The 144179-nt window shown below is 37.7% G+C and overlaps 1 protein-coding gene across 1 annotated transcript; it reads right to left on the bottom strand.

The window, feature by feature from the left end:
- Positions 1-26849: 26849 nt before the first annotated feature.
- TTLL7 (tubulin tyrosine ligase like 7) lies at positions 26850-141485 on the bottom strand. The gene is made up of 20 exons (XM_044674312.1): positions 141461-141485; positions 141170-141301; positions 136566-136687; positions 134558-134625; positions 126446-126604; positions 122578-122794; positions 118014-118178; positions 114307-114465; positions 100188-100282; positions 93984-94131; positions 93815-93888; positions 84306-84441; positions 80879-80965; positions 74076-74248; positions 71248-71482; positions 69893-70012; positions 63523-63603; positions 45959-46119; positions 33446-33619; positions 26850-26967 (listed from the first exon to the last, which is right to left on the bottom strand). The coding sequence occupies exons 1-20, from the start codon at positions 141483-141485 to the stop codon at positions 26850-26852; spliced, it is 2649 nt and encodes an 882-aa protein (XP_044530247.1).
- Between the last annotated feature and the right edge of the window lie 2694 nt (positions 141486-144179).

Here is a 144179-nt window from a genome sequence, read left to right as displayed (position 1 = left end):
TTCAAGGGAACATGCACATCCATTTGGTTCAGCATCATGACGTTCTATAATTTTTATAGGAGTCATTTTTGTAAAGAATGCATTACAAAGGCTATAGCAATAATGCATACAGATCCTGGTGAGGGGCATTCAAGCCAGAGCAAAAGAAGCCCATTTTATCAGAATGCTAAAAATGCCTCCTCCAGAAAACCAAAACCCTATCCAAGAAAACCAAGAAGAGGGATTCCACCAATCAGATGCTGATACATGAGTTTCATTTGTAATATGTTAAAAATCAACTATACTTATGTTTTGTAAGTTATGGATATTTATGATAATCTCACCTAATCAAATTATTACGTAGGAAGAACATAATTATTTAGACTGGTGGATAAAGCACTGGGCCCTCTTTGTGCAGCAGCGAAAAGATCTAGTACTAATCAATTTTGGAAAATCATTTCTGATAATGAGTTAATCTCTATTTGAAGGAAGAGGAATACACTGGATGTTATACCAATAGCTTTAGTTGGAGCAAAAACAAATAATTGGTCAAGTAGCTCAATTTATGTAGAAATGTTTCTAAGAGATTTTTTTATTTTAATGGATCATTTTTTCTAATTCAATTAATTAACTAGTTAATTAATTGAGGCTATTTTTTCATGGTTACATGATCCATGTTCTTTCCCTCCTCTCCTCCCTCCTATCTCCCAGAGCCAACAAGCAATTCCACTATATTTTGCATGTATCATTGTTCAAAACCTATTTCCATATTATTAATATCTGCAGTAGAGTGATCATTTAAAGTCAACATTGCCAATCATATCCCCATCAAACCCGATGATCAATCATATGTTTTTCTTCCATATTTCTGCTCCTACAGTTCTTTCTCTGGATGTGGATTGTGTTCTTTCTCATAAGTCCCTCAGAATTGTCCTGGATCATTGCATTGCTGCTAGCAGAGAAGTCCATTGCATTAGATTGTGCCATAATGTATAAGTCTCTATGTACAATGTTCTCCTGGTTCTGTTCCTTTCACTCTGCATCAATTCCTGGATGTTGCTCCAGTTCACATGGAATTCCTCCAGTTCATTATTCCTTTCAGCATAATAGTATTCCGTCACCATCATATACCACAATTCATTCAGCCATTCTCTAATGAATGGGCACTCCCTCATTTTCCAGGTTTTTGCCACTACAAAGAGTACAGCTATAAATATTTTTGTGCATGTTTTTCCTTATTATCTCTTTGGGGTACAAACTCAGCAGTGGTATGTCTGGATCAAAGGGCAGGCAGTCTTTTAGAGCCCTTTTAGCATATTTCCAAATTGCCTTCCAGAATGACTGGATCAATTCACAACTCCACAAGTGATGCATTAGTGTCCCCATTTTGCCACATCCCCTCCAACATTTATTACTTTCCTTTGTTGTCATTATTGGCCAATCTGCTAGGTGTAAGGTGGTACCTCAGAGTTGTTTTGATTTGCATTTCTCTAATTAGAAGAGATTCAGAACACTTTTTCATGTGCTTATTGATAGTTTTTATTTCTTTATCTGAAAACTGCCTATTCATGTCCCTTGCCCATTTATAAATTGAGGAATGGCTTGATTTTTTTGTACAATTAATTTAGCTCCTGATAAATTTGAGAAATTAGGCCTTTCTCAGAGGTTTTGTTATAAAGATTTTTTCCCAACATGTTGTTTCCCTTCTAATTTTTGTTGCATTGGTTTTGTTTCTAAGAGGTCCAATGACATACATCATCCTAATATTTAGGAACAGAACCCAGAGAACTCTTTATCCAAGAATAAATTCAGCTATACAGTTTATGATGATTGATCTTTTCAGATTCCTGTGCCACCAGGCTCCTAGATTTCTGGTATCATTCATTAGACCTATAGAATGGTTATAGATTGAAACTGGTTAAACTAGATAGGTTATTCTGCATGTTCCATACCACCCAAAGCAAGAGGGAGAAAAGCTAAACCAGCACAGGTAAAAAACTGAACTGAAGTCACTGATCCTCATGTTAATTCTGAAATTTCTATATTATTATTGCTAAAAGCAGTCCTATTATCATAAGTAAATATTATAAAAGAAAATGTTTCTAGGATGAGAATCATTCCTAGAAATAAAAAGACTGGCTTTAGAACAAATAAATTATTCTGCTTTGTTAGTCTCAGAAATAGGAAGAATAAGATTACAAATCATATCATTTCCAAAAATCTATCTATTTTCAATCTTACTTCCATTAAGAAAGAAAGAAAATTCTTGCCAAGGATTAGAAGAGTTGGTATTCAGTACCTATATGCTTCATGGCTTTGTGTGGACTGAGGACTTAAATCTAGAAGAAGCCAGACTGTAATTGATACTGGTACTGTTCAGTTAGTGGAACTCTAGTTAGCAGCATTAACCTTGTAGTTAGCAAAGACAAAGGGTGCAAAAATTCATGTAAGACTGGGTACATCAATACCATTTTCTCCTTTATGGTTTTCTACGTTTGAACAGGAATGACTTCCAATGGATCAAAGTAGAATTGGTGGAGCTGTTGACACACTTAACATCCATACGGCCCAATGATTTTCACATTATATATAAAGCTCATCCCACATAATCATGAGAATCAATGATAGAACTATAACTTTGGCACCTATCAAAAGAAGTCTGTACTGAAGAACACAGAGCTATGGGCAGCACTGCTAATGTTATTACACAACAATAGGGAGGTTTCCATGCCAATACAGCATAATATTATTAGTAACATAATGAGTAAAATTATTCAACTATCCAGCCTTTGAACAGGTTATCCACAAAGGATAGATGATCTCAGAAACATATGTATCAGGTAACATTAGTAATGACCTAGATGTCATTGTTTGAGGGAGGGTTAGCTTTGTTCTCCCAAATGCTGTTAAACCACCACTGGGTTGCATGGTTATTCTAATTAAATATCCCTGTCATATTAGTGGATTAGATACCAAACCATTCCTCCCCCACATTTGAGCTGCTTCTTATGTTATTATGCTTTATTTTTGGAGAACATCCAGCTATATAGATTAGCTCTAGATAGCCATCTTGTATTTTAAAGCTACCACTATATTTACATTGTACTTGAAGCTTGATTTCAATACTTGCTGGAACCATATAACTTCTGCTTTGGCCAACTTCTACATAAGCAACAATTTGTCTTATGCAAAAGTCTCTGCCTCCACCATAATAATACATATTGGTTGACAGTCTGAAGAAACAATAAGTAGTAAAAGCAAAACTAAAAGGAGAACAGAAGAGAGAGTTGTTTGGGGTCCTATCTCTGTTTTGCCTATCTTACACACTATAATGCCCAAAAGTACAAGTCCTAATGCAAATGGTGCATTATCTGTTTTCCTATGGTTGTTTGGTTACTAACTTCTTCATCAGAGCAATTAACCTAACTTCTCAATGAAGTAGAACAAGATAACTAACACTCTCAGAGAAATTAAAGCAAGCATTATGTATAACAGCATAAAACCTATTATTAAACAGCTTAAAATAAGCTTGAGTATTCTTATCCTGAATAGGAGCAGGTTTTATGTGTGAATGTTTCTAGGAGTCCTTTCCTCTTACTTTGATCCATGGCCAGGGTGGTTAACAGCACCAGGAATGGGCTTTCACAGACTGAATGAGTTCTACCTGTCTCTTGGAAGTCCTTGATGTAGACTTCATCACCATGACAAAAATGACACAGCAGAAACTTTAAAGGTCTGATCTGTACTGTTGGTTCTACTTCAGGAAGTTGTTCAGGTCTATTGCACAGTTTTCATATGGAGAAAGAAAGAGAGGTGTCTCCACTCAGGAATAATGTATATACTGGGGAGAAAGGTTTGCCTTTGCAAGAAGGAGAACAACAGGCCACTTAAGGTAGACTTCAGGACAGTTTGCTAATAATGGTGTTAGTTCCTTGTTCAAATGCTTGACCTGATCCAAGCTTTGAGAGTGATAGGGGATAGGAAATTTGGGGGACACTCCTGAATGGGAACAAACCTGAGACAAGGCCAAACTGGTGAAGTCCCCCTATCAGAGTCAATGCAAGCAGGTGGGCCAAATCAAGAAACAATTTCCTTCAGAGGGAGTTTTGTAACAAAAATTGCCAAGCCTTTTTCTAGAGTTAGATAAAGGCTCAACTGATCATGTAAAATGATCAACAATAAGAAGGTAAACTTCTTAATGACCAGATTTAGACATCAAATGATGTCAATTTACTGTTCAAATGGGGCATAAGCTATGGGGCAACCACCAAAAGCTATTCTCTTGTAGGTTTGTTGGTTAAATGATTGATAAGGAGGGCAAACAGAACAAACATGAGTTGAAACAAAAGTGATACTAGGAGTGACCCAAAACTCTTTTATTGTATCTATTATTCCCTGAGTGCCAAAGTGGCTCCCCTTATGACCAAAGAGATATATCTGGTGAAGGAAGCAGCTGGGGAGGAGGAGTTTATATTCTGCAATCCACCAAACTCCAGAGACCTGTTTTGCCTTATAGCACAATTTCCATTTCTCCACTTCCCCATCCTAGTTGACTGATGCCATCAAAGTGAAGAGAGGAAACCTTGGTACCAGGCATAGAGAGGTAAAAGTCATGGGCAGCATTTACTCAGTCATTCTCTTTTGAGACAAGATTGGTGCCATTCATTTGAGTAAAGCAATGGACAGTAGCTAAGGCCTTGTAAAGTCAGAGAATAGAAAGATCTTTGATGAAATCAGCATTAGCAATGACTTTACCAGAGGAAGTTAGAAATGCTTACTATAGCTACAGCTTTCTGGTGGCATGACAGACTCTAAAGGTGTATTAAGAGTCAGTGTAGCTACTAATGCTTATCCCTCAGAAAGACAGCAGTTTTGTGGGAATGGTTCGTTCAGTTGCTTGAGTGTTGACTTTAGATGGCAAAGAGGCTGACCACATCAGATGCCATCCCTCATGAAGAAGGAGCTACAGAATTGGTCCGGATCCTAAAAGGGGGTGTCAGAAAAGTCATTATGGGGTTCCTCAGAAACTATGTCCACAACAATGGCACAGTCATGGAGTGGCTCACCTGAAGTAGGTAGATCAGGGAGCAAAGTGACTCAATTTAAGATAGAACAAGGCTTTAAAGTCATATTTTCTTTATTCAACAAAATCACTTCATACTTTGCCATTCTCTCATCAGAAATAGTTTGTGTGAAGTGTCTCAACAAAACAGCCTCAGCTTCCTGAGGATGCTGTACTGTAAATGAGATGTCTAAAACTAAATCACATACCCTTTTTTATCCAAAGAATAGTTATCACTACAGATGTCAGGGTGGAGCACCTGCAGTTACTGAATAGAACAGATGAATATGTATCTGGGTGAAGAGAGGGTCTTAGGGTTGGGCAAAGACTCCAGATGCCATTTTTGCTCTTGCAAAAAAAGAGAAAAGGACTTACTATAATCTGGGAGTTCAAGTGCTGGAACTGAGAGCAACACCTTCTTGAGAGTGGTGAGAGCAGTTAGATGTTTGGGTTCAAGTTGTAAGGGTTCTTGAAGAAAGTCTGCGTAGAGCAGTTAAAGTTTTACTGATCTCATCAAAAGATGGAATCTACTGGCAATCTCCATCTATTTATAGGATGGCATGAAGCTGTTTCTTGGTCTTAGAAAGTGTTTGCTACTGAATGGCATGCATCATATTGGAGAAAAAGAATGAACACCAGCAGACAGAATAAATCCAAGATACTCAACCTGAGAAAGACATCATTGTATTTTTTACTTGGAGACTTTGAGGCCTCTCTCATGGAGCTGAAGAAGATGATGGCTGTTCTGACAAATCTCAACACTGGGTACAACCAGTAAGAGATCATCAACATACTGAACCAGGGAGGAACCTTCAGAAGTGAAGGAAGTTAAGTCCTGCTATGAATTTTTTTAGGTTGCATGTGTGTTATCATACAAAACATATTTCCACGTAAATCATATAGTAAAAGAAATCATATCACTTATACTAAAGAAAAATTCATGGAGGAAATAAAATGAAGAATGAAGAATGGTATACTTAAATGTGCATTCATACTCTTGTCTATTACTTCTATGGTGGTAGATAGGCTTTTTTAAAGTTGTGAGCTCCTTGAAATTGTCCTGGATCTTTCCATTGCTGATAATTAATTCATTCACAGTTGATCATCATACAGCATTGGTTTTATTGTATACAATATTCTTCTGGTTGTGCTCACTTCACTTTGCATAACTTCATAGAAGTCTTTCTAGGATATTTTTTGACATTTTTTTATTCCTCATTTCTTATGTTACAATAGTATTCCATTATAGTTACATATCATAACTTGTTCAATCATTCCCAAATTGGTGGAATCTCTCTGGCTTCCAGTTTTTTTTACCACCACAAAAAGAGATGGTATAAATATTTTTGTACAAGTAGTTCCTTTTCTCCTACTTTTAATCTCTTTGGAATATAGATCTAGTAGTGGTATTACTGGGTCCAAGGGTATGCACAATTTTATGGTCCTTTGGACATGGTTCCAGATTGCTCTTCAGAAAGCTTGCATCAGTTCACAGCTCCACCAACAGTGTTATTAGTGTCCCAATTTTAATACATCCCCTCCAACATTTATCATTTTCTTTTCTTGTCATATTAGCCAGTCTGATAGATATGAGGTACCTCAGTGTTGTCCCAATTTGCATTTAAATAATAGTGATTTGGAGTATTTTAATATGATTAAAGATAGTTTTAATTTCTTTGACTGAGAATTGCCTATTCATAAGCTGTGACCATGTGACAATTGAGAAATGCTTTGTATTCTTATAAATTTGAATATGTTCTCTCTATATTTAAAAAATGAAACTTTGTTTTTTTGTTTCATTTCTAATCTTGGTTACATTGATTTTGTTTGTACAAATCTTTTTTAATTTAATGTAAGCAAAGTTATATATTTTATATCTCAATGTTCTCTGGATCTTGTTTGGACATAAAGTCTTCCTTTGTCCATAGATCCGACAGGTAAATTATTCCATTCTACCCAAATTTGCTTATTGTATTACTCTTTTTTTCTAAATCCTGTATTCATTCTGACTTTACCTTGATAATGTAGCATAACATGGTAGTCTATGCCTAATTGCTGCTATAGTGTTTTCCAGTTTTCCCCTGCTGAAGAATTCAAGAGAACAAGGCACGACTCTCTACATGCCCTTCAGGCAGGCAAGTTCATATCCTGTGCATCTTTTTTCCGGGTAAAGACAAACAGGTAAAGAGAATCTGAATGAATGGCAAGGGAATACTGAAGATGGCTGAGCACAAAACTATCGCATTAAAGGAAGTAACCTCATTGGGATTAGAAGAGACAGTAGTGTCAGGATTTGGTAAAGTGGGCTATCTAAGAAAAACATAAGCATTTTGTGAGCAAATCCTGAACAAAGCGATATCTAGGTTTCCCACTGGGTCTTGGGTTTGGTTTCTTTAAAGGCAAAATGTGAATATTACAAGGATATTTATTAATGCCTTGGTTCCTGAGATAATAATAGGTATGATACCCTCTGTAGCTTCCCTGGACAGGGTATATTGGGGTTTAGATAGTGGCAGCTCTCCTTTAGCTTCAAAAGTAACAGAGACGGCAAATTTTAGCAATTGAAATTGGTATATGGTGCAGCCCATAGAGAGTCAGAGGTATTAGGTAGGATGTCTGGATTTTCTTGAGCATTCAAAACAGAAACAAGAAAGCAATTCTTTCACATGGGCCCTTGATGTTTTCTGATAAAAAAACCATATTAGTACAGGAAATTTAGACAGGGAGATGAAGGGACAGAGAACCATTAGGAGAGCATGAGGTTATAGCTCATAACTTGCTGTACCTCAAATATTAACTGTAGTTTGAGGCATAAAAAGGAAAGACTGTTTTTATAGAGTGGAGGCAGGATGACTTTTTAAGGAGATAAGATATGAAAAGGCTAGGGTTTTTCTATAACTCCCATAATAGTTTGAGATGCAACAGAGGACCAATAAAAGTGTGGTAGTTCATCTGGAACAAACCAAGTGACTCCAAAGTTTAATAAACAATCACAAAATATATCACCAATTTTAACAGTAACAGGGTTCATCTGAGTGGAGGAAGGCATAGATTGAACAAAAGGAGCTAGGATATCAGGATCAGGAAAAACAAAAGGATCCTTATTGGACTTTATTTTCCCCTGTCTCCCATACCTTCATGTCATAGGCTTCTCATTATCTGTTTTGGGTTACTCCTTCCTTTACTATGTAAGTCTCACTGTTTCTTTCTGCTCTGTCTAGCCAGGTGACCCCTGTGACAGTAAAGATATTCTAATGGCTCTCAATTCCTTTGGGCTTGGTTTGATAAAAAAAATGGTGCTCTCAGATTCACATCAAAAATAGTCTGGGCTTCTGTCTTTGGCTTAACCTCTTTTATTCCCAGCTCCCCTCCCCACCCCATCCCTTATAAATATATACAAGGCAATGATTTTAAGTTCACTGATGCTCTTTTCGTGCTAGCCAAGACAAACTGCTATGGAAGTAATGACAAAGTATGTGTTAAGAATTCTAGCATCTTTCATGTTAATTTGGTCACATTTAATATAGTACTTAACATTCTTGCATAACCTGTCATAAAAGTGTTTCATTCTGCATAGCCTCTTGGAATTTACATGGCACAGGCTTCGGGTCCTCTGTTAATGCATCTATAGACTATAACAATCTGATATAGTACACTGGAAAGTTGGGGTTCCATTAAGGATCTGTTAATGGCCAATTGGGTAGAACTCCTGGACTCACAGTTGCTGCTCCTCCAATGGGGTATTGTCTAGTGGCTGCTTCTATAATAGCATCTTTTCTCCAGTGGAGAGAATAGTTTCCATTAAATCAGTAACATCTTCTCCAATAGGAATATAATCTCTAAAAAGAGCTTGAAATTGAATGATAACATTTGCAGGATCCTTACCAAATTTGAGAGTGTCTCTCTTTCACCAGACTTCCTGTCACATCATTACACACCAGTTTTTCTCAGAGGGGAAAGACACCAGTAGTGAGTTCCTCCCTTTTGGAATTAGAATAGGTAGGAGGAGGTGGAAGAGAGGGTTCTTTATGAGGTGAGAGGCCTAGCACATGTGAAAAATAAGCCCAACAAAAGCAGTGGTCCATTTGACAAGGGAAAGGCCCTTCAATAGCAACTTTTAATTTTCTAAATGTACAGTAATCAAAAGAGCCATATTGAGGCCAAAATACTTTAGCAATTGAATCTCTTGAAGTTCTACAACCAAATTTCAGACAATTTGATGACACATTTCTTTGTTATTCCCAGTTGAACAGAGTTTCCTTTGGTCCTATGATCTTAAGTTTCCCAGAGGAGTTCTAATAGGGATACTAACAGTATTCCCATAATTGTACAATTTACCTAATAAGTTACAATGAGTCTTATTTCCCAATAGTTAGAGCTATCTTTGCACCAGAGACTTTGCTATTTGTTGCCATTTAACCTCAAAGGCAATGTTTACACCTTCTAAGAAGATAAAACTCAGAGACAAGGCTTTTTTAAATAAATTCTTCATCTAGGTGTTTCAGGGATTTTCCTAATTGTAAGAGAAATCATTCTGTCTTTTAAAAGGTCTCTTTTGTCCTTAAAATAACTTCATTCTTCTTCATCTGTGAAGTTGTTTGATATATAGCAAAGATTTCCCTAGTTAGAGGACTTGCTCTATTTGTGACAAAGAATCTATTGTTTGTGAATCAGATTCTGTCATCTAAGATAGTATCAAAGAAATGACCTGGACATATATGAGCAAAAACATTAAATATATAATCTAACATAAAAAACTATATATGTGTGTATAAATACATTAAATAAATCAAATTAGAAAATGAAACAGAATATTAGAATAAAGCAAAAAAGAAATAAAGGAAGGCTAAATATCACTAGTGTCTCTAAAGACTAGGATCTTGCCTACTTCCAAAAAAACAGTTTTCAACTTGTATCAAGGCTTCCCACAGCCATAGGAGAAATGTTTCTTCCTGTTTCTATAAGGAGTTCTGCTGTCTATAATAAGGAGTATCTTATATCCAAAAGAGATTCTCATTTGGTACAGGTAATCTTTATCTTGCCAATTATATTCCCCCCATTCAAAGTGTCATTCTAATTTTCTAAACATCTTATGGAAAGTCAGTTTACTATAACATACACACACACACATACACCACACACACACACACACACACATACACACACACACACACACACACACATCCCTACAAAGAAATGCTTGACAAAGTCTTACTCCCTATCTTCCACTAAAGAAGTAAAAGTTAAATCCTTGCTACATGACAGAGTTGATTAAGACTGTACAGACTTTTAGACTCTTTGCAGAAGTGTGTACATGGGAAAAATTAAACAAAAGGCACTTTTTACCAAAAAAAGATCTTTATCACTTAAAGAGGCCTTTTCCCTATAACAAATAGTAAAAGAGAATTGAATCTTCCATGCAAAAGATGGGGTTTACCTGGGCTTGGAATAATTTGGATTTGGGGTTGAAGAGAATCTGCCCATCCAAGGGAGTTGTCTTTGAAAAGAAGTCCCTTTTTGTAAAATCTTCATTAAAGCATTCAGGGAGATTACCTTGCAAAGAGTAATAGTGGAAGGCTAGAGTCTATCCTTCAGTCTCATCCAGGTCACCAGTTGTGACATTTGAAATTATAAGAACTGAGATTCCAAGCAAAATCGTATTTAGAAGTAATTCTAGCTATCACCAAGAAATGGGTCAACAGCCTCTCAAGAACCAAAGACAAACTAGGCATTTATACAGCTTGTTTTTATAGTTATAAAAAAAAAGAAACAGAAAAATTACAGAATCTTGAGAAATTTGTTTTGATCAATTTCTTATTGGCTGGAGATTGACCAAGAATAGAATAATTTATAGGAACAGAAAAATACAACAGGGAAATAAGTTGATTGTTGATGGTGTAATGGGACATCTGAGGAGCATAAATGGGGTATTTCAGGGGGCATAGTGATCATCAAGTTGTCTATATCTGATTGGTTATAACAATACATCAGTTACAACTGCTATCACGGAGTTATTGAGCTAGCTGAAAGGTGAGGCACTTGCAATAAGTGTGTTTGAGAGCGTTAATTTAGATTGATACAAAAGGAAAATTGGACTACCATAAAATAAGGAACTGGTCATGCCAATTCAGCTCTGCAGGAGCTCAGGTCCATTGTTTAGGAGTTCAGCTCTATGGAAATGAGGAATTCATCTGTTACTAGAGTGATTATAAATCTCTTAGTATAAAAGCTATCCTAATTAGACCTTCAAGGTAAAATAAATATTTGGATCAATATTAACTAAAGAATTGTATTTTTTTCCAATTTGATGAAAGGAAAGACTTGGGTAATTGTCACTAAATATGGCATGAGCTGCCTATGGAGGTAGCAAGTTGCCCCCTTTAGAGATCTTGAAGTGAAGCTCAATACTTTCTAGATATGTTACAGAAGGAATTGTTATCAGGCTACTGGTCTGACTGGGTAGCCTCTGGGCTCTTATGGGCTGTATAACAATTACTATTCCAAGGTGGGTCTGGTATGGTTGCTAGTATTTCATTATTTAGTATATTCACTAGTTACTCAAATTCTATGTCCCTCCCCACTGCCTAAAAACTTTGTTTATTCTGATTGTTTACTTTAATTAATACTTTTCATCAGTGTCAGCCAAATTCTCCTGAGCAAGGCTAAATCCTAAAGAGCTAAAACGACAATAGTCAATTAGCCATTCTACAAGCATTTATTGTTTGCTTTGTGCATGGTCAAACAGCTAGGTGGTATAGAGAATAGAGCACTGGGCTTGGAATCAGAAAGATACCTCTTTCCAAATTAAAATCTGGCCTCAGATCCTAGGTGTATGACCCTGGACAAGTCACTTTGCCCTGTTTCCCTCAGTTTCCTCATCTGACATAATTTGGAGAATGGAATGGCAAAGTACTCTCCAGTATCTTTGCCAAGAAAACCCCAAATGAAGTCACCAAGTCTTAAAAATGACTGAAAGGCAACATGTCTATGGCATTATACTAAGAACTGGAGATATAAAAACATATATCCCTCCCTGGAAATGATAATCATTTAGCTTTATGTTATTATAGAATTTTTTCTTCTTGTTGACTCTGGAGTTCCTTCCACCTTTGAAATTTTGTGATCTCTAAGTGTCCTTCCTTTGTATTTAATTTTTTAAACCCTAATATCTTTTACATATATCCTTCTATATTAATTTTTTTATTTGTTACAGGGCTAGGCAATGGGGGTTAAGTGACTTGCCCAGGGTCACACAGCTAGGAAGTGTCTGAGGCCAGAGTTGAACCCAGGACCTCCTGTCTCTAGGCCTGGCTCTCAATCCACTGAGCCATCCAGCTGCCCCCCTTCCTTTGTATTTAAAGAAAGAAAATGGAAAGCATGTCTTCTTGGGCACTTGACTCTGCTACATTTTTAAGCTATCTGTCCCTAAGAAAAGAAATACTTTAAATTAACCCTACCTAAAAAAAAACCATTTCTAAAACCTCTTAAAAGTAGTTTTCAAAAGTATCCTAAATGAGAGTAGAAAAAGGCCAGCATAGGTGTCTTTGTGTCCTGTGTCTTATTTGTCAATCCCTAAATATATCCATTTCATAAGTAATATGATAGAATATAATTTTCTAGAAGGCAAAAATGGTCTCATTTTTCTTCATGTCTCTTGTACCTGGCTGGAATGAGTTCTTCCATTAATGGCATATAACTCTAATGATAATCTAGTAGCTTCTTGTATTTTAAATAGCTAGAAACCAAAATAGTTTGTTATGAGGAAAGAGCAAATGACATCATAAATAAGAATTATTTCCACTGGTTGGGAAGAGAACCCTCTAAAATTCCTGGTCTAATTGTTCTGAAGAATAATATTATAAATAGCAATGCTACAAAAATATAATTCCTACTGAGACAGTATATTAAATTTCATCAAGGATCAGTGCCATGATCGTTTTCCATCCAAAACACTGACTTCATTTTAACCACAGTTAGTGGTACTGAGTGTAGTTATAAACCACAATACTATACAGATATAAAAGTGTCATTTTGGAAACGAGGCTATGCTGCCTCCCAACTAGCGAACAAGGGGATGGCCACTGATTTTATTTACTTGACTTGACATAGAAAGACAGGCAAAGTTATTTCTGTAGTGCTGTTGCCATCAATACAGCAGAAAAAAATTGCCATAGGACTTTCCCACACATTGCCCTGAAAACTTAATTGGGATTTTCCTTCTTCCTCTGCTAAAAACAGCACCACCATGAATTAAACCCAAAACAAACAAACAAAAATCAATACATAATGTTTGTACAACATAAATAAGAATCTGATCACATGCTTTAGCTTTCCTACATTCAACATTTTTTTTTATTATTGTAACATATTCAAGCGATTGAAATCATCCCACTCTACACAGATCCTATCCTAGAGCCATGTTAATCACATATTGTGTTGACATTTCCATCGCATTTTCTGTCACAATATTTGAATTTGTATACAGATAGACTATCCCCGTGTGTTTTTCCCAAGTCTGGAATCATGTTGGCAAATGCATCACTTCAAAGCTTATCTGCAGACCCAGAATATACAACTAACCCAATAATATAGAAAAGGTAGACCTGGCACAGGTTCCTACCATTTGTATCCTCTCTAAGCTTAGGATCAAGATCTGTCAGTGTTCACATTCCAAAGAGAACATCAATCTTATCTGATAACCTTTAAGGTAAGTCTATTCAGTGATTCCCAAAGTGGGCGCCACCGCCCCCTAGTGGGTGCTGCAGTGATCCAGGGAGCAATGATGGCCACAGGTACATTTGGGGACAGTGAATCACTGTAAGGAGGTGGTGATAGTATGTAACAGGGGTCACTAAGTAATATTTTTTCTGGAAAGGGGGTGGTAGGCCAAAAAAGTTTGGGAACCACTGGTCTATATAATTGAGGAAACTTGACTATTCTGAAATTCATTATTACCAGGGAAAATCCCATAAATGCAGTTGCTTTTAGGTAAGCTGGGGTGGAGATGGGGAAGAGAGGAGGAAGAAAGATTTACCTCACTTTCTTTAGACATACACACACTCTAGTTGATGCCAAGTGTGTCACTATCTGAATTTCCCTTTTATAGATTATAGAAATGAACAAGATGTAGTAGAATGCAAAAAAATAGGAGGTGGGGGAAACTTTTCCAAGGTGAGCAATCAGAAATTGATTTGTTTACCAAAATGGCAGCATCAGCACCCAAACAAATGCATTTCAAGAGAAAACTTTTTTATTGTTTTGGTCCAGTCTTATCTATGTAGAAAAATGGTGCAGAAACTCCCATTGCTAATGTTCTGCAACTTATAGTCTTCACTGTCTAAGGTGCTCAGAGGTTACATGATTTGGCTAGGTCACCCACCCAGAGGTGGCTTTAATTGAAGTCTTTCTGACTTGACCATTATGCTATCCCTGAAAGGTTAAAATGAAAGATAGCCTGGGTCTGTATCTCAGATTTTCTCTGCAGCAATGGAAGTAATTATTAGCTCAACTGAACTGAACTTGGAATTTTTCTTTCTAAATTCTAAATCTTTTGCAGAGAAGCAACAATATGAACTGGAAAAATGGGGAAACAAGAAAATAAATAAAAGTTTAGGGAGAGGGTTCTTTTTTTTTCAACTTAATGTGCTTTGGACTTCAAAGAAAACTTTATTTTAAAAAGTGAAAGCAAAACTGCCTTAAAACCATACAACTTTTAATATTTTCTTCCATTTTCATTTAATTAGAAATAAAAATTTAACTGAAATAATTTTAGATTTGTGTAAATTGTTATTCATTTTTAAAATATAAGTTTTCCAAATGGGATGAAAAACAAAACAGGCGGCTCCAGGAGCTGTGATTAATTTCAAGTTATACTTACCTCAAACTGTTTGTTTTCAACCATTAGATCAAAGTAGCACCCAAAATGTAACAAAACAATTCAATTTTAAAATAGAGTTGCAGGAGAGCATGATGTGTGAAGCATTTATCTTGTCTTCTTACTTCCTTTGCTATTATTTTCTAAAGAGTATAAATGCTTAGTCTATCTTTTTTTAGAAAACTAGAAATTGTAGTATTGATAAAACTTGGTTTTTGTTTCTAAAAAAAAAATTTCTGAAGACAGTGAGTAGTGTGCAAAACAAAGTGAAGAGGGCAGGAGCCTTGAACTCCAAGGTCCTGCCCTTGACCTATGACCTCCAATAAGGAAATCACTTGACTTTTCCTTATCTTACAGATTGGTGATTAAAAAACATATAGCTTCACTTTCTCTTTTAGGGTCTTTTTGATGAAAGTGTTTGGCAAACCCTGAAGTGATTTTAAAACATGTGCAGCTGTTGATTATTACTTGTATCATGATTGTAATCAAACAGAACTGGTTATTGGATATGAATGTGAAAAAAGAGAGAGGGAAAGGGAAGAGGAGGAAAGAAATATGGAGAGTTTTCTGAGGTTTTCCAAATGAAAACTTCTTTTCTCACCTCTCCCCAAGAGATGGATTTGCATTTGGTCCATCTTTTAGGGCTATTATACTTGACTATAAATAAGAAATGTATGCAAAAAAAAGAAGTATTTTTTGCTTTTAAAACATTCCCATAGCACCTGGAGACGTCTCCCTGATTGTTAATATGCTCTCCTCTTAGCTTCCCCTTGGGGAATAGAATGAAAAAAGATATATTCCATGGCTCACTAGGTAGTATATCTAAATAATAAAGACTTGGCTAACATACACAGCTTCGCCATTCCAAAATAGATCAGAATAGGCACATGTCAGCAATTAAATTTCAGAAACTCAAACCAAGGCCGGACAAAGAAACTGGGGACAGGAAATTTGTCTCTCAGGGACATGAAATTTGTCTATCAGTGCAGTTTTATTTCAATTGCACTGCTGATCTGTCAAGTTATATAGTCCCACTTCCCATTTTCAATAAAAATAAAATACAATCCTATTCTATCCTATCTCCAGCTGAATGCCTCCTCTGTCATTCCTAATCTTATTTATCTTAAATTGTTCCATCTACTAGGTGCTTTCTAATCTTCAAACTAATATCTTCCCTCCCTCAAAAAAAAAAAACATCCTCATTTGTTCAATCCATCTGTGCAACATATCTTCCCACATCTCTCTTCTCTTTTGTGGCTGAACTTGAGAACATTAGCTATATATATATATATATATATGCCTACAATTCTTTCCTCTCAAAATAATTTTACAATTTGACTTTTGACCTCATTCAACTGAATTTGCTCTCCCAAGTTATCAATGATTTCTTTTTATTTTCCCAATTACATGTAAAACAACTCTTAACATTCATTTTTCTCAAATTCTAAGTTGTGAATTTTCTCCCTCCATTCCTTCCTCATCCTCTCTCCCCACAACACTAAGCAATCTGATATAGATTTTACATGTATAAACATGTAAAAGATTTTTCCATATTAGAAATTTGTAAAAGAGATCTCAAACAAAAAAAGGAAGAAGAAAACACATGAAATATTTCATTTTACTCTGCATTCAGACTCTTATCTCTGTAAGTGGATGGCATTTTTTATCATGAGTCTCTTTGATTGTCTTAGATCACTTTGTTGCTGAGAACAACTAGCCCATTCACAGTTGTTCATCAAAAATATTGCTGTTACTGTGTACCATGTTCTGGTTCTGCTCATTTCATTTTGCATCAGTCCATGTAAGTCTTTCCAGATTTTTCCAAAATTATCCTGCTTGTTATTTTGTACAGCACAGTAGTATTCCATTACAATCATATACCACAACTTGTTCAGCCATGCTCCTGTCCCATTTAAAAGTATTTTACAAACTTCCTGTGGACATGTGGGGGACTTTGAGACTACATTTTCCGTGATCCAATGGGTTTCCGGTCTCTGATGTGATGACTTCAAACAACAGGAACCAACGTAGAGCGTGACTTAAAATTAGGGGTGGAGCTGGGTCTAGCTCTCTCTGGTATGAGGCAGACAAGATGGAAGGAGATATGGACTGGTGGCATTTTTGAAAGAGTCAGGCATGGTCTTATATACTTTTACCAACATGGCCATGGTAATTAAAATATTATTTTTCCTCATAATATCAGCCTTTATTATCATTTTTAATCTTTACATTTATGGCAACCAGAAGTTTGGAATTTGGACTCTCAATTTTTTAGATACCCTGAGAGTATTTAAAATCCTCTCCAGAAGTATGGACCTGCTCTTGCCGTTTTGGAATTTTTGGTTCCATTTTTTCTTTTCTCACTGTTCTCCCCAGCCACGGGGCTGCTTTTCAGGGAAAGGGGAGAGTGGCTTTGCTCGCCATGTTTTCGCTAAGAGCAACAGCTTGTTCCAGCCAGCTGAGCCTGATCCACCCTGGAGAGGGGCAAGGAAGCCACTTCTGGCTTCTGACCTTAACCCCAAATGCTGGTGCCCTGCCTGCTACCACCAGTGCAGACCCCCAGCTGCCGCTTCTCCTGATCTCCGACTGATACCTGGCCACTGCTTCTGCTGCTCCTGTCTGCTGCCCACTCCTGAGTCCCCAGCCGTTTTAAGTTCAATTTCAGAGAAGCCGATGCCTCTTAAGATTTGGGAAGTATTCCTCACCCTTAGCCCCCCCCCCACTCTCTTGTTACTGACTTTTAACCTGAAAGAAGCTTTTACTACATGTTTTCTCTAAAGCCTGACCTAGGCACCCCTGCCCACAATCCCTCCACGTGGATTTTCTAAAAATTGACCTAAACTTTTTTCCAGCCCCTACCCCATGCTTCCACATGGGTGCTAGTATTTACTCTTCAAACAGGAAGTAAAATGACAAACTTTCTTGTGATTATCTCAAACTTGAAACTCGGAAGAACTTTGAACTTTAAAACCCCTTAAGCTTCTGGCAGAGCTAAATTAGAAGAACCTTGAATTGAACCAGGGGTGGACTTTTAAAACCTCAGAACTGAATGGGTTTCATTTCTGTTTTAAAAAGACTCTATCTTACTGTATTTTGCTGATTGATTTGGGGAATTAATTTTGTCGTTTTTTTGTTGATTTTCCTGTTGCACTGACTCATTTTAAGCTAATGAAGTTCTTGGCTCTTAGATTAATTCTGTTTATGATTTTATTGTAATTCCCAAATAATGAACAATCTATTAGAACTGGTAAAAGAGGTTTTTGACTGTATAGCTTGTTATCTGGTACTCACGTTGTATTTCCTAATTTACTTAAGGTTTCATTTTTTATTGTATAAAAACAATGCTGTTCTCTGTACCATTTATGAACATCCTACACATTTTTAAGTTGTAAATTGCCTTATGTATACTGGATTTGCCATCTAACCTTTAGGAGCACATGGCTTAAGTTTTTATTCTATCTTGATAATTGTGTACAACCTTGGAGATTTTGATGCCTTGAGATTTAAATTGTAATTTATAAGAGGTTTTAAATTTTACTTTAGATCCTAGTCCCTTCTGTATAAATGATAAGGTTTTTTATTTATTTTTAAGGAATTGCTGTCTTAAAGGATAAGCTTTTATATATTTTATTATAAAGAATTGTTGTCTTAAATGGGTAGAAGAAACATGAAAATTTCCTAACTGGGATTTTTAAACAGGAAGCCAGGAGGCCTCCTATATGCTGATGTCTCTGTCTTTAGCTTGCTTTCTATCAGAATGACCTATACTCAGAAGGTTTTGTTTTTTTTAATCAGAATTTTTTTAGACTCTGCCCACAATTGCTATGGAGGCAGAAACAGAGTTTGTTGAGAAAATATCTTAGCCAAGGTTTGAATTTGTAACAAGTATATGATTTTTTTAAACATCATAGCAAGTGATTATAATGGATTGTTTTAAAATGTGTTATTAGAAATTATGGTACTCTATTTGAATGTGCATTGTGAATCTGCTATTTTGTAAAACCCGCTTACATTCACAGCTCATGCAAAGCCTTAACAGGAAGTGAATCTCATTTTTGGGTGAAAAACCCTTCATTAGTTCTAAGCTATTATTTTTTGACATTTTATTTTTCTTCCTTACATGTGCAATGCAATATTTGTTCTTTTCCCATTTTTTTTAAATCCTTGAAAGCACTGTTTCCTTATTGCTTTTCCTTTATTTTTTTTTAATTAGAGCAATTAATTTTTTCCTTCTTTTTCTCATCTTGTACTGCAAGTACATATATAATCATTATTTATCCCTTTTTTATTTTACAGTGATATAAGCTTAAAGCAAATATATATTTGCTATATTATTAATGCATACCGGAAAAGCCTGAGACTATGGTAACCTGCCAATTATTGGTAAATATTATGTGATTTAATGCCTCTCTGTCTGATTCCAGGAGAAGTGCTAAAAAGAGCCACGAGGTCATGGAGACTGACTGATAATCTGCAAAGTGCCAAGGAGCAAAAGGTCATGCAGATCATGGATTGCAGAAGTTCTATGCCAACACTGAAGGGCTTGAAACTGGGGTTTGAGTTTTTGGAGTCGCAGTCTTTTCTAACATTTTAAAGGACAAGAGTCCCCTTTAACTTAAATTCCTAGTGAAGCACCTGAGATTGGCTATCATTTATGGCTGATTCACTGAGAAGGTAAAGAAAAATCAGACCAGAGAGAGACATTCCCATTATTTCTCTTATATATAGAGATAATGGCAATTTTCTGTAGACCTGGCCCTGACGGGTATTTGCAAACTGCTTAAATCACTTTAATTGGGTCTTGATTCAAGGGTCTGTTATAAGTTTATTTTTCCTTTTATTTGAATTTGAATTTTTTTAAATTTCTTTTGCCAATTGATTCCATTCAACCCCGTGACTTAGCCATGCATCCTTAGCTATTTTCCTCAGGGGGATGTATGTTAAGTTTTTAAAAAAAATCAATAATGTAAAAAAAAATATATATATATATGTATATATATATATCTTTTAGGAGTAATTTCAGGAGGAAATGTATAATTCTTAGAAGGAAATGTATGTTTTATAATCTATAATGTAAAGTTTAAATTCTTTTGAGAGTAATTGCAGGATAAGGATTTTGCCATCTCCCCAGAATCCAGACAATGAACCTGTTTGGTAAAGGCACCATGAAGATGCCTAAAGAGCCTTCACTGGAACATGAAGATCAAGATTGAACTTTGGGGTGCAGTTGATTTGAACTATGGGGAATTGAATGAGTTGAATGCATTTGTTTTGAATGTACACTCTTGTGCCAATAGGGGACTGCCCCAAATTGGCTTTTTGTCAATGTGGCTAGTTATATCCTTCACTTTTATCCCCAAATTCCTGCCATTTAAAAGTTGACTATGTTTACATATCCACCAAAAAAAAGACCAATCTTTTTTTTTGCCGGATCTCAGGGGGAAATGTCCCACTTAAAAGTATTTTACAAACTTCCTGTGGACATGTGGGGAACTTTGAGACTACATTTTCCATGATGCAAAGGGTTTCTGGTTTCTGACGTGATGTCGTCAAACAACGGGAACCAACAAGAGTGTGAATTAAAATTAGGGGTGGAGCTGGGTCTAGCTCTCTCTGGTACGAGGCAGACAAGATGGAAGAAGAATATGGACTGGTGGTATTTTTGAAAGAGTCAGGTGTGGTCTTATATACTTTTACCAACATGGAGATGGTAATTAAAATATTATTTTTCATAATATCCACCTTTATCATTTTTAATCTTTATACTCCTATTGATAGACAACCCATCAATTTTCAATTCTTTGCTACCATAAAAAGAGCTGCAATAAATATTTTACTTAAAAGAGGTCCTTTTCTCTTTTTAAAAAAAGTCTTCTTAGAATACAGACCTAGTAATGGTATTGCTAAATTAAATCAAAGAGTATAAACAGTTTTTGGAATCCTTGGGACATAGTTACAGATTGCTCTCCAGAATGGTATGATCAGATTACAACTCCTCCAAATGTGTTTTAGTGTCCCAATTTTCCTATATTCCCTCAAATATTCATCATTTTCCTTTTCTTTCACCCAATGATCTCTTAATTGCCAACTCTAATTAATGGTCCTTCTCAGTCCTTAGCCTTTTTAACCTCTCTTCAGCCTTTGAAATGGTCAATCACCCCTTTCTCCTTAATACTCTCCACTCTCAAAGTTTTCAGGATATTTATCTCTTCCACCTGTTGAACTATCTTTGTTCCTTTGCTGGATCTTTATCCAGGCCACAGAGGCAATGTTAACCTTAAGTGCACCCTTGGCTCTACCCTGGATCTTTTCCTGTTCTCAGTCCATACTATTCTGCCTGGTAATCCCATCAATTCCCATGTATTCAATTATCTTTATGCAGATGATTTTCGATCTACTTACTCATCCTTAACCTCCTAACTTTCAGTCTCACATTTCCAACTGTCAATTAGACATTTTGAACTGAATGTCATATAAAAATCTTAAAATCAACATGTCCAAAACTGAGCTAATTATCTTTTCCCCAAAACCTTCTCCTCTTCTTATCTGCCCAATTACTGTCAAGTCTACAGTTTTCATTCAAGTCACTCACTTACAATTTAGGTGTCAGATAAGGGTGATACTTTACTATAGTCCATAATACTGCAGTAAGGACATTAAATAAAGTAGTTGACAAAGAAAATTCTGAGAGCATTAGCTCACATAATAAAGTGATATATCTGAATTTAAAACAACTGAGTTCCCAACTTTTCAATTAGGATGGAGGCTAATTTCCCAACTTATGAATTAGGCTCTCTGCTTCTCCTTTTCCCTCTAAATGCCTATCCACACAATAAAATTAACCCTATCTATTCTAAAAGTTTTATGTTACTTTTATAATTCATAAATTACCTGTGACAAGACTTAGAAAGAAAATTAAAGCTAGCTTAATTACTAATGTTGAGGCTGATGAATTTTCTGTGTATCCATCATGATCTCATGCTATCATGTAAAACCAAGGGCTGGTTATGTACATTTCTAAAACTGAAACAAGGAGACATCATAAAGGAAAAGGTCCCAAAAGAACCTAAGGCTCTTAGTTGGTTCATAACATGAAATTTCTCCATATAATAACTGAGGTGATCACTCAAATGAAGTCATAGGTGCTGTATTTGTATCTGATGTTTTGGTGATGTGAGGCAGGATCAATAAAGAAATTAGATCTTCATTCTTTAGAATTTCCTATAACATTCCACATAGTCATTCATCCAAGATTCATAATCCTTAGTACTCAGTTCTTAGAGTATCTAGGATTACCGATTTAGAGAGAAAAGGGACCCTACTCCACTTCCTTCCCTTCACAGATGAGGAAACAAGAGGCCAAGTCAGGGTAAGTGACTTGATTTTAGCAAGAACATGGCTGGGATTTGAACTTAGTTCCTTCATCTTCAGATCCAGGACTCTTTCCACTACATGTTTTCTTTTTTTAACCAATGGTGATTTTTTTTATAAAAATATTTTTCTCTCAATTACATGTAAAGAAAAAAATTGTAATACAAGTTTTTAAACTTTTTAGTTCCAAATTCTTCTTTCTTCCTCCTCTCCCTCTTTGAGAAGGCAGTTTGATATAAATTATACATGGTCATGCAAAATATTTTCACATTAGCTATTTTGAAAAAGAAAACACAAACCAAAAGAAAAAAGGAATAAAATAGTTTAAAAGTATGCTTCAATCTGCATTCAATAGTTTTTTTTCTCTAAAGTGGAAAGTTCATCATAAATCCTTCAGAATTGTCTTTATTATATTGCTGAGGATGTCATTCTCAATTGATCATTGTATATTTTTTACTGTGTATAATGTTCTCTTGGTTCTGTTCATTTCACTTGGCACCAGTTCATGTTAGTCTTCTCAAGTTTTCTGAAAGTATCCTTTTCAACATTTCTTATATTTCTTATATTATTATAATATTCCACTACAATCACATATCATAATTTGTTCAGCCATTCCCCAATTGATGGACATCACCCTATATGTCTAAATCACATACTCATTTTAGTCATATCTTGCTATACTGTGTGAGGTGTTGGTCTGTACCTAGTAGCCAAGCTATTTTCAGTTTTGCCAGCAATTTTTTTCAAATACTGATTTCTTGTCAAACACTAAATTACTATGGTCATTTACTATTGTGTACTGTGTATCTAATCTATTCACTGATCCACCCTTCTATTTTAGCCAGTATTGCATTGCTTTTGATTTCTGCTTTGTGCCTTCTGTCTCTCTTTTTACCCTTTCCCTCAACTAAAGTTTGTTTTGCTTCTTACCACTACCTCCCCCAATCCATCTCCCTTCTTCTATTATCCCTCTTCCCCTCTTACTTCCTTAGAAGGTAAAATAGATTTCTATACCCAGCTGAGTACATATGTTATTCCCTCTTGTATCTATTTCAAAGGAAAACAAGATTCAAGCATTGGCCACCACCCCCTCCTATCTTATCCTATATGGTAAAAGCTTTTATTTTTATGCCTCTTTGATGAAATAATTTCCCTTGTTACTCTTACTTTTCTTTTCTCCCAGTGCATCCTTCTTTCTGACCTCTTAGATTTTTTAAAAATAGTTATGTCATCCCCCTTGCCCTCTTTCTATGATTACTTATTCTATCCTAATAATGAAAAGTTCTTAAGAAATACAATGATCATCTCCCTATATAGGAATTACATTATTTTTAACTTGCTGATTCCTTATTTCTTTTTCACAATTGCCTTTTTATACTGCTCTTGAATCTTGTATTTGAAAGTCAAAATTTTTATACAGCTTTGGCCTTTTAATAAGAAATGCTTGGCTTGGAAAAGTCCTCTGTTTCATTATACATACATGCATACACATTTGTGTATAAATACATACACACACACACACATATATATATGTATGTATGTATACACACATATTTCTCCTGAAAGATTATATTCAGTTTTGCTAGAGAGATTATTCTTGGTTGCAATCCTAGCTCCTTTGCCTTTCAGAATATCATATTCCGATCCTTTAATGTGGAAGCTACTAAATCCTGTGTGGCTATATTTATGGCTCCACAATATTTGAATTATTTTTTTCATGGCTGCATGAAGTATTTTCTCTTTGACTTGAGAGCTCTAAGATTTTACTATAATATTCCTGGAAGTTTTCATTTGGGAATCTCTTTCAGGATGGAATTGGAGGATCCTTCCAACTTCTATTTTACCATCTGATTCTAGAATATCAGGGCAGTTTTCCTCAATAATTTCTTGGAATATGATGTGTTTATAGGCTCTTTTTTTGATGATGGCTTTCAAGTACAAAAATTCTTAAATTATCTTTTTTGATTTATTTTCTAGATCAGTTGTTTCTCCAATGAAATACCTCATATTTTCTTCTATTTTTGTTCATCCTTTTGATTGTATTTCTTGATGTCTCATGGATTCAGCTTCTACTTACCCAATTCTAATTTTTAAGAAATTATTTTCCTCAAAAAGCTTTTCTTCCTTTTTTCCATTTGGTCAATTCTGTTTTTATGCATTCTTCTCCTCAGTGTATTTTTTTTGGCTTTTACCATTTTGCCAATCCTATTTTTAAAGCATTATTTTCTTCAGTATTTTAAGTCTCTTTTAATGAGTTGTTGATTTCCACAATTTTCATGCATCACTCTTTTCCCAACCCACCACTCATTTTTAAAAATTCTTCTGCGGCTCTTACCAGAAATTCTTGTTTGGTTTCTATTAAATTAATATTTTTCTTTGAGGTTTTGCTTGTAGTTTTTTTGACATCATTGTCTTCTTTTAGGTTTGTGTCTTGATCTTCCCTATCACCATTGTAACTTATGGTCAGGTTCTTAGGAACTGTCCTAAGCTTCAGACCTTTCTTATTACTGTTTTTTTTTTACAGCTAGCTCTGGGGTTCTATAGGTTTTTGGTGCTTCTAAAGTGGTAGGATCTGGAGAGAAGTGTGGTCACTGCTCTCCTGGCCTGTGCTCCAGTCTTTACCCAGGGAGTACCCTTGTTTTCCTGTGGCCATTATTATTCCTCTTGGCCCTGGGAGACTGTGACCAAGTCCCCCACTCTCCTTTCACCACAGTTGCTCTGACTTGGAATTGAGATCAAAGTCTGTCCTCTCCCATAAGTAACCAAAAGCATTCCTTTTGACACCCTAGAACCACAACCAGGACTCCTGCTTCCCTTTTGCTATTGCTCCTTTAGGTGCTGGGGATCTGGAACTATGAATGAGCAATACAACAGAGTCCTGAACCCAGAACCAGCAAAGGGTCCCCTGTAATCTCCTTCCAACCTATTGTTTGGAAATCCTGTCTGTCATCATCTGTGTTGGCTGAGACCTCCTGAAGCTGCTGCTGCTGTCACCAAAGCAGATGCCTCCAAGACCAGCTGTAGGTACCTTCATTGCAGGATACATTATGCAATCTGCATTGTGCTCCAGGCTCAAGCACTACTCCAGTGAGACAGACCTTTCTTGCTGACCTCCTCACTTATCTTGAGCAGGAAAATGTTTCATCCAAATTTTTATTGGTACTGCCACTCCAGAATTTAATACGAGTCATTATTTTAGGGCTGTTTAGGGGGAGAGGATTTGGGAGAGTTTGGCTAACTTTTCCTCTACTCTGCCATCTTAGATCTGCTTCTCCCCGTGCTGTTTTTACATATAATTAATAATGAGAATTTTAGGAAATTAGCCCTTTGTCTATATTTGATATGCCGAGTTTTGCTAATGAAACCTTAATTCGGATACATTACTCTCCTTTACAAACACTTCAGGCTAACCTAAATGGCCGCCTTACTCTTTTCCACTTCTTGAGCCTCCATGCTTTCTTCTTGTCTGTGCGCCATTCCTAGAAGAGATGTCCTCATTTCTGTCTTAGAATCCCCAGCTCCCTTCAAGGCTCATCTGAAGACTGTTTTCATCCTCTGTTTCTAGTGGTTCTGCCTCCCTTCAATGATCTTACACATCTACTTTGCATGTATTGCCCATATGTCTACATTTTTGGCTCTGTATCTTCAGTGCCTACAGAAGGTGCTTAATGAATGCATGGCTGGTTGACTGCCACAAAATCCCCCAAAACACTGACAGACACATGTCACAAAAGACACATAGAAAGGTGTGATGGTCACCATTACCTTCTCTTTTATTTAAGTTGAATCCAGTTCAAAAGTACACATCAGAATGACTTTGTTTCACCATGCTTTGTTTTTGTATCCACTGGATTTGTCCTTATTTATTAGAACAAAATGTTACATCACTAGGCCCTTACTGGAAAATTACATTAGTACATAGAGCTCAGGTTTTCATAAAGAGGGAAAAAGGAAGCTGGAAAAATTAGGTCTGGCTTTTTACAGTCCTTTTCAATGTGCTATATAGGAATGATAAATCTATTTTATGTTGAATCATCACATTAAGCAATGTCAGGCTTATCATTTACCATTTTTCTAACAGTCAATGAATCTATGAGAATTAATAAGGTATTATACACTAATGTATTTCAAGTGAAAAGGTACTGTAGCTAGAAAATAATTTAACACTGTAATGGGATTTCCAAGATCAATTCTATTTTATAGATTCTGCAGCAAAAATAACATTTCTAGTAGGAAGGAATTAATTATCAAACTAGCAAGATCTAAACATTCACATAGTTGTGTAAACAGTTTTTAACATGGTTTATTACATTTCCAGAAGGGTTAGGCTTTTAGAGTAATTCTTTTTGGTTACTTTCTTTTATATATGGTAGTAAATATATATATATATATGTTTATGTGCATATATATATTGTTTGAGGGCATGTGTATATATATAATCTTCCTGTATGTGTTATATATACATAAAACAGCACTTATTGTTCACTTTCTTTTCATTTCTAATTTGAAGGGGGGGAAATAAGCTGCCATTATGTATAGCCCATGGCAAATTTTCCTTTGGTTTCACAAATGGGTATATCTGGATGTAAACAAAACATTGGGATGTTTCACTGCAGGAGGGTTGAAAAAGCTGTAGGACGGTGTTTTCAGGATGACCTGTGTAGTTCCTGGCAGTAAATACCTAAAAACGATGGTTAAAAGATCAGATTTTAACAAGCAAGGCAACATATTTCCACCAAATTGTCAGCAGATTATGGATCATACCATGTGAAATGACCCCACACTGGCCATGACATCCATACAACAAAAGCAATCTGCTCAGATGTTTTTCACATAACATAAGAAGAAATCAGAATACCACTTCCAAGGCCGGGCATCTGTTTCAGAGAGGATTAAGATATTTTTACATTCATTTATTATATTTCTGAAATTGCAAAAAAATAATTTAATGTGGTTACTCTCATATCGATGAAATTGCTAAATGAAGACCGATGAATTAAATCTTTGATTTATAAAATGTCTTTGGGTTGCTAATAGGTTATTCAGTTCATTAGGACCAGTCTCTGAGAAGGGGAGATTCTAGGTCAAAAGAAGTCTGGCAGGTCTATATGCTCTAAATTCTTCCCAATCTTGTCTGCCTTTTTTCCCCTCCTCTCTGATGGAACTTCATTCTCCACCCCACTTACCTACCCCAAAAGAGACAATCTATGTAAGGCTTATAGAAAGTAGATGCCATCTCAAAGCAAAAGCAAAAGCAAAACAAAACAAAACATCCTGCCCCAAAGGTACTACCCAAGGGAAAAATAAAGGAATACACTCTCCCAACCCAGAAATCCCATCATAAGAACCACCATGACTAAATGCTATCAGAGTACTAATAGTACCAGTCAATATGGCCCTGACTATAAATCCATATAAAAAGGAGATAATAAACATATGATATATTTACCTATTTCATTGTTTTATGAATATACCCTAAACACAAAGTATGAAGTACAGTAAAAGTTTTCTCTATGAGAGAAATTTAGACTATAGAAAAAAAACACAATTATTTCCTAGGACATCAAAACCCTTGGTTATGATTTAATAATGCTTTGTGTTTGTATTACATTATTGTACATGGGGAAATTGAGAAGTCATGATGGAATTGGCAAGTCATGCGAAGAATCAGAATTGGTCCAAGTTTCACACCTCATGAAATGCTCATGACTACCCATTAGTGTAAGCAATACTAATATACTTTGCCTTATTTTTGTTTATGGCCAAACATGATTTGTCTTGTAGGGAGCGTGTGTGTGTGTGTGTGTGTGTGTGTGTGTGTGTGTGTGTGTGTGTGTACAAATCACCTGTCTATTAGGATGATGGAAAAACCTGTTAGTCACAGAATTTTTATTCAACTCAATCATGAACTGTAGAAACACAGAAGTGGTCAGAACACTCCATTGGAAACCAGTGACGGGAGTAAAAACTATTGGCTATGATGCTAATTATGAGGATACTGGGAACACATGTGAAACAAATATCCACACAGAGGCAAAGGCAAGAGATTTCAAAAAGCAGGGGAAGTAGCAAGAAGAGGGAATCCCTACTTAAAAGCTGCCTTGGAACAGAATCTGGAGAGCCAAAGAATATGTTATTGGCCCAGGAACTCTTCAACTTCTACCACCATATTCCAAGTTTTCCAGGCATCCATGATCATGTCAGGATTACCAAAAATATTGGCAATGGCTGTTACCTACTTTATGGAATACATTGCTGGAAGTTATACCCTTGAATTAGAAGGGAAATATTCTATACAGTTATATGTATGTACAAACTCATTTACTATCAAGTACTTTACATAAAACAGGCAGACAGTAATTGTCTAATGATACCTTTAAGCATTATTTTATAATTTACTATTATCTATTATCATTTAAATTTATTTCTGAATAACAAATTGTAATAGCTAAAATCATTAAGTAAGAGAACACGTAACACTGAATTAAATCAACACTGCAGTAGCATTCCAAATTAAGTAACATTGCATGAATGACAAATCAAATGTAAATTCCAAGAGGGCTGAGACAAATTCATTTTTGCTGTTACCTCCAAATATCTAGCATAGTGTGTCACACATGTTCGGTTGTTTTCATTTGTACGCACAGCTCTGTGACCCCATTTGGGCTTTTCTTAGCAAAGATATGGGAGTAGTTTGCCATTTCCTTCTCCAGCTCCTTCTACTGATGAGGAAAATGAGGCAAATAGAATTAAAGTGATTTGTCTGGGGTCATGAAGCTAATAAGTATCTGAGGACAGATTTGAACTAAGTGAGACGAGTCTTCTTGATTCCACGCCTGACATTCTATCCACTATGACACCTAGCTGCCCATCTTCAACATAGGAATTTAATAAATGCTTGCTGACTGACTGAATAACAAAACTATTTATTCCTAACATCAAGATTATATTCATTTCCTTAATGGCATTCAAGTAGTTAATGTACATTACCATGTCAGAGAAAGCTAGTCTGATATCAGCTGGCTAAGGAAGCCTCCTATCACTTTGGTGTCTAGTATAAAGGTATTTACTTAAACAAACGTGTTGGAAAGGTTTTATACCTTCCAAAGAGATCTGCATTCTGATGATATGCAGGACTGCCCTAATAAATACTTTCTAAATTGCTTTCAAAGTGCAAGTCATTTTTGTATCCAGATCCCAGGGAAGAGGGTCAAGTTCACATATCCCTGCTGCCTGATAAGGAGTTCTCCATTAGCGTGGAAGAAACAGAAAAAAGAAAGAGATTCAATTTATGATGTGGGTATAACATGGGTAGAGAACTGGGCTAGGTCTGCTCTATCAGGGCCTCCATAGTTATCTCAACTTTAAAATCAATAAAAACCCAGCTGTTCCATTTCACTTTTAAAAGAAATTTAAAGAGTGGACTAGCTTTGGAAATGGGAAAATATCTCTTCCGCTAACCTAAACTTTTGATAAAAGCAGTAAAAGCCAAAAGGAAACTTTTTTCAATTTTTCAAGTCTTAAAATGACCAGCAGGTCTTGTGTGGGCTTTAAAAAGCATCTGAAATCACAGTAGAAGAAGCTTTTTTCTTTTTTTTAAGAGAGTGCTGTGGGGTGTTTTAAAATATGATGGGGTCATACAATGGATTATTTTCTTTAATATTCCTTAATGTCTCCTGGGAAGTTCCTTGCTGAACACCAAAAATTACTTTTAAAGTATGATCTCTGTAACAAAGTTAAAATAATGTGATTTGATTTTTTTAGCAGAAGCAGTATCTTTGAGAAGAGGGTTTATAGACTATCTGCAGAATGTGCATACAATACTAAAAATGGGAAAAGTCTGTGGCTTTGCTTTTATCTTACTTGACTCTTTATATACCAAAATGGCAAACTCAATGACATACTTGCAAGGCAGATTCAATTGATAGATGGATCCCCCAAAGAATTGATAGTTTCAGCTCAAAAAACAAAGGCTATTTAATCAGGAGATTCCTCATCTTACTTACAAAAGGAAAAACACATTCAAGTTGCAAATGAAAGATGCCCATATTTTCAGACTATTGATGTTAACAGTATGCCAAATGCCAATGGGGAAATTATTTCCATGAAAATTCTCATCCCCTAATTTGGCTTCTCTCAGGGTTTATTCAGTTTTCCCCTGACATGAACTTCAATGTGGTCTTCCATAAATAAAGTTATATTTCAGTTTGGGGGGGACCCAGGGGTCAATTTTGATGCTTTTGGTCTTGGTCAAATTTAGTCAAATCAAAACTTCTGGTCCTCACTGACAGTGAACTCAAACATCTTTCAAGCCAATTCAGCTCTGAGCACAGGGTTGACAGCTTGAAATTTATTAGAACACTGGCCAGTGGCTTTTCCCTAAGTTAACATTTAAATGCATACTTTACATTTACAGGACTTTATTCTCTCATTTTTAGTAACATTCTGGATGGAAATCACATTATTTAGGGTAGCTTGAAAACAAGGTTCATAATGTAAAGACATCTTGATTTCTCTTTTTTCTTTTTTTATGGCAAACAGCAGGCATTTGGATATATACAAAATGCATCCCCAAAACTGTTCTTTAACTATGAAGTTGGCATACTAAAAAAAAAGTTTCTAATCAAAAACCCAGCAGTCCCTTTAAGGGAGGCGAGAGCTTAGTAAGCCAGAGCTTTATTCAAATAGAAGAAATGAAGGTGGGGTAAAAGGAGCTAGAGTAAATTCATCTATGCTTTTGGCATTTAAAATAAGTCATTTTGGCAGATCTCTGTTTTAGTCAAATAGGGAGGAAAGAACAAGAGAAAAGAAACTCACAGAAATTAACAAGACAAAACATTCTAGTTAAAGGAGTATTTTCTACATAATAAAATACTGTGCTTTATATTTTATCATCAGTGTAAAAATTAGTTTTACCTAGTCTGCTATTAGGCTTTATCTCTCCCTACATTATTTAATAATAAGTATAGTATTGAGTGCCTAATGGGCAAGGCTCTAAGCTAGGCACTAACTAGAAAGGTAGTTTCACTCAACCTTCATAATAGATAATGTCAGATGGCTAACATTTCTTCTATTCCCTAATCTATGGTTAGGAAGATTAGTTTATCAGTAATCCTTAAACTATAGTTAATGTGTTAGTCAATTAGTTTCATTCCTAACTAACCTACACTATACAATGCTTGTCTAACATTCCTATTAACAGTTCTATTTGAGCATTTTATAACTATTTTATACTGACCCTATGCTAGCTAGAATTGAATTTCCCTGCAGCTACTCTTTCCCTATGGGTTAGTAGACTATGCATTATTTGTTAGTGACAATATGACAATAAAAAGGATTCAGTATTTTCTCAGACACCTTAACAGAGTTGAAGATAAGGCCACCAAAGCTGCTGCAGTTTCCATTTCCTCAAATTATTGTATCCCTTAATTAGAGCTTTTTATTTGGCTGGGGGTACGCTGGCATTTAATTTCAGGTGTCCCTGACTCGGGGTCACGGAATAGAGTCGCATGGGGGCATTTCTCCAACTTCAGAAGAATTTTCAGTGTTTCTACATCATTCAGCAATCTTAAGGTAACCACAGAGGTCTCCTCTTTCCAGGAATTTCCAAGAATCCAATCTTTTGGATTCCTGAATCCCAAAGCTCTGGTGTATTATTTGCAAATAGAGAGGTATGAACAAAGGTAGCATCATCTGACTTCTCACACCTTGAGAGGCTCAATGGCCCTTGAGCAGAAGTTGGTGCCTTTCGCATTAAAGATTTTCACAAAGTATGATTCCTCGATCAGAGTCCAAGGTCACCTCAGCTATGGCTTATAATCTCCAAAGGCATCAAGAGACCCAGTCATGCATGCAGTAACTTGAAAATCTTTTTTTGACTTCTCTTTATTAGTAGGAAAGTACTATAGCCTTTATTTTCCATCTTTTGTTTTGGTCAACTGAAAATATCCAGATTACTTTGTTAACAAAGACAGTATTTTTGTTGGCTAAATTTACCTCTACCATTGCTGAGATCAATCAACGTCTGTTTCCAGAAGGAGTTAAACTATGTTAGAGGCCCTGCAACAGTCACATGACAAGATCTGATAAGTTTAGTTCACCTACAAATTCATCGGAAATGAACAAAGCTTACAAATAAAGCTCACCATAGTTTTTTATACAAAGTTTTTTTTGAGATATTTTGCCGTTGCATTCTCTCACTATGACAGGCCTTTTTTTTCCCCCTGAGAGAATAAGTTTTAGAGTATATAACTGCAAGAGGGTTTTGAATAAAAAACTTCATTTCCGGAGGAGAGGATCCTTATTTCCTTTAGTATTAGTCGATTTGTTTCCTAGTACCTCATGTTAAAATTCTCAAGTACCTTCAAAGCTATGGCTAATTCCTGCCTCCTTCAATGATGGCTTGGCATTACAAAAATAAGCACACTTTTAAATATTAGTAGAATCTATAGCCAATTAAATATTAGTATTATCTATAGCCAATTCAGAGAAAAGTCAAGTAAGGGTTGCTTACTTACTGATTTTTGCAACTTAAAAGCAAAATTATTTTCCTATTTTCAGGGCTACCAACATCTTTTGTTAAAACAAATTGAGGGAGTTTGACAGATTCATTTGTTAATTTGGAAAAACCACATTCACTTTGGTTTATTGGACTTTCTTTTGTTTTTCTTTTTTTCCCCTTCTTTTTCCCCCCCACTATGCATAAACCCCAGTATTTCCCAGAGCACAGCCTGGCTTCTTGGAATTTTAAGCTTTGGCTATGACATCAACACCTAAGTGAGCACTGCTCCATAACTTGCAAAAGGAGTCAAAGACTATCTTTGAAGATTAGGGTAACCTTGGCTAAATTAACTCTCTCCTTACTGCCTGGCTAAGTTTCCTAGTGTCACTTTCACGAGCAAATAGTCTATCTGCTAACCATGATTTTCACCTCTGTGATGGGGACACCATTTTTGATGTTTGGGAGACAGTATCCCTTGAAGAGTTCATTAGCATTCAATTCTATGCTTTAAAAAGTCCTTTCGAGCTTATAATCTGCATAGACTCAGCCCGGAGACTTTTGCCCACCTCCTTTCCAGGAAGGAGAATCCCACCTTGACGGAATAGTTGGCCATTACTTAATTAAAAAAGCTCTGAGGGCCCCGGAGATGAAAACGTACCTGGTATTTTCCCAGTCTGGACACATAGAAGACACTGCCAATCTGGAATCACTTGCGTACTTGTAAACCACTAGGAGGCAGTGTTTACAAAGCTGAACCAGCTGCTGGCAGCACTGGAGCTGCTGAGGAGTGATCACTTCTGTACTTTTGCTGAATATTGTCTCCCAAGAGCTGCTGTTGGCATGGAAACAGACATGACCTCATGTAGCAAAAAAATTAAAATAAAAGTATGGCAGCCTGTGAAAGAACTAGCCACAGGGCTGGGGGGAAACGTGGCCTATAAGAGCCTGGATAGAAGAGGCTCTAAAAAATAAAATAAAGAAGAGGCTAGTCTATAGGGTTGACCCAATAACTGACAGAAGATATATTTTAAAACCATAAATACTCATACACTTGAAAATGAATCTTCATATATAAAAACAAACACAATTGTAGAGGTTTTGATTAAGAATTCCTGAAGGACCTGATGAGTTTCCTGGGTCAGGAGCCTTACCTGAGTATCTTCCTACAGAGGGTATGGAGAGTCCCCCTGGGATGTACTGACGGATGGGTTTTACTCAAGTGGGAAATGACTGCAAATGAATTAGTTGGGATATTCCGAGAGAGAATACAGGCCCCTTTTTGTTTTCCTATCTGCAGCTCATAGCACAGAGCCTGGGGCATGGTAGGTACTTGATGCTTATTGATTTATCAATTTGCTTCTAACCCTTTGCCCCAATCTTAAAGGACACTCACAGATCCTTTGAGCCTCTTTTATTGCCCCTTTGTTTTAATTCAGGAGTGACCTGGTGGGAAAGTATGTGTAGTGGGGAGCACCTCCTCCAAAAAAAAATTAACAGTTGCCTCTTGTATACTCTATGCTTTTGCCCATATAACCCAGCAGAGATTCTCAGATGAGAGGCAGCAATCTCATCTCAGAGTCAAATGGCACCATGGAGAGGGGAGCCAACAGGTCAAGTGGTACATGTTTCTGAAGGTTCTCTACCATCCCCCCAATGCAGACACCCTGAAATTCAGCAATCTAGAGGGAGAGGTGGGAATCTTCTGGGCAGTGCCAGCATTAGGGAAGAGAGGTGACCTTAAGCAAGCAGCTTCTACATGAACTGATGGTAACTGCTCCCCAAATTACCTAATGATGTCTGCATCTTATTTATATGTTTATAGTTACATGTTGCCTCCTCCTTCTAAAATGTAAGCTCCTTGAAGTCAGAGGCTATTTCATTTTTGTCTTTGTATCCTCAGTACTGAGCACATATCTAGCACACAGTATGTGCTTAATAAATTGTTGATTGATTTAAGTAAACTTGAGATCAACTGGTCAAGGATCCAGCCTTCTATTTCTTGAACATTCTCTTGTCAAGAGAATTGCACAGGATCATACCTGTGGTCCCTCAGGTGTGAGGAGGAACCGCAGTGAAGAAGGGACAAGGAACCTCAATTTTGGTACCCCACAATGACCATGGATTACTCAGATGATGTGCATTCATTGGGAATGTGGGTGACCTGTATTCTAGCCCCAAATATGCTTTCCTCTTCAAAGAAGTCCAAACAACTGGCTGACACTTTGAATTTGAGTAACTTTCATACTCTATGGAAAGTAGGACTGACAGGAGAGGGATAGAGTTGTGTTGATTATTTATGGGTTATGAGAAGTCCTCTCTGCATTTTCTGCCTACTCTGTCAGTTTGAATAAAGACCCCCATATACCAATAAATCCATTTGTTGTTTGTGTGTTTGTACAAGATCTCAGGGACCCTTTATGTATATCTGTGGAGATCTAAGACATTAGATGTTCAGTCTCTCTCCCTCCTTTTCTCTCTCTCTCCCTCTCAATGTATGTGTGTATATGCATAATATAAATAGATTTATGTTTGAGCCTATAACATGTACACATGTATATTATGGGCTCACACATAAATTTATATACATATACTCATATACATGCATGTATGTATATGGATATAGGTTTTTGTGTAGGTATACATACTAAATCTATTAATGATCTGAGGGGGAGCCTGTAAAGTTGAACCATTTACATATAAGTCCAGAGCCTGGGGACTTTGGGCCACAGGTTACTATACAGTCCATGAATGCCTACTAAATTTAACTTGGTTGTTTTGTTATGGCATCAAAGTACCAGTGGTTTCTTAAAGCAGAATACACTGTTAATTGCAGAACCAGTTGGAAAGCTCTGAATGTTGTCCCAGCCAATGATCTTTCAGAGAACTGAACTAGGAAAGTTCAGAGCCTCATGACCACCACTTAGTGATTTCTCCCCACTATCCCCACCTTTTTTATGCAACTCAAACTCTACTAAGACACAGAGAACAGGGAATCTAAGATGATGGAGCTAAGTATCCACAATAATGAAATCAAAGATATTCCAAAGTATATAAGCTACTGGAGCAATATGACACTAAAGAAAGAGTAATGGCTTTGGAGTCAAAGGACCTGGGTTCCAATCCTTTCTCTGATGCTTATTATTTGCGTGATTTGGGGAAATCACTCCATTTCACCAGGGCTTTAGTTTCCTTACTCATAAAATGTGGGGGTTGGTCATGGTGGTCTCTGTGGTCCCTTCTAGCTCTATGATCATCTGAATTTGGCCTTAACAAAGACCATCCATGGGTGTCAATGAGCCAGTGTTACTTCTACTGAACACTAAGAGATTGGCTCTTCATAATGCTATATACGAGGTTATCTCCATTATAACTATAGGGCATATACACTGTATGCTGCCAAGGACCTTAATGCTATTAGACCTTTGAGCCTTCTTAAAGCATCACCTTCTGAGCTGCACCCTAGTGATCTGAAAGAGTTAATAGACTTTTATGATCATAGTTGATCAAAATTCTTTGGTACATAGACTCATTTTACATTACTATGCTTATGCCAGCATCCAAATAAAGAGGTATAGATCACTTCTCATAAGGGTGTCCAACTTATTTCAAGTCTCAAGGGCTAAGTTTCATTTTATATGAATTTTGGTAATAGTTCAATCCCCATTTTACAACCCTCACAGGAAAAAAATGATAGATTGTCCTACATATATACCTTTTCCTGAAAGAAATTCAAAAGGATTTAATTGTCAATACTTAGTGGTTATTTGATATTTGTTGGAATTTTAAAGATTTCAGACCCTTTATCTGTTGGTGATGGAATACTATTGTGCTAAAAGTAAAAATGAACTGGAGGAATTCCATGTGAACTGGAATGATCTCCAGGAACTGATACAGAGTGAAAAGAGCAGAACCAAGAGAACATTGTACACAGAGATGGATACACTGTGGCACAATCAAATGTAATGGACTTCTCTACTAGCAGAAATGCAATGATCCAGGACAATTCTGAGGGACTTATGAAAAAGAACACTATTCACATCCAGAGAAAGAACCATGGGAGTAGAAACACAGAAGAAAAACAACTACTTGGTCAAATTGTTCGATGGGGATATGATTGGGGATGTAGATTCTAAAAGATTACCCTAGTGCAAATATTAATAATATGAAAATAGGTCTTGATCAATGACATATGTAAAATCCAGTAGAACTGCTCATTGGCTATAGGAAGGGGATGGGAGGAAGGGAGGGAAAGAACATGAATCATGTAACCATGGGAAAATATTCTAAATCAATTAAATAAATAAAATTTAAAAATATTTCAGACCCTCTAAGCTCAGAATTTTTTTAAAAAATAGAAAGTCTTGCTTATTCATGCAGAGGCAAACAAATCCTAAAAACATGGTGTATCAACAGTATATGACAAGCTTTCCTTAAGAAATAAATGATTTAATATGTTGCCTGAAGAGAAAACAAGGCTTCTTTGTGAAATTAAATATTTGTTATGAAAAAAGAACCCCACACAATGCTTTTTTTCTTAAAAAAAAGTTCATATCACTTAACAGGTTATTGTACTAGAAGATATTTATATAAGAAATGGAAATATGTTGTCCAATTCAACAATAAAAATAAAATTCACATTTTTTGTGGCAAAGTAATGAAAAATGGAAATTCAAAACAGATGCCATAACTTTAAATTATATCAATTCTATAAGGAAAAGGAAAAAAACAAATAAAATTAAAGAAATAACGGAATATCTCTGTGCAACCACAAAAATAAGACTACATTCTGTGACCCATCCCTCTCTTACCTCCCTCCTCTTAAACTGGATCCCTTCTATAGAAATTGAGCCAATGAGTAAAAAGAAAATCAGCATTCATCAACTAATTTATTCTAGTTCTTCATTTTTTTCCTTTCCATTTGTTTCTGTGATCTGATCTACATGTATCTATCTTAAAATAGTCAAGTGGGCCTTTTTTTTTAAAGTTCAGAGTACAATTCTGGACCCCTTGAAGCTAAACAAAATGCTTTCTAATAATAAAAACAAATGTCAAGTTATTCAAACTAAGAAAAAGAAGGTAAACCAATAAACCTAAGAGAAACTATTAATTTAAAAATGAAGGATTTGATAACTTTGATTCCAAGATTTAGAAAGGCAAAGTAAAACATTCACAGTTATCAACTGGCACAGATCTGACTTATTCTGCATAGCCTAGAGTTAATGTCTCTAATAGTTATGAAAATAGTTATGTAGCTCTCCAGAGTTAGAGTTGCAAGTAATTGTGTTTATGGGTAACAAGAAACAAGGCACAAAAATAAATGATGTGAGAAATAAAACATACATAAATGGTTAAGAAGAAAAGAAGTTAATGATGTTAGAAGGTAGATAGGGGCAAAGCAAATATTATTAGTAAAGAAGAACTGGTTGGGGCAAAGGGTAGAGAAGCAGGTTCAATTTAAAATTGACATGAAGGCATCTTCTAATTCCTTAACATAGAGTTCCTGTACTGTCCATACATAAAGATAGGGCTACTGTGAACAGTCCAAATCAAAATTAAAACTACTTCTAATTATAAGCTAAGACAGTGAACCCAATGACTCACTGAACATGGAATTCTTAAATGAACCAAAAAAAATTGTAATGGTTCACAACATTCTACTGACCAACATTATTGCATATTCAAATTCATCTTCTCCCTAAGCAGTGTCTTGGATTCTCCAGATAATAATTTTCATTGACAGAAAGGAAAAACGCAGAAAGGGGCATACCTAATTTCAAATTCTCACGCTGTTATAAAATTCTACTATTCTTCGCTAACAAACTGTTCATTAGCACTACTAACTAACAGCAAATCTGAAGAACCATAGCAAATCTGCTTGGGAATAGTCAAGGGTTGCAGGTACTTTCCCAGGGGTTCATCTCTTCTTGCCAGCTTAGTTTTCTGTTCCTCTCCTTCCCTTCTCCCCTTACCCCACCGAGTCTCTAGGGCTGGTGGTTATCAACTTTCACTCCTATGGGAATACTGATGAGAATCCTGGAACCTTTGATCTCTTAACTGGATGGCCTGTGTCAGACTTCTATTAACTTAAAAGGATTTAGCATGGCCAGGACAAAAGGACAAGATTCCTTTCATACTTTTCATAATTTTATAACAGCTCACCACCTGAACTGTGCAACCTTAGGAGAGGAATAACCTCCACAGGTTATTCTTGTCATCTTTCAAAGTTCCCTTCACTTTAAGAAATCATTGGGAGGCAGAGTTATATGGAAATGTTGGGCATGTTGCTCCCTAAAGGCTGTTTGTACCTCCCCTTGGGATGTTGATCCATATTTAATGGGCCACATACCAAACTGTTTCTGAAAAGGGAACACAGTGAAAGGGACCTGTCTACTAATGACACAACTCTGTAGGCTAAGCAAGGGGCATGGAGGTCCTAGGGAACATACTTTTGGGTACACACAGGGAATCCATCTCCATTTCTACAGTCCAGTGATTCTAGCCTACTTGCTATTCTTTGAGTATAAAATTCCATTTCCAGGCTCTGGCTAGAAAGCAAATGATATACAACTCCACCTCTTGCTACCCTGGTTCCTTTAAAAGACTCGGTTTCCCTAACCTCCCAGGCTTTGTTCAAGAGGCCTTTCCTAGTTCCTTCTCAACTACTTAAGCCTTTTCTTCCAAGATGACCTTCCTTCTACTACCTCTCTATACTGTATATATGTATTTCTTCACATGTTGCCTCCATGATTAAAATGTAAGATCTTAGAGGGCAAGAGACCATTTTTACCTTTTATTTCTTTTGTAACCTCAGTTCTTAGCAAAATGGTTGATACAAAATAATCTCTTATTAAAAGCTGTTTGATTGAATTCACATCTGACCCAATTTTCCCTTCCCCTCAACTCACTAAAACTTTGTCTCCCTATTACCTCTGGAATCAAATACAGACTCCTCTGGGTGACATGCAAAGTTTTTTCACAACCTTGCCCCTTCTTTATTGAACTCTACTTTTCTCCATGTAAGCTATAGTTCAAATGAGTCCTCTGGCTGTTCCTCAGATATGACACTCCACTTCCTTATTCTGTATCTTCTTAGCTCTGCTGTCCATCATCCCTGGAATACCCTCCTCCTCCACACCTCTGGCTCTTGGAAATGCCTGGTTTCCTTTAGTACTTGGCTGAAGCACACTTTCTGCTTGAGGCCCAATCCATTCCATTCAGCTGCTAACACCTTCCTCCCTAATATTATCTTGAATCTTTTTTGTATATAACTATATATTTCTGCTAGAATGTGGGCTCTTTGAGATCAGGAATTGTTTCGATTATGTCTTTGTATCAACAGTGCCTAACATAAATGTTTAAAAAAAGGTTGTTGATTAGTTAATGACTGCCTAAAATATTAAAAATAAAAATTTGCATGAGTGTCAGTTGTAGGATTCTATAGGTTACAAATTTATTAAATACTTAAGTCCTAGATGCCTGCGATTTAGGTGTATGCTTTCAGGTATGTAAAAAATTTAAGACATGGTCCCTTTCCTCAAGGGTCTTACTATATAAATGGAAAGGCAAGACCAAAACACTTAGAAATGATTAGAGAACAAAATGGAATCCCAAAAAAAACACCTTTCACTTATAAGGCAGAATGTGTGAAATGGACCTTTAAATTATAGGATGTCTACAGAAATCTATGACAGGTAACTTTACCAACTATTAGAGTAAAGTCTCATCATTCTTGGACTATTATAACAGTTTTTTGGTTGTTTTTCCTGGCTCAAGTCTCACCATACTCCTATCCATCCTTCACTCAGCTACCAAAATAACTTTCCTAAAGCACAGGTCTAATGATGCCACCCCTATACTCAAAAAAATTCCAGTAGTTCCCCTAGACAACAGAATTAAAAGTAAACATACTCAGAAAACAAGGGCAGCAACAAAAGAAAATAGACCATTAAGAGATTTCTTCCTAAACTGCTGGAGTCATATGCAGATCAAAGTTTAATATGTTCTACATTAGTTTATTTATGGTTTCATTTTGGGGCTTGGTTTTATATGGGTATTCTCTTACAACAATGACCAATACAGAAGTATATTTTCATGACAATACATGTAATAATCCAGATCAAATTGTTTATCATCTCTAAGAGGAAAGAGGAAAAGGAAGAAAGGGAGACAATTCAGATCTTATAATTTTGGAAAGGATATGTTTGAAATTGTTATTACATATAATTAGGAAAAGAAAAAGTCTTTGAATAAAAATGAATATTTTAAAAAGAGATTTCTTTTAAAAATTACAAAAGGAGATATAGGTGGAAGCATAAGGCAAATGAAAGTGATAGTAGGGAAACAGGCTGAAAAATCAACCACTAAATGCCACAACACCCTACCTACAGGTAAATCAAAGTGTTTTTTTTTGAGGAACTACATTATAGAAAAGGGGGAATAAAAGGAGGAAACGAGGAAGAAGATTGAGAGGAATACATGATGTACCCTAAATACATTAAGAAGTTAATCCCTGTAGTTTCTTGCAAAGAAGAGAGCCTTCAAGAGAATGGGAAAGGGGACAAAGGAAGGGATGGAAATGGAGAGAAAAAAAGGAGGAAGTCTTGTTTAATGGCAGTAGAGAGGTATTACTGATTAATGCTCCCATGAGAAAAGAGCTATTCAATAAAAAGAGATGAGGACCTTATAATGGGTATTATTTGCAGGAATTTGGTGCTTAGAGACTATTCATTCTGCCTTAGGAAAAGGGGAATCAGAATTCCTTGAAACAACTGATACACAAAAGAGTAGAAAGGCTTGGAACTCAGGGAGATGTCATGGCAAATTGGGAAAAAATACACTCAAGGGAAGGACAAAGATTAATAATGAACTGCACAATAAGGGAAACCGAAAAGTTTCTACCATGGGGTAAATAGCTTCTCTATCACCTACAGGTATTGGTATGTCTAAGAATGAGGCATAACAGAAAAAAGGAGGCCCAAGACTAGATCTACAAGGCTTCATAACACAAAGATCGTTTTGAAGAAGGAACCCAAAATAAAAACCTTGGAAGCTTTAATTCCTTGAAGAATATAGAGACTCATGAATCAAGGAATAAAAGTCTAAAAAGGAAATATAAATAATGATGATGAAACTATTTTTATAGAAAATGAACATTTAAAACTAACAAAACAAGTTGAATTAGAGAATTTTACTTGACTACTTAACCAAGACAAAAAAAATGAGAGAAAAGTTAAATAAGTAGATGAAAGAAAGAAAGATAAAGGAATAAAGAGGTAATAGAGAAGTCAAAAATGTAAGGGATAGGGGTTAAGGTCAAAGAAAGATAGCCAGTAAGAATAGAATTTGCCTTAGAGTAAGTTAAAATAATTGAAACAAAGTGTTGGGTTTACAAAGGAAGAGGAAGAACCTAATTTGTAATATATTTATGTGCTACATATATATATATTTATATGTATGTATCTATATTCATATACTATGCATAATGTGTGTATATCTGTATAGTATCTGTGTGTGTGTATATATATATACACATGCACATATATATCCAAAATTAGCCTATACACATATGTGTATGTATATACATATATATTTATATACTCACATGACAAATGGACAAAAATTGAAACAGAACTCTCATAACTTTAAATGTAAATGGATCAAACAATCCAATAAAATGAAAAAGGATGATGGATTGGAAAAGAAAGCAAAATCCTATAATATTTTACTTACAAGAAAAATGCCTAAAAAACAAAAATATCCAGGTTAAAAATAAGGATCTAGAAAACAAAAATTTACCATGCTTGTGATGTGTCCCAAAAAGCAAAAGCTGTAATCATGCCATCCAATAAGCAAAAACAAACATTCAGAATATAAAAATGGATAAGTTAACTACATTATGCTGAAGGAACATTAATGTAAAAGATTATCACTGTACTATAAGAAATGAGACAAAGAAACATGGAAAGACCTACATGAATTGATGTGAAACAAACAGAGTCAAGAAAAGAATGTAACACGTGATACAACAATGTAAGTAAAAAGAATGACACACAAAAAGTGAAAAAAATTATTGAATGACAAGCATGGCTCAAAAGAGATATGAGATCATATTCCTTTGCAGAAGTAGGAAGACTATCGATATCATACATATTTTCAGACTTTTTCAATGTATTGATCAATTATACCAATTTTCCCCTTTTTGTCTTTAAAATTAGTCTTTGGTTTAGGAGATATCTCTCTCTCTCAAAGGGAAAAGGATACTGGGAAAATTTCAGGTGATGTTTAAAAAATCAAAATAAACTTATTTTTAAAACTATTTCAGCAGTTTCTATTACCTCCAAATATAAAAGCTCTGGCATTTAAAATGCTTCACAATCTACCCCTTTCCTACCTTTCCAGTCTTCTTAGATTTTATATTCTTTCACATACTTTATGATTTAGCAATACCTGCTCTTTCTTGCTCTCTCCTTAGCACACCACATTTTGCCTCCTAACTCTATATATTTTTCATGGCTGTCCTTCGCACCTAGTTAAGCCTGAAATCTGGAAGACAAGGGTTCAAATATAGCCCCAGACACTTACTGACTGTATAACCCTGAGCAAGTCATTTAACCTTTGTTTGCCTAAATTTCCTCAACTGTAAAATGCAGATAATGATAGCACTAACATCACAGGGTTGCTGTGAGGATTAAAGGTGATCCTATTTATAAAGCTTAAGCAACAACACCTAGTGTAGGCATTACATAAATGCTAGCTATTTATTATCATCATCATCATCATCATCATTATCTTCTCACGTCCATTTATTGGCTTCCTTGAATTCATATTCCAGACTTCGTTCAAATCCTCCCTTCCTCCAGAGGCCTTTTCTGGTCCTTTCTCTGCTAGTGCCTCTCCCCTCTTCAATTTACACTGAACGAACAGATCTTTTAAGTATATAGTTGTTTATGTGCTGTCTCCTCTGTCAGAATATGAGCTCCTTAATTGAATGAATCATGTTTTTACCTTTATTTGAGTTTCTAGCAGTCAGTACAGTGCCTGGCACATTGTAAACACATAATAAATGCTTTGACTGACTTAATTTAATTGATATTTGTCTGGGAACAACATAGTGTTCATGTTCTATTACAGGGTATCTAATATGACTGGAACCATTTTTATTCCTACATATGTATGTTCTTTCAATACTCCCTTAATTTGTTATTGCTATCCTCCAAATGCCCACTAATCCTTTCTTTCTTTGAAGGACATGATGGTGCTTTAGCTCCCTTGATATAGCCTTTGGGAACTTAAGAGTCTCATCTCCCTCCTCACCATGAGGCAAGACATAATAATAATAGCTAATCTTTATGAAGCAGTTGGTACTTGTGGAAATCATTTTCTTCAAAGCAACTTGAGGCTTGGGTGAAGTGAATAATGCAAGTATTATCCCCATTTTTCATATGAGGAAACTGGTCCTAAGCAAAAGTAAGTAATTTATTCAAAGTAGTATAGCTAGTAATGGGCAGAGTCTAGAACCAGAGTATGGAATAAGGAAAAGAATTTTGAAATTAGAATCAGAAGAAATGAATTTGAATCCTGTGCCTCCTTCCTCCGTGATCTGAGTTAAGTCAATTCTCTGGACCTCAGTTTCTTCTTTTTGTAAACTGGTAATTTTAGTCTAGATGACCTTGAAGTGATTTTAAATTTCCAAATCCCATGGTTCTAGCAACTGAGCCTATGGCAGCCTTCTTTCCACTATTAAAGACAATAACTAGTAATGATGCTGACAAGAAGTACGATTTCACAAAAGAGATGTTAAAATACTTGCTACAGGGCATATCAAAACCGAAGTGGGTTTATGATCAGCCTTGTGTGCATAATGAAGACAAGAAAGTGAAACAAAAAGGGGTCATGGTAAGAAGTTTTCTTCCTTTTTTCCCTTTGCCTTTTCCTTTGTATGAGACTCAAAGAATTTCAGAAAGAGAAAAAGGAGTTCCTTGTGGAATTTTTTGTCACAGCTCCTCTCAAAATGAGTTTTGGGGAAATTAAATTAAATTAGGAACTAGAAGAATTTTCTAATCCTAAATCAGAAAAAGTCTTGGATAAAGGACTTTTCCCTTGTTCAAGAGGGAGAAGTTATGACTTTGGGCTTTACATACCTAGCTAATTATTCTAGGTTTCACAAAAAAATCCAATTTTACCCTTAGGGGAAGAGGCTTTCCTTTTGGAATGAAAAGGCAAAACACAACTAAGATTCTAGCTAAGATCATTCATTCATGGAGGGTAGGGGGACAGTGAAGGTTGCTAAAGGTTTCATCCTTTTGTTTGATAATGAGCATGTGAGGGTCCAGCTTTCAGAGAAGAGCTAAATATCTTTGGGGTTCTAAGTTAAATGACAAATGTAGAACCTATTTTTTCTCTTCTGAAGATGAATTAGAACCTAAAGATTCCTACTGAGATTTACAACAATATATCCATTAGAGCATTGCTTAGCAGTGATTACTAAACCAGTAGCTAACATCAACCATAAGAGCACTGGAGAACTACTCAGCAAGGTTTATAAGACCCATAAACCCATTAGGAAGGAGGGCTAAGCACAAGCAATGCAATGCAGTGACATGAAGAGCTCTGCACTATTGGAGATGAAAGCAGCCTTTCATGTATGTATTTGGAAATACATGCATTCCCTAGGGATGGTCCTGACCAGACATTTCCCAGGTATATTTATTCTTCCCACTGATGGAATATGTATTTCTAAGACATACTAAGAGAAAGATCAGGCCTGAAGTTTTACGAGTCAGCCTGGACATTATGGTTGAAGCCATGGGACTGGATGATATCTCCAGGAAAATTTGCTCATAATCTAGTCCTTTCACTATTTCAAATGCTCATATGATCACTGATTTAAAGCTACAAGGGACTTTAGAGACCACCTGGCCCAACTTAATTTCTCAAATGGGAATCTGAGGTGCAGGCAATTTAAATAATTTAGTCAACAGCCAAGATATCTCCAGCCTTCTTTCCACCCTGCCACACACTTGTTCCCAATTTAAATTGGTTCTCTTTTGAATTGGTTGCAATCATTGAGTTTTAACCCTATTCCCGTTTCAGTTCGATCCATCAAGCTAATGACCGTTAAATTGTTGCTAATTCTTTAAAATTATGCCTTTATAAAACCATCACCACATACCCTGAATTACAGAAGCAATTCCACAATCCTTGGCCATGGCTCCAGAGGAGGCGATTAAATACCCGATTAAAAATTCGAAACAACTGTAAACCTTCCATGTCAGGAATCTTCCAGATACGTGGGAGAACTGAGCGAATGCTTGTTTTCACAATGTCCAAAACCTAGAAGGGAACAAAAAGGCATTTTCAAACCCTTGGCATATTTAGAAAAACCTCATGCCAAACATCTGGCCTTATTTTCACCAGCCAGGAAAAAAAAAGATGGCAAGAAATAGTCACTTAACATCTCTTGCAAATTGCAACAGGCTACTTCACCTAGTTTCCATGTATTCATTATGGAAGCTGTAAAGTGTTTTTAGTCAAAACCACTTTGCCAAAACAAACCCAAATAAATAAAATTGTTCTTTTCCAACTCATCAGAGTTAATTTTTTCATTCTTCCTAACATTATCTAGTTAAGAAAACTGCCTGGAGACAAAGTGAAATGAACATGGACAGACACACAGAGACACAGACAGACTGACACACTCACACTCTCTCTCTTTCTTATATATATATGATATATATATATATATGTATTATATATATATATATCACCTGGCATAAATAATGTGTTAATTAGAAGTAGAAGAGAAATACATAGTTTAAGTTTGGTTCTTTTGTCTAGAATATTACAAATTTTTAAAGAATTAATTTTGGCTATCTCCGGCCCATCCTGGCATGAAGAAAAAAACTGAAATAAACATTTAAGTTTAAAAGTTATATCAAGGGGCAGCTGGGTAGCTCAGTGGATTGAGAGTCAGGCCTAGAGACGGGAGTCCTAGGTTCAAATCTGGCCTTAGAAACTTCTCAGCTGTGTGACCCTGAGCAAGTCACTTGACCCCCCACTTCCCACTTTTACCACTCTTCCACCAAGGAGCCAATACACAGAAGTTAAGGGTTTAAAAAAAATAAAAATAAAAGCTATATCAAGCAAATCTTTTTTTTTACAAAATAGACATCTGAGAAGACTTTATTACTGCATTTATGAGTCAAAATATAAAAATTTTACAGGAGAAAAAATTTAGATGAAATATTAAGCATTATTTTTACTATAATGAGCCAAAAAACCAAACAGATTTTTAAGTAAAAGAAAACAATACTAATAACATTAATGGCTGATAGTTGTATAGTTCTTTAAGGTTTGCAGAACACTTTACATATATTATTTATTTACCTCATTTGAGCCTTATAGATTCTGTGAAGTGGTCCAAATATGATTATCCCCATTTTAAAGATAATGCAGATAAGGAAACTGAGGTTGTGGAAGATTAATTGGCTTCCTTACAGACAGATAGCTAGTAAATACCTGAAGCAGGATTTAAACTCAGTTCTTACTATGATTCCAGCCTTCTAACCACTATATTTACTGTTATTCAGCAGAAAAATGAAACGGATCTTTGGTTATGGTTCCTGAATATTACATGGTAATGGGACTTCTTATATATGTGAATAATATGTGTGTGGTTGTGGTGCATTTAAGAGAAGCAGAAGGCAGTCATGTTTGAAATATGGAAGAAATAGACTTTCAGTGAGGAATACATCATTATAAAAATCAGTACTTTGCACACAGTAGGACAAAACAAATGGGTGTTGAAAGAATGAATGAGGGCAGCTAGGTGGTTCGGTGGGTTGAGAGCCAGGCCTGGAGACTGGAGGTCCTGGGTGGATCTGACCTCAATCACTTCCTAGCTATGTGACCCTGAGCAAGTCACTTAATCCCCAGTGCCTTGTCCTTCCCGCTCTTCTGCCTTGGAGATGGTAGGTAGTATGGATTCTAAGGCAGAAGGTCAGGGTATAAAAAATAAAAAGACAGAACATCAGAACATGCCTCAGAGTAGGTTCTTACTTGATCTACTGGCAGAAAGCACTGGACAACACAACGTGGAGTTCACAGAAGGAACAAAAGTTATCATTCTGGTTCTGGAATAGGTAAAGCATTTGCCTATTTAGTTTCCCTGGTGTGGACGGCACCGTGGGAGCTGCTGGGGAGATAGTGGGCAAGAAATGGTCCCTGCCCTTTTGGAACTTGCAGCTTAGTTAAGGCATTGCAGAGATGACTAATGCATGCAATAACTGCACGATGAGTAAATTATACATCATTTAAGTATAATAACAAGGACGTTATTACCAAACAGGAAGACGAAGAAAGTGTGCGTGGAGGAACAGGCAATCAAGCTAGACTTTAAAGAGCAGTTAGGAATTTCATGGCCAAATGAGGCAAGAGATAACAATGCTCATGTGAACAAAGGCAAGGAGACAGGAGACCACGGAATGTGTTTGGGGAACAGAAAACAGCCACCTTTGGCAGATGTATAGAGGATGTGAGGACTAATATAAGAGACTGCCTTTGGAAAAAGCTGGGAGGGGTAGTTTAATACCACCTAGTGAAGGGCCTTGAATGCCAGGCAAAGGAGTCTGAAATTCACTTCAGAGACAACAGGGAGCCCACTGAACATTTCTGAGTAGAAGTGTGATATAAACAGATTACTATATGAGGAAGATTTTTTTTTTGGTAGCAGTATGAAAAATGAACTGGAGAGGGTATAGATTGAAAGACATTAATATTACTGTGGTAAAGCCCAGGGTGTTGGTAGTAGGAATAAAAAGAAGGGAATAAATTGGCAGAAGTGATATGGTGGTGGCATGAACACAACTTAGAATATTGTTATCTAACAAAATAATTATTAAATTATAATGTGCTGTTTATAAATAATACTAAAATCACTTGACATATTTACATCAGTCCATGTTTTAACTGTTTGTGGTACATATGAGAAATGGCACACACATGCAAAATTATGTGGCATTAACTCTAAAAAATGATGAAATATAAACTCAGGATAATAGCAGCCCAGAATGGGCTTAATCAAGAAATCTTTCTGAAGGAGAGTGAGTCTTTAGACACTGAAGAAAGCATAAGATTTGGTCTGACAGAACAGATCAAAGCAGGTGGACAATTTGTGAAAAACACATAAACGGCTAGGGTTTGCTCTTGGAGCCAAATGAAGCTCAGTATAATACAAGTCTTGATTTTCTTGTGATTGCTTTAAAAGTACCCTTTTCCCAAGCCACACTGGTATTTCTGAAAGAACAGATAGGCGATTTAGCTAGAGACAGCATTAAAAAAAGTGAGAAGTGAAAAGGTTTGTCTGTTGTTTTTTTTTTCATTTGAATTTCTGCAAAATTGAGGGCACAAGTACAGGCAAATCCATATATTCAAGAAACACTCACTCTTATTTATAGGTATGAATGACAAACTGCTCTGTATGGATGAACAAGTTGAACTTCAGTGAAAATAATGGCATGAGGTGAAGACGATTTTGAAATCATATTAAAGCCACTCCACACTGCCCTGATGCTACATGAAGCAAGCCCAACTATAGAATGCCAGCAACCTCGCTGATGTACCATTGACAGTGTTTTGGCACAACTAGGGTAACTCAAGTGAGAAAAAAAGGAGGGAAATGATAATTCATGGAAAGGGTAGAAACAACTACAGTAAGTGATAAGAAGTAGCTTTTGTTCTTTGGAGAAAAAAACAAACAATGAATGAGTCAAAGATGTATGGAAAACAAGACCTGAAATCCCATACAGTCCAACTGGAATTACTTGATTCTGTCTTTTTTCTTAGTTTATGCACTCCCATTTATGAACAATAATACTGACTTCTGTCCAACCATATATAAAGCAATCATGGTTCCTAGTAGGGAGTAGAATTGTGATAAGGGTCAAGTTTGAATATCACAGCATTAAGTAAGATCGAACTGCTTCCATTTTCTCCCAGCAAATATCTGTTCAGCTTTTAATTCATATGCCTACTTCACTGGAGTTTCAAAATGACAACAAAAATATGAAAGAGGGGAAAGAATTTCTTTCAAGGAATGTATGAAAGGGTCTAGAGCTCTTTAGATCTTGTGCAATAGGAACCTCATAGAAATCATTTCCATTCCAAGGGTAACCATCCAATTTCTAGATCTTTCTGTTGTGGAAGGACCTAATAAAAAATCACCAAAATTCCATAGGGACCATGGAACCTCTGGAGATAGGTTTCTGTTGACTCCCAGTTCTACTGCTGAGAATTTTAGGCTGCCAAAGGGACTGAAGGATTCAGGGAAGGTCAAGTTGGACATGAGTTAGTAAGCCATGGGCTTCTAAAGAGGAAACTTAGAGAATCTTCTAGTTCTTCTTCTTACAAAGTCAGTCAAACTACAAAAAGGGAAAAAATCATCATCCAAAACCAGAAAATATTAGTGGGTAACAACAATATCTTCCGTAACATAACCGACATTATCTGGCCAAGTTTGAAAAGGGAAAAAATAAAGCCAGATCTTTTAGTTATGTGGAGTTTGCATCCAACTCCATTGCAGGCCATTGAGAAGGGGATTTATATTGCTTATTTCTGAAAGCTTTCAGAACACCTTAATTAAGGTCATGGTTACAGCTGACCCACGTTATTGGGTTTCTTGCCTTGTCCTCCTCTTGGTGACCTCTTCTTCCTGTTTCATAAAGTGTTCTGGGACAAGTCTGATATGTGACCTTCTGAACAAATGGCCAATTGCATTTCCACCACATCATAGTGGACAGTTTTTCTTTATAATACCTAATCTCGTAAACATTCCATACCACAAGGCTTAAGGAAACCTGTCCAGCTCAGTGAAATAAAACAAAGACTGGACATAACCATGAGAGAAACAATGGCATCCAAAATACAATTCAGAATCTTAAATTTTTATATTTGCATAGAAGCAAAAAATACAGTTTTCACTGGGTTTTCACTATGATTAATTAGCTTCCTATCCGAGAGACATTGTTCCTTCCAGTTCAAGCTTCTCTCACCTCTGATGCTTTTTGTTTTTATGCCAAAATCGTTTCCCTATAGGCTCCCACCTCTTAGAAGCCTTCCTTCTAACAAAGAACAATAGTAAGGCAAAACCAAAGGACATACCAATTAGCACTTGACCCTGTAGGCAACATTCTGTAACAGGGCTTCTTTGCCACTCTAAAGGGAAGTGAGAAATGTATTGCACCATCTGTTATCTTGGACTGAAACTGGTCATTATAATCAATGAGAATCTGGCAGATGTTCAGTTGTGTTTATATTTATATTAGTGTAGTTCCTATTTTTATTGTTTTCCCTCATTTTTCTTCCTTTTCTCTGTGTCAGAGCTTATGGCTTTCTTACGTACCTATGGCCTAATATTATTCCATTACATTCCTATGCCTCAGTTTTTGCCACCAAATCCCTTTCCACCTGATGGCCAGCTTATGTAGATTGGTTTTGTTGCTGCAAAATTTCTGTTTTGGACCTTTGTAGGAGGCACAGCCAAGCCAATCTTGATAGACCTTTTGGAATGAGTGAAACTTTACTTCCTACATGTGACCTTGGAATGGTCACCCATTTTATTTTAAAAGGTATTTTATTTTGTATCATAATATTATCATTACAGAATCATTATAATTATATATTATATAATAATAATATAAAATAAAAAGCACCTTAAAGGATATAAAGTTTTATGCCTTTCATCACATAATTCCAAATCTTTTGCCAGAATATTTTCTTTAAACCCTTACCTTTTGTCCTAGAATCAATACTAAGTATCAGTTACTTGCAAGGCAGAAGCATGGTAAAGAGCTAGGCAATTGGGGTTAAGTGATTTGCCCAGGGTCATAAAGGTAGGAAGTATCTGAGGTCAGGCCCTCCCATCTCCAGGCCTGGCTTTCTATCCACTGAGTGGACTTAGCACCCCCAAAATAGAGTACTGGTGTACTGGTCTTCCAACAATGCTTTCAACACTCTTCCTGTCGAATTTTTTTAAGCTTTGCCTAACCTAAGAAATGTTAGATAAAAAACCTCAGGTATTTTGCTTAGCATTTCCCTCAGTATTAATAACTCGGAGTATGCTTCCATGTGGACATTGATACTCTAATTCTTTGGTTGTTAAAGGTTCTGTCATATCTTCTGAAAAATTTGACTGAAGTAGTTCATTCACCTCTGACTTTAATAAAAAACTTAAGTGCCTTTTTCCCCTCAAAAAATGGGCTAGAAAAATTCAACAACTAAATAAACATAAGAAAAAATATTAGCCAAGTTTGCCAGTAAGTTATCTTTTTTCCAACATTTTTTTGAAATTGTTGTGCCTGCCTCTGTAAATTATAAGGATTTTACATCTGAAACTTAATGCTCTTTAATAGCGACAAATATAACAAAGTCTCACCATGCACAATTTTCTCGTTTAATCTATCATCTTTTGCACCAGGACATTTGGTTGCCTACGTGTGGCGTAGGTGTTTATTTTACCTTTCATTCTATTGGGTGGAGAAAAATATCTCTGCAAAGTAGAGATTTTAATTTCATAAAAATGGTACACTGTGCTAATTGCGCTGATGCTGCCTAATTTTCCAACAACTCTGCATGGCTCAAACTTCTTAATCTATCCCCACAGGCAAAGATCAGCAGAAGGATGTTATCACAGAACAAACCCTGGTGAAAACTTCCCTTCTGCTGTGTTTCCCAGGAGCAGTCTCCCCATATAGCTAGGAAATTTGATTCTGAGCACCAAGTGTAGGGAAATGCCTCTAAAAGCAGCAAAAGAATTGAGTGAAATGGTAAGAAACACCATGGATGGCACCAATCAAGGCAACAGTGAGACAAACTGCTTGGCTAAGCTTGCATAGGCAGAAGCCAGCATTCCCTTTCCCCTTCACTATCCCCAGAAGGGAAATCGAACTTCCCTCTGCCACCCTGTCTTCCTACCTCTCTAAATGTGGGCAACCCTCAGCAAGATGTGATTAGACTGGTCTAAATTTATCTTGATGGGTCCAATGGATAATGAAGATGCAAGCTGGGACCTGATCTAGCAAAAATGGCAACTATCTATCCACGTTACGCCTGGCTTCCCTGGGTTTACTTAGTCTGCTATGCAGCAGTAACAAACTCTATATAACCATGTCCTTCCTTTTAAAGACATGAGAAAAACTTAGCAGTAATTCAGTCTGCATTATCCCAGTACTGGTAGAGAAGCAATTAATAAAGCCAAAGAGATTGTAAATAGTCCTATCCCTTGGACCACAACTTCTTTGTCTCCCCTCCTCCCGCTAGAATCTTGAACTCTGATCCTGATGTCCCTGATCACTTTGATCTCTGCCAGCTGAGCTCCCATCTCTCCACACTGGATTTCTCCCTTACTTCTTGACCTTTTCCAAACCATGCCTTTGCCCACATTCCCTTCTTTCCCACTCCGCCTCCAAATTCCAGGAAAGTGTTGTGTTCTTCCATTAGAATCTAAGTTCTCTGAGGGCAAAGATTGTCTTGCTTTGAAATGTTTGTGTTCCCGACATCACAGTGTCTGGCAAATCATGAGCCCTTAATAATTTATCAATTCAGTTCTATCAACAAAAATCTTGCTCCTTTTCTCAGCACTCTCATTTCCAAAAAAATAAAAAAATATATATCCATGGTGCATTATTAATAGCTAGAATTGTTATGCCACACTTGGGAAGTGGAAGAAAGATTTCAGTGAAAATATCTCACTTAAGATATGAAGCGCCCCAGGCTGGAGTGAGTGGGTAGGCTGGCAGGCTGACCTTTGCTTTGGAAGAGGGTACTACTATTAAAATAAGATTTTAGGTTTTTGGTTCAGAAAGTTATACTACTTGGTACAAGTACTGACTGGTAAATCTCTGTGTCGGGACTTATCATTATTTCTGAATTTCTAAATATACAAATACGTTTGAGTTAACTTCAGCACAGCTTTTGTCCTGTTCCCAGGTATTATTACTATCATAATAAATCCCTTAATAGCCATATCTGGTCTATCTTACCATAATGTTGAGATTCTGCCTTTTCCCTCCATCTTGATACCCAATCAAGTGCCAAGTCATATCAACAACTACCTCAGTCTTTTCCCTATCTTTTCCCTTCTGCCCAGGCTTTCTTTTGTTTCAGTAGCTCAGTTTATACCCTTTCCACAGACGATAGTCAAGATCTCAGAGGTCATTCTAGTCCAGTTCTTTCATTAGCTACATCTAATTGCATGTTAACTCATCATCCTGCTTCCTGTCTCTTCTATCTCCAACCTACTGTACATACACCTTGCAAGGTAATCTTCCTAAGGCACAAGCCTGATACCCACAGACCTTGGGATCTTCCTCCTGTCAATGGGATAACAAAATACCAGCTCTTCGAGGCCCTATCTATTTAAAATCTATTTTGCCAAAGATTTGGAAGACAGTCCAATCTAGCCCAAAGTTGAGAACAAGTCTTTTCCCACATACATGACAAGTGATCTTCGTCTCTCCTGGATGACTTTCATTGATGGCAAACTAATTTATTACCTTTTGAGCCAGTCTATCACTATTTTCTGTTCTTGTTTGGTCATGTTCAACTCTTCTTGACACCATGGACCAAACCATAGCAGGTCCTTCAAGTCCCTCATGCTTGATAACCATGATGTCTGTAAAAGGGAATTCTTNTATAATAATAATATAAAATAAAAAGCACCTTAAAGGATATAAAGTTTTATGCCTTTCATCACATAATTCCAAATCTTTTGCCAGAATATTTTCTTTAAACCCTTACCTTTTGTCCTAGAATCAATACTAAGTATCAGTTACTTGCAAGGCAGAAGCATGGTAAAGAGCTAGGCAATTGGGGTTAAGTGATTTGCCCAGGGTCATAAAGGTAGGAAGTATCTGAGGTCAGGCCCTCCCATCTCCAGGCCTGGCTTTCTATCCACTGAGTGGACTTAGCACCCCCAAAATAGAGTACTGGTGTACTGGTCTTCCAACAATGCTTTCAACACTCTTCCTGTCGAATTTTTTTTAAGCTTTGCCTAACCTAAGAAATGTTAGATAAAAAACCTCAGGTATTTTGCTTAGCATTTCCCTCAGTATTAATAACTCGGAGTATGCTTCCATGTGGACATTGATACTCTAATTCTTTGGTTCTTAAAGGTTCTGTCATATCTTCTGAAAAATTTGACTGAAGTAGTTCATTCACCTCTGACTTTAATAAAAAACTTAAGTGCCTTTTTCCCCTCAAAAAATGGGCTAGAAAAATTCAACAACTAAATAAACATAAGAAAAAATATTAGCCAAGTTTGCCAGTAAGTTATCTTTTTTCCAACATTTTTTTGAAATTGTTGTGCCTGCCTCTGTAAATTATAAGGATTTTACATCTGAAACTTAATGCTCTTTAATAGCGACAAATATAACAAAGTCTCACCATGCACAATTTTCTCGTTTAATCTATCATCTTTTGCACCAGGACATTTGGTTGCCTACGTGTGGCGTAGGTGTTTATTTTACCTTTCATTCTATTGGGTGGAGAAAAATATCTCTGCAAAGTAGAGATTTTAATTTCATAAAAATGGTACACTGTGCTAATTGCGCTGATGCTGCCTAATTTTCCAACAACTCTGCATGGCTCAAACTTCTTAATCTATCCCCACAGGCAAAGATCAGCAGAAGGATGTTATCACAGAACAAACCCTGGTGAAAACTTCCCTTCTGCTGTGTTTCCCAGGAGCAGTCTCCCCATATAGCTAGGAAATTTGATTCTGAGCACCAAGTGTAGGGAAATGCCTCTAAAAGCAGCAAAAGAATTGAGTGAAATGGTAAGAAACACCATGGATGGCACCAATCAAGGCAACAGTGAGACAAACTGCTTGGCTAAGCTTGCATAGGCAGAAGCCAGCATTCCCTTTCCCCTTCACTATCCCCAGAAGGGAAATCGAACTTCCCTCTGCCACCCTGTCTTCCTACCTCTCTAAATGTGGGCAACCCTCAGCAAGATGTGATTAGACTGGTCTAAATTTATCTTGATGGGTCCAATGGATAATGAAGATGCAAGCTGGGACCTGATCTAGCAAAAATGGCAACTATCTATCCACGTTACGCCTGGCTTCCCTGGGTTTACTTAGTCTGCTATGCAGCAGTAACAAACTCTATATAACCATGTCCTTCCTTTTAAAGACATGAGAAAAACTTAGCAGTAATTCAGTCTGCATTATCCCAGTACTGGTAGAGAAGCAATTAATAAAGCCAAAGAGATTGTAAATAGTCCTATCCCTTGGACCACAACTTCTTTGTCTCCCCTCCTCCCGCTAGAATCTTGAACTCTGATCCTGATGTCCCTGATCACTTTGATCTCTGCCAGCTGAGCTCCCATCTCTCCACACTGGATTTCTCCCTTACTTCTTGACCTTTTCCAAACCATGCCTTTGCCCACATTCCCTTCTTTCCCACTCCGCCTCCAAATTCCAGGAAAGTGTTGTGTTCTTCCATTAGAATCTAAGTTCTCTGAGGGCAAAGATTGTCTTGCTTTGAAATGTTTGTGTTCCCGACATCACAGTGTCTGGCAAATCATGAGCCCTTAATAATTTATCAATTCAGTTCTATCAACAAAAATCTTGCTCCTTTTCTCAGCACTCTCATTTCCAAAAAAATAAAAAAATATATATCCATGGTGCATTATTAATAGCTAGAATTGTTATGCCACACTTGGGAAGTGGAAGAAAGATTTCAGTGAAAATATCTCACTTAAGATATGAAGCGCCCCAGGCTGGAGTGAGTGGGTAGGCTGGCAGGCTGACCTTTGCTTTGGAAGAGGGTACTACTATTAAAATAAGATTTTAGGTTTTTGGTTCAGAAAGTTATACTACTTGGTACAAGTACTGACTGGTAAATCTCTGTGTCGGGACTTATCATTATTTCTGAATTTCTAAATATACAAATACGTTTGAGTTAACTTCAGCACAGCTTTTGTCCTGTTCCCAGGTATTATTACTATCATAATAAATCCCTTAATAGCCATATCTGGTCTATCTTACCATAATGTTGAGATTCTGCCTTTTCCCTCCATCTTGATACCCAATCAAGTGCCAAGTCATATCAACAACTACCTCAGTCTTTTCCCTATCTTTTCCCTTCTGCCCAGGCTTTCTTTTGTTTCAGTAGCTCAGTTTATACCCTTTCCACAGACGATAGTCAAGATCTCAGAGGTCATTCTAGTCCAGTTCTTTCATTAGCTACATCTAATTGCATGTTAACTCATCATCCTGCTTCCTGTCTCTTCTATCTCCAACCTACTGTACATACACCTTGCAAGGTAATCTTCCTAAGGCACAAGCCTGATACCCACAGACCTTGGGATCTTCCTCCTGTCAATGGGATAACAAAATACCAGCTCTTCGAGGCCCTATCTATTTAAAATCTATTTTGCCAAAGATTTGGAAGACAGTCCAATCTAGCCCAAAGTTGAGAACAAGTCTTTTCCCACATACATGACAAGTGATCTTCGTCTCTCCTGGATGACTTTCATTGATGGCAAACTAATTTATTACCTTTTGAGCCAGTCTATCACTATTTTCTGTTCTTGTTTGGTCATGTTCAACTCTTCTTGACACCATGGACCAAACCATAGCAGGTCCTTCAAGTCCCTCATGCTTGATAACCATGATGTCTGTAAAAGGGAATTCTTTGAGTTTACATTTGTGAAAGGGAATCCTTTATTCTCTTTGCCTAGTTAGAGCTAACACTTTGGTTAACAATAACTTAAGTACCCCTACTTAATACCTCACTAGATTGTGAAGACAGGATTAACTCTCCTTTGTCTACCTTTTGATTGAATCAACAAAAGCTTGAACTAGGTGGAGGAGTTAGCAAACCACTTAGAGAATTCATACCCTCAGAAAAACTCAATCAGCCAGGAATCTGTGAACCCTTTTGATGAGTATTTACTCCTCCAGAAGATGAGAACTGGTTCCCACAAACACTGCCCACTGGGCAGTGCTAGACAATATGGAAGATGTGATTGGCCCCTGTGAAGAGGGGAAGGGACAAGAAGCCTCTATAAAAGGCCTTGAATTTCTGGGGCTAAGAAAGTCAGCTCCAAGAAGGAAGATGGATTCACAAAGGATCTGGGCTTCAAGAGGGAAGTCAGCTTCAAGAAGAAGGTCTGCTCAAAAGAAGAAAGTTGGCCTCAGGAAATCACCTTCAGCTCAAGTCATTGTCTTGACCTGCCTGGAGAGAACTTGGGTGAGTGGATAGCTGGTTTTCCCTTCCTGTCTTCTGGAGAGAGTTTAATTCAGGTTGAAGGTCAACAAATCCAAGCTGAGTCAAGCACCCATAGCAATATTTAGTTTAGTTTAGGCTAATGTCTTCTCTACTCTATTGTATTTCTCTGCTTTCACTCTTTCTACCTCTTTTGTAAATAAAAGCTATTAAAGTCATTTAGACTTTGAGCAATAATACTTTGAATTGGCAACTACTAGTATTATTTATAATCTTTATATATTTTAGTCAAACCATTAAAATTTAATTCTTACAGGTCCCACAGGGCTCTATTTTGGGACCTTTTCTTTCTCCTTCTATACCAGTGGTTCCCAAACTTTTTTGGCCTACCACCCCCTTTCCAGAAAAAATATTACTTAGTGCCCCCTGGAAATTATGAAACTATTTATTGAACTCAGAATAGAATGTAATACAAAAAAAAAGTGTGGCCATCACTGCCCCACTGGATCACTGCAACACCCACCAGGGGGCACTGGTGCCCACTTTTGGAATCACTGTTCTATACTATTTCACTTGGTGATTTCATCAGCTCCCAAGGACTCAACTATCATGGTGAGGTAGATAATTCTTAAATCTTTATATCCAAATCTAACCTCTCTATTGACCTCCAGTCTAGTACCTACAACTGCCCATTAGATACCTTGAACTGGTATCCTGTAGAAATCTTAAAATCAACCTGTCCCAAATTGAACTCACTATCTTTTCCCCTCAATGCTTCCCTCTTTCTAACTTCCCTGTTACTGTCAAAGGTCACATCAATTCCTTGGTCTGATTTAAACTCTGGCCCTCCCAACTCCAGGCCTAGTTCTCTATCTACTGTTCTTTCTAGCTATCCATATATATTTTACTTGTTCATGGTTGTTTTTATGTTATCGATTCCATTCAACTATCTTCTGCCACTTTTTGGATTCCTGGTGCTTAGCACAATATCTGACACTACTGAAATTTTTGAGTGTTGGTGTGGGGCTACAGTAAATTCTCTCTTTACCAGGCAAATAGCTCTGATTCCTTTAAACAAAATTCCTATGGCAGAGTTGCATTCATCCAGCTGTCATTTGGCTGTTCCACACTTCCCTAAAAGGTGGTGACCAGACTTGTCTGACAAAGGACTATGGAGAACATTTTGGACACTATCCTATTAATGCAGCCTAAGATCATACTTGCTTTTTTGGCTACTGTGTACCTCATGCACTGTTCCTGAAAGAGTGAATGAACAAACATCTACTAACAGTTTTTCATATTATGATTTTTACCAAGCACTGGGACAGATGTTGGGGCTACCCATGGAAAAGTGGGAAAGTCCCCAATCTCAAAGGGCTCATAGCCAATGGAGATAAAGCATACATGATGATGCTTTTGATACAGTGGAAAGACCCCATTATTCTTAGGGATTCAGGAGGCAAGGTGGAGGGTAAGGTCAGAGACCTGGAAGCACACTAAAACCTCCAGGGTCTCTTTGATGCAGAGCCAGTCACTTAACTTCTTGGAATCCTAGATCACTCTGCAGCTCTGAGCTATGAAATGTACTGCCTCACATCAGTACAGGGAGCTTCTTCTTCTACTTATCACTCCATTACTTACCATTACCATTCTGCATACCATCCCAAATACTACTAAAATCCCAGGCCCCACTCCCATTTTATTATTAGATCTGGTCCCACTCTGGCTTGTAAAAACAATCTCATACAGAGCAATAAGGTTACTATTTCTTCCCTCAGCAGATGAGCCACCTCTCTGTGCTACAACTTCTTTACTCTTTGCCAAATAAGACACCAAGAGCACAGCTGCCTCCCTCCAGGCTGGTTATGATCCCTGGTGAGAGGATACCAGTATTTTAGGATGGAGATGGATTTCTGAAGCCATTTAGTCTAGTACCTAATTGAACAAGAATCCCTGATAAATGGTTATCTAGACTCTGCAAAAAGGTCATCATCAAGAAGGACCTTGTTCCTTCCTGAGGTAGCCCACCCATATGGGTTTGGGGCAGACCTCACTGCTAGTCAGTCTTTCCTCACATTGAATCTAAATCTATCCTCTTCTCCATCTTCTGCCCAATCATCTTCCTAGTTTTGTCTTCTGGAGTCATGTGGAATGCAGAACAGAGCATGCTACAGGAAAGATGGAAGAGTGGAAAGTACTCCATTTGGAGTCAGAAGACCTGGAGTCCAATCCAGGGTCAAGTCCATGTACTATACGTGGGTCACTTCATTTCTCTGGGCCTCAGTTTCTACATCTGTAAAATAGGAGGATTAGCCAATGACCTTTGAAGTTTATTCCAGTTCTATGTCCTTTGGTCTAGCCTTTCTTTTATCATTACCCTTCATATACTTGATGGCAGCTACTATAGATACTCTTTTTCCTAGGTCGCCCCTCCTTTGCCAAGTTAACTTTCTCAGTTCCATCTCCTGGTTATAGCTTGGCATGATGACAGCATTTTCATTATCCATGGTATCCCACATGGTGTGCTCTTCTACTGGTCAGCTTCCTTCCTAAAGACAGGTTCATACTTCGTACTGAGAAAAAAATTCCTGACGCATGCTGGTCAGAGCTGAAGACAATGGTACCATCATCTTCTTTTCTTAAGGTAGTCTGTGATCCTACTGGTTTTCTTAGATGCTGTCATACTACTGACACATATGGAACTTGAAATCCATTAAATTTCTTTTTTATATTCATATAAACTATGGTCCAAACATATGTTCCTCACCCTATACTCAGGTGGTTAATGTGCTAAGCCCACGTACAGAAGCAGTGTAGTATGGAGTCTAGTAACTCTGTCATCAAAGGAAATGAGCCAAGTCTTCCTGGTGGCATAATGCAGAGGTACATTACCTACTACTTCGTTTCACATCCTTGAGAGGCAGCATAACATAGACAGCTGACTTCAGAAGCAGGAAGCCCATGGTTCAGGTCTCAGCTTTACCACCTCCTGCCTATGTTAACCTGGGCAATCATTTAACTTCTCTTCTCTCTCCATCCTCTATCCCTTCTTGTTCCTAGTTCTGTCTTTTGGGAGTCTTTTTGCCAAGATTCTAAGCCCAATTTTCCAAACTTGACAATCAGTTTTTTAAATGGGGAAAATATCTACCCTTTTCCACTTTTGGGGCACCTCTCCTATAACCCATTGTCCCATAAAGACCATCAATAACTGCTCAGAAAATCTAAAATCTGTATCTATAGTTTCTCTTAGTTGCCTGGGATACAGATTGTACAGGTCTGGTGACAACTCAGATTCAAGTAACAGTTTGGTGCTCTGTTACTATTAGCCTACTTAGCTTGTGTTACCATTCTATTACTCATATTCTAATCTACTTAGAATCCATATTATTATTCTTCTTGGCAGTGAACACAGAAGCAAACAAAGAGTGGATGAATTCAGCTCACTTTTTCAAAATCCAGAGTATGTTAACATTATACCCAATTTTTCTCTTTCAAAAAGTTAACAACAGAATGGTTGATTCTCTCAAGTTCCCAGCAGTTATACTTCAGGAATTGGTTGGTCAGGTCAAGAATGTTAGCTCCCATAATTCCTTCCTTCACCTTTAGAAGAATAAATAACTAAGGAAAATGGACAATTCTGACAAAGAAAGTATTTTTTTTTTGCCCAGACAGTTGATGTTTCCTCATCATTAACTAACCCTAATGACGGATTCCATGCCAGGCTGGAGTAGTGTTTCCACAATTCATAGTTTAGTTCTCCTCTAAAAGTTTTCTGTACATCATTACTCATTTTTTCTCCGCTGATCTTTACTTAAATTCTCTCCATCGTGGTTCCCCTCTGTGGTTCCTAGATTTTCTCATAAATATACAAAAATATATGAATATTCTTATAAAAAATACTACTTAGCTATCTCCCTTGATATACTCTGCTCCTTCTGCTTAAGGCATGCCCTTCCACAGCTTCAATTCAGTCAGTAGGCCCTTCTCACCCAGCTCATGTCAGGAATGCTGATGTCCTTGGGTTTCTAGATCGAGGTCACCATACCTAGGACCTAGTTATTCATCTAGTTCTGAAGCTGTCTGATTGAGTATCCCCACTTTGTACCAGAGAGACCTGGTGAAATTCCTTGTCAAAATCCAGTTATACTAAGTTTATGATATGTCCTTCATCAGACTAATCATTCTATCAAAATAAACTTGGCCTTGTATGCCTTAACTAAATTATAAAACCTGGTATTCACTATCCAACCCTAAAACATTCTAGAACTTTCCCACTCATCAGCCAAACTTTCCATCCTGTTATTTGAGAAATCCACTTCATTTTCCCTCTTTAAAAAAATTGGGATACTCCAAAATTCAAATTAACCAACAATTGCTGGACATCAACTCTGTTCGAAGTTCCAGGCTAGCTTTTCTACTCCACTATGTCATACTTCATGAACTCTACCTGGCCAAATCCAATCACGTTCTGTTCCCTGATCTGACCTAAACAGCCCTCCTTCTTCTGCATCCTCAAGGACCTCTTTCAGATGAGGCTGACTCCTTCCACGTCCCTGACTACTGGAATCCTATTGGTCTAGCTTAGACACCATCTCTCTCATGAAACAGATCTCGATTCCCTCCTTAATGTTCTTATCTGCTTGTCCTCACCTCTGCACTTGGTAATAGTCTACATTACAGTAAAGTGATTCCCTACATATCTAATCCCCACCATTAGATTTTAAGTTTCTCAAAGGAAGGTCAATTTACTTGTCCACATTTGCATCCCCAGCACTTAAGAGTTCAGTATTCTTCGCAAATGGCAAATACCTGATACATGCTTAAGTACTTAAATTATTGACTCTTCGCTTCATAAAATAAGGAAGAAGGAAATGCAAGAGATGACACCTCAGGCTCAATTAGACTTTCTGCATTTCTTTCTTTGCACTGTCCCTGAATGAGAGCAAAGATATAGTGTGATAACCACCTGTGCTTCCAGCCATTTCCCCTCCCTGCTGTATTTGGAGGCCACTCTGTCTCTTCACCCATCTTTCAGGTTCCAACAATCACATTCAAGTAATGATCTCAAAGGACTGACTGTCCATCTAGATGTGCCTTATGTTTGTTGATGAATGAGTAAATGAGGTGTCAACATTTAATGAGCACCTGCCAGGTCTATGGTACTGAAATGGTGCCATCAACTGCTTTGTACCCCCCTTTTTCCCCTCTGGGTGCATAATGAGTCCTTGGGCCCCATAAGACTGAAGTGGTACCTCAGAACCTGAGCTACATATTATCACAGGAGCCGTGCCACAATCCAATTTATGGAGAAGAATTGCAGAAGAGGAAATGATGGCCTGTCTGGAAGGTGCACAGAACAGATCCCATCACAAAACTATCATAGGACAAAATGTAGAGGCTGTAATGCATGCATTGGTCATGGACATGGCAAGTTGGAGATGCTAGCTAGGGTTCTGATTTCTTCTTTGTCAAGAAAAATCTGAAGGAGAACATACTGTACATTACTCACCTTCCGTTGTTTTACAGAATCCAATTTTATGAGCCAATATGAAGCCACTTTGGGTTTATGAAACTTCCAGTTTTCCATGATCTGTATTTGGGAGGAAAAACAAAATCAAGGACACTCTCTGTCATTCCACCCACAAATAATCCCCAAAAGTATGTATTGAAATCAACCCTATTTTTTTAGTTTGAAAACTCAGTATAATTATGCAGTAATTAAGAAGGTCTATTCCTATATTTCTAATATTAAGAATCCCCAATTTCTGTTACTTCACAAAGCAGTAACACAGCACAGACTTCTTTTCAGCAGCTGGCAAACATCACAAATCACAGGATGATGTAGTAAAAGAGTCAGTGGAAAAAAGATTTTTCAGGAGCTAGGAGGGATTTTAGAAAAATCACCTGGTCTCTAAAGTCCAGAGAGGTCAGGCCATTTGTCTACAGTCACATGGGCTGTTGTCAAAGGCAGTCAGAAGTAGGACTCACCACCTTTTAAAACCAAAATGTTGACCTTGCAGTCAAAGAAGACTTGAATTCAGATCTGACCTCTGGCTCCTATTTAACTTGCTATCCATGGGCAAGTCATTTAACTGTCAAACTCCGTTTCTTTATCTGAAAAACTGGAAAGATAATAAGCACCCATCTCATAGAAGTGTTGTAAAGATCAAGACAATCTACACAAAACCCTTTGCAATCTCAAAGTGGTATATAAATGTCAGCTATTAGCTATTAAATAATAAGACCAATTGTCTTAGAAATTGTATTATGCTTCCCAAAGGCATTTTGTAAATAACTACCTAGGTATGAATTTTTACCAGCGTCTACTAAGGACAAAAATATGATTACATTTGATTACTGAATACACAGTCCAGAACTAAAACACCTATATTGTACCACGTGGAAATAAATATCTAGTAGATAAAGATGACTGTGGTCATAGACATGTGAACACAGATATGTAGACACTGACATACACATAATTCTGTGGCACAATAATGCTACTACGGTTTATGGCTCTTTGGTTGTATATCTATATTACGGTCAGATTTGCCCACAAACCAAAACTGTATCCCTTCATTATTTTCAAGTTGTCACTCTTCCTAGAAAATAGTTTTCCTAGGCAAGGAAAGCAGATTTCCTCGAGAAATACATGCAATTAATTAGCTATATATACAATCCTTGCCTTCATTTAGAAAAGACATTTCCATATTTAGGTAACAACAAGAGCTCATAAACAAGAATTCATTTTCACTGTTTTAAATTTAGTATTACAATTTAAAGTTCATCTAATAAAACAAGTACAGATTTTTCAGACATGATAAAGATTGTTGTTGTTCAGTTGTTTTGGACCTATGTGACTCTGTGAGCCTGTTTGGGGTTTTCTTGGCAAAGACACTGGAATGGTTTGCCATTTCCTTCCCCAGCTCATTTTACAGAAGAAGAAACTGAGACAAACAGGGTTAAGTGATGTAGTTCATAAGAATCTGAGGTTGGAGTTGAATTCAGGTCTTCCTGACTTCAGGTGTGGTACTCTATTCACCTAGCTGTCCTGATAAAGATTAGGATCTTAATTATTAAAATTTTTCATAAACACTCTTTTATAATTTAATGACAAAGAAAAGGCTCTTAATGAATAAAGTATTAGAGATTAAGTTCATCTGCTCCATATATTATATATATTATATATAACATATTAATATATATTTATTCCTAAATTATAAAAAATTTAAAGAGATTAAGTTCATCTGCTCCATATATTATATATGTTATATATATATTATATATTAATATGTTAATATATATTTATTCCTAAATTATGAAAAATTTAAACACAGAATCTTTTCTCCACCCCCCCTTTTCAAAAACAAGATAGTTTAAGAAAAGAGGTTGGAATTAATGATACAAAAGTGCAAAAAAACAAAGCCAAATCCACAATACACTGCTGCAGTTGTTAGGCTAACATGGACCACTGGGTGGTGCCCTTACTCCACAAAAGAAAATTTTTTCCACAGCAAATAGGAAAAATATTTTTTACCAGTAAACAACTTAAGTAAGTTAATAAAAGTACAGGCTTGAAAAGAACATTTTGGTACCTTATTTACACAGTAAGTGGTACTACTCTGATGAGGGGAAAATGATTTCTCACTAAAAACCTCTGGCTCCCCTCTCCCTTCTGGCTTTATTATTAGCAGCCAGTGAGTTGGCTTTCAAAGGGAGCAGCAGCCCTGCTGATGGACTCAATGTTCTAGAAAGGGCTAGAAAAAAAGCATCCCGAGGGCTAGTTTTCCTCCAGGTGTTCTGTGTCATTTAAAAACCTGCTACCTGGTAGCACGGCTATTTTTACAACAAGATAAACACCTCGAAGTTAAGTTAAGTCATTCCTTCCTTACTTGATTAAACCTGGTTCTTTGTCTTGCTAAGCACTCACTCCCTGCATCACGGGACAGAATTTCTACTCATCTTTTCCGATGAGTTCTCCATAGACGACCCAACATGCTGGTTCTGGTGCTCTTAATACCATGAGGATGGCCAGATCCTCCTCAGCTCTCCCATCTATGGTCTCTTGCTCAATTTCCATGCCTGGTGCCTTCTCCTTCCAATCACACAACTTCAGATCTCCCTCAATTCAAGTGCCTTTTCTTTGTTGACTCCCTGACATCAATTCTGGCTATATTAGGTTTGTATATGGCTATTTTCCTGGAATCTGCCCCATGAGGCTGTGAGCTTTATCTTTTGCCTTCTTATCCCCAGTGCTTAGCATGTTGCCAGGCACAGAGTAGGGGCTTAATAAATGTTTACTGACTGATCATTATCCTTTGGATTACTTATAGTTTTATTCTTCTGAGATCAATGTGTCCCTCGTCTTACAGTCTAAGGTACATATCCCCCCACCCCCAAGATACTACTGGCATTTAAGGGCATCAAGTATTTGCAGAAGCAGGTACTTGGGATGAGTGAAAAGAACACTATTGTTTCACTAATTCTGTCCTAACCACATGCACTCGATTTAAAAATAAATTCTTCAAACTCATTCTTCAGGTTCATTAGGCAAGCTTTAAAGATGGTTCCTTTTACAACATTAAATGTAAAGAAAATGCTTGGCATTCAGAATAAGGGTTAGACCACCTTGAATTCACATAAAACTCTTTGTCCAATGGGTTCAAAGTGCCTTAATAATAACTTTCCCCAAAAGACGAGTGCAATCACTAAAGGGAGAGAGAGGCACTAGAATCAACAGAATTGTAAAGCTAGAAGGCACTGCAGAAAACAGTGTGGGTATTTACAGAAGGAAAACTTTCAGTTCTTAGTCAACAGTCACTACATTAGTTACACATTAAGGGTTTTTTTCCCCTTGACCCCTACTACTCTCTATCCCAGCCCCAACCTCTCCCTTGTCCTGCACACATACATTCTGATTTTTTACTCTTTCAGTTTGTTTCTTTACATAGCTTTTTATGTCTATTAAAAACAAACACCTTATTCTGTCTTCAAAATATTCACCCAGTAAGGTTTAATTTAAAAAAAAAAAGTTTTCAAGTTAGAGATGATGGACTTGAATCCTGCCACTGTCACTTACTNCCTTTTCAAAAACAAGATAGTTTAAGAAAAGAGGTTGGAATTAATGATACAAAAGTGCAAAAAAACAAAGCCAAATCCACAATACACTGCTGCAGTTGTTAGGCTAACATGGACCACTGGGTGGTGCCCTTACTCCACAAAAGAAAATTTTTTCCACAGCAAATAGGAAAAATATTTTTTACCAGTAAACAACTTAAGTAAGTTAATAAAAGTACAGGCTTGAAAAGAACATTTTGGTACCTTATTTACACAGTAAGTGGTACTACTCTGATGAGGGGAAAATGATTTCTCACTAAAAACCTCTGGCTCCCCTCTCCCTTCTGGCTTTATTATTAGCAGCCAGTGAGTTGGCTTTCAAAGGGAGCAGCAGCCCTGCTGATGGACTCAATGTTCTAGAAAGGGCTAGAAAAAAAAGCATCCCGAGGGCTAGTTTTCCTCCAGGTGTTCTGTGTCATTTAAAAACCTGCTACCTGGTAGCACGGCTATTTTTACAAGATAAACACCTCGAAGTTAAGTTAAGTCATTCCTTCCTTACTTGATTAAACCTGGTTCTTTGTCTTGCTAAGCACTCACTCCCTGCATCACGGGACAGAATTTCTTCTCATCTTTTCCGATGAGTTCTCCATAGACGACCCAACATGCTGGTTCTGGTGCTCTTAATACCATGAGGATGGCCAGATCCTCCTCAGCTCTCCCATCTATGGTCTCTTGCTCAATTTCCATGCCTGGTGCCTTCTCCTTCCAATCACACAACTTCAGATCTCCCTCAATTCAAGTGCCTTTTCTTTGTTGACTCCCTGACATCAATTCTGGCTATATTAGGTTTGTATATGGCTATTTTCCTGGAATCTGCCCCATGAGGCTGTGAGCTTTATCTTTTGCCTTCTTATCCCCAGTGCTTAGCATGTTGCCAGGCACAGAGTAGGGGCTTAATAAATGTTTACTGACTGATCATTATCCTTTGGATTACTTATAGTTTTATTCTTCTGAGATCAATGTGTCCCTCGTTTTACAGTCTAAGGTACATATCCCCCCACCCCCAAGATACTACTGGCATTTAAGGGCATCAAGTATTTGCAGAAGCAGGTACTTGGGATGAGTGAAAAGAACACTATTGTTTCACTAATTCTGTCCTAACCACATGCACTCGATTTAAAAATAAATTCTTCAAACTCATTCTTCAGGTTCATTAGGCAAGCTTTAAAGATGGTTCCTTTTACAACATTAAATGTAAAGAAAATGCTTGGCATTCAGAATAAGGGTTAGACCACCTTGAATTCACATAAAACTCTTTGTCCAATGGGTTCAAAGTGCCTTAATAATAACTTTCCCCAAAAGACGAGTGCAATCACTAAAGGGAGAGAGAGGCACTAGAATCAACAGAATTGTAAAGCTAGAAGGCACTGCAGAAAACAGTGTGGGTATTTACAGAAGGAAAACTTTCAGTTCTTAGTCAACAGTCACTACATTAGTTACACATTAAGGGTTTTTTTCCCCTTGACCCCTACTACTCTCTATCCCAGCCCCAACCTCTCCCTTGTCCTGCACACATACATTCTGATTTTTTACTCTTTCAGTTTGTTTCTTTACATAGCTTTTTATGTCTATTAAAAACAAACACCTTATTCTGTCTTCAAAATATTCACCCAGTAAGGTTTAATTTAAAAAAAAAAAAAGTTTTCAAGTTAGAGATGATGGACTTGAATCCTGCCACTGTCACTTACTTTCTTGGGACTTTGGACAACTCATCAATTAACCTCTTTGGGCCTTGGTTTCTTCATGTATAAAGTGAAAGGCTAGGCTAAGTTTGATCTCAAAGGGACATCCCCTTCCAATTTCATCATCTTTTCGAGTACAATATCCACTCCCGTTTGGCTTTTAAAGTCCTTTAAAGATCCTGCACTATTCTGATCCTTCCCTCTCCTGTACACATGTTCCAAAATGCAGCCATCAGGACTTCTTGAGTGATGCATCTTTGGGATCTTAGGAGTGTCTGTCCCCTTTCTTTCTTTCTTAAATTGTTACTTTCTGTCTTAGAATTGATACTGAGTATAGGTTGTAAAGCAGAAGAGCAGCAAGGGCTAGGCAACTGGGGTTAAGTGACTTGCCCAGGGTCACACAGCTACAAAGTGTCTGAGGCCAAATTTGAATCCAAAATCTCTCATCATTTCTATCTTGGCTCTCTTATCTACCGAGCTGCCTAGCTATTCCTCCTTTGTCCACTTTTGAGATTCAACTCGAAAAAATATTTTATTTGACCCCACCAGATCCTGAAGTTCCCCCCAATAAAGATCCTACCTTCTATTAATTTCTCATGTACACAATACATGCTTATAGATGCATGTGATATTCAGACTGGAAGTTTGCTGAGAATAGAATCTAATTTTTCTTTCTGTCTTTTTATCCCTAGCACAGACATAGTGATTGGCACAGGGTATTAGCTTAATAAAATGCCTGTTGATTACCTGATTGAAAAATCAAGGAGATCTTCATGGCATACTTATTGAGATTATTTCACCAAGCCCCAATTTATATTTTCTTTCATAAACACATTGCAGGAAAAAATTTTACTAGTTAGCAATTCTTTATGAATAGAAGAAGTTAAAAAAATAGTGCTCCTTATACTTTAAGACTCTGGAACACAGGAACACAGAACCACAGCCCACAGGGGAACAGCTATTTCTGTGTGCTCTGTCTGTCACCTGGTACCCCCACTGTGGTGGGGGGGGACATTAGTAACCCTAAGAACAATGATGAATGGAATGAGGCTAAGGATGCTTCTGCTATCACAGACTTACATCTTCTATGATGCGTTCTGATTCTTCATCGGTTTTCCCGGGGAACCTGATCTTCATGTCTCGGAGGATTAACAAGGTCTGCCTTGTAAATTCTTCCTCTTGTTCTTTTGTTCTCAGGTGCTGAAAAGGATCAGGCTTAAATGAAAAGAAAGACAGATATTTGGAAGTTGTATTTTGCTTTGATAGGAAAGATGTTTCTGGGCAAAAAAGATTTACTTTTAATAATAAAAAAACCAAAACCTACAGCCAGTGAATAAAAAAGGGAGAGAAATTATTTACTCTGGTGGGGGAAAAATGGAAGTTAGCAGTAATAGCCTATAAACATCACATTCTCAGGTGATGTACTGTACTGTCTGTACTCAAGGCAAGCCTGACATTAAAAAGGTGGGGATGTTAGAGTGCATTTCCCACACCAAGGAAGTGAAACTTTTCTGAACTTACTCACCAGAAGGAAAAAATAAAAAGCTTTCAGATATTTCTACCTCATCAACTTCATTCTGTACATGAGCTTCAGGCATTTATTTCTTCTTGGATTGAAAAAAGATTATTCATTGATAACTGGCCAAATTCAATTACTGCTATATCTTGGCTCTTCCTTCAATAAAAATGGCTTTCTTTTGAGAAAAAACCCAAACCGACAGATCTCACTTCTAGAAGAGGATAATCCCAGGGAGGCAAAGGTACACCACGCTTATTGCAGGGTATTTGGAAAAACTCAAAGGAAAATGTATGCCTATGAGCAAAATAAATTCTGTGAAACTTGTTCACAATAATTCTGAGACCAAACAGTGGATCAGAATAAATGCTGTTTCAATATACAAGGGTGCACAACAAAAATAAGTCAGTTTATATGTAGTATTATTTCTCAAAGGAGCTTCGTAACAGGTGATAAATCTTTTGAGACTTAAATAATTAATTCCATCTTGTAATATCAGTAAAGAAGAGATGGATTGTGTTTTCCCGACCTTATAAGAGACAAAATTATAAAAACTAAAACATTATAAACTCAGGCAATTTTCAATACAATAAGACTACTACATGAGCAGCAGTTGAAAAACACAACACACTGAGGAAGGGCCTGACAAAATGTAAGCCTCAGGCTCTCTGACTCAAGACTATTTCAGAAGGTTCTTTCAGTTCTTCCAGTAACTAAGGCTACTTGGGTGAAGTCCAAGACTGAGCAGCATCAGACCCAATTCTGAGCTATCATGGGTTATGTTATATGGAGGCTCCACATTGTATTACTAGAATATCTCTGGATCAGCACTATCTCCCATTGATCCTTTTTACTGCACAAATACAGATTATACAATTATATTCCTTATGATATTAAAAAGGATAAAGTAGTTAGTTACCACTGGAGTTTCAGGATGCTCTGTGTTATTATTATTAGGTTGTGGTAAACTCCTCGAGGAAGAGGAGGCACGGTTTAGAGACTGAGACCTGGCCCCAGAAGCTGGGCGTGAGAGTGAGAGCACTTGTCTGGCAGAAAGAGGACGATGGTCAGTCATGGACGGATTCGCTGAGACGGATCGAGGACAGCTGAGAGAACGTCTGATGGAACCTGGGGAGAAGGACATGCTTAGAACTCTGCAGCCTGGCAGAAATATCCAAGGGTAATTTCTCTTAAACAAACTAGAAGGCAGGAAACTAGGGATGGCCAAAGAGCCAATGGCAGAGCTAACATTCATGGCCAATGTGATGGCATGCCTTATACTTAACTGTGTTAACTGAAGTTCCATTCTGAAAGGAAAGGCTTCCTGAGAAGCAAATTTAGGTCAGATGTTGGGGAAAACTTAACAAGCAAGGTTAAGTCAAAGTGGATAGTGGAATGGACTGCCTTGGAAAGGAGCACATTTCACATCATCCAAAGTATTCAAGGGAAGACTGTAATTGGTAGTTGGGTGAATTTTAGCATCAATTTCATTCTAGCTTTGGGTGAACTTGATGTCCCTTTCAACTTTAATAATTTATAATAATATTTCAACGGCAAAGAAGAAGAACTAAGGTTGGGTTGGGAGGGAAGAGGCATAACAATGGCTGCTCTGCATCTGAGAGATTCTCCATTCATATGTGACACCAGCTATTGCCAACAAGGCAATATTTCAGGAAAAATTGCCTGGAGGCTTCCATCCCAAACATCATGAAATATCTACTACCTACTAGATCCTGCTAGGCACTGGGAAAATAAAGGAGGAAAAAAATCCCTGCTCTCAATCACCTTACATTCTCCCTATTACCCTGTGGATGTATCCTGCAAGGTCAGAATTTTTTCTCTCTAGATAAGTTCATTGGGCACAGCATCTTGGCATGTGCCTGTGCCAGAAGAAGCAGGAATGGGGAGAGGAAATAGACATGCCCTCTGTAGATGCACATATATTTGTGCTAAGTAGATAGATAAATATTTGGTCGAACCATCTTACCAGAGGTGGAATTTGTATATGCAAATTGAAAAATAAGGAAAAACTACTTAAATAGTTCTTTTATACAATGCTCTTAAATCAGTGCACAGTATATTCCCACAAGGGTGGAGAGGATGTAAATATAGTTGGTCTAAACTCCTTCAACTGGCTGCATTAGGCATATACAGTTACCTATAAATCAGATAGCTTCTGATCAGCCATTTGCATTCATTCTTGAGAGAAAGTAAAGAGCATGTTTACAGTATTTTTCAGGTACAATAGATTAAAGATAACGCACAAAATAAGAAGCCATCCATCATTCTATTTTCCAAGGAACATAAAAAGAAAATATGATTAACAGAAGGGAAAAATCATCTATTTGGAGAGTGTTCAAAAGAGAAAAATTATACTGAGAAGATGTGAAAAACAATACCCATATTATATTTTAATATACTTATTTGTCTGACCACAACTTAGAAGCTCCTTGGTCTGAGAACAAATTCTGAGATAACATTACATTATCTCTGAAATTGTTCCTGAACCAGTAATTTTTGCCCTAATCTTCCTTCATCCACATTCCTCTCTCATCAGTCAATGTTACTGTGGAGTAGGTGGTATTATCTGGGGCAGAGGGAGGAAGGAGAGACTGATTAGTTGTGGGAAGAGGAACCTTAGCTCCCAAAACATAATAGAAGAAACAGTATGAAACAAACTTCCTGGAAAAGACAACTCATATAGGGATATATTCAAAGTGTCCAGAATCACTCTAAGAATCAAAGGATTAAAATGGCCTCCAAACCACAAGTAATTACTGAATGAAAAAACTGCGTAAGTAGAATGCACACAACCCTCGCTCAAACGCTCACCCACCCTCATAAACAAGGTTAGCTTTAAGAAAAGGAAATTATTTACATAGTCTGGATCTAATCTGAAAGCCAACAAAAATATCTCTCACCATGAGATTTCCCCCACTTATCCTGCCATGGTGCTTAATATTCTCACATTGCTCAACCCTTTGGATTAATGAAAATATTAGCTGAGAGAAGCACTACATTCTAAGTGTAACTGACCATGCAGATAGATTCTGGAGGTTCAAATGAGGAAGCCCTGAAACAGGGCAGGTAACTTTTGATATGAAAGAAGAGATCAGAAATAAACCCTAAACATGGGAAAACTTTCCAAGGGAAGTCACAGACATCAAGAATGCAAAGCAAGCAATGAAGGGACTCTAAAAGGAAGAAAAAGTTATAAAAGAGGATTCAGGGTTACCAAATTGCCTACCATCTTTCAATTCTTCTGAGAATATCCATTCATTATGGATATACAGATCAACACACCTAGAACCAATGAGAGAATGCATATTGGCATGTGAGAGAAGGTAGATGAATGTTGAGGTAGAGGGAAGAAGGGGTGCTGATGAGATCAGAGAGAATGTTTGGGTGGCTAGGTGAGTGGTGAGTAGACAGCAAAGCAACTGCCAGAAATGAGCATCAGCCAGACATGATCAAAAATGCCTGTCAAAGAGTAGGGCTTATCAGCATCAATGATTCACTCACAAGAGAGTTAGACTTTTAAATCTAAAAAACTCATCACCTGAGGAAGGAGAAACCATAGAGAGCCTCCAACTTCATTGACAAAGAAGGAAGCCAAGTGCTTGCATGCCTTCCATCTACAAATGTTCTTTTCTGGGGCAGGGGGAAGAGAGGTTTTATGTAAAAGTCCCAACTCATTGGCTCTTTCTTACGTTAAAATCGATTAACTTACTGGGAGGAAATTTCCACTTGCAGGTTTCAAAATCATAAGTGACTTTCTTGTCGGCAAGTGAACCTGCGAATTCTTCTCGATCCATTTCATCAGATTCGTAGGAATCATCACTGCTTTCAAAACTGCTCTCACTACTGTAGTTCTTTTGTTTTTTTACTACTTGTGAGCTTTCAGGCATGGAATGTAGAGGCTAAAATAAAAGAAAATAATAGTTTTAGTTAACCGATTAAAAGTTAGAATAAATGCTTTGTGACATGACAAGCTAACCATCTGAATTTTCCCTTTTCTTTGAAGATGACAGAAATAGTTTGGGATCCCCAAGGGTCAAAAGTCATCTGGCAAAAAAAAGTCTAATGACTCTATTCTGAAACATGTTCTTAGGGCTGTGGAACTGATTGTGAAGGTGGTAGATTCCTCAGAAATCATTCTAGTCCAATTACCTTATATTATAGATACAAGCAATTGAGGGCCAGGAAAGAGAATAAAAACCCCATGATCAAAGTAATTAAACATCATAAGTAGGTTTTGAACTCCAAACTTCTGACTGGCAAGTCAGCAGCTGTTCCAATAGTCCATACTGCTTTCATATTTTCCCTCCCTCTCACCTGATAGCCCTGCCAAAGCAGTTATTTTTAATCACTTTGTATTTGAGATTTTAGATAAAATGTCATCTATGAATAACACCCAAAGCCTTGCAACAAAGAGAGGTGAACAACTAAAATCAAAAGTGAGAAGGGCCATGGCAAAGGAAAAACTTAAAAGATTAAAAGTAGAAATCTAAGACACAGGACCAGCTCTGCCCAGCATGATACATGAAGAACTCTCAATTACAGGCTCCAAGAAATGCATTCCTGTTACATCATTAATTAGAAATAGTTAAGCAATAACATGCACACACACATAAACACATCCACATACATACATACATACATACATACATACATACATACATACATACATACATACTTGGATTTAAGAAAGAAGCAGCTGAGAAAACTGCTCTGAACAGGGGCAATCTTGAGCTTTCATCTCAAATATAATTTTCTCAGTTTTACATCTAAAAGGTAGACCAAAATCAAGATCCTTCTCTCTCAGAATATGTATGCCAAGCAAGTATCCCTGATATACTTTATTATTATTTTTAAAAAGCTAAACCTACAACTTTAAAAATTATTATCCAGTCTTTCATGGGTCTCTTGTCAAATGATGACTAACTCCAAGACTGTTGCTCTTCCCATAATGAAGCAATCCCATTTCCCTTCCCCTATGCTACAGAATAAATGAAGCATATAATGTGTAAGTTAACATGCTGTGGGGTTCTGGTTATTCTTTTTGCAAGGAGAAATTACATTGAAGGATATATTAGTACAAACTCCAAATGTCATGCAATCATGCCATAGTAGGGCTTTGTTGAGGGCTATCTACTTCCAATCCTCCAACAAGACTCATTTCCCATAATTCCAGGTGAAGGAAAAGAGGAGTGAGGTTTGGGGGTGGCCTCACTTCAGAAGAACATATCCAGCCTACCATAAGTTGTGTTTGCAAATTAAATATTTCCAGGATTATTTATTATATACATACCACATGTCTCCTGTTACCAATGGGAATGATTACTACAGCTACAGACTAATAGTCATTCTATATTAAGTGAAAAGGAAGACTCGGAAACATAATCTAGGACAAATTATTGAGTACTATGAGGGTCTGCTGAAATAAGGATTGTCCAGTGGGGCTAATCAGGATATGGATGCCATCTAAAGAAAGTACTTGGAAACAAGCTAATCTGAAGGCTAGTCTTTCTGAAGTTTTATCAAAAAAGGACAAAGGAAGGGGAAATTGGCTCAATACTTTGAGAAACCAAATTCTTTTTATAAGAAATGGTTTAAATTTTACTAAGCACCAACAATATTAAACTTGTCTCTTTAAAAAAAACTAATCAATTCAGATGAATTCACCATGTAGTATGCTTTCCTATACCTCAGTGTTCTTTCTATTTTCTATAACCTTTTTACCACCCTCTACCCTACATCCAACATCTTTCCGGTAACTCAAAGATGGCTCTTTAATGAAGCATTCTCTGGTGTATTCACAAACTGCAGTGAGGTCTCCTTCAGACTACTTTAGTTGTAACATTTATCACATAATCCTTTGAATTATTTCTGTGTAAGCGTCTTACCTCCCTTAGTAGATTGTAAGCTTCTTGGGAGCAAAAGTCATCTCTTATCTAGCCTTGCCATCTTCCTTGTATTAGCATTAAAATAGATTTGGGGTTAAATTTGGGGTTTAGTAGTTAATGACAGAGTAAAATGATAGAGAGATAGATAATAATGAAGTTATTAGTAATTTTGGTGAATTGTATTGAGGAGGGTGACAGGCAGTGTGTGCACACCCTATTGCCTAATATAATTAAGCTCTCTACTCTTAATTTACCACTTCATATTGATCATAATATACTACTACTACTTCAATAGATCACTTCACTCTGTCATTAACCACTAAATCCCAAATTTAACCCCAAATATATTTTAATCCTAATACTTGGCACCTAATATTGTGTCTTATACATAGTAGGCATTCCAAGAGACTCTGAATGAACAATGAAACTAAATACATTTGTCAAGCATTTTAACATGATAAAGAAATATAAGTAGGAAAGGAAACAGTATTACTGAGAAGCCATTTTTTGGCAGTGTTCTTCCAAAATAACTAGAAATTTTGGGCAGGCTTAGTAATGAGTAACTTAGTCTTTGGGATATCATACCCAATGCCAAGATTCTCCACAGAGTTAAATAGCACATGGACTATGCAAACCTTTAATAAATAAAGGTTAAATGATGGTTAAGCCTTGATCACATTTGTATAATCTGGTCCAATGAACCAACCATATATTCAAGTGAGACAATAGCCAACACATTGCTCAAACAGTAACAATTGAGTAATGAGTCCCAATGGTGCAAACTACATCCAGCGTGACCACTAAACGCACCAGAGACTATACACATACACATCATTTTCCATCTGGCTATAGAATATTTTTCAGCTTTTCTAACACACAGAAATTGATCAAATCATCTCTCCTAGTAAAAGCTCTATTCAACCTTGACTTGATAAAAATTAATTCAAGTACTGGAAGACATAATTCTCCTTTCCAAACCACTACAGAAACAGTTCAATAGTGTATATGGCAGTCACTTTCAAAAGGAAAAGATGCTTTGTGACTCTCTTCTTCTCAAGGTCTATGGGTAACGATACAGATAAGGAGCAACAAACTACTTTGAAAATATACTTCAAGTGTAAACTTCTGAAATACCAATTTCAATCACTTGAAATGCTGCTATCTTCCATTAACAAAAATAATTGTCCCATTTCAATTTAACAAGTGCATTAAGTTAGTGAAGGAACAATTAGTTAACATTTAGAAAAGGAAATGGTGATCACGAAGAACCAACACAGCTTCATCAAGAGCAGGTCATTACAGATGAACCTCATTTTCTTTTCTGGCAGGGTTCCTAGGCTGGTAGATCAAAGGATTGCTATAGATTTAGTTAACTAAATTTTAGCAAAGCAGTTAAGTCTCTCATGGTGGTATTATAGAAAAAGGTGAGAGAGAGAAGTGGGCAAGAAGATGACACTTATATATAAGTAGTTTCAGAAGTGGTAAATGACTGAACCCCAAAAGATATCACTGATAGATATGTCAGCATAGGAGGAGCTTACAGTTGAGTTCTTTGGGGCTTTGAGTTTGAACTTAAATTATTTAATTATTTTAATCGAGGGCTTGAATAAAAGCCTAAATGGTATCTTTCACAAATGTGAGGATGACACAAAGCTGTGATAGGAAACCATATGACAGAGTCAGGTATCAAAGAAAAATAACCCTAATCATTTGGTCATAAACAAAATTCACAATTACAAGATAGCTGATATGAAAATTGGTATCAATATGCTCTGGTGGTTCTTAGTATATGCCAACTTGAAGAGAAAGAGCTGTCCAGAATAATTAATGTGGTCTTACCCTGAATCAAAGAATGGAATGATCTCATGTTATACTCTTCCCTGGTCACAAAAATGCCAGAGAACTGGGTTTCGTTTTGTGTATAGCATTTTACAAAGGATATCAATCAGTTGGAAAATCTCCAGAGTTAGGTGATCAGGATGGTATGAGAATTAGAAATCATGCCATGTAAGAATCAATTATAATTAATTTAATAGATTTCTGACACAGATATGCCATGGAATGTAGGGGGAAAGTGAGAAGAGGCAAAGATCATTTGAAACCCTCAAGCAAGGGGCTGCTGGGAATCTTAACAGACTTTTGAGGGGAGTCTGGTCTTGGACTCGAAAGGAGAGCCAGCTCCCAGAGACATCTAGAGAACTAGAAATTTCCCTGATAGCTGTGATTCTCAACTGCTCAAAGAAGCCATTAGCCTGAAGACATCTTGCTATGCTAGGCTGAGGGAATATCTGTGTAAATCAGATCAATGGCCAGTTACCTCAAAAGGGGTGACCCTCAGGGGGACTGAGCCAAGCCTGAAAGACTCATCTCTCCTGCACCAGCTAATTCTAGAGACTATACTCTTTTCATATTTAGCCTAGGTTAGCCATGCTAGACTTCATAATCAGACGGAGAGGCTCAGTCCAGTCCAGGCTTTTAGCTGAGGGTGGGAGACTGCACTGAGGCACTTCCTTGCCCAGGAGAAGGGAATAGGGGGGAAGAGGAGGCTTTTCTGATTGCCTTTCAGTGAGGGCTGAAAGACTTGGACTACTGATCATTACCTTCAGTGAGGGAACCCCTATTACCCTTTTCCCAAAACTTGTCCCTTGTTACACTGTTATTAAACTTCATCAAACATATTTGGAAAGCAGTCAGATTAAGAGAAGGACAAAGGGAGATTGGTGGGTGGAGGCTTTCCCCAGAGGGAGAGCTTTCTGAGACTCCGGTCAGGTCAAAATTCCTGAGTCGTCTATTACTGCTCTCCCTCTGGCAGTTCTGTTTAGGGAAGTACACCAAGAAGGAGGGTTATGTTAAAACAAAATCTCCTAGCCAAAGATCTATTCTTTTTCTTCTAAAGTGTTCTCTATACTGATACAGACTGCTGCAATACCTTGCCCATCATTACACACTAACTAGTAACAGATGGTGGTCATTTGCTCTCTGTTGTAAAGGAGGGAATACCCTAACGAGTCAAGTTACCCAAACCACTTAACCATTCATATCAACAACCCAGGGTTTTCCCTACCTTTTTACAAGGGAAATAATAAATGTTGGAGGGGATGTGGCAAAACTGAGACACTAATGCATTTCTGGTGGAGTTGTGAATTGATCCAACCATCCTGGAAGGCAGTTTGGAATTATGCCAAAAGGGCTTTAAAAGAATGGCTGTCCTTTGATCATGCAATATCACTACTAAGTTTCTGTCCCAAAGAGATAAGAAAAAATAGGAGATGGTCCTGTCTGTACAAAAATATTTATTGCTGCACTTTTTGTGGTGGCAAAAAATTGGAAAATGAGAGGTTGTCCCTTGATTGGGGAATGGTTACAAATTGTGGTATATGATGGTGATGGAATACTATTGTGCTATAAGGAATGATGAACTGGAGGATTTCTATATGAACTGGAAAGACCTCCATGAACTGATAAGGAGTGAAAGGAGCAGAACCAGAAGAACATTGTACACAGTAATTGACATATTGTAGGACAATCAAATGTGATTCTCTGCTACTAATAGCAATGCAATGATCCAAGACAATTCTGAGGGATTTAGGAGAAAGAACACTATCCACATCTAGAGAAAGAACTGTGGGAGCAGAAACACAGAAGAAAAACATGATTTATTACTTGTTTATATGGGTATATGATTTGTGGTTTGGGTTTTAAAAGATTACTCTTTTACAAAAATGAATAATATGGAAATAGGTATTGAGTGATAGTACACATATAATCCAGTGGAATGGCTTGTAAACTCTGGGAGTGGGGAAGGGAAGAAGAGAGGGAGAACATAAATCATGCAACTATGGAATAATACTTAAAAATAATTTTTAAAAGTTCTATACATATTACAATACTGTTACACACATACATACATATATATGTGTGTACGTGTATAGATCTAAGTGTATAAAGAAAGAGAGAGGAAAGCCTGTGTTGTGTTGAATCCATTTCTGTTTCTGGGTTAAGTAACTTCTTTTCTATACTATCTACATTCTCTAGCTTCACAACACTGCTTCAAATCTAAAGACTATTTAGGAGCAATATTTGGGACTCTGCTCTGTTCATCCATTTCCATCCTTAGAGACAATAAGTATGTAGTCTCACCCTACGGAAAACAACAATTTACCATGAATATCCCTAGCCTGGACTTGACCAATACAACTCTGACAAGAAAGCCCTAATGGGGAAGGCACTGATAGAGTCCCGGAAAGGAATGGTCACACCTACATGTGCAAGGTAAATTAGACCTCATGCCATTTCAGTGATCTTATGGTCGGAGATGGGAAAGAAAAATGGTAGGGAGAAGAATGCTTATTCTAAGATGCCCACTTATACGTTGCTGCTGACTGACCTAGTTAAGCCTGACAAGAGGTTAAAGCAATATCCAGCAACTGGAGGGAAAAACCTGCAAATCTTATGTTATCCCATATTCATGGTGCCAAGACAACCTTCTTGGGAGCTCTCCCTGTCCTCTGTACTGGCCACCAATTCGATATTTCCCATTCTGTGGCACAGTCTGATGGTGTCATACTAACTGTGACAACCCTGATAGGAGAAATAACACTATTTAGCAACGTCTATTTTTAACCACAACGTAAGAGAAGGTACCTTGGGTCCTCGATTTCTGACAGTTTTTCCCATTAACTTCTCATCATCTATTTCACACTGTTCCAGAAGGTCCAAAATATCTTCCTCCTGAATAGGTGAATTGAATCCATTAATCATTCATTAGTGAAGCTCACCTCAATCAGGGTACTGCAAGGATTTCTGAAATTATTTATTGAACCTGATGACTTATGTTAAAGAAAAAGGCACAGAAAAGCCATGGATGCCTACAGGTGAAGAACATTTTGCTAAAATTTGGACCCAGAGACAGCACATACCTGAAATACATTATGCAATGGATTAAGAAGTCACGAAAATAATCATATTCTAAATGACGGTCTACTTTAAAACATACATTTACTTCAATTAAATGAGCTCAATAGATTTTTATTTTATTATTAACTTTTAGGGGAAAAAATTCACAAAACAAATGCCAGGGCAGCCCAACTCCATTTTTCCAGTTCACATTTTTCATAAACTACTTTACATTAGAAATCCCATCAGATGGCAGTAAGCCTCAACAGCCTGCAGATTCTTTCTAGTCTAGTGGCTTCTCTTCACGCCAGACTAACCTTGGATCCTGGACTAACTAGAACACCTGAACTATATATAGATATATAGAGATATATATTATTTTTTTAATTTTACAATAGCATCTTTAGAAACTTCATTTTCATTTTTAATGACAGTAAGACCAGTCCACAAGTGGATTGAGAGTCTTCCGCACTGTGGTCCAATAATCCAGCTTCTGTAATGCTCTCCAACGTGATATTCTCTGAAGACAGGAGGAAAAATTATCAGAACATACAACCAGGTGCAGGCTGGGCATAGCAGAGCAACAGTAATAGTTTTTGAATTATCTACACCAAGATAGGCTGATCGTTCTGAGAGTTATTTCTTTAACCCACACTAATTACAATAGAATCTCACTATTGAAAAAAAATGATTTGCAATGGAGAGAGCTGCTTTGGTGTAGAACAATGGAGTCTTGGTATCCCATTCAGGAAGATTTGGATTACTGAAATGTGCAGGGGACTTTGTTTAAAAGTTTCATACATGGGGGCAGCTGGGTAGCTCAGTGGATTGAGAGCCAGGCCTAGAGACGGGAGGTCCTAGGTTCAAATCTGGTCTCAGACACTTCCCAGATGTGTGACCCTGGGCAAGTCACTTAACCCCCATTGCCTACCCTTACCACTCTTCTGCGTTGGAGCCAATACACAGTATTGACTCCAAGATGGAAGGTAAGGGTTTAAAAAAAGTTTCATACATGAGAGTACTCCAATGATAAATTCTAAGAGGCTCCAGAATACTTTTGAGAAAATATTTTTAAATGAATTTTTTTCCTAGTGAAAATTCTCAAATTTGCACTAGGTACACATGAACTTTAGATATCAGCAGAGGGCTATGTGTAGGGCACTACTAATCTGCTTTCTCTCTCTCTCTCTCACTTATTTCTTTCTTCTCAAAGGGACACTCTTGTTTCAAAACAAAATATATGCTGGTTACTCCAGATTTAGGAAAAAATTGTGGAGGATGGATATGAAAACAAATAAATAGCTTTGATAGCCCTGATGGGGGCGAAAAATTGAAATAACCTTTTATTTCTCTATTTTTCAAATATGAATACCAGCTTATACATCTCTCTCCTTTAGCCATACTCAAACCAACCCTATTGTGTATTTTTTTAGTAAGACAATGTGATAATCAGTTTTATTATGTACTTTCCTTTTAATTATCAAAGTGATGCGACCATGTTAATCTTCTACAGGAATGGAATTTGGCATGAAGAAAAATTCCTATTTTATCTCAAACTCGTTTCACTTATAAACCAAATATTGCTTATAAGAGATTGAGCCAAGAAAAGGGGAAACAGGCTCATCACTAGTTGTACAAGTCTCACTTTAAAAAAAAATTTAAAAATAAACATGTCTATATAAATGGAGGTTAGCAAAATGGAAATCATAAGATCAAAGATACAGAAAGGGAAACAAACCATCTAAGGGCATTCTCATTCTATAGGTAAAGAAACTGGGTCCTAGTGGGGCTTAAGTGACATGCCCAGTATCACACAGATAGCAGTAGAGAGAAATGCTCTTTCATTTTATATTCTTACAACTTCACAAAATAATGAAAAATTTTTGAAATGAGAATGTGAAATGAAAACCAAAGAGGAAAATAACATTTATTGTCATTCAAATTCTGAGTGCCTCAAGTCTTGTTTTTAAGGGTTTCATATTCTGATAAATTTATGCCTAGTTTAGGCTAAGAATTTCTTTTTTAAACTAAAACATGGGGGGGGGTATGTGTGTGCACATGCATTGTTTATGCTTACAAAGATGCAAATACCAATATTACAGTAATTGAATATTTTTAAGATCTAGTGATTTCATTCAGTTTCTGTAATCATTTTACCTCAAATGGGGTCATGGAATAAATCATTCCTCAATCTGGTTTCAGAAGTACTAAGTGTTAACATGGGCACAATTTAAGGAGGAAAGCCATAGATTGCCCACACTCATAGAATTTTAGAAGTATAAGGAGGTTGAGAGACCTTTTCTGGGCCTCAGAGGAAGGTAGACTCTGGGGCTTTTCCAGCCATAAAATTCTGAATGAGATCATTTAGGCCAGGTCTCTAAGGAATAAAGGTAGTCAAGAAGCAAAGTCAGGCAGTCCCAATTGAAGGACAGGGAATTTTCCCTATCCCACTGTGTTCATCCTGACTTGACTTGACAAGTACTGACAATCTACACGGCAAAAATTAACTAGATAATTGTCAATTACCCAGCTTTCACATAAATTTGGCTTTACCAACAAAATGTGAGGGTTTCCCTAAATCAAGAGCATTGTGGTCAGGTGAGAGGGCAGAAAAAAGTTTAAAAATCCCAAGCAAAAACAAGTAGCCATAAGAATTTCACCATTAGTGCAGGAATGCATTTTCTGCTTTTCTTCATTCAAAAAAGAAAAATTAAAGTTGAGATTATAGGAAGAACTGTGAAAACAATAAACCAAAAACTACTTCCTAAGTTACAAAAGGAAGCCTCATCTTCCATGATGCTTAGTACCGAGGGGCAAGCATTCTTGATGAAGTCTCATCAGAATACATTAAGGCTTTCATTTTTGCATTTCTGTGCATGCATGTATATATGTGTTTGGATCTGGAAAGAACATGAGCAGTGACCTCTTCTAATAGTATAATAAAGACCACAGTATAATTTTGGTGTTTCTGACTGCAATGTATGAATTACCTCCTTTTGGCAAAAATATTTTGTGGTCCTAATTTGTTGTCAAGCAAAGTTCTGAGATGTTCCCTTTTAAAGTTAGTTTTGAGAGAGATGTCTTGTTAGATGAGAAATATACCGGAATAATATTACCTTATAGGGATTTACTTGGTTTCATTTATCAGTCATATTTAAATAAGACACATTCTTACCTTCATTCTTTTTAAAGGATTATTCAGTTCTCGCTGAAACAAAGTTGCTCTTCCCGAAAGAAATGTCTGAAAGGCAGTGGCCAATAAATGCTCATATTTTTCAAGTAATGATTTGTCTTCAGGAGGATAAATTCGCCTGCAATAATAGCAGACAGACATGCTAAAAAGAAGCCTCCTTCTCTTATGTAGCAATTGAAATAGTACCTGGAGAATTACCACCAAACATTGTGATTCAATGGAAAATGGAACACATTTTTAACTAGCAAAGGCTTTTCACTAAGATCATTCAGGATCTACTAAAATGCCCAACCTGTTTGGAATGCTCACCAACTGGTTCAACTTATGATGTAAGAGAATCATAAAGCATTTACAAAAGACAAGAAGGAAAAATCAGACTGTTATGAGCACTGTATCAGTTTAGGGGACAATATGACACTAAAGTAATACAGCTGCCGATTTGTTATTATAATTTTCTGGCTTTGCTGTAAATAAGAACTTTGAAAAAAAAGATTTGTTCATCATTCCTTTCAAAGACAATGAATGTTTACCAGTCAACTGGGCGAAATAAGCCATTTTAAACAATTAAGGAAGAGAGACTATCTCTTTAGGTAACTTTGCACTGTTCTCACCATTACTTTCCACAATATCATGATGTGAGCTCTTGATAACAATAATAAACTGAGCCTGGATCTTCTTCACAGACAAGATGACTGGAGATTCAAGATAACAATACAGATAATTTCAGAAAAAATAAAAAACAACCTCCTTTAGGAGGCTTCATTGAGAATGAGTCATAACTCATTCTCTCTATCAGCTCATGCTTTTAAAATAGATAGCAAGCTCCATCTAAGACTTCTTTATTCTGTTATAACCAAGCTCATAATTCTTGTTGCAGCAGCATGGATGTTCTGGCACTCAATACAGTCTCTATAAATGGGTGCTAAGAGGGATCAACTGACTGGGGTGCATGTTAGGAGTATGCCAAAGAATTAACCATGCAGGAAGAAGAGGAAGGTCTGCTAAAGGCAAGGAATTAGGGCCAAACTACAATTATGCAATGTCTACAGTGGGGTGACAACAACAGGAACGGGGAAAAAATGGAGAGAATCCAGACACATAAAATGACATAAGAATAATTTGAAAGTAAATGGTCAATCACAAAATCACAGAATCAAGTCAGTAGGCATTTAGTGAATTCTTTCTCTGTGCCAGGTATTGGGCTTCACATTCCAGGTGATCTAGAGACAAAAGAATCCAATGTGGCCTAATTAGGTAGAGAAACTTTGACATGAAAGTGGAACCTGAAACTGATTTCAAAAGACACACAAGACTTAGAGTCATGGAAAAAGAGTTAGAAAGGAAGTTGATTAGCATAAGCAAAGCCACAGAGGTGAAGACAAGCACAACATTATTACAGGAAAGCAATAAGATTTGCTTCGATAAGACAATTTGTGCTGGAAAATATAAAACAGATTCATTGGGCAAACTGGAGCCTGGCTTTAGAAAACCTTGAATGTGGATGCAGCATGGAAAACTAGATAAAGAATTGGATTTAAGAGTTCCAAAGAGCTGGTTCCCAAATCCAGTCCCCAACCCTTACTAGCTATGTTGTCTCTGGGCAAGACAACTCACCTCTCTGTGCCCAAAATCTTCATTCTTAATATAAATGTGGTTGGACTGGATGACCTGTAAGGACCATTGCAGATGTAAATCTAGGGTCCTATGACTTGACCAAATAGGTAACACTGAATTACTTTTGTTCTAGAAAAGATGTAGAAGAGATCCTGACAAGAAAGAGATTAACCTCAGAAATATGCAAAGTGGACTGAAAATGACAGACTAGATGGAGAAAGACCAATTAATAGGCTATTGCAATAATCCTACTATGAAGTGATTAGGTCTTGTACTAATGCAGTAGTGGGAGAGCTGGAGAGGAAGAGATAAATACAGAAGATCCTATGAAAGAAAAGTTCAACCCCTCTTAATTCGATTGCTCTCCCTCTTTGAATTATTTTTCCTATTTATCCTAGATAAAGTTTGTTTCCAAATATTTGTTTGCATGTTATTGGACTGTGGGTTCCTCTGGCTCCCTCAGTTTTCATATCTATAAAATGAGGATAATAAGAATTCTTAATTGAGAAAAATATGATGCTTCTAAATCTCTTTGCTATCCCTCAAGTTCCACATAAATGCTATTTATTATAATTAACAGAAGAAATTGGGGAGGAGTTGAGAATGAAGAATTCAGTTCAAATAGCATTGCTTAAAATGATAACTCACAAGCAGGTAGGTAGAGATGCAACACAAGTAGCTGCCAAAGCAGAATTTCAGAACAAGTATGAGATCATAGATTAGAGAAAATGATGACTTTCTGAGCACAGAAGCACAAGGGCCGATGAACTGTCTAAGAAAAGGCTATGGAGGGCCAGAAATCACCAGGTAACTGAATTAGAAATTTGTAAATCAAAGAAGCTTTATTAGAACATCAAGGAATGAACTTTTTAGGGATGAGTTCAAAGTGGAAAGAGAAAGATTAATTAGAGAGGTGGGGAATAGGGAAATAATTTCAAGAATGAAGAGGAAGGAGGTCAATTGTATTAAATGTAAAAGAGAGATCAAAGAAAATGAAGACTAAGAAAAAGGGCATTTAATTTCCAAAATCAGTCTAGTGTAAAGGTAGAGATGGAAACAGATAACAAGAGCAGTAATAAAGGAGATGAAACTTTCTCTACATTTCAGAACCCATGACACCACTATTCATTCTGTCCTCCTTCTCTCCAGCCTGCCCCGCCTCTCTCTGTCTCTGTCTGTCTCTGTCTCTGTCTCTGTCTCTCTCTCTCTCACCCCCTCTCTCCTCCTTTCAAACTATAATTCTTTATCTCTCCTTTTCATGGCCAATATTCAAGGGGAAAAAAGTAAGGAAAGAAAAGCTCTCATCAATGGCTTCCTTGATTTTCTTTCCTCTCACTCATTTTTCAACCTTCTGTCATCTGGATTATAACCTCACCCAACAGAAACTGTCCTCTCCAGAGTTTATCAATGATTTTCCTAATCACCAAATCTTACGGCTTTGACTTCAAGGTCCTCCTTCTTAACCATTCTGCAGCTTGTGACACTGTTGATTCTCACATCAATCTCCTCCCTCTCTCCTCTTGGTCGGTTTTTATGACATTGCTTTCTCTCACATCTTTTCCTATCTTACAGGCTGCTATTTCTTGTCCTTCTTTGCTGGTTCTGCATCCATTTCACCCTCCCTAAACATAAGTATATCACAAAGCTTTGACCTAGGTCTTCTTTTATTCTCATTCCTTATCTTTCTATGCAAATGATTCTCAGATCTATACAGCAAGCACTCATCTTTCTCCTGAGCCCCAATGGCACACTTCTACCCACTTAAAAGACATTTCAAACTCAATGTCATAGAGACACCTGAACCTCAACATGCCTAAGCCACAGCTCCTTATCTTTACCTCCTTTCCTCCATCAAGGATTTCACATCCTTCTAGGCACCCAGATATGTCTCTTTCTCTGTGTCTGACAATTTCTCATTCTCCATTACCTCTACCTCTTAGAATGCCTTTCCTTCAAAAATCACTTAAAATCTTATCTTTTACATACTTTCTTGATTCTTCCCAAGCTGCTGGTACCCTCTATCCAAAAAAATGACAACATATTTGCAAAGAGTATGAATATAATTGGAAAGGGAAAAATGGATTAATGATTCAATTCAATTCAAGCAAACATGAAGTTCCAGTTCTATAAAAGGAAGACACTGCTCTGTGCCCTGAGGAGAAAGATGAAATAAGGTACAAAGGACAAGAAGATTGTTTTAAAGATTTTCTTCTCCTCCCTTAAAAGATGGCTGTCTTCAAGCTATGTGAAGTTCTACTGTGGCAATAGAAAGCAAAACTCAGAAATGATAGATAGAAATTACAGAGGTAGATGGTGGCTAGCAGGAAAAAGAAAAACTTCTTAAATAGTTAGAATTCTAGAAATGAAGACGAGATTGCTTTGGGGAAGAACAGGATTGTCCCATGATCCTGGAATCTCAAGCAGAGGCTGGAAGAGGTGGAAGGAGATGGAAGAAAGAGGTGAGAAAATGGTTGAGGATAAAAAAAATTATCCGTAATGAATAGGGAATTTAACAAGACCAGAGAGCAAGAAGATATGGATCTAGGTGATAAAGCAGTAATAATTATTTTTAAGAGTAGAGTGTTTGGTTCATAATATCTAGCCTGGCTCTCTACACTGAATTTAATGAATAATTGGTTACCTTTCTAAAAAATGTGTTAGTATGGAAGGTGTTATTTTTATATAATAGTCTCTGATATTTATTGAAGTACATTGTTGTTATTATCTAAACTGGTTTTTTATTATTTTTTAAGGAAGTTCCATTTGGCCAGCATTCCATACATCTCTGGTAGAGAAATAAACAAAAATTAAAAAGCAATAAGAAATGAACAAAGAAAAACAAAAAGCCAATGGGATCTTTCTGATACAGAATCACAGATTCATGATGCATCTCCTTAAGTGTGCCCTCAGTGGAAATGCAAGTTCCATGATTTACCTGCAGCGAAGACTTCGGTGGAAGTCTTTCTGGGCCAGTAAATGCACAGCACTACTTACTGAACACATTCAGAATTGCTTTAGGGCACGGCATGATACTGGGTACATGGCAATTATAGAAGGCATCCTAGCAACAACACAAAGGCTGCCACGGCTTTGATCAGGCTTCCACGGGGTTCACAAACTAGGCTGTGGAAGGCAGTGACAAAGCCAGTCCAATTGCCCATAGAGACTCCAAAGGACTCTTCACATGCTCCTGGCTCTCAGAGCTGGTCAGGGCAGATAATGCCCCGTGACAAGAATGGCTGATGTGGATGCAGTGTTTTGAGCTGACCATCATCCTGCTTGAGTCTCCCAACAGCCCTGTGAGGCAGACACACACGCAGGGCACTCTTAGCCATCCTGAAGAGTGAGGTAAAAAAGGGCTCAAGAGATGCTGCAACCCAGTGCCAGACAGACACCATTGGAGCTCCTCTCCCACTACAACACTCAGGCTCTAACCCACTCCTCATCAGAAACTCCAAACAAGAAAGGGACCTGGAAGAGTCAGCGAGGCCAACAACTCTCTCACTTTAGAAAGGAGAGAACTGAGGCCAAGACCAAGGTGCCCTTCAAGGCTACCCGGGTAATTAAGTGGCAGCACCAGAATCTGAATGAGGGATAATAAGACCAGTTTTATTCATTATATTTTCAGCAGACATGCTCAAGGACAAAAAGAAGCTTGCACTCTTTTATATTTATGGTTACCTAGGAAAAAAAAAACTTTTAACTCAATACAGACCATAAATAACTTCAAAAGTCCTCAAGCAAGCCTGCTGCTATATAATGGAAACCATGCAAAAGAAAATAAAAACCACCTTTGTGAGTCAACCCAGACCACTGAATGGAATCTTAGAATATCAGAGTTGGCCAAGACCTCAGGGGATAAGCAACCTGAAGGGTGTGCTTCCCTCTAAGGGGATGGCACAGTGGAGTCAGGAAGACCTTGGTTCAAATCTGACCTCGGGCACGCTTATTTATTAGCTGTGACCCAACCCCCTCAGTTAAGCAAGTTAACTTGTCTCAGATGAACAATTCTGCCTCTGTTTCCTCATCTGTCAGGTGGAGTTAATAATAGCACCTTTTTCTCAGGGCTGTTGTGAGGACCAAATGAGATCATATTTGTAAAGCACACAGTGCCTAGGGGTCATCCCAGGCGCTTAGTAAATATTTGTTCCTTCTACATGGTCCCTGTCTGAAGACTTCCAAAGAAAGCCTTTTCCCCACCATCAGCTCACTTTACATGGGACAGCTCCTGACATCCTTTTGTCCTGATATCTTTTGGTCCAAAGTCTGCCCTTTGAAGCCAAGCAGAACAAATCTAATTTCTCCCACCTGACCATCCCGGGTGTGATGGGACAAAGAAGAGTCCCAGACCAAGCACTTTCAGGAAACCTGAAATGGAGAGGTGATTTTTTTAGCTGTAGGATAAGGAAGGTCTGTGTGTAGGAGGTCTCACCTGGGCTGAGCCTCAAAGAGAATGCTATCTACAAGTACAGAGGAGGAGGACTCTGCTGTTTCCCAATCACCTTCCAAACTCTTAGACCTCCAAGTCCTTAAGTAGGTCTTTTCTTACTGCTGCCTAATTATAGTTACTCCTCTCTTTTCAAGGCTCAGTTCAGGGACCCCCTTCTTCTCCACATTGTCTTCATTCACCCTGAATTTAGAAGTCACAAAGTCCTCCTCAAATATTCCTAAGAGTTTGTCTAGATACAGTCTTGGTCCAATCGTTCTCTACTTTTTGTAATATTTATCTTATCTCCCCTCCTCCAGTTCTCCAAGGGCCTGACTCTCAATCCACTGAGCCACCTAGCTGCCCTCTAGACCATTTTAAAGCTCTGTACCCTTCCTAGAACTCAGTGCTATCCACATGGTAAGTGTTCTCCACGTGAGAACAGTTTGTTCAAATGAATGGAAATTTTCCAATTAGCAGGATCTGAAAAGGCAGGGCCCTCACACTGAAGCAAAAGCTTCTCAGGATTGAAGTAAGGAAAGGTACATAAGATTCCTAATAAGCTTTTTGAATATATGGAAGCAGGAAATGGCATTTCATAGTCAGGGTCCAATTTAATTGAAACAATGCCTGACAGAGGAGAGGCTGGAAAAAGTGGCCTGCCACAACTTGAGAGGTTTCCATCTTTTAATCAACAGAGAACCAGGAGAGGACTTTGGCATTGTTAGACTCATGGCTTAGGAAGATGATCTGGACATCTTTGTGAAAGATGAATTGGTTAGGGAAGGTAATGGAAGTAGGAAGATCAATAAAAAGAAGGCTACTGCCACAGGCTGGCTTGGGGAATAAGCAAATGCCTGAATGAGGGTGATGGCCTTGGGAGAACAAGAAGGCAGATGGTTTTGGAGGCAGAATGAAGAAGTCAAGGATAGTACCATGAACCCAGTCCTCTTAGCCTGAAAATCACTGTCCTTGGTTTAAGAAAGGAAAGCAAAAAAACTCTTCATTTTCTGTGATCATAATCTCCTTCTCCCTCCCTGCTCCCCTGCCCCAGGACATCTAAGCAGTGCTCCTATCCATTTATTATGCCACCTCTTGATTGCATTCTTTGTTTTGTTTAAAATCCCCTGTTCTTGCCTTTGTATTGTCTGGAAACCATGACTCACTCTAGGTTTTTATCTTCCTAATAATACTTGTACAATTTTGACTTCATCCTCATTTACCTGATTTTCCAGCATCCCTCCTGCCCATCCCCACTGCTGGCAGAGTACATATAGATGGGTTCTTTCTGATGCTGTTCTTCTAGCTGACATCTGTTTGTTTTGTCAACAGGCTCTGTTACTAGGGTGACCTAAGCTCTGGTCTGTAAGGATTTAACACTTTTTAAATCAGGTTCAACAATAAGCAGATTCCTGCCAGGACCCGCATGTATAAAATGATGGTGGTAGGTACCATCAGCAATTATGTGCAAAATGGTCCTGCTGAAGAATTCCAAACTCCCAGCACTTCCATCACTGCAGGAATCATGCTAATCTTTCTCCTCTCCCATCATCCTAGTTAAACACATTTCATATGGAGCCATTTTTGGTCCTTCAGTCCCCCTCACCCAGCAGGTGCTAAGTGTTGTCAAGGACATCTCTACATCTTTTTTCCCCCATTCATCCCCATCATCTCTCACATGGCTGCTACCCAAGTTTAGGCCCTCATCATCTCTCACAACTGTCTTCTAATCTGTCTCCCAATCTCCTGCCTCCAGGTTCTTCCTTCTCCACTCCATAATGTGAGATATCTAAAGCACAGTTTTGAGCATGTTACTGGCCCTGCTCAAGAGGCTTCAACAGCTCCTTATCACCTCTTGGATCAATATAATTGTCTCTGTTTGGCATTGGAAGCCTTTCACAATCTGACTCCAGCTAACCTTTCCAAATCTGTTGCTTATTATTACCCATCCTATCTATCATAAGTCTTATAATTCATTGCTCCTCACAGACAATATTCTACTTATTCTAGCATCTGGAAAGCACTTCTTCTTCATCTCCACCTCTTATAATCCCTATATATTCCTTCAATGCTCAACTCAAGCACCATGTTCTACTCTAGGGCCTTCTGGGATTTTCACAGCATCTAGGGTCTCCTTTCTACATGTATGCATCTATGTGGTTTTCTCTAACAGACACAACTGAAATAATAAAATAATCATGGCCTTAGAATCAGAAGACAGTCCCTTAAATGCCATTTTGTGTCCTATGAAGGGATGTAACCTCCACGAAGGCCAAGACTACTTCATTTTTAACTTTGTGTCCTCATGGTCTAGGCACAGTGACCAGCACAGAGAAGGTCCCTGGTAAATGCCTCTTGATTGATAAATGCCTGCTGTTCGAGGGTCAGCAGACTTTTCCACATCACTAACTCAAAGAGGGTCTCTGCAGGAAGAGAGGGAAAGAAGTAGAAAGAGGAATTCTTTCTGTTCTTCTCAAAAGCACATATAAATGCCCAAGCTACCCTTTAAGCATGTTTTTCTGCCAGAAAAGGAAAGAACAAGACCCAGGCAAAGCATAGTTTGTATCTAAAAGTGAATTACTGAGAAGATATCTGGAAGCTGCCCAGATCTACATCTTGGATCGACCTCTGGCACCCACTAGTCGGCTATGTTAACACACATTCTCCCAACCACAACATTCGAGGTGTGCAAGGGAGGCCAAGTACAAGGAGGCTAATTCCTTTCATTTTCCATCTCTTATTTTAAGGCGATTCAGAAAAAACCTAGAGGGAGGCCTCTCATGCCTTAGAGGAGTCCTACCTTTATGAAGGATTTTTTGGAGGACAGAGAAGTACGGGTGGAAGCCATATGTACATTGATTATAATGAGAGATCCTCCAAAGTAAATAACTAAGGTCTAAGAATCAGAAGACAGTTGCTTAACATCATCCTACAAAACATATGCCTCAACCAAAAAAAGAAGAACAAGAACCAAGGTATGCCCATGGTCACATTCATGCTTATTCATTTTAGTTACAGCAACACTGAGTCAGTGACGAGAGGGTCACAAGCAAAGCACTTCACATTTTGGGGTCTCTCTTTCCCCATGTTAAAAATGGGGGGTTGGGCTAGATGACCACATCCTCTATGCCATCAGCCCCTTGCCAAATGCAAAAGGCCTAATCAAATGAAGAGTGAGCCAGAGGGAAAGTCGGTTCAGGACCCACTGATAGCGAGAGATCCACCAAATGTCTTCAAGAATATTTTCAGGTCCCCCAGCCACTTGAAAGAAATAAGATTTTTAAAAAGGACACTTTGTGATTAACCATGCAAAATAAGAATTTGAAAAAAATAGACACCCACCAAAAAGGTCTACAAGTCCCTCGTACGCAGAGCCAGGCACTTTGTAAATGCCTGCAGACTAGCTTGGAGAGTCTTTTGCATCAAACAAGGAAGAAGAAGGTAGTGTTACCTGTAGTTCCCCATGTGTCGATTTTCATGCTCTTCTTTGGATACCTGCCTACGAACCTGGGCAAGTCTCTCTTTCTAGAAATTAAGAAATGTCACAAATGAAAGCTGACATGGTAGGCTCAATATAGGAAGCTTAAGGGGTGGTGGGCATTTGTGAAAGCTGATCATACCAACTCCTCTTTCCTTCTCTCGATTCGGTGCCGTTGTTTCTCCCAGTCTGAAGAGCCTGGCGACAGCCTTTTCACTGAACCTTGACCATAAAGTCTCTTCTGAGCTTCTGCTTTTTGTTTAGCCAAGTTTCTCCTTTTGTCACTAGTCCTTAAAAAAAAGGAATTATGTGGACAAGTTAGTAGAATTTGAGACGGTGTGAGCCTTTTCATTTTAATACTGAATTTACCAAGGAATGGGAGTTGCATAAATAGAGCATGTGGTTTGATTTTCATAAGAGTGTTGGTTGAACATCATCTCCAAAAGTCTCCTTTTGGATAATACACGTTCACACAGACTTTAACTATTTTGTATTACGATGTTCTCCAGTGTACTCACACACAATCCAGCATCTTCAAGGAAAAGGCAAAGAATACTATTATTATTATGTGTTTGTATGAACTTGGACAAGTAACTTTCCCTCTGTAACACCAGAATTCCTCATCTATGAAATGAACTTTGATGTCAATTTTGGCTTCAAATCTATGGCACTTTGGTCAAGACTCCCATCTTTCTGTCCCTTTATACCTTGAGGGGTCCATCACTCTCCAATTCATTCCTACCATCCCTTTAATTTCCAAGACCTTAAAAAAAACACAACCCTTACATTCTGTCTTAGAATCAATACTGTGTATGGATTCCAAGGCAGAAGAGTGGTAAGGGCTAAGCAACTGGAGTTAAGTGACTTGCCCAGAGTCACACAGCTAAGAAGTGTCTGAGACCAGATATGACTTCAGGAACTGGCTCTCTCCAGCAACTGAGCCACTTAGCTGTCCCTCTAAGTACTTTTCAAAGCCCACATTAAATGGAACCTCTTCAAGAAAGCCTTCTCTAATTAGGAAAATGACTCCTCAGACCTCATGCAGCATCCTGTTTAAATCTCTCATGCATTCATTTAGCATATATTAATTTGGATTACAGTTATGGTATCGTAGCATGATAAGAGCCCAGTTCACATCCTGGGTCAGATACTTCCTAGCTAGGTGACCCTACACAAGTCAATCTCTCCAAGCCTCTGTTATCTCGCCTGCAAAACAAGGATCATAATATGGGTTGTGAGAATCAAATAGGAGAAATCCCTTCGTGACCTAGAGGGTTGTACAAAGGCTGCTGTGTGGGAATCTATACCTGCAACTTCATCAGTTCTGGTAAAGCCCACTCCCAGGATAGATCCTGCAACTTAAAGTCTAACAGATTGGCCAAGACACCAAAAAGGTTCACTGACTTGCCCAGGGATGCAAAGCTAGCATGTATCTGAGCTGGGACTCGAACTCAGTCTTGACATCTGTTTTCTGTTTGTTCATCACTGTTGTTGCTGCCATAGCCCTTTATTTTGCTATAGACTCCATGAAGGCCAGCAGCATGTCTTTCTTATCAGAACTTTGTAGGATGTATCTGGAACCTTGCATAGTGCTCCCCACAAAGCTGGCCATCAACAAGTATTTAATGAGAAATAAGGGTGAAAGTGAATGCTTTCACAAAAGGGGATGGAGTGGGGGGATTCTGTGTGTGTCAACAACCCTAAAGAGAGAAAACCCAGATGTAGGAAAAAAAAACAAGTGAACCCCAGAATAGTGTCCAATGAACATCCACAATGGAGTTCTGTGAGGAATCCATGCAGTGAGTAGTTTTGTTTTATTTGGCCATGTTGTGTCTGAGCTCCAAGAAAAGCGGCAGCACATACGTAAGAGCCGAGCTGCATAGTACAAAAGGGGATGCACCACAAACTCTGCCTTCAAGGCCTAGGGCACGTTGCTAGAACAGGAGGAAAGGCTGGCAGGTTCTCCTTGACAATGACAACTTTGGAAGGATGATATGTAGAATGTGCTTGTGTAATTATATGACAAAAGAAGAATTCTGCAGCAGTTCAGGACTAGCGGAGGGTACCTAGGGTCGTTTATCATGCAAAGAAATGCTGGACCAGTGACAAAGCAAGGATGACAAACAGCATAGAGACTGCCTCACTCCCATCCTGCATCACAAAGGACTACAAACAGCTGACCAAGAGGCAGAAATCTCTGAGGCAAGGGGGATCAGGCAATTGGTCAGTTATTCAGACAGAAAGGAAAATGTGAGCATATTGTAATGTCAAGTTGAGATGGCTCTAAGTGAATGGAAAACCATACAGTTTAAACCTCTGAATCAGGTCTTCCACTTGGCCTGATACATTTTCTTTATCTAAAAATTTTAAATTGGAAGGACAGAACTTGTTTTCTAGTCAGTCACCAATTCACAAAAAGGGCAAAAATCATTTAAGGGTCGTGCACGAGCAAGAACAAAAACATAGAAACAAAAATGCCCTTTTTCCTAAAAAAGAAAGAAATTTTAAATGTTCAACTCATTTCTTCTAAATTAGGAAAATGGGCAAGTCAGCATTAAAGAATACAAGAATCCAATACTCTTTTTTCACCTTATGGACAGGTAAGGAACACAGAAGCATCAAGGGAGCAAGGAAGGGGCAGGACAGAGAACATGCCCATAGAATAAAACATACAGAGAGCATCAGATACACAGAGATAGCAATTAAATACTCATGGAAGCACAGCATTTTAAAGAAAAAGGCATCCTCAGGAAAAAAATTATACAAATGCTGAGAGAGAGAGACATCTGAGAGATGCAAAGAGAAGAGAAATATATAGGAACACAACTGGGGACAATTTCGGCAGAATAATATTCCCACTACAAAGGCTTCTGGAATAATGTCAATAATGACTTTTTAAAGCATGTTGTGTTTTTGCAATTCTAGACACAAATATAATTACCGTCTCTTGAGACTTGGCTCACAAAGCAAAATGAAATTAAATGGGTTGTTTCTCAACACTGTCCTAAATAACACAAAATTTTATATAGTAAGATATGTCAGAATATAGGGCATAGATGCAGCTCCTTATGTTCCCAAATGTCTAAATCAATGGTGAATTATTTTCCTAGAAATAATTCTCCTAAGTTGGGAACACCTGGTTTTCTCTTTCCTAGTCCCTCTGTAGAAACAAAACAGATAGGCTTTGACTGTTCAAATCTAGTACACAATTAGTGAGGAAATCAAGTAGGCATAATGTTTACAGGAACAGCTACATGTATCTAAAGTCACAAAAGCCAAAGCAGCTTTCTGTCTACACCATCTCAGCCAGGTCTTCTTTCACAGTCTTTCTCAATACTTTCTCTATACATCCTTAATTTATTGCTGTGCTCTTCCTACTCTCACCCCTTCCCGTGGGCTCTCTAGCCCTGGTCCACAACATCCATCATCTTCCCCTTCTTTGTGAGCTGCCCTCCTGGTCTTCTCCCTCTTCCTCTCTAATTTAGCAGGCATCTCCTACTCCGCCCTATCCTGTATTAAGATCTTTGTTGATGACTCTTCTGATCCTAGATGCTATTCTTCTCTTCCATATGCTGACGGGATATTTGCTGTGGAACAATCTGCTCTTAATTACAACAAAGGACTCAGATCTTATTATTTGAGTCCGTGTTTCAATAATGGGTCTTTCAAAACCAAAAAAAATAAACATCTTATTACGTCATTGCTTCAGTAGATCAACATGCCTTTTATATATTCTTTTTTCCTTCCTTCAACAAATATTTATTAAGCACCTACTGTGTATATGGTAAAATGCCAGATACTGGGGACACACACACAAAGATTTTTCAAACAGACCTCAAGGAGTTTGCAATCTAGTGCAAAGATCTAGATAGAATTATAAAGGGTTGAACTTTGGATAGGAGAGAAGTTAAGAAGACTGGAAATTGTTTTTTAAAAAGCTAATGCAGCTTGGGCCAGAGATGGGTGCAGAAGATTCTGGAATGCAGAAAGCTGGAGAAAGTGTGTGGTAGAGTGTAACTGCCTCTTCCTGTCCAAAAGCTGGGAGAGGAAGGAGCCTGCTTTCTGCTGAGCCTTTCAACCCAAAACTATTTTGTGGAAGAAGGGAAACCTTTCAATTACTCTTGAAGGAGGTACCTTTTCCAAGGAAGAACCCATCTAAAGAAGATCTCTCTATTTCCACTGTTTCCATCAACCCCGACTGAGCAGAAGTTTATCCAAAGACTGTTGGTGTGGGGTCTGAGGTGTCCACCTCAGGGCTGGGTCCAGCTCAGGGTAAACTCAGTCAATTTGAGTTCATCCTTAGTCAACTTGGAGAAAACTTTGGACAACCAGATAAACCAACAAGGAAGGATTTTTGTGATAAGTAGAATAGAGAGGTTTTGAGATATTTAGCCAGAAGAGAGAGCTGGTAGAGAGCCTCAAGATCTTGAAGACTCAATCTTGAGATGGATGTAGGGAGAAGGGAGGAGTATTAGAACTTGGGGCATCCTCATTTCTAAATCCTACCTCCTTACCCTTGTTAATTAATAAATCAGTTACTTTTATAATAATTAGTCTTGTAAGACTTGTGGGGGGGGCAGCTGGGTAGCTCAGTGGATTGAGAGTCAGGCCTAGAGATGGGAGGCCCTAGGTTCAAATCCGACACTTCCCAGCTATGTCACCCTGGGCTTAAAAAATAGACTTGTGTATGAGTTATCTGGCCTTGTGGGTAAGATTTACTCTCCCTTACTTCACTACAGGGAACTGTGATACTTATAAATAGCTAAGTATCAAACCCAGTTCCCTAGGATGGATAACAACATCCATCCACTTCAGTTATATACCCCATTACTTCAACTGGCAAGCCAGCCAGGATACTTCACTAGTAAGGTAATAAGAGCAAATGGCACTAATACAAGTTAGGATAATATAAATGCAGAAGGTCAAGGAGTCAGACAGAAGGATATGTCAATCAAGCAGGGAAAGGTAAGAAGGGAAGGAAGAATTGGGAGGTAGGGCAAGGTTTGAGCTGATCTTAGAAAGAAAATGTCAATACTAAGGAATATGGAAAGAATTTATTCCAGGAATGGAATGGGGCATGGTCAATGAAGCTCTTCAGAGCCAGGAGAAGGCAATATGAGGTTCAATATGAATCTATCATTGTTAGACTATCCAAATTTGTACTGCAAGCCTGATATGTCCCCTCATGAAGCTTGCAGCACACAAGAGATCTACCTAAGACACAAAGCTACCAGTTGGGAAACAATCTTTCTGGACTAAGATTTCTTTTTAATAACTCATAACAAAATAAAGGACATTTTGGAAAACATTTAAGGAGAAAAAAGAACTTCTTTAGCCAAGGAACTGGAACGTGGAACAAAACAAAGCATGTATTTTCTGAAAGGAAAGAAGATGCTCTGTACCTTCTAAATTGTTATATGGATACTTTGGGGATTTGTGATCTCCTTTTCACTTCATCTCTGCCCATCAGGCTAACTCACGATGTAAAGTTTTTTTCCCCTTCATAAATCCTCCATAGAGTAAATCTACTGTGGGTCCAAGAGGTCTTACTCTCTTCTATGTCTTTTTTCACATCTGCAAGGTTCCAGTGCAACCCTGAAGCTATCTATCTATTTGCCTCTCATGATTGCTACATCCTGTCATATGAGTTCATTAATAATAATAGCTAGTATTTTCACAGTGCTTTTAAGGTCTGCAAAGTCCTTTACAAATAAAACACAATTGATCCTGATAACCACCATGGGATTATTATTATTATTACCTCTTATTTTAAAAATGGGAACCTGAAGTAGTCTGTCAATTATTATTTATTCAGAATCTACTATGGGCACTATGCTAAGTGCTGAGGATAGAAGAAAATGAAAATGACAGTCCCTGCCCTCAAGCTCCTCCCAACCTGATGGGGGAGACAATAAACAAATATGTACTAACAAGTCATATACAGTATAAAGTAGTAATGCATGCCACATATTCAACCATTTGAAGGCACGACGATCATCCACCGCCACCTCAAGTCTTCTCTTCATTAGCCAGAAGTCCCCTTCATTCTTCTATGTTTTACTTGAGAAAGTTATTTTTCACTACCTGTACTTTCTCCTCCTCTCTTTATATAACTCTGTGTATGAACATAATCAGTCACTCAATAACAGGCAATAACAATCCTGTGGGGAAAAATACTGCAATAATGCATTAGGTGAGGGTAAATTGGTAATGAGATGGAATAAAGAGAGTTTACAACCACAATCTAAGGATTGTGGATTTAGAAAAGTGAATTCAATTGTGAATATTTTCTTTTGTGCCAGGAAGAAAAAGAAATAAAGTTTTGGAATGAAAAAGAACTTTTTACCTGATATTGAGTAACTTCAGAGCATTAAGCAATACTCCTTTTTTCACATCAAAATCTATTTTCTGATCAGTTCCAAAGCTAGGGGCTCGATTAATCTGAAAATGACAAAGGAGAAAGAAGTTGTATGTTAAATGTCAATGAATATAAGCATCAACAACGAATTGGTTCCATCAAAACACTTTAGGTGAAACATCACAAGGAACAGCTAATTCCAAAGGAACACAGCTATAAATGTAATTCTATCAGAGGATAGGGTTTCATAACATTGTGGAAGAGGTTGGTCATAACACACGTAAGAGTTTGGTCATAACACATGTAACCTTTGGTTAAATGAAAGGTGCCACAACTACTAACACAGTATTGTGAAAATTCACAGATGGAGTATTTGGATTTGGAAAGGATCTTAAAAGAACACTTAATCTACACTCCTTCATTTTATTAAAAGAGGAAACTGAGATTGGAGGGTAGTTGAGTGGGAGGGGAGGTTAAGTGATATATCTAAGGTTCTACAGCTTAGCTTCCAACAGAAACAGAATCTCACCTGTTTTCTGAATACAAATCCAATGCTTTTCCCACTACACCATTATTTATTACACATAATAATTTTTGTTATCCTGCTAACTTGATGCTGTCTTTAATATTAAAATCCTTGCATTTCACTTTTCTCTTAAATAGATCTTTCTCCAATTTCTTGAAGATTTCAGAAAACAAAAAATTGTTTTTTCAGCATTTGCCTTACTGATGATATGAGGGCACCATCTGGTGGTGAAAAGGAAAATTGCATGATAACCTGCATAAGGATTTCTTTTAAGTGCTTGGTGGGAAAAGTAAAATTAAGAATTTTTGCCATTTTGCTTTCAGTCTGTTTTTTTTCTTTCATACTACAGAAATTGGTTCTGGTGGATCCTTCCCTTCAAAAGTATCAAGTCCGGCTCCCTCATTTTTACAGATGAGAAACACAGGGGTCAAGTAACTTGCCCCAAGTAACAGAATCACAGAAATGTTTGAGTTGGAATGAACCTTAAAGGACACAGGTAGTCACTGACTCCATTTTTCATGTGAAAAGAGTGAGACTCAGAAAATCAAGGTGACCTAAACCAATTCAAATAGAATTAGATCTGTGATTGCACTGATGAAACAGACTTCACTGTCAGTCAAAAAGCATTTGGTAAGTACCTAGAAGGTCTCAGGCTCTTTCCTGAGAATAGAAATAAAAGCAAGACAGAGAGTCTGTGCTTTCCAGGTGCTCACAGCCTAATGGGAGAAATAACAAACCGGCAAGCTCCTCCTCACAAATAAGATGTCTGCGAGATATTGGAGAGAGTCAACAGAGAGAACACTAGAATTAAGGGAGAATGAGAAAGGCTTCCTGTATTAGAAGGTGGAGTTTTATTCTGGGCCTTGGAGGAAGCCTGAGGAACTGGGAGATGGAGATGAGGGCAAAGAGAATTCTAGGCATTGGAGGCAGTCAGTGAAAATGTACAAAGTTGGTTGGATGTTGCTCTTGAATGAGGTATAACAAGGAAGCCAGGATCACAAGATCTCAAGAGTATGTGGCGCTGTGTAAGGCATTGGAAGACTGGACAATTAGTTGGGGGGTTAAATTATGAAGGGCTTTGAAAAACAGAGATTCTATACTTAATGCTGGTACTGATAAGGAGCCACTAGAATTTATGAAATTGTGCAGAGGGGCTAACATGCTCAAACCTCTGCTTTGGGCATATGCACTTGAGACCTGAGTGAAGGATGGACCACAGCAAAGTCTTGAGGTAGGGAGGCTATTGCAAAACTCTAAGCTTGAGGCAGAAAAGATCTGCAGAGGGACAGTGGGAGTGTCAGAGGAGATGTAGGAGGTGAAGACAAGAGATGTCACCAAATTTAAAGTGACAGGTCTTGGATTCCATATGCAGTGAGAGAGAATGAGGAGTTGAACATTGTACCTGAATGACTGGAAGGATAATGGAATCACAGTAATGGAAAAGTTAGAGAGAGGAGAAAAGATAATGAGTTCGGTTTGGGGCAAGTTGAATTTAAGACATCTAGAGGACATCCAGTCTAAGATGTGCAATAGACTGCTGGAGATACGGGACTAGAAATTAGAACAGCGATTAGGGGTAGATAAGTAAATCTGAGAATCATCAGAATAGAGGGGATCATCAAACTAATCAAATCAAATAATAAAGAGGGAGAAGAAAACTCCTCAGGACAGGGACCTGGAGACACTCAGTCAGTGGGCAAAACATGGACAAACATCCAACAAAGACGACTGAGTAGTCAGAAAGCTAAAAGAAGAATCAGGAGAAGATAATGTCATCTGGAGAGAATAGAGCATTCAGGAGAAAGTGGTGATTGACAGTATCAAAGGTTGTAGAGAAGTCAATAAATATAAGGACTGAGAAAGGGCCATTAAGTTTAGCAATTAAGACATTGGTGATTTTGGAGATAGCTGAATGATGATGTTAGAAGCCAGAATGCAGAGTCAAGAGAATAAAGGAAAGAAAGAAGCAGCATCAATTGTAGAAGCCTTCTTAAGGAGTTTAGTCACATAAAAGAGAAGAGACTTGGGATGATAACTAGAGAAGGTGGATACAATGAAGGTTTTTTTTTGAGAATGAGGAAGGCATGTACACATGTGTAGGGAGAACAGAAGGGAGAAACTGAAGACAAATGAGAGTACAAAAAGAAAAAAGGAATTTTTCAGGATGAGGCCAGGTGGAATGGGATCTTGTGCAGGGAGAGGAGTTTGCCTCAGCAGAAGAAGGGCCACTTTTTTTTATGTGGACAGAGGTGAAGATTCTAATGGGTTCTGTATCTGGTAATGATAAGCTGTGAATGAGCTCAATTTTTTCAGTGAATTATGAGACAAAGTTTTCAGCTAAGAAGATGGAATAGGGAGACAATGAGCCAAGGGAAATCTGAAGAGGAATTAAATGGTTTTGGTAACACCACTGTGAGATAGTGAGTTAAATAGGAGAGTATAAAAGGATTGCCTTACAGTAGTGAGGACCAAGTTGAGATCGCATGACATAAATTTGTCCTCGACCCAATCAGCCTAGTTTCATGATCTCCACAGTACATGAACAGGAGCTCAGGCAGTAGATAGTAGGAAGCCCAATGCTAAAGATTAACAGGGTAAGATCAGAGATAAGACAAGGGGTCAAAGAACTCAAGAGAAAAGGACAGTGTGGAGTTGGACTGTTTCACTAAACTGGAGAGGGGAGAAAAATAGTTTAAGAGTGATACAGTCTGAGGAAGAACTAATAGTTCTGAGGAATTGACATATCAGAGGTCACTATGAGGATGACGGAAAGCGGGCTAGGGTTACAAGGTGGAGAATATGATCAGATAAGGGAATTTCAGTGTTTATATACTCCATATGAGTAGGCTTTTATCCATACAGGTAGGCATCTTCTCTGCTCCTGAAAGTCCAAGAGCACTGCCCAAAGCATCAAGAGTTAAGTCACAGGCAGTATATTTCAGAAATAGGGCCTGAATCTAGGTCTTCCTGGTTCCAAGAGAAGCAGCACTCTACTGCTTCACTCTGCCTTTCACAAGAGTAAGAATTATCTACTTATATTTATGTAGCCCCCTAAGGTTTACACAGCATTTTACACTCATTATCTCACTTGCTCATAGTTGAATTTATTCGGTAAAACATAAGCACCTTGAGGGCAAGTGCTGTTCATTTTTCTATCTACTCCCCAGCAAAGATAGCTAATTACCACAGATACTTTATTTTGTAAATGTCTGTCAAGATGAATTGAATCCTAATAAATCATTAAGTTTAAACCAGCTATCAGGTCTCCTTATTCCCAGGGTCCCATGCTTCCCCGATCCATTATTTGCTGCCTACAAATTAATAACAAACTCAAACCAAATGTCATATGCAAAACCTTGACCATGAACTGGAGAAACTGAGATCCCTAAAGATTAAAACATTTAGTCAATAGCAAATGATGAAGAAAAAACTCAAGTTTCTCCCTTTTTTCCCATCTCAATGGGTTGGTCATGTCTCTGTGCAAAGGAACTGCTGAACTAAGTTCTTATGACTTGGGGGCAAGATTTTAAATTCAAAAGGTATTTTTTTTAAAGCTCAAAATTTTAAAACCTAGATAAAAATTCTGCTCTCCTTCTGGGATCTTAATGCAATTTAAATGTATTAGTTTAATGCGGGAGGAGGGAAGAGAAGACTGTAAAATGGTGTCATCCAGCTATTAAGACAGGCTAAGTATATTTAAGTGGTTCATTTACCATGCGTCAAAAGGGAATATCCTTCTGAAAACAGTATCACACCTTGAAGTGTGTCTCTCATGCTGCCCTGCCATCCCAGGATAGTTGGTCCCTCTTTCCCTTCTTAAGTAATCTTTTCCTCATTTTGAAATAAGTAGGGGGAAATTGCAAATGGCTGGTGAGTGAAAAGTTTTTCCTCTGGGAAAAGCATCAATAGCATGCTAATGACATCCACCAAGGCTCACTGAGGCAACTCTCTGAGCCTCCAACCTCAGCAGGGGTCATCACGCCTCAACTATCCAACTGTGGCACAAAGACAGACAAGGAATTTGGGATGGCCTGAACAGCAGAGAGAAAAATTATACTGTGGATTTATATGATGCTACTGTTAAGAACTGCTTTGTTATAGGTGAATTTCAGAAATAGAAAAGGAGCATTGGAGATCATCTATTCTAACTCTCTTACATCAAAAATTGTGAAATGGAGCCCTCCCTCCAAGAGGCTAAGTAAGGATTTGCCCAAGACTATATCCCCTCATCAGTGGCACAGCTGTGACAAAACGTCCTGGCTCCTCGCTTTCAGTCCAAGGTCATTTCATACTACTATTTTGCCTCTAGAACATATAGCAGGGTGGTATAGAAGAAGATGTTCTGTACTTGGATATGAGGGAATTGGACTCAAACCCTCCTCTACCAATGGGTACCTTTAGAAGATCACATCAACTCTTTGAGATATTTTCCTCATTTGTAAAGGGAGTGGAGGGGATTACATGACCTCTAAAATCCCTTTGAGTTTTAAAACTATGATCTGGTGTGATCCTAGGAATGCCTACAGACCCCACCCCTTCAGTGACATATCTTTGAAAGGAAAAAAAAATGTGTGAATTATCTGTGTGTATATCTAAGATGTCCTCCAAGTTTTAAGTTTAAAATTACACTCAGACTTTGGGGACACCTTGCATGACTTTATGTATGTAAAGACTGAAAAATAAATGATCCTAAATACATAAAGTATACACAGGCTTTATAAAGTCAGATTCAGACAGGGTTAGGGAGCTGTAGGGAAAAAAAGTGTGATCAATACGGAGATCTATAAACAACAGTATTATTACTTCCATTTAAAAGTTTTAAATTTTATAAAGTTTACATATTTCAAAATATGCTTTCCTTATATTATTTCATTTGATCCTGATTATTACCCTATAATGAAGTTACCAGAGTAAATATTACTCCTAGTTTTGTTTTGTTTAGGGTTTTTTGGATTGGACTGTAATTTCATTCTAATTCACTATGAGAAAACTCCTTCTCCTGTCTACAGCCCTTGTTCAGCCAGAGGTACCTGGAGGCCACCCTCCAGGTGAGACTGACTCGGGTTCACTTAGCCAGTATGTGCCAAAGGCAAGATTGGAACTCATAGATTCCTGATTCCCAAGTCCAGCCCTCTATTCACTGTGCCACATTCTCTCTCTAAAGAATCAGGACCCTACTAACTTATTATATTAAGTTGGGACAGTGACCAAGCGTCAATGGGGAAATGATGAACTTTGGGATTTGGGAGGAACAGCATAAGATCTTGGATCCATTCAGAATATTACAGTTGTGGCAAGAAGAAAGGGGTCCACCAAAGAGAAGGCAGGAACATGAACACAAACTATACTTATGTTGTAATTTTGTCTAAAAGGTTAGTGGTGGGGGAAGGAGGAGGAGGAGACTGGGCAGGTTTGATAAGGAGAGTGTTTATCTGGACTGAGAGGGAGGCAACCTTTTTTTTCAGGGTATTAGAATGGTTATAGGTGTGCTTGTACATGTTTGTATTTGGGCTGTGTCTAATTTAGCAAGCTGGAACCTAAAGAGAAACTTTCTGAACCTCAAAAATAGGGCTCGTGTCTCCTGGAGTCAGGAATGAAAAGAGCCATGGGAGTAGAAGAAACTATCTGTCCTAAAGGAAGGTCTTTCTGTATTGGTCTTTCTGTAGTATGACTACCAGGGTGAGCCCAACAAGGGTTATGCCTAATAACCAAAAGAAGAGACTAATGAGAAGCTAGCTTTTCTCCCATATCATCTCATATGTGCAGAAAAAAACAGAATCATAAGCTTTAGAGTAAGAAGGAACCTTGGTGGTCAACTATTCCAATCTGCCACCTGGAATGGTCCCTTCTATCACATCTAAAGATATATGTTCATTCATCTAGCTTCTACATGAATACTTAAGAGTGATGGAGGTCTCACTGCCTCCAAAGGTGGCTGATTTCATGGTGGAGTAGGGACAATCTTTAGAAAGTTGAATTTTACTTATTTTCTTTGACTTGTTTGTGATTCTTATGCTTGGCCAAAATTTACCTTTTATCTGACTGTTCTACTTATTCCTTCTGGAGCCACAGAACAGGGAAGGGCCAGGACCAGATTAGACAATCTCTTCCCTACATGATGGACTGTCCTTTAATCAGCTGAAGACAACTAGATGTTTTGTCCCATCTTTCTCCATTCTGAATACACTCTGTTCCATTACTAGCTAGCATATGTAAAGCGTATTGCAAACCTTAAAACACTCTATTTAAATGCTCACATTAGTTCACCCTTCCTCTCCTGACCTTGGACAAGTGACCTCCCCTCTCGGGGCCTCAGGTTTTTCATTTATCAAATGTGGGGTGTTAGACTAGACGGTCTCCAATGTCTCTTAGCAGGCCAAATCTATGATCCCTTGATCCTCCCATCATTCCTCATGTGACACGGCTTTCATGCCTGTCAGCATTCTGCTCACGGCCCCTCTGAGCCTGCTCCACTTTGCCAGTGTCCTTCTGTGACACCCAGAACTGTATTTCAGTTTCCACAAGATTGTATATGGGAGGTAAGTGAAAAGCAATGATTGAAAGGCACCATGACTTGCCCACCTTCCCCTTCTGCTGGGGCTGAGTGTTGGGGTAGCCTGGATTAAAAGGTAACCCTCATATCACAGCTTTACCAAGACTCCAACTGGCTTATTTCCTCCTTTCAATCTGCTCTGACTACCAGAGCTTGCCCCTGCATTAACAGACACCAAATGACCAATTTTCTCTCCATAAGTTCGAACCTTCCTTAGGCTCACGACCTCTCAGTTCTTCCCCCAGACACATCAGGGAACTGATCACTAAGAGTTAAATTGCAGAGGCTACACTGATAATTTTAGGCTCTGTAAAAATAGAGTTTATCAGGACTGAATGGAATGGGGAATATGGATCTTCTTTTGGAGTTTAATATACTAGTAGGAGAATCAACTTACACAGACGGAAAAAACTGGCTCCGAGTGCCCAGTTACACTTTGGCTTCCAAAATTATTCCTAGAGGAAGGAGCAAGCCAATTTCATTCCAATCCCTCAATAGCTACTAGTCTTTTCTTCCCTTGACTCTAACTAGGGTTTTTGATTTTTCTTCTCCACAAAGCAAACATAGAAAAAGTTTGTCATTATATTCATGGTTGTAGCCAAACATTCAAGGAGATATTTTTTAAAGCCCCATAATTCACCTGGTGTATAAGAAATAGAAGATAACTGAAGGAGAGCACTCTTCCCCCCCCTGCCCCTCCCAGAAGCTCTAGGCAAGCCTGTAAGGATTTCCAGAAATGTCTATGCCCTTAGGACTTAATTGTTAGCTCTTTTCCTTTTATACAAACTAGAGTTCTTATGATAGGGTTAGCTGTTTAGAGGCAGACAGCTTTCTGCAGCACTTGCCTCAGTCCAAAGTTTGTTAATATCTACTTGAAGTTGAGGCAGTGATAAACTGGAAGAAATAGGAGGCACAGGCATTTAATTCACCAAACACAAGACTTTAATAAAGAAACGGTAAGAATTTTGCTATTAGCCAATTCAGACAAAATAAATTCCTTGGACCCAAGACTCTAAAGCAGAAAATAAATGAAAACAATGAAAAATTTTCTAAGTATTTAGGATCAAAGATCTTGGACTAGAAAAGTCCACCCCACCCTCCCATTTTACAGATGAGTATTAATGAGGTCCAGAGATGCAAAATGATTTATCTGTAATCACAAAAACTGAGGCAAACAGGGTTAAGTGACTTGCCCAGCTAGTAAGTGGCTGAAGCCAGATTTGAACTCAGGAAAATGAATCTTCCCGGCTTGAGGTCCAGAACCCCATCTCACATACTAGCAGCTGCTTAATAAGTGCTTTTTTTTATTGATTTCAATCGCAACAAAATATGACCAGAGGTGACTCTGGGGTGGGTCTGTGAGCAAGGGTTCTGGCACGCTGCTGGCAGCCTTCCACACTAGAGATTCTCTGGCCCCTGGTTTCCTTCAGCCTTCGCATCACATCCCCCCCAAGCCTGACACATCTTCAGGGTCTACACTCTCCAAAGCACCAGGATGTGGGCATGGAAATCACTGGACACTCACAAAGGTACCAGCATTTGTCCTGGCCCACCATCTGTCTGCAGAAGAGCTCACTGAGATGATCAAAAAGAAAACATCAGAACCGAGTTAAAGCTCCTGCAAAGGAAGGCTTTGGGAAATGAGCCCAAGAGCCACGGAAGGGGCACAGGAGATTTTTCTCTGCAGCCCAGAGCCTTGCTCACCCTCCCAAGGACAGACTCCTCTACTTGCCTGGCACTGAAGGACATTGTGCCGAGGAAAGATAACAGCTTTTCAAAATCATTTCTTGTTTTTTTTTCTTCTAATTTTTTTTTCTTCTCTGATTCCCAAACCTGGCAAAACTAAAGGGTTTCCTTCGATCCTTAAATTCCAATAGCTTGAAGCTTCATTTGTAACAAAATGTAAAACCTTTATGAAGGGATTGGCAAGTTTCATTTGAATAAACAATACTATTAAATACAGTTTATGAAATATGATTATCTTGGGATGAAGGCCATTCAAACATTACTATTCCATCTGAAACCTTTGAGTGCCTTAAAAACTCTTCATCAAGGCAAAGCACTGTGTCTATTTCTACTTTCCCAATATTTTGTGGGAGTTGCAAGAGGACAGGAGAAGACATGAAAGGCACTGCCTTTCCCCTTTGAAATTTCCAGAAATGTTATCTCCAGTATATTCAGTACTTCCATCTCTGAAAGGAATTGAATGAGAAATGAAGCCACAATCTGCTTTCTTCCACTTGGTGGCGCCAAAGGTCTTTGTATAAGGCACAGCTAGAATTTGCTGGAAAAACCATTTTCATCCAGTTTTCTCACTGATCTAAACAATGTTGATTTGGCCAGAGCTAGGAGCTGTTGTGGCTATATTTTTGTGGTTATTATAATTAATCAGGGCTGAAGAAAGAGTGACTAGAAAATGAAGATCCTTTCTCTCTCTTATCTTTCCAAACTTTGGTTTCATGAATCTTAATGTGGGCTGGGGGGGTTGGGGGGGATGTATATTTTCAGGATTTCAATGCTAAAGAGCCTTTAAAAGGTTCAGTTAACTTTCAATTATGTTGCTAATGGAGAGGTCTGTGGGGAGGATGCTTAAAAAAAAAAACAGTTTAGTTAACTGGTTTCTAAAGTCCTTTCCCAGGAGGCTGGCTGGGAAATATCTCCCAAACCCAGTCCCCAAGCCGGGCCCCAGTCCCTCGCCCACCTCTCCTGGGTCAGAGAGGGAGAGGACAGCTAAGCCAGCCTGGGCAGAGGAGGGAAGAGCAGAGACAGGTGTGCGCGGGAGGGGCTCCATGCAAAAAGGTGAAACTGGAGAATGTCAAGCAGAGGCAGGAGGGGACTTAAGGTGTCGCATGCTAGGCAGGGGCTGGGGCCCCACACAAGTGGCGCAAAGGGCAAGCCCCAAAATGAGCCTCGTTTCTGGAACCAGAGAAGGGGGGAGATTAGAAGTTTTGAGGAGTCAAGTGTTTCTGATAAATGCAAACAGGGGAGGGGGAGGAGGGGCTGACGGGTGATGGCAAAGATGCCTTATCCCAGGGAGGACTGCATGAAAAAATAAATCTGAGAGATGGAAGTGGTCTTGGAGAACATCTACCCCAGCCACTCTTTTTTAACAGAGAAATCAGTCACTGGCCCAAAGGCAAAGAGGTGGTCAGAATCACCAAGGGAGGCAAAATTCACACCCAGGTGCTCAGACTCCAAACCAGTGGTCTTTCCATTCCAGCTTGACCTTTCAGGCATATAAATATGTCCTGGCATCTCATGTTCTCATTCCTTCCCCCATTCAACTGCAAGCTGGAATTTTATGTAGTCTAAAACTGTGAGCTGGGGATGGAGTGGAAGACGGGTGTTCTGGGGGGAGGGTGACAGATGCTATTATTTCTGTATCATTACCAAAAAAGGGATGTGGCTAATTATATGTTAACTGCTGATCACTTTCTTCTCCCTTGCTACATAGAGATGGCCCTTCTTTTCCTTGACCAGTCCAACTACTTGTACAGCAGATCCCATCCATTACCATTTCAACTCTTTCCCTATCTTTTATTATATTCAATCTTTCCTATCTACTGTCTCTGGCCATCAAGCCCAGATCACCTCCATTCACATCTAAACCCTTTGCAATCTAATTTATAACCTTACCACCAAAAAATTATTCCACCACCCCAGCAAGTAGCAAAGTGCCTGGCACACATTAGGTGCTTAATAAATGCTTGTTACAGGATTAAACCTCACCCCTTTTCCCTAGCCCTCCCCTTGCAAAATCCAATCAGTTGCCAAGTCTTATTGATTCTTCCTCTGCAATATCCCTTGTGTTTGTCCCCTATTTCCTACTAGCATAGCTGTTTACCACCTTTATTCAAGTCCTCATTGCCTCCTGCCTGGGCTACTGGGATAACCTCCTAATTGCACTCTTGGTTTCCAGATTCTCTCTTTTCAAATGTCCAAATAATCTTCCCAAGCATGGAATTGACCAAAGCCTGCAGCAGCTCCCCAGTGCTTCAAGAATCAAATCTGAACTCCTCTGTTTGGCATTTAAAGCCCTTCCAAATCTGACTTCCACTCTGCCATTTAAAATTTATTTTATGAGAGAATAGAACTGATCACCTCTGAGAACAGAATAAAGCATATTTTTTCACTTTATTTTTTTAACTCTTTTCCCCCTCAATATGTCTAATATGGAAGTATATTTTGCATGATTTCACCTGTTTCATGGGCACTGTATTTCTTAACAAGTGGGAGAAAGTGGGGGAGAAGAAGGGAGAGAGAATTTGACATTGAAATTTTTAAAAATAAAAACACAAACTTATTTTATGACACATCACTTTCCTTCCCATAAACAGGGATTTCCTCCATGCCACCTTCAAAAGCTACACCCAAATGGCTGTAATGCCCTCTCCTTCATTCCTTAATACCACCTTTTAGAAATTTTTGGTTCTTTCAAGTCTCAGCTACAGCACCACCTCCCACCGATAATGTACAGAGAGCCCTAAAAAATTCTCACTGCTTTCTCCTTCCTCAAAGAATCTTATATTGACATTATGTATTTATATATCTGTTTATAATCTTCAGTTAGACTAAAAGCTCCTTGAGGCCAGGGACTATTTTTAGTGTTTGGTTTTCTTGCCTTTGCATTGCCAACACACTACAGAGTGGGAGCTTAATAAAACTTGAAGAATTCAATCAAATATTTTCCACAGAAAAAAGCTCCTGCAAAACAACTATGCAACAACAACAAAAAGAACCTAAATTTGGGGGGGGGGGGAGTTGGCCTCTTTACCTTGTCATTTTTCTTAATATAGTAAACAACTGCTATGTCAAGTACTCATATTGTAGAGCAGGCACCAAAATAACTTATATTCTATTTGGAATGTGTTGCCATTTTTCCCCTCTTGCTTTCCGATCCCGAATAAGCAATAAAAGGCAGCTGTCCTGAGGAAAGGAGGTGATCAAACATATTTGTGGTGTCCATCTGCCTTCGGTAAACAGTCACTAATGAATGCATTATTGTGATCAAGAACTGCCCTCTTAATCTCCAGTTGTGTTATATCCAACTGCTGAATTACTGCAATAGCTGCCTCTTCACCACCAAGTCTTGTCTTCATTCTCCTATTCTGCCAATCTATCTGAATACCAACTGCTCAATAAACCACTCTCAATGCTGCTTTTATTACCTCACATTCTCTGCTCCAAAACCTTGCAATCACTTAAAGGAAAAAGTATAAGTCACTGACCAATCCAAGCCCAACCTCTCTTCTCACACAACTGGCCCATACAAATGTCTGCTTCTGGCCCCAAACTATGGATCTCACTCTTTCAGTGTCTCTGTTTATGCTGCTCCAATTCCAACACACACACACACACACACACACACACACACACACACACACTCAACTCAGTCTAGCCCAGGTTTGTACAAATGCCTGCTGAATTGAACTAAATTGAATTGACAACTGCCATCAATCAGTTGCCCTGAACTCAGGAAGACTTTAGTTAACTGAAAAAGACTCATTTTGCTTGGTGTCAATGGTCAGCATCAACATCATCTTTTTCTCACTCACAGGCAACTGGACTTAAGGCTTTGGTCAAGCAGTATAGCCTAGATTTAGCTGTTGCTAAGAGGCCACAACCAATTTGTCAGCAAAACCGGTAAACTTTATAACAAGCCCCCCTTGAGTGTGTATTTCAGCCCTGAAACCCCAAACTTCACCATCAATCAGGATGGTGTCTATGAGGAGAGATGACTGCAGGGATATCAGGGAAGATGGGCCTGACCAAAAACAGCAATCCTGTCTTGGTACCACACCATCAAGGAGTCATTCCCTAAGCTCTTTCCTCCAAGGCAATGATTCTTTTCTAAAATGCAAACATTTTCGACTGTAACAATGCAGTAAGATCCCTCAACCCAGAGACAGTGACTTATTAGCTGCTTTGCTCTGGGAAAAGCTGAAAACACTGGTGCTGGGTTTAGGGCTGGGGGCCTGGGGAGGGGGGTTTAGGTTAGTTCACTCGTTTGTAGAGAGTCAGCCATGTCTGCATGTGTATATATTTATAAATGCAGAGGAAGCTCCCTGTGTCATGGGTTGTCTGTGAACCAGGCACCACGGTGGATAAATCAGTCTCCCATTTATGCTGACAAGAAGCAAATTAAAGCTGTCTTGCTCTGAGTTTTGTTTTCTGATACTGACAATCAGATATTCCCCAAAAATGATACCTAAGGCAGCTGTCCAATAAGGAAGCTGAAATTATCTTTCTTCTCTCCTTCTCTTCTCCCCCCTTCAACAGTTTTCTTCCATTCTACCTCCAAATAATAAAAATGATTGATAAAGCATTCCAGTGTTCAAGGGCTTGCCACCCTAGAGGCAGGGAGCAATTATCTGGTAAAAATGGGCTGTATGGACTAAGACAGATAAATGAGAAAAACCTACAGGAAAACACTTGGAATTCAAAAGCCCTATGCCGATAGACAGAAAGTCTTCTTGGTCTTATTTAACCTCTAGATCTTTTTTCCCCCAGGCACTTTACCTCCCCAAAGATACACTACTTTTTTCCTTCATAACTCTATTTAAATTAACTGGTAATTAACTCCATTCTTTCCTTCCTTCTGTCTTTTCAATCCTACCTCCTTGTTTTCTGTCCTCAAAAATGAAAATCTTCCCTATGTGATATTATTGTATCCTGACTGTCACTTAGTTTTGCATTGTCTGCAATGAGGAAATATGCAATATTGCAGAGAGAAAGCAGGATCCACTCATATATAGGTCCTTAAAAACTCCAAGCCCTCCCTCATCTTAGCCATTACATTCACCCGATGCAAGCTCCGAGAGCCGGAGAAGCCTTGCCCACTGCCTCACGGATAAAGCCCTGCTACTGTCCAGGGCTCTCAGTAGCTATTTCCAATTCAAATGGTCTGCCGATTCTAACTAGGAAAATCACTCAGCTGTGGCAGGGGGCTATTAACACTGTATGAAGAGAGACATTTTAAAACGCAAGGTAGATTGAGCATTTCTCGTTCTTCACAAAGAATACATTACCTCCAAAAGCCACGGTTTCAGCTTTCGGTCCAACAAAATATCAAATCCCAGGACTTCAAAGCAGACACTTTCACTTCCCGGAGGTTGTCCAGGTCTACACATTCGATATGCATGCAAGACATGTGGTTCTGCTACAATCAGAGTTTTTACCACCAATTCCTAGGTTAAATATGACAAGACAGATAAAAAATGCACATTAGATTGCATCTGATTTCTCTGCTTTGAAAAAGTAAAGAGTTAATGAACAGCGTTTTTATGAGCTACCAACTAACGGCAAAGCAAGGCTTTAGACTGGCATTCTCCCCACCACTTGTCTTAAAAAAAAAATTAAACATAAAGGCTAGTGGAAGGCACCTGAGGGTCTTTATTTATACTAGCCTGGGGAAAAGCTGTTAAATGGAAAGGGCTTGGAGGACAGAAACTGAAAAGAAACTAGCTTTCAGAATTTTCTACAAGAGAAAACTAATTTGAGGGCAAGTTATTAGAATTTGTTTTTTAAAAGACCAATTTACCAAGCAAGGTCTAGATAAAGCAGAGTTACTTAACCTGGGGTCTAGGAATCTTTTTGCTTTGTTTTAGTAATTATTTCCACACAGTTTTGTTTTATCTTATTTTCCACTGCCATCCTACATAATTTATTTTATGAAATTAAAGACATGATTCTGAGAAGGGGTGCACAGGCTTCACCAAGACTCTTAGCAGAGGTCCAAGATACAAAAACATTTTCAGAGCCCCTAAGCTAGAAGGTAAGATTACAGTAAGTGAGATCAAGGATTACAATCATCGTCTATCACATTATTTGTATCTGTACAATTTTTTGCTCTATGTATGTAGTCTCTTACAATATTAATCTATATTACTTAACAGTCAAGATTTTGAATATTATCACGTTGAGATTTTTTATATTTTTTCATTTTCCATAGAAAGGGGTGTTATTTTCTTGAGCTTACTATTTTCTATTATAGCTAGCTGAACACGCTTCCCCTATCTCCCACCACCAGGGAGCATAAACACTACCACAAAGTAGAATAAAAGAGAAAGGCATGAGAAGTTAACCCTTTCCAATTTCAGCAGAATGCCGACCCCTCTATACAGAGCTGGGTGTGAGTGGAAGAAATACGATGATGGAGTTTTCAGACAATTGGGTTAGAAATGACAAGACCACATGGTAACAACAGAAAATGTCAAGTAGAAACAAAAAGTCTGGTTATATGTATCTTCCAGTATATTACTGCAGCAGTGGGCCTGGAATAACTAACAATTTATACCACAGAACAGGGAGAAGAGACTACTGATTTCATTCAACTAGCTTTCCATGTCTCTCTCGGGAACAACACAGCCCTATTTCCAGCTTTTTGAGTTATGGGTAAACATATTTCAAGGTTCTAAAATAGATTAGGGCATCTTTGAGCCACTGATGTACCACTAAATGCAATTTCATTGTCATTTAGTATGTATTCTGCCAATCAAAATTAATCAAATTTCCCAGCAAGCCCATCCATGAAAGGACATGAAAGGTAAGGATAGGGAGGGAAAAAAAAACCCTAGTGTGATCTGGTACATCTTACTCTTTACTTATAAGGCTGTTATTGATATATGGAAATATATACAATTATAATAGTGACGGAAATTTTCTCACAGGCTTTACCTATTATATTTCAAATTTTAGATTTTGAACTTTGTCACATGAAAATTTAAATGTTAAATAGGTTTAAAAAAGGATTCAAGCAGGACATTTTTGAATGATTACAATCACTAGTGCTAAATGTCTGAATTTAGATATATTTATTAATTTTTTCAGCTTTTTCAGCTACACCTTGCCATGTTTTTACTGGAGGTTATTTATGACTTGGTCTCCAGTGAAGAATGGGTATATTTTTAGAGGCATGTGATCCCCAAAAAAGGCACTGAGGCAATCCTTTACAAATTGAATGGCATTTGTGAACTGATACATTAAGACAAAGTTCAGTTCCAACCTCATGATATGTAATCTTTTTTAATACAACACTCTATGGTTCACCTTTAAAATTTGTTTATGAAAATTTTACAGTAAAATCTCTATACCAGAAAAAAATGTTCAATTACTATGAAAATGCAAATAATTCCACTTGGTAAATTTACAATCGAATATTCTATGAAATATTATTTGTAAGATTCAGATTTTCTAAATGCATTTATAGATTTGTAAACAGCAAATGTTTTCTCAATACATTTTCAGAAGTTAAAAAAATCAGTGTCTATCAGAGCAAGTCTTTTGATCTCAGCATCCTCTACATTATAACTGTGAAAGAACAGTCACATTAGGAGCTATACTTTTAGCTAAAATAGATAAGCAAATTCCCCTATTACCGATTCTACTGGTCATCAGTTCTAGAGATATTCCTTATTCCAATTAAATTCTTAAATTTGTATAGGAGAAATGCCACTTAATAAACTATTTTTTTTGGTACAGCAAGTTCCATTTCAAACACCTTTCGGTGAGACAGTCTAGTAGCTAATCTCTCTCTCCACAAGGAAATTTCCCTAAGAGCAAAGTCTGGTTGGAAGTGAGAACTATGAAGGAGAAACAGCTTAATCTGATAAGAACAGGTACCCCTGTCAAGTCCCGGAGAAAATTAAGATGAACTATTGCTTAGTCCCAGTTACCTATTCATTAAGCCACAATAAGCCTACTGGGTTGTGTGTGTCATGATTACTGTCCATCAACATAAGCTGATGTCCAAAATGTCCCTTTTCAAATTAAATCAATTGTGCTCCTGTTGATCCTCTGTTCTCAATCTAATGATGCCTCCTAGGATTTAGACCTGGAAGAAGCCTCAGAGATCATCTAGTCTTAATCTCTCATTTAAAAGATGAGGAAGCTGAGCCCCAGAAAGTACAGGTGATTCGGCTAAAGTTACAGAGGTAGTGAGGAAACGAGCTGAGAGTTGAACCTATATGCTATAATTCTAAATCCAGTCCACTTACCACTGTCATGCTAGGATTATTAGAGCCTTTTTAGCATATCATGGGTGTTTAAAAAATAACTACAACAATTAGCCTTGGTAACAATAGAGTAAATACCTTATTTTAATTCAACAAACAAACATTTATCATCCTGCCAAGCTCAAATCCAGTTTGGATATGTTTAGTCTCTACTCAGGATGGAAGCCATCAATTTAACAAACCATTAGGTTGAGACAAATGTCAATGCAGGCACAATCTACAAATTTGCTGATCTTTGATGGTCATTACCCATGACATATATTTTTATTACCTCCAATCCTCCCAAAAGGAGAGCTTCTAAATCAAATTACACAGTCTCTGTGTCACTGTGAATCTTCAATAAGCATGCTTCCTGACTTTGAGGACAGTTTTAATCCCCTTACTAAGCTTAATAATATGATTATTAGCCTTGTCTCATATAAGTTTGCCATTCTGCTAGAACTTGTTCTCCTCTCTTCCAAATCTTACTAAAATGACTTCACTACCAAGTATATGTATTCTATGCACTGAGACAAGCTAATATCTTGATGGAAAAGTTTAGTTTAGTCTAAGTGTTACCCTAGTTAGGAATCGCTTTTTAAACTTATGCTCTTAGTAACAAATGTGATACTGATCTAATTAACTGGGCCTGAGAAACACTGTATTAAGTAGCCTGGCTTTTACAGAATGTATTGTTTTTAAAGCAGAGAAATAACAGAAATCATGCAACAGTATTATCTTACTGAGATATCATTCCAAAACTTAGCAACATCGTATTTATTTGTTTGTAGGAATTCAGTAAACCATTTGATGGACCGCTTGCTGCCTTTATCTTCAGTTTCATCCCGTTCAAAGCGCTCATTATGTTTGTTCACAGAGTAGTTTGTCAGATGCATATAGAGTTGGCTCTGGAACACATGAAAATCAAAGTGGTTACAGTGTCCATAGAGCCCTGTCCTGTGGTGCATTACAGCAAAAACAATAGCCCCCCCTACACACACACACACACACACACACACACACACACACACACACACACACACAGCCTATCCAANACACACACACACACACACACACACACACACACACACACACACACACAAAGCCTATCCAAAGAGATGGAATGAATTCATTAAAATTTTTTGCATTATCTTTGCTGGCAAACAAGTAGCTATTTACTTAATTTACAAGATAAATAGAATGATGGGCTCACCTTCCAGGGACTTAATATAATGCTCTGCAGAAAGCAGCTACTTTACAGTGAAACCAATTACCTGTATTGCCAAGAGTTATATATTTAACTATAAAGGAGAGACTTTTGCCCAGAACTCTGAGTACAAATGCCCCAAGTTAATATTTCTATACCAGGAAAACGTTTTAAAGGTTTTGTTTCTACTGATGCTGCTGGGTTGTGGGAGGTGGGGGGGGGGGGGTTGGGTGCAGACTGTTTGCTTGTTTTTGCCATCGGTGACATTTTAAATACATACAGTCTTCCCATCTTCACCATGGTTTCTTTTGTGAAAGGTATTATTTGTGTGAACCTTTTTCCAAGAAATGAGAATTAAATTAAGGCTGCAGCAATGGTCTCATGCAAACAACAGAGCCTGAAAAGAGAAGCCATCTGAGTTTTCCACAATGGGCTTTCCCACTGACCAGCCAGGCTTAGTCAGTTGATTGCATGTAACCAAGGGTAGGTACATAAAGCACTGCTGGCACTGGAAGGAAAGGTGCTATTAAAAACTCAAAGGTATTCACATATTAGAGCAGCATAAACAAAGACCAAGATATTTTGTTTTAAAACCTTGGACTCAGCGGCAGCAAGGTGGTTCAGTAGAATGAGAAGCAGGACTAGAGACAGAAGGTCTTGGGTTCAAAAGTCGCCTCCGACACTTCTAGATGTGCCATCCTTAGCAAGTCACTTAACAACCTCAATGCCTGGCCCTTGATCGCTCTTCTGCTTTGGAATCAATCCACAGTATTGATTCTAAGATGGGAGGTAGGGGTTTTAAAACAAAAGTTTGGGTTTTTATAACAAAGATTTGTAATATTCTGTCAATTATTTTAAATTCTATTAGCTTGTCATATAGTAAATCAATAAATCAATATTTGAGTCAGTTTCAAGAAAGATATATAGATATAGATATAGATATAGATACATAAAATATATATGCCTGGCACTGTGCTAGGTGCAATGGGTTTGAAAAAAGGATAAGACCTCATTCCTATGCATAAGGAGTTTATAGTCTAATTGTGGAAACAAGATACATACCCTGCAACTGATTAAAAATACAGCAAGTTCTAATGGAAACCTTGCAGCAAGCTGAATTAGGTCATACCCAAGGATCCCCCCATTAGCTCTGAATTCTATAACACCTCCTGGAAAACCCAAAACCATTTTCTCTTTATCTATCCTGGTCTTCCTTCCCAACAATGTCAGAGCTCTATCTGTGCTATGGAGCCAATGTTTCATGCCTCCAGAGAGATCTCAATCTCTAGCCTGTCCCCCTTATCTTACCCTCTACCTGGTTCCTTCCACCATGAAATATGCACAGTCTTCTTTCAATATCTGGGGAAGAAACTCCACAATTACTTGACTCTGCTGCTCATTCTGGCTAACATACATTATTTAATTCTCTCCTTTTCAATTCCTAAATTCATCAATGAGTAGTCAATTCAGGTAAAGGGACTTTAAGTATCTATTATTTGTGGCCAATCTAGACATGCCTATGGGTAGTACATATAAGAATACAAAGTTAAAAATGAAACTGCCTCTCAAGGAGTTTACATATTTTGTATGTCCCTGTATTCCCTTAATTCCTAATAATCTTATCTTTGCCCCAATACAATCCTAAAACTTCACTCTCATAGATCACCTAAGATCTCCCTTCTACCCAAAGGCATGATTTCCTCATTCTCCATTCTTCTTAATTTCTCAGCATCATATGATGTGTTCTGAAACTGTCCCTTCTTGGTTTCACTAAAAATTTTTAAAATTACATTTTATTTTTAATTAGAATAAATCTAATTTCTCTCCCTCCTAACACCACCCCATTGGGAGGGGGGAAAGGAAAAATAAAAATATTTTAACAAATATACAGTTGAGGAAAACCAATTCCCTCATTTGGGTTAGAGGGTAAAAGAATGAGACACAGAAGGACCATGGAGTCCTTGAAGCAGAGAAAAAAGTTCATACATAGTCTTGCTCCCTTTCCCAAACTCAAGTTCTACATTTCTAAATCCCTGCTAGATATCTCCATCTGAATCTCCCACTGGCATTGCAAAGTCTTCACATCCTATTCTATTCCAATAAAGCTTACCTTCTTTATGACTTTCCTACAGTTTTGAAAATGTCAACATTATCCTACTCAGCTTAGCTTGGAAGCTTGGAATGGTCACTTACTTTTCTTTCCTTTTGGAACACCTCATTAAAGGACCTAAATCTTAACTCTAATCTTCCTTCTTCTCCCCAATGAGAGCTTGAGAGCTAATTCTTATCTCCATAATACTGGCTATTCCTTACATTTCTGCTACCACAACCTGACCTAAGGCTTTTACATCTCTCCTATTGTAATGTAGTAATCTCCTAACCAGTTTTCCCATCAAGGATCAAGGCCCTTCCTCCCTACATAAAATTCATCCTATCTACTCATCCTAGAGTCATGTGCCTAACATATAACTACAATCACTTCATCCCCAATGCTCAAAAACCCTTAAAACACTTGGCCATATTTATCAAACAAGGTCTCTGGATTCACAGCAAAATATAGCCTTCAAAATTCCTTCAAAACCTACTTTTTTCCCTACCTACCCAATTTTGCACGCGCCACCATCTGACCTTAGGAAGCTATCCAATGACTTCTGTCCAATGAAATTTTATCCTTCTTTCAAGACTCCGTTCAAAATGCCACTTTGACTTTCATGAAGTCTTCTCTGTTCCCACCAGGAAAAAAGTGACTTTTCCCTGCTCAAAATTCTCTTAATCTTTTTTTTGTACCTCTTTTATATTAACATTCTACTTCATATACTAGTTATTTGCTTTAATTTTCTACTTCAATTGAAAACCCCTGAAGGGCAGGAAACTCATCTTCATATTTTTTATAGCAATGAGTACAGTGAGTTGGCCTCAGTAGGCAGTCAAAAATATTTGGTGAATGGATAATGGCTTGTTTTCTTTGCCAATGAAGTTATGACTATCAAAACTTAAAACACCAATACAACCCCTGAAAGGCAGTGAGGTATAGTTGAAAAGTGTTACATTTTGATTCAGGAAAGCCAAATCCCTGCTCTGAATTACCATAATGAGGAGGTCCAATAAAACTAAAACTGCCTCAAGAAGGGGAAAATAAAATAAAAATAAAAAATAAAAACTTGATTCTCTTGCCAAGCAAAATAACATAGGAGAAAAGGCAACACCAGTTTGGGATATAAACTCATTTGTAAAATCTTATGGAAAGGGATAGTGGAAAGTTGTGAACAGAATCACATCATAAGGCAAAGGTGTAATGGAAGGAAAATAAGTTTAAAGAAAGTCTAGCAAGAGATACGACTAAACAAAAGTATTCTGACTTCATCGAAGGATGAAACTGGAAGGACTAAAACCAAGAAATGAAATAGGGGAAGTAGATTCCAATATTGTTATGACACTCTGTTCATCATTAAGGATAATTGGGGTCTCACATTATAATTTTAATGTCCTATCCTTGGGTGGGCTTTGAGGGGTAGTGTAGATATCTATTAAGTCAACATATACTAGCCTTCAGTCAGCTGGCCATTTGGTGGTGAATCCTATTATTCTGATTTTACATAAGGGAAAACTAAAACTCAGAGAATATAAGTGTATGGCTAAGAAGTGAGAGAGGTGGCACTTTGAACCCACATCTTCCTGGTTCCCATTCTAGTCTTCTCTCCATGAACCCACAATACCTCAAAAAAAAAAAGAAATCATTCTTTATAATTATAATTACATTATTAATTTGGGGAAAGGTTCTGTATTTTTGGCATGCTGTAGTGGCAATGGAAAAGATTATGAGATCTTTTCTTGCATGGCTTCTCTGAAAAGCAAACTCCATCTGCTTCCAAGATGAGCAGTAAGTTACCATTGGCAACTTGCATAAGTGTTACTAAAAGTTCCAATATACAATCATAACAAGATAAAGTACCACTTGAGAGATTTTTTGACATATATGCTTTTTGTCTCAGACCAAAATTGCTTTAAGTACAGTTGAAAATGATTGCCTCATCTCCACTTAGGAACACACAGTAATACATTTTGTTCTTAAGGATATATATTCACCCAGCACCACTTACCAAATTTGTATCATTAGGTGGACTATACTTCTCTGTCCCCATTCTCACAAGCCCATCATGATATAAAAATATTTTTAATGGATCACAGGATGTTATGAGAATGTAAATTCGTAAATCAAACTTGTAGCCTTCCATAAGGAAAGGTTTATCAATGTATTCTTGGACAATCAAGTGGTCCTGGGCTGACAGTTTTTCAGCATTTTTTACCAAAGAGATCCTGGATTTGAAAAAAAAATAGAAAAATAGGAAATAAGGCACATGTGGTTTACAAATAAAGTGTCAGATATGTTCAAAAGCTGAGAAGTCTCCTTTATCTATAAAGAAATTGCATGCCCACCAGCACCAGAAGGCTCTCTCCATGACTGCCTTCTATGTTTCTCTTGGCACCCTCTACCATGAAAACTGATTTGAAGATGATCACTATTTGTTCCCCAAAAAACCCAAAAGGGTTATGACAGCAGTTCTGCATTATTGAAATCAACTCATATTTTCTAATCATGAAAAACAAGAACATCTGAAATCCTTTCCATTTGTTAGACAGAGTATATTTCCTATGGTACCGACAACACGAGGAGCCAGTTCTGCTCAGTCAATGGAATTAAAACTTTGGATGATGTTGCACATTTCTTAATGAACATGGCCATTTCCTTAAAATTCTGAGCAGTGATACTGTCATGGACTCTTTGTTTATTTGCTACAGTTGAATATTTCAGATTAAAAGTCTTGGCTGATTTTATAAATGAATCAAAGGAAAAGACCATGAACCCTAGGTTATATGACAGCTACACTATGAATTATCACTTTTCATAGCATTATGAATTGATAAGCTAAACATTCCCCTTCAAAGTCCTACAGGCTCCAAGGTCTTGTCATAGGATGGAAGTGATGCCACTTTAATAAGGAGGCTATATCAGTAAAGAATAAGCCTCAGAAAAGCCTGGGCATCTGGAAGGGTCTATCCCTTCAGAGGAGATGGAGCCAAATGCAGAAAGGCTCACAGCCTCAGAGGAAAGCCTTGTAATTATCAGTGACAAACCACCTCCCTAAAAGAATGATCTACACTGATTAAATCACACAAATTTAGAGACAGGACAAAAAGACTAGGATTTTTAAGGTCTATCTTTTCCGTGTGTGTTTTTATGCAAGTAAAAGATATGAGCTAAAAGTTCATTACAAAAAAAAATAACAAAAAGGAACTAAGAAATTGGCTTTTTAAAATCTATTTTTTGATTTCTCAGATCACTTTTCCAGTTTCAGAGACTTTTAACATTTTTTCCCATATGCTTCTAAGTCTTTATGATGTTGAGCATATAAAGAAGGAAATATTCCAAACAAATAAGACTGCACTACTACGCTTCCTAAGCTTAAAAAACTGGCAATCTACCCCTTCTCAAATTTCATAATCCTAACTGCTGTTTACCTATAAGATTTGTCTCAATTCATACATTTCTGAGTTGGAATTGTTTTTTTTAATTAATAGAATTTATTTCCAGGTATCTCAGCACCTCCCTCCCCTCCCCACACTATAGAAGGTATCGTCTGGCAAACAGATATGTGTATGTAAAGATTATGTCTTGTGTTTTCATTTTTAAGTTCATTCTCTGGAAGTGAGCATTCAGAGGCTATTCTTCAAATATTAACACTGTAGTTGTATATTCTGTTCTCTTGGTTCTACTTGTTTCACTCATCATGTCATGTAGTTTCTTAAGGTTTCTAAAATATTATTCTGTTTGTTTCTTACTGTTCAGCAATATTCCATTACAATCATATACCACAATTTCTTAAGCCATTTCTCAACTGATGGACAACCCCTCAATTAAACAGTCCTTTGCTACCACAAAGAAAGCTGCTATAAAAATTTTGGACATATAGGATTTTTTCCCCTTTTTCTCTTGATCTCCTTGGGAAAGAGATGCAGAAATATCTAAAGGTATACACAATTTTATAACTCTCTGGGTGTAATTCCAAAGTGCTCTCTAAAATTATTGGATCAATTCATAGTTATACCAACAGTGTGAACAATTCTTCAGAATTGTTTTGGTTTGCATTTCCCTAATCAGTAGTAATTCAGAGTATTCTTTTATATACCTATATATGGCTTTGATTTCTTCATCTGAAAACTGTTCATATCTTTTGTCCATTTACCAATTGGGGGATGGTTCTTACTCCCATAAATTTGACAAAGTTCTCATATACGTTAAATATGAGATATTTATCTGAGACTATGAAAGTTTTTTTCTCCATTTTCTACTTTTCTTCAAATCTTGACAACATTTGTTTTATTTGTACAAAAAATGTTCAATTTAATGAACTTAAGATTATCTGTTTTACATCTCACAATATTTACTCATAAATTCCTCTCTTATCCATAAATCTAATAGGTAATATGTTCCCTATTCTCCTAGTTTGCGTATGATATCTCCATTTATGTCTAGGTCCTATATCCATTTTGATCTTAGGGAATGGTGTAAGATATTGTGTCTCTACTTCGTTTCTGTTTTTCCAGTTGTCAGAATAATTTTTACCAAATAGTAAATTCTTATCCCAATAGCTGGGATTTATATTTTTGTCAAATACAAGGTTACTATAATCTTTTACTACTGTTTGTTGTATGTCTACTCTGTTCCACTGAACTATCTTCCTATTTCTTCCCAGTATCAGATAGTTTTGATAATTACTACTTTATAATATTTTAGAATTTGATGCTGCTATCCCTCCTTCCTTTACATTTTTTCATTAATTCTTTTGATCTTCTTGATCTTTTATTCTTCTAAATGATTTTATTATTTTTTTCTAACTCAATAAGATAATTTTTGGTAATCTGTTTAGGATGACATTGAATAAGTAGTTTAGTTTAGGTAGAAATGTCATTTTAATTATACTGATTCTGACCATCCAAGAGCAATTAACATTTCTCCAGTTATTTAGAATTGAATTTATTTTGTGTAAAAAGTATTTTATGATTATGTTCATGTAGTTCCTGGATTTGTTTTTGTAGGTGTACTCCCAGGTATTTCATTCAATCTGTGGTTCTTTTAAATGAAGTATTTCTTTCTATCTTTCCTTGCAGGACTTTATTAGTAATAAATAAAAATGCTGATGATTTGAGTTTATTGAATATCTTGCTGTTTTATTAATATTGATAGTTTCAACTAACTTTTTAGTTGAATTTCTAAGGTTTTTCACATATACCATCATATCATCTGCAAAAGAGATGTTTTATTACCTCTTTGCTCATTCTGATTCCTTCAATTTTTTTCTTTTCTAATTGCTCTTGCTAACATTTCTAATACTATGTTAAATAATATGAATGATAAGAGGTGTTCTTATTTTTGAAATTTCTAGCTTATCCTTGTTACAAATAATACTTGCTGATAGTAGGTAGATGTTTTGTATCATTTTAAGAAAAATTCCACTTATACCTATGCTTTCCTGTGTTTTTAATAGGAATGAGCATTGTATTTGATTTATCAAAGGCTTTCTCTGCATCTAATGATATAATCATATGATTTTTAGTTAGTTTTTAAGATTAAATTAAACTGAGTTATTGTTGAGGGATTGTTTTGTTTTTTGTTTTGAGGTTTTGTTTTGATTTTTTTGGAATCTGAGGAACAAACAATTTTCTGAAGGCAATTCTTTCTCTGGTACAGAACTCTTAATTGAATTCTACTTAATTTTTTAACTGACACACAAAAGATATTAGAATGTAATGGAAAATGTGGCACATTAAACCTTTATAACAGTAGTTAAAAATAGAGTTTTCTCCATCCATCTGCAACTGTGAGCAATTTACCATTTACAGGTTTGTTTTTTTTCCAAATGTCTGTTTAGCTGTGTCATTTTAGTGTCAAGGCTCAAGTTTACCTACCCATGACCCATTGCACCATTTGCTGGTTTAACAATAAAAGTTTTCTGTTTCCTTCTTTTCTTCAATTCTTTTACATAGTTCTGGAACTGGGTATATTCTGATGGGAAGATCCATGTTCGGGGTACAAAAGTATATTCCAGAGGATTACATTTGATCATTCTGTAAATACAAAAAACAGCATCTTAAAAGTTTTTACAAACTTTTAAAATATCTTTTCCTTATGGGATTATGCGGTACCACTTAGAAATAAAAAAGAGATAAGGTGTGGTATAATAGGAAGATGATTCTAACAAGAGTCACAAGAACTTTGGATTTTATTCTAGGCTCAGACACATAGCATCTATGTATACCCTAGACAAGTCGTACAACATCTCTGAGTTTAGGTTTCTTTAAATGAAAACAGGAAATTAGAGGATCATAAACTTAAAACTAGAGTGGACTTCAGAGGCCATTAAAGCCAACTTCCCTTTAGACACTGAGGAAAAATGAGACAGTAAATGACCCGCACACAAATCTAGTTCCGAAGTAGGATTTTAACCCAAGTATTAATAACTACACAGTACTGATATTGGGAAAGAGTTCAATAATCTCCAACTCCTTTAAATGTGAGCTATTATTAGGGCAATAGAGGAAAGATCCCTGGGCTTGGAGTCATGAGAAAGTTGGTTTAAATCTTGCTTTGGATACCTCCTAGCAGTGTGATCATAGGAAAGTCATTTAATTACTCTGAGCCTCAGTACCCCATCTAAAAATGGGGACTATATTACCTGTAATACCTATCTTGTAGTGCTTCCATAAGGAACAAATGTATAAAAGTGCTTTCTCAACATTGCACACTTCACAAAGTATAATCAACAAATATGGATATATTCATCGAATTTATGCTGAGGATTCTCAAACCTCTATTCTAGTCCTGGTCCCTACTGAGTTCCAGACAACCACCACCAATTACCTATTATATTTTTCTAGTAGATACATCCTGTAGGCATCTTCAAATCAATGTGTCCAAAATAGGACTCATTTTCTTTCTTACGAGATCTTCCCAACTTCCCTACTACTTTTACGAGAATCACGATTCTCCTGGCCACCCACACACTCGATTTTGTTGTCATTCTCAATTGACTTGCACTCACAGCATAGATCCAATTCACTGTTAAATCTTTTTTCTATATTTACAACAGCTCTTATATATGTCCCTTTCTCTCTACTCCCACGACCACCATACAAATTTTAGGACCCCAGCACCTTTTTTTCCAAGAGTATTATATTCTTCTAATTGTTCTCTGTGTCTTGAGTCACTTCCCACTCTAATCTGTCTTCCAGGCAGCTGCAAAAAACACTTGATTTCCCTTAAGTGTAAGTCAAGTCTGATCAGGTTATGGGTCTACTAAATAAGCTCCAATAGCTCCCAATCACCTCCAGGATCAAACATAAAGTCCTCTGGCACTTAAAGCCCTTCACAACCTGTCCCTTCCCTCCCTCTTAAGTCTTCTTACCTAGTAAACCCTTCCATTTACATTGCAATTCTGCCTTACTAGCCCACTTACTGCTCTCCTCATTTAGAACAATCCATCTGTCCCCACTACACCTTGCATTGGTTGCCCTCCATGCCTGAAATACACTCCCTCTTTATCTCTGCCTTTTAGAATACCTGGCTTCTTTCAAAATTCAGTCAAAGGCTATCTTCTGCAAGAGATTTTTCCCAGTTCACCTCCCCACACCAACCCCCACCCTCTAACACCACCCCCCACACCTAAGGCTATTTTTTCATTTCCTCTGTGTGTTTTTATTTTGTTAAATATTTCCCAATTCCATTTTACTCTGGTTGGAGGGGGCCACTCAGAGGAGTTTTGAAGGCTGCTGGTGTTTCACCCCTATGTTTATTATACCATGGCCAAGGCAACATGGTATTATTGTATATTAATATTATTATTAGTTGTAATAGTAGAATAATTATACTATTGGTTAAAGATTTTACCAAGCCCATACGACACATGGTAACAACTTAATAAATGCCTGCTGACTTGACCTGAATCCCCAAGGAATCTTTCATCCAAAGATAAACAAAACCATGTTATTATTAAATATGGAGAAAAGTAGAAAAAAACTGAAAGGAAAGCAAGGCATATTGTAATGAAGGGCATCAATGTGGGGACTAGAAGAAGGAGGACATGAATCTCTGTGCCTTGGTTTAATCCTATTCCTTTCTTTCCTGGAGATTTGCAGTACCTTTGTGTTGTACCGAGTGTTCCTTTGAGAGAACCTCATGAGGGTTATGCTTCCACTATGAGAAGCAAGATAATTACCAACTCCATCTTTCTGACTCAGACCTAAGCCAAGAAGCTAAAAAATTCAGTACAATAGGCTGATACTGACATTTCTTCTGACAACTATATAAAAATCATCTGACGGCACTAAAGTCATGTCAACCAGGTTTCTTTCTGTTCTCAAAACATTTTTTATGAATCATCGCATATTTCACAAGATATATAGACTTTGAAATTAGATCAGACTAAAGATATAATTAAGTCAGTATATTTTGAAATACATGAGGTGGTATTGTGAATGGTACAGTGTCAACTTTTTAAAATGCCAAGTCCAATATAAAACAAAAATGCATACCCCCCAAAAAGATATCAGAGCTTCAGTCTATTTAGGTAATCTGGCAAGAATCAGACTCAGAAAGTGTTTCAGGGAGACATGCTGTCCAGTCCCTAATGAGACTTGAGAATTTCAGAATCAGACAGGAAGGTTGCTGTTTTTGTTTTTTTTTCCCCTAGTCCCACCACAGATTTAGGAGGTGACCTTAAACAAGTAATTTAGTTGCCTCTATTTCAGTAGTACAAGATCATTATTTGCTCATCTAACATAGAATTATTTTATTCTCAAAGAAAATTTCATGGAGTCGTGTTGAATGAGAGACTGGCTAGTATTTAAATGTTCGATATTCCTGGGTGAACAGGAGGAGCTTTAAATATAAAAATATTTCATCATGGCTTCTAAATGAAAGAATGCATTTACAGAGACACACACACTAATGATGTAAGGGGATACTAATATTGTACACATTAAATACACAGCCTCACTTTATAATGCCGAATTCTAGAATTAAGCTTAAAACTAAAAATTAATTCAGAGGAAATGTGTAGTTTTATAGCACAAACTCTAAGAAGAAACCCTGGCTTGAGATGTAAGTCTAGCCTAAAGCTATTATTATGACATTTCTAGTCTACTGACTCTCTGTAGAATGGAAGCTAGACTCTATGTGGGCTCCAAGCCAAAGAAGAGCTTCAGATATCAAACCCATTCTTTCCTTCTCCAAAGCCCACATGTAGGGTGCCTGGAAGCCTGGCTGGACAAGCCTCAAGTATCACCTCGATGCAGATGACTCTCAAACCGTTATTTCTAGCACTGACCTCTCCCCCTACCCCACATGGCATGAAGGGCCTCTAGCTTATGCCATATGAGGATTGGTTGAAGGACCTGGAGGATAGACTTGGGGGAGGGAGAGAGGGTGACATGATAGCTGCCTTAGCTACTTTAAAGTATTTAAAGGGCAGTCACATGGAAAAGGGATTAGACTTGTTCTGTTTGGCCCGAAGAAGCCTCACTACAGGTGGTAATTGCAAAGAGGCAGATTTAGGCTTGAGGTCATGAAAAATTCCCTAACATTCTGCAAAGCCCCCAAAATGGAATGGAGTGGCAGTTCCCCCAATCCACCTGCCCCTCAAGATCTTCAAGCCAAAGCTGGGTGATTCTGTCAGGGCAGATGGCAAAAGAGATTCAGAGGCAAGGTATGGATCAGGGTACCTGACCTTCTAAAGATACCTCTAAATTTGAGATTCTGGAACTTTCTACCTATGGCTTGCTAGGAAATGGGAAGGATATACGCTCCCTCAAAGAGTGACCTGATGTTTTAAGTGCTTGCTCTCAAATTCATCATGTGGAAAATGATTCTCCCACTATGACTATACCCTTCCCATGCATTTTCAAAGTTTGGAAAGTTCTGTAGCAATTACAGAGCTGTAAAATTATCTTCCTCATCTATTTTCAGAAGATATTATAGAAAATAAGGGGAGGAATTGCCATTTTCTCTCATAAATCACAAGATAAACTAGCATTTTGTCCTATTGGGCATTTGAGAGGCAAAGGGTATATGGAAATTATGTTGGGTTTGAAGTCAGAAAGCCTAGGGTACAAATCCAAATTCTTCTTCCTACCACCTACATGAGTGTGGGCAAGTTACTTTACATCAGTGGTCTTCATTTTCCTCATCTGTAAAATAAGGAGGGGTGGATTGGTAGAGGGCTCTATTCATTGGATGATCTCTAAGACACCTCTAAGACATCACTAAATGTAGGATTCCATCTCAAATCTAAGATCCCATGAAGTTCAATCTCTTTTTTTGAGGCCCTGCTCAAATGCTACCTTCTTCATAGACTCCCTTCTGAACTCTCTGAAGGAAAGTGATCTCTCCCTGCTTAAATTTGTTATGACATTTGCTTTATATTTATCACATTTTGCCTTATATAATACTAATTTGGGTGTATACTAAAGTTTGAAGTCACTTGAGGGCAGGCTCCTTTCATTTTTGTATACCTAGTACCTAGGACAGTTCCTTACAAAATAAATGTTTACTGAATTAAAAATTTTTAAAGTAACAACAGAGGCAGCTGGGTGGCTAAGTAGTCCCAGGTTCAAATACGGCTTCGCACATCTCCTAGCTGTGTGGCTCTGGGCAAATCACTTAACCTCATCTGGCTAGCCTTTATCACACTTTCTTTGAATCAATACTTAGTATTGGTTCTAAGATAGTAGGTAAAAGTTTAAAAAAAAAGGTAATAATAGAATCAAGCTAGATCACCTCTGCCCAGCTTCTGAAGGACATGCCCTGAGGGCTACTTCTCAGCTTTATGATTGTCTTACTAGTCTTCATGGAAGACTGTGAAAAGATAGCCTGATAATCTAACTTTGTAGGGTTTGACCTCCTATTCTCTCATCTGATACTGAGGACAATACTGCATAGTGTATGGTACAGTATTGTGTATTTTCTCCATTTTAGAGATAAGGATGCTGAGACCTACCAAGTTTATGTGCCTTGCTGATAACTAGCTTGGCATATCAGTGCCTAAAATCAAGTTCTTCTGGATCCAAGGTCAGGAAAAAAAAGTATGCTTCTCAGAAGCTGGTCGAAGAAGTATAATAGGAAAGGATTAATTAGGGAGCCAAAAAGGGACAGCAAGGAGCGTAGAGAGGGTTGAAGGGTACAAGTGAATCATGTGTCCCAATGACAGATTTTTTTTTAGGTCAAACTACCCATTTAAATAGAGTCCACCTAACCCAATGTGATTTTTAGTGGACTGTCCTGCTCTCATGTCTCATGATGATAAGACTCGATTGGCACATAATTGTTTAAAGGTAAATCAAAGGTCTTATCAGTTTTAAGTTCGAAGGTATGTTTGAGGTCATAGAGTCCAACCTTCACATTTTATAGATAAGGGAACTGAGATTTATCCTAAAACCTGAAGAAGAGCATGAAAATTGCTTTCTTAAGCTGTTATCTTTTCTCAAAGCTAATTGCCACCACCCTCCTGCCTAACAACCTTGTATTAATTTTCTATCTCTTCTCTGTATACTTAGACATGTTCATGTTTTCTCTCCTAATTGCATGCAAAGTCCTTAATGATAGCGACTGTTTCATGGTCTTTGAATCCCCAAGTCTTAGCCCTGCACCAGTAGGAGCATGACAAATAAATATTTCCCCACTGATTGATCCTCTGAAGAATCACTCCCAAATGTTGACACCTCACTTTTACTCTCTCTCTCACAATCATCAGGTTGTTGCCTCTCACCTGACTTCAGTCATCAGACTGTCATTCGCCATCCTGTGGGAAAATAGTCCCTAGTTCTTCAAATATGTCCCCTTAGTTCTATCACATTTGGATCTTGTCTCAATCAGCCTTCTGTAATACTAAAAACAAATCCTTGGTGCTTTGGAACATGGTCCATCCCAGCACCCAGACAATGGGGGTATCAGACTCCTTGGTTATGAGAGCCATTGGACCACCACCACTCTATATCAGTACTTATTAAGTTTTATGAGGATGGTGGGAGAGAAGAGGTAGAGAGAAGTGTCTACCAGGAAGGAACTAATGGGGGCAATGGTTTAAATTTCAACATGCATTGTAAAATATCACATTCAGGTTGTTTTCTCAGTACTTGCCCACACAGATAGAGAATATCTGAGGCCACATTTGAACTCAGGAAAATGGTCTTCCTGACTCCAGGCTTGGCACTCTATCTACTGTCCCAGCTGCCCCTTATCCCCTCTTAAGCTACAGTATATGCATTATCCATTATATTGCTTGCAACTTTTTTGTGTATGCCTACTCTGTTTCTCCCTGGTCTCCCCTTATCCCCATTCTCATATTTAAGCTATGGAATGAAACACAGCTGAGCCTCTTGATGAGGTAGTTCACCTTAGCTGTGCTTCTCTTTTCTCAAAGTGGCCCAGGTTGTTGCTTATTAGATGAGATTGTTAGCTCTAACCACTTTGTTCCACAGACAGTCACATATAGAAATGCCTCTTTTTTTGGGTATGGTGAGAAAATGGTACCGAGAGAACAACCTGAATGGCATCCCAGTGAATTGTTCTATTAGACCTAGATAAAGATAAGAAATGCCAAATTTGAGAGTTTTACGGGTTTAGCTAACTTTAGTTTTTCAAACATCAAGCTTTTAAAACTAAAAGTTTACAAAAAATATTTGAAAAGTATTAAACCATTCTAACTAATTACCTGTCTAAAAACCAAATTATAAACAATGGACAATTTCATAAAAATTTTAAGTTAGAAAATGCTATTTAAATATATGTTTTAAGTATTCAAAAATTTCTTGGATTTTGATTCTAAAAAGTCTGAAATTCAATTTAGTTTAATAATTTTATTAGGTACCCACTGTAAGTCACTGAAGAAATAAAGATGAAAAATAACACAGTCCTTACCCTCAATGAGCTTGCAATCTATTAAGGAGACACAAATTGTACACTGATTGTAAGGCATAGGTGATGGGACAAAGAGGGAATCCAGACTACTAGTTCTAGAATGGTTGCTTCAAATTAAAATGAAAATGGGAGCCATTGATCTGTCCATAAATTCCCTGGGGGATGCATATTGATGTAGTTTTAAAATGTGATATCATCAGTTTTGTTGCATTTTTATTTATTTTGTTAAAATAGTTCCCAATTGCATTTAAATGTGGTTCTGGTTCCACCCAGGAATGTTGCTGGACAGTGTTTTATACATCTCTGCTCTATAAGAGTCTGAGAGCAAAGAGCACACTTTCAACTGGAGAACATCAGGGAAGGCTTCACCAGAGGTGATACTTGAAGGAAGAGAAGGAATGACAGGTGAAGAAGAAGAGGGAGTGCATTGAAGGAAGTGAGGAGAACCTCCAGGAATGCACAAAGGTGAAGAAGATGCATGCTCAATTCTGAAAAGAGCTACTAGTCCAGTTTACCTAGAATGAAGGAGATGTGAAGGAATAATAATGTGAATTAAGAATGGGAAGTGAGGGGATGTGCAGGTTAGAGTCAGTGCGCAGAAGCCTTAAAAAAATAACTAGCTTGCATTTTATTCTTCTGGTTATAGGGAACTACTCAATGTTTCTGTTTAGGGGGCTGGCAATGAATTCCTTCACTTTATGTATGACTAAGCACCTTAGAAGAATGAAAGTGTAATCAGCAGGTGTAAACACTGTACAAGGATCCTAAAGAAATATTGACATTAGTTCAATATGAGAAATGAATATCATTAGGCTCTACCATGTTTTCCTGCCATGCGAAAGCAATTCGTTGGAAATGGGCAAGGTCCTGAGTGGTACTTGAAATAACCCAACAAATCATAGTCATTGGAAGTTTTAGACTGGCATTCAAACAAGTATTTACCAAATGTGCAGACACTGTTTGACATATGGAAAAGAAAAAATTTAAATGTTCCTTGCCAGCAAAACATTATTTTTTAGAGTTGATGTGATTTGGTGTAATTTAGTACTATCATGTTCACAATAAAGATTCCAAATAGCTTTTCTCTATTACAACAAAAATAGAATTACTTGGTCATATTTCTTGCTAAGAAATCCTTCCTGCAGATCTCACCCATTCCTGGAAAATGGTTGATTCTCTGAAAAACAAAACATAAGGAGGCATTAGTGTTTTCATGGTTTACAGTCATATATTTGTTCACTTATATATCCTTCATAAATAAGCTTTTAATATTTATGTGAGTAAAGAATCTTGTAAACACACACAGGGCAGAAAGAAAAAAATGTAATTTAAAAAATCAAAAGCAGGGAGTTTGCACAATTGATGAAGTTCTAGTTCTCTATCTTAATTAATCACTAGGATAAAGAGCACTAAATTTGCAGCCTAGGATCTGGGTTCAAATTCTGATTAGGCTATTAACTATTTTGCTATTTCTCCTCTCTGGGTCTTTGTCTCCTCATGATTCATAAAATGGGAAAATGGAAATGGATTTGAACTTCATGCTCTTAAAGGCTCCTTCCAGATTTAAATACTAAGATCCCTGAAACTGAATGATTTTAGAGCCCATGTATGACTACTGTGTTACTACTGACAGTCATTAGAGAACCACGGATGGGGAAAGCCAATTTTGTTACAGAGCCAACAGTGACTTGTCTCTACAGTCAACCATGAATTGTCTATCCTACGTGAGAAGCATTATTCGACAGGTCAACACTTGAGACCATCATTCATGCATACATTTTTATGTCTTTTGTGATTTTCAGTGTAGGTATAATGTCCTGTAAACAAAATAATTATACCAGAATGTTAATGTATAACTCAAAGGGATCTGAAAAAATTTCTAGTTTCCAGATCCTAATCCCTGTTCAATAACTCTGCAAGGTCTCTTCCACCTGAGTAATGATGATAGACTCATGGCAAGGCTTGCCAGCTTCTAGAGCACCTACTTTACATTCTCTAATCATCCAGCCAAGGAAGGCTGGAAGAGCATGATTATCCTTCTTGAAGAAAAGGAATATGATGCTCAGACATGAGAGAAATGACCTACCAAAGGCCTCACAACTAGTCCATGAAGAACTGGAATTCTTGGAGCTTCTGGCTCCAAACTTACAATCTCTCAGACAGAGGCAAAGTTCAAGCCTAATATTTTTTTATAATTTCTTCTCTTAAGCCTTCCCTAAAAGTTACAAAAAAAATTAAATCTGAAATCATAAGGATTATGTGCAAAATAAGAGGGAAAACAGCAAGAAACTAACAGAGCGAGTCATTCAGCTGAGTAGAAACCATCGGTAGAGATGATAGCGACAAAGTAAAATGCTTAAAAGAGGTCTGTCAAGGTGGAGTCATCTAAGGCAATGAGAGTGAGAACTGGAATCATAAAAAAATGGGATCAAGTCTTGCCTCGAACACTTCAGCTATGTACTTATTGGAAAATGACTTTAGTATTTACACCTCAGTGTCTTTACCTGCAAAATGGGGATACTGCTATCTGTAGTCACTAATAATGGTATTCTGAAGATCAGTATGTAAGAGAATTTCATAAATCTTAAAATACTAAATAAATGTCTGTTATTAATATTTCTGCTAAACCTTCTTTTAAGTCCCCTTCCAATGACAAATCAGAGTTAGAAGTAACCTTGTAATTCTTGAAGTAAATCAAAGGTATTATGAATTTTAAGTTGAAGGTACATCAGAAGTCCATACTTCTGATTCCAACTTCCATATTTTATAAATAAGGAAACTGAAGTCCCAGAAGGGAAGTGGCTTATCTAGGGTCACGTGAATAAATGTGTATATTAAAAAAGGTAGATGTATACATATTAGAAGTATATAACACGTAGAGATACACACATGCATATACACATCTATAGACAGTTGGAGATAGGTATAAATATATGATCACACTAGCTTGAAAGTAAATTAAGATGCAGTTCTTTCATCATTCAATCAGCACTGATTTAGTGTCCATTATGCGCCAAGCATTGATCCAAGTCCTAAGCTGGATCCAAAGTTTAGACAAGACCCTCCCTGCCCTCAAGAAGCTCCCAGCTGAAAGCTCTAACAATGCTTACTTCTCACCTGGTAGTTCTGTAGCTCTGCAATCTTTTCCTGCTGAACGGCAGCATCACACCATATAAGATTACTCGTTTCATCTTCATCTCGAGTTTTCACAAATCCCAACTCATCTATTACTAAACGAACTACAAATAAGGTTTAAATTGACACCAAATAGTGTAACACAAACATTTCAGAAACAAAGTCATCATGAAAATATTTACTATGTGATCAATGAGTACTTGGCCTTCACCTATATACTATTTAATGGAAAATGTCCAGGGAAAAGCCTACATTTTTAGTGTCTGAAGAGTGGGTAGCTGTGGAGAAAGTTTAGTCAGTATGGGTGGTAGGAAAGAAAGCTCTTTCTAGATGGACCTGAAACCTTATCTTTTGAGGCTTAACTCATTCACCAAAGTGCTAAAAGGCATAGATATCACTGATGAACACCATAAGAGTCCAGATATACCACTTCTGTTAGGGGAATTGTACTTTTATGGCTTATCCCTGACCTTGGGCTAGCTCCAGAAGGGCCATGGTAAAAATAACCCCTTGCACTCCATAGTCTACTGCCCTCCCTAGTCAGGATTATTTTTAGTCTTCAGCACCAAGGCAGCTGTGCAGGGCTAGTAGAGCATGTCAGTGATAAAGAAGGGTCCCAATGGGAAGCCCCTGACCTGACACTAGTCTCTGTTAACCACCATCCTGGCCCAAATTCCCATGTATTAGGGGAAGTCTGTTTATCTGTGTATTAGTGACTGATCCCAACATCACACTTACATTTCCCTGGATGTTCGAGTTGAAAATAGTAGCAAAGACCAAAGCCAAAATTTTGGGGGGTTTTCTTTTTGGTTTTGCTTCAATTCTCAGTTAACATATTAACATAGCAATTTTTTAAAATTCGATTTTGTGGGTATACTACACCTAATCACTAATCAGTAATAGAAAAGAATTGATTTTCCTGATGAAATTTCCAAGAGTTTCAATTAGAAGAAAAAGGTAGATTTCTGACTAATAAAAGATGGCAGATGAGTTCTAGCAATCTTTCCCTCATTATAATGTCTCAAAACAAAGTTATTAGGACAGCCATGTAAAAAGGAGGGTAGGCTTCCCAAGTCTTTATTAAGATAAGGCCTTATGCATTAACATCATGGTTTTAAAACTGATACTTCTTTAAAAAAAAGGATATTAGTGGATTAGGACTTCACAATTACTATGCAATCTGAATCTAATTGCTACTTAATTGAAGTTTGGAAATACATTGACATCTGAATTAAGATGACCACCATCCGATGCAAAGAATATCTTTCTGACCTCTGACTTCTAAATAAAAGGATCATGATAGAATCAATGACTCCTCATATTTTAGAGCTGGAAGGGACTTCAGAGATTATCAAGTTCAACCCCCTCATTTTACAGTTGAGAAAACAGATGGAAAGGGGTTAAGTGACTTGCCTATGAGTCAGGGCTAAGAGTATATATACAAGTTATAAAAATAATCACAAACTTTTACCCAATAACCCCTCTGTTAATATATACCCTAAGGGTGTCATTAAAAAGAGCTATCTGTTTGAAAAACACTTAGAGCTGCATTAGCTGTAACAGCAAAAACAAACAAAAAAAAAACACAACTGCAAACAACCTTGGCATCCCAAAGTAGAGGACTGGCCTGCCTGAAAGATCCATACTCTCTCTGGGAAGACCACAATGAATCCCAGCTGTGCCCCTCTTTACCTGTGGGGAACCTGGGCTTAACCTAGAGGAATCCTCAGCCAATTATCAGCAGGACCAAGGTTAGAGCAAAGCTAACTCACTAGCCAACCCAAAAGCTCCTTCTGCCTAATCAAGGCAGGCAAAGAATTAAGCTGAAGCAAGAGTGGGTTGTTTGCTTAAGGCTATGGAAAGGAAAATGAGAAATAAACAAGAAATTTCTCCTTAACATATAAATAGCAACCCCTTTCCCTCCGTTTGTATTTCTCCCTCCCTTCCTCCTAGCTGCGTTGGGACAAGCAATGAACAGTGGTAACTGGGGCTATTCACTCAGCAAGGAAACACAAGGACTGGTAGTGCAGCCCCCCAAAGCCAGGAAATATGGGGGCCTGGAACCAGGGCTTAGGCTCTCTCTGCTTAACTGTCTTCCCCTAGTACAAAGGGGATTAAATAAGCCTGAAACTTGAAAGGAAAGGAAATCATAAGAACGCTATTTTCCCATCACTTTGAAACCATCTCTCTTTTCTCTCCAATCACCTATCTTGACACATCTTTTCTAGAACAGCTCACATTCACACAGCATTTGAAGGTTTTACAAATTATTTTGGACACAGCACCACAGTCAACATGCTAGTGCCTTTCTTAAAGCTCTTCCATTCTATGAAACAATTTTCAAATTGCAACTGGGACAGTCGAGAACTATTAGGGGACCTCGATTCCAATTAACTTTGCCACTGGCTGCTGATTAAGTATGGATGAGTCACTGTTTTCTAGTAAATGGGAAAAGAATCTTAAAGATTAATGAAGTGTGCAGAGGGTAAGGGCAGACAAGGACCCTGGTGCTAGAATAATGTACTATACTCTCCCCTCTCTCCCTTCTCCCTCCTTTCCTCCTCTATACTTGTTTTGAAATGAAAAATTTGGGGAAAGAAGAGTGCTTTGAATAAGTATGGCATTTGTAAAGAGTTCTGTGATCCTTTCCCCACCCAAGTTCTTCTCTGAGACCCACATTATGGTGTGAAGGTGACCCCTGGCTGGAAAGAATGGACCCAGACTCTCTGTCTATCCTTTGAAGACCAGCCTAGCTAAGTTTGGAGAGGCTCATCACCGAGTTGGCTGCAAGGTGATAAATTTTTTGGCCACAGTAATTCCAGAAGACCACCTTGTAAGGCATGAAGAGACTGCAATGCCTGTCCATGGGGAAAGTACCCACAGCAGTGAAATTAGACCCTTGTAGTATTGATGTCCTCTGATTCTTGGAAAAAATGAGAGGCATACATGCCAACCGTTCCTCCCCAGGGCTCACTGATGATCCAGTGAAAATTATTTCACTTTAAAGGAACTAACTCTAAGAGGCAGCATGGTGTTATATGAGTGCAGGCATTCCTGACCAGGGGTACATGTAACCCCAGGCATTAAGAGAAATGTTTTAGATAGTACAGAGAATATTTAGAACATGGAGTTGTATAGGTATTTGGCTAATGCAATTAACTCTTTAATTTTATTTTTTATGTGCTTGGTAAATCCTAGGTTTTTTTGCATTTTCATATTGTATAGGAAGGTATGAGAAGCTTTATTGAAAGCCCAGGGCTCTGAAGCCTGAAAAAAATTGGGAATCCCCTTGTGGTGGGCAAAGCCCTGGCTAGTCAAGGGCCCTCTGTCTGAATTTTACCTCTGCTCCAGACTAGCCAGACAACAAAGTAGATCTCTATTTCTTTATATGTCAAATGATGAGGTTCATTTCAATAATTTCCCAGGTCCCTTTCCAACTCTATATCCTAGGAGTTCCTCACTCATTCAAAAATATTAGGATCTGACTTTAAGAAGAATCGGGTCACCTCAGAGGTCCCCAAAACCTTGAAAAGAAAAATGGCACCAATACAAGATTCTTCCTTCAGGTGGTTGTCAACTAGCTGATGAAGCATTTTCATGTCCACATTTTTCCTGTGATAAAGGATCAGCAGAGAAGCCTTTAGAGTCACTCACACCATTTTAAGCCCTATAAAAACTCTCATTAGGGATAGTTGCCTTGACCTGGGACTTCATTACTACAGGACCTCCAGGCCGAGGAAACTCTATCCATGCAGGTCAGAACTTTTTCTGCAACTAGTCTCAGAAAAGTTGCCTTGAGCACTGAGAAATTAAATGACTTGGTCAGGGCCATACAGTCAATATTGGCAGAGGTGAGACTAGAACCCAAGTCTTTCCACTCAGAGGTCACCTCTCTCTCATGCACAGATACACCCCACCAAAAAAAAAAAACTTGCTCAAAGAACTGGCATTATCCATTAGTTTTTTCCATTTGGGAATATCTAGTCCTATTGTTCTATCAACTGTAGACATTTCTTCCACCTCTGCAGATCTAGCCTTTCATCAGTAACTTTCAGGCTTAGCCACAATCACATGACGAGGATTTTTCAGGGGCAAGATTGAAACCCAGGTCTTCTGGACTCTAACATCAGCCCAGGAATCCACTACACACGATGAGAAATGTCTTTTGTTTTAGAGAAACTAAATTTCAAAATGATTCTAGCCTTAAATGAGATAAGAAATGCAAGGGCATGCTAGTTTCCCTTTGTTTCATAATTAGAAGCATATCTACAAAGCTTTAGTGTTATTACTTTGTACAGAAATAAGAACTTAAATAGGAAAAACAAAATCACAGGTGCCATTTATTCCTTACTCAGTGATAATGAAGGCTTTTAGCTTTACATCCATTGCCTAATTGTTTACTGATGTATTAAATACCTCACAAAACAACAAATTTTAAAAGGGAGGAAACAAAAATACATTCTAGCAATAATAGCTATTCCTTTTTTTCTTTCTAATCTCATTTAACCTTTACATCCCACATTAGCCAACTTAATTCAGCTCAATGGCAACTATGAAAGTCTTTTTAATCCAAAATATATACCTACCAATTTCAAATTTTGTACCAGAAACATTTGCTGTGATGGCTCCATTCTTCTTCTTCTTTCTGACTTTTCTTTTCATTTTGTTTTCAAAAGACAATTCTGAATCCAGACCTAGTTGAGAAGGTCCTTGACTGTCTATGAAAGAAAGGAAATAACCCAACATCATTAAAACAGATCAAGTCATGCCCAGGGAATTCAACCAGTACTCCTCAATTTCTTCTACAACGCTAAGGTTAGAGGGTAATTTCATATTGAGGACTGTACTTTATAGTGAGCTTCAATCAAGGAACTTACCTCCTTCCTGAGGCAAGGATGGCATTATGCCTCTGATGATTTAGAAGTAGAGAGTGAATGTTGTCCCAAGCTCTTAAGAAAACCGTATGGTCTGCATCAGCCCAATTTTGATATGGCCTAAAATCACCGAAAGCTCCTATCATACCATCTCAGTGGAAAAATCCTTAGATTCCAGAGAGCTTATATAATGGAATAGGAAGGTACCTGTACAGAAAAAGAGGATAATTTCCAAATTCAGCATCTACAAATATATTGTGACAAACACTAGAGCTACATAAAGTCCTTCAATGATGCCAAACCAAACATTTTCTTCAGCTCAAATTTGATTCTCTGGTGCTCTCACCCATAGGAATAATATCAAGCTCCTGAAGTCAGGCTCCCAGACCCTGTATTACCTGTCCCAAGTCTTCATCCTTCACCAACACCCAGACAAATGGCTGGTATCAAAGAGAGTGATGCCCCATTAGTCCACTGACTACATCCTTCTTCCTCTTACCTTTCACAAAAGTCACCCACTTTCCTGGAATAGAATTACTAATCCTGTGTGCCAAAACCTTCTTTCTACCTTTCATTCTTTCAAGATTCTGGCAAAGGATTATGGACACAAGAGATATTCAATAGACGCTAGCTGCCAACTACTGAGTGACCAAGAAGTACCTCTTAAATCTCACCTCATCTAGTTAGTACACCTGCCCAGAATGAACAGTAAATGGCTCCAGGCCACCACCGACTCCATTTCCTTAATCATTCCAATCTCACCTGGCTGTGTTGCATTTATTTATTTTTTTTGTATTTTGGGAGAGGAAGAAGGGGAATGGGACAGAGCAAGCTAAACCTGAACTTATAAGGAGATATAGACAACAAAACTTACAGAATGGCCAGGCATGGATGAGTCAAGATCTTCATCACCTGAGGAAGTACTCATAAGTCCCTTTATCTACTCTGCCATGCCGTCACTCAAGAAAATAACTTGTCCTTATATTTTCATGTGTTTAAATTGCATGTGTGGTTGCAGAAGCTCCCTCCATCAAAATAAGTCGCTCAGTGGATTGAGAATCAGGCCCAGAGACAGGAGATCCTGGGTTCAAATCTGGCCTCAGACACTTCCTAGCTGTGTGACCCTGGGCAAGTCACTTGACCCCCATTGCCTACCCTTACCACTCTTCTGCCTTGGAACCAATACACAGCATTGATTCCAATACAGAAGGTAAGGGTTTAAAAATTATTTTTAAATAAATAATCCAGAACTTTTTCTGTAACTGATAATGTAATGGCAACTTCTGGTCACCTAGAACACCGGGAGGTTAAGTGATTTGCTTTACAGAGCCAGTTTAGATAAGGTAGGACTTGAACCCTATCTTCCACACTACACTGATCAGTATGGCATAGCCAAAGATATTTCAAATATTCTCTCCTCAAATATATCCAGAATGCTTTTCATCTGAATCTAGTCTTTGGTCACATCATGGACTACAATTATTTATATTTATTTCAGTATGTATTATAGCAAACCTTCCTCCCCCCTCCCCAGCTAGTTGCTTAATATAAGCTATCTGAAGGCTTAGACTATGCTGTTTTTCTCTTTGTATTAAGTATGCCTAGCACAGTCCTGCCCAGATCAGACTTATTAAATGTGTAATCTAAATGCAATCCAAAAGATCATGTAAAAGATATACAGAAGCACCAAGGAAGGGAAGGAATGCTTACAAACAGCAATATGCACATAAGAAGTGACATACAGGATATTATCAAGGTTGTCCCTAATTAGAAAGGTCTATCCATTGACCAATTGCAGCGAGAATGAGTGATGGCAGATGGACAAACCCAAGTGGTATGTGTATACAAGATATTAAAAAAATAGGAGAAATGCTTTCCAGCTGATCCTTTAAAAGAGATACAGAAAAACAAGGACAAAAAAATTAAAATCTCCTAAAAGGTAGAAAAATATTCTAAATTAATTACTTAAATAAAATCTTTGAATTAAAAAAAATCTCCTAAGAGATTGTGAAAGGGTTGCTATCTGCTAAGATGGAGACTATCCACCATGAGGAAAGTCAGGAATCCAAAGTATCACTGACAAATTGGATCCCATCCAGGGGAAGGTGATGGCTATGGTAAAGGGCCTTGAAAACTATGTCATATGAGGATCAGTTGAAGGAACCGGAGACTTTAGGGGAGATTTGATATCGGTCTTCAAATATTTGAAGGGCTGTCATGTGAAAGACAAATTAGATTTATTATCCTTGGCTCCAGAGAGGCGAACTAAAACCAACAGGTGGGAATCACACGAAGGTGGCTTTTGGCTCCATCTAAGGAAGATATTCTTAACAGTTGGTCCCTTTCAAAAATGGAATCAAGTCTCATAAGGTAGCAAGCTCTTTGTCACTGGAAAAGTTTAGGCACAACTTGGACAGCCATGTGCTAAGGATACTATTAACAGGGGTTCAGCTTGGAACAAAATGACCTTCAACTCACCTTCCCACCCCTGAGGTTCTAGGTGGAAGCTGTCGGCAATGCAGGTATTTACTTTTTATTTGCATTCATGGCCACATCTCCCTCACTTACGAAAAGTATCATAAGAGACTTCCTAAAGGCGATATTTTGAACTAGCAAGAACTCCTTAGCTGTTGAACCAAACTGTTGAATCTAATTAAAGGCTCTTGCCGCATTCTGAAAATGACAAATCATACCCAGTACTATGCAGTATACTTAGCGGTGA

The sequence above is a fragment of the Gracilinanus agilis genome, chromosome 4 (assembly GCF_016433145.1).
Source record: "Gracilinanus agilis isolate LMUSP501 chromosome 4, AgileGrace, whole genome shotgun sequence".
Classification (NCBI taxonomy): domain Eukaryota; kingdom Metazoa; phylum Chordata; class Mammalia; order Didelphimorphia; family Didelphidae; genus Gracilinanus; species Gracilinanus agilis.
The sequence above is the reverse complement of the archived record's forward strand: the minus strand, read 5'-3'. Positions and strand labels throughout refer to the sequence as shown.

Excerpts from the sequence above, each read along its gene's own strand:
- TTLL7 (XM_044674312.1), bottom strand. The coding sequence starts at position 141,485 with ATGCCATCCTTGCCTCAGGAAGGAG. Across the intron at positions 136,688-141,169 it reads TGGTACAAAATTTGAAATTG|TTCGTTTAGTAATAGATGAG; the intron begins GTAGGTATATAT and ends CCTTATTTGTAG. Across the intron at positions 84,442-93,814 it reads CGACACATGGGGAACTACAG|GCGAATTTATCCTCCTGAAG; the intron begins GTAACACTACCT and ends CTATTATTGCAG.